General features: G+C 44.8%; 3 protein-coding genes across 5 annotated transcripts; 1 reads left to right on the top strand and 2 right to left on the bottom strand.

The window, feature by feature from the left end:
* Positions 1-21,154: 21,154 nt before the first annotated feature.
* Positions 21,155-57,792, top strand: DGKE (diacylglycerol kinase epsilon). The gene is made up of 11 exons (XM_040437475.1): positions 21,155-21,648; positions 22,957-23,116; positions 24,340-24,459; positions 26,660-26,803; positions 32,619-32,776; positions 34,515-34,563; positions 34,724-34,837; positions 36,745-36,816; positions 53,096-53,223; positions 56,445-56,556; positions 57,058-57,792. The coding sequence occupies exons 1-11, from the start codon at positions 21,227-21,229 to the stop codon at positions 57,256-57,258; spliced, it is 1,680 nt and encodes a 559-aa protein (XP_040293409.1). The 5' UTR covers positions 21,155-21,226; the 3' UTR covers positions 57,259-57,792.
* Positions 57,793-73,824: 16,032 nt separating this feature from the next.
* On the bottom strand, positions 73,825-97,256 carry EBI3 (Epstein-Barr virus induced 3). Of its 2 annotated transcripts, none has more exons than XM_040437846.1 (6): positions 97,038-97,256; positions 93,357-93,602; positions 90,225-90,342; positions 81,974-82,152; positions 79,880-80,043; positions 73,825-74,277 (listed from the first exon to the last, which is right to left on the bottom strand). In XM_040437846.1, the coding sequence occupies exons 1-6, from the start codon at positions 97,102-97,104 to the stop codon at positions 74,104-74,106; spliced, it is 948 nt and encodes a 315-aa protein (XP_040293780.1). In that variant the 5' UTR covers positions 97,105-97,256; the 3' UTR covers positions 73,825-74,103. The 2 variants fall into 2 exon arrangements, with proteins under 2 accessions (XP_040293780.1, XP_040293781.1); XM_040437847.1 differs by having other exon boundaries at positions 74,141-74,277; positions 81,906-82,152.
* Positions 97,257-103,331: 6,075 nt separating this feature from the next.
* Positions 103,332-116,050, bottom strand: CBX2 (chromobox 2). Of its 2 annotated transcripts, XR_005779436.1 has the most exons (6): positions 115,839-116,050; positions 115,711-115,754; positions 112,000-112,065; positions 111,578-111,647; positions 108,508-109,835; positions 103,332-103,342 (listed from the first exon to the last, which is right to left on the bottom strand). XR_005779436.1 is itself a non-coding variant. In XM_040434817.1 (5 exons), the coding sequence occupies exons 1-5, from the start codon at positions 115,908-115,910 to the stop codon at positions 108,624-108,626; spliced, it is 1,464 nt and encodes a 487-aa protein (XP_040290751.1). In that variant the 5' UTR covers positions 115,911-116,050; the 3' UTR covers positions 106,507-108,623. The 2 variants fall into 2 exon arrangements, 1 of the variants encoding a protein (XP_040290751.1); XM_040434817.1 differs by lacking the exon at positions 103,332-103,342 and having other exon boundaries at positions 106,507-109,835.
* Positions 116,051-128,165: the final 12,115 nt, after the last annotated feature.

The raw sequence follows: 128,165 nt of genomic DNA, 5'->3' as shown, positions 1-128,165 counted from the left end.
AATATTATTGCCATCTAAATAGCTGTGGAGTTTAGGAGCGTCGTTCCTATCTTTCGTACTAATGCAAACTTTTTGGATTTTCATGAAAAGCAGGAGAATCTTTTCACTGCTCCAACCTTCTGAAATTTATCTTGAACCTGGTAATACTAGTAAAAGTGCAGGTATTAGTTTAGTCTTGAGACAGAATATCTATATATCCTAGTCCAGAAATCAACAACCTCTGGCACAAGTTCTTTTCTGTCAGGTGAATGCCTAATTTTTGGGGCCTCTACTTGCCTACAATAAAATGTTTATCCAGTGACCGCTTAATGAACCTCCAGCCACATAATCACAAGTTCTTTTCTGTCAGTTGAATGCCTAATTTTTGGGGCCTGTACTGGCCTACAGTAAAAATTTTATCCAGTGGCCACCTAATGCACCTCCAGCCACATCATCAAAAGTTCTTTTCTGTCAGGTGAATGCCTAATTTTTGGGGCCTGTACTCCAGTGGCCTACAGTAAAGTTTTTATCCAGTGACCCCCTAATGTACCTCCAGCCACATCATCACAGGTTCTTTTCTGTCAGGTGAATGCCAAATTTTTGGGGCCTGTACTGGCCTACAGTAAAATTTTTATCCAGTGACCGCCTAAGGTGCCTCCAGCCACATCACCACAAGTTATTTTCTGTCAGGTGAATGCCTAATTTTTGGGGCCTGTAGTGGTTTACAGTAAAATTTTTATCCAGTTACCGCCTAAGGCTACTTTCACACTAGCGTTCGGAGCGGATCCGTCTGATGTTTCATCAGACGGATCCGCTCCGATAATGCAGACGTTCGCATCCGTTCAGAACGTCTGCATTAAAACTTAGCGTCTGCATTAGAGCGTCTGCATTAAAACTTAGAAAATTTTCTAAGTGTGAAAGTTGTCTGAGCGGATCCGTTCAGACTTTCCATTGAAAGTCAATGGGGAACGGATCCGCTTGAAGATTGAGCCATATTGTGTCATCTTCAAGCGGATCTGTCCCCATTGACTTACATTGTAAGTCTGGACGGATCCGCTCGCCTCCGCACGGCCAGGCGGACACCCGAACGCTGCAAGCAGCGTTCAGGTGTCCGCTCACTGAGCGGAGCGGAGGCTGAACGCTGGCAGGCGGATGCATTCTCAGTGGATCCGCCTCCACTGAGAATGCATTGGGGCCAGACGGATGCGTTCGGGGCCGCTCGTGAGCCCCTTCAAACGGTGCGCACGAGCGGACACCCGAACGCTAGTGTGAAAGTAGCCTAATGTACATCCAGCCACATAATCACAAGTTCTTTTCTGTCAGGTGAATGCCTAATTTTTTGGGCCTGTACTCCAGTGGCTTACAGTAAAGTTTTTATCCAGGGACCGCCTAATATACCTCCATCCACATCATCACAAGTTCTTTTCTGTCAGGTGAATGCCTAATTTTTTGGGCCTGTACTCCAGTGGCTTACAGTAAAGTTTTTATCCAGGGACCGCCTAATATACCTCCATCCACATCATCACAAGTTCTTTTCTGTCAGGTGAATGCCTAATTTTGGGGGCCTATACTGGCCTACAGTAAAAATTGTATCCAGTGGCCGCCTAAGGTACCTCCAGCCACATCATCACAAGTTCTTTTCTGTCAGGCGAATGCCTAATGTTTGGCGCCTGTACTGGCCTATAGTAAAATGTTTATCCAGTTACTGCCTCATTTTACTGTAGGCCAGTACAGGCCCCAAATATTAGGCATTCACCTGACAGAAAATAACTTGTGATGATCTGGCTGAAGGTACATTATGTGGTCACTGGATACAGATTTTACTGTAGGCCAGTACAGGCCCCAAAAATTAGGCAGTAACCTGACAGAAAATAACTTGTGATAATGTGGCTGGAGGTACATTAGGCGGTCACTGGATACAAATTTTACTCTAGGCCACTGGAGTGAAGGCCCCAAAAATTAGGTGTTCACCTGACAGAAAAGGCCTTTTATTCTGCTATATATACATAAGCCAAGGACCATTATTTGTTCTGGGTGGTGGCGGATATGTGTGGGCTGGCATTATGAAATTCAATTACACGTGGTCGTCACAGATTTAGCATTCCTCCGAGATCCATGCCTCATTCATTTTTAGAAATGTGAGGTAGTCCACACTGTCGTGAGCTAGGCGAGTGCGCTTATCGGTCACAATCCCCCTTGCTGCGCTGAACGTCCTTTCGGACAGGACACTCGACGAGGGGCAAGCCAAGAGTTCCGTGGCAAATTGTGCCAGCTTTGGCCACAGGTCAAGCCTGCACACCCAGTAGTCCAGGGGTTCCTTGCTTCTCAGAGGGTCCACATCGGCCGTTAACCCGATGTAGTCGACACCTGTCGGTCTAGGCGTTACTTGAGGCTGGATCCGGAGGGTGGCTGTCGATGGGTTGGCTCATATCAGAAGTGACCAACACATTTTCAAACCGCCTTCTTCTTGCAGGCGTGGTAGGATTGTTACCTGCACATGTGGGTGGAAATTCCTCTGCCAGCGCCCGCAACAGCAGAATGCAGCATCTCTCGCAGCAAGGCCTGGAAATGCTGAATTCTGCCAGCCCTCTGTGATACTGGTAACATGTCCACCATTTTGTGTTTGTACCGGGGGTCTAAGTACATTGCCACCCAGTACTGGTCCTCGCCCTTTATGCTTTTCATACGGGGATCTCTCTTCAAACAATGGAACATGAAGGCCCCCATTTGCACTAAATTGCCCCAAAAAGTAGGCGTTCACCTGACAGAAAAGAACTTGTGATGATGTGGCAGGAGGTGCATTAGATGGTCACTGGATAAAAATTTTACTTTAGGCCAGTTCAGGCCCCAAAAATTAGGCATTCACCTGACAGAAAAGTACTTGTGATGATGTGGCTAGAGGTACATTAGGCGATCACTGAATTAAAATTTTACTGTAGGCCAGTACAGGCCCCAAAAACTAGGCATTCACCTGACAGAAAAGAACTTGTGATTATGTGACTGGATGTACATTAGGCCGTAACTGGATAAAAATTTTACTATAGGCCAGTACAGGCCCCAAAAATTAGGCATCCACCTGACAGAAAAGGTCTTGTGATGATGTGGCTGGAGGTACATTAGGTGGTCACTGGATAAAAATTTTACTGTAGGCCAGTACAGGCCCCAAAAATTAGGCATTCACCTGACAGAAAAGAACTTGTGATGATGCGGCTAGAGGTATATTAGGCGGTTCCTGGATAAAAACTTTACTGTAGGCCACTGGAGTACAGGCCCCAAAAATTAGGCATTCACCTGACAGAAAATAACTTGTGATTATGTGGCTGGATGTACATTAGGCGGTAACTGGATAAAATTTTTACTGTAGGCCACTACAGGCCCCACAAATTTGGCATTCACCTGACAGAAAAGAACTTGTGATGATGTGGCTGGAGGTACATTAGGCAGTCATTGGATACAAACTTTTCTGTAGGCCACTGCAGTACAGGCCCCAAAAATTAGGCAATTACCTGACAGAAAAGAACTTTTGATGATGTGGCTGGAGGTGAATTAGGTGGTTACTGGATAAAATTTTTACTGTAGGCCAGTACAAGCCCCAAAAATTAGGCAGTCACCTGACAGAAAAGAACTTGTGATGATATGGCTGGAGGTACATTAGGCGGTCACTGGATACAAACTTTTCTGTAGGCCACTGGAGTACAGGCCCCACAAATTAGGCAATTACCTGACAGAAAAGAACTTTTGATGATGTGGCTGGAGGTGCATTAGGTGGTCACTGGATAAAAATTTTACTTTAAGCCAGTACAGGCCCCAAAAATTAGGCATTCACCTGACAGAAAAGAACTTGTGATTATGTGGTTGGAGGTACATTAGGCGATTACTGGATGAAAATTTACTGTAGGCCAGTACTGGCCACAAACATTAGGCATTCACCTGACAGAAAAGAACTTGTGATGATGTGGCTAGAGGTACATTAGGTGGTCACTGGATAAAAATTTTACTGTAGGCCCGTACAGGCCCCAAAAATTTGGCATTCACCTGACAGAAAATAACTTGTGATAGTGTGGCTGGAGGTACATTAGGCGGTCACTGGATAAAAATGTTACTGTAGGCCAGTACAGGCCCCAAAAATTAGGCTTTCACCTGACAGAAAAGAACTTGTGATAATGTGGCTGGAGGTACATTAGGCAGTCACTGGATACAAATTTTACTCTAGGCCACTGGAGTGAAGGCCCCAAAAATTAGGTGTTCACCTGACAGAAAAGGCCTTTTTATGCCGCTATATATACATAAGCCAAGGACCATTAGTTGTTCTGGGTGGTGGCGTATATTTGTGGGCTGGCATTATGAAATTCAATTACACGTGGTCATCACAGATTTAGCATTACTCCGAGATCCATGCCTCATTCATTTTTAGAAATGTGAGGTAGTCCACACTGTCGTGAGCTAGGTGAGTGCGCTTATCGGTCACAATCCCCCTTGCTGCGCTGAACGTCCTTTCGGACAGGACACTCGACGAGGGGCAAGCCAAGAGTTCCATGGCAAATTGTGCCAGCTTTGGCCACAGGTCAAGCCTGCACACCCAGTAGTCCAGGGGTTCCTTGCTTCTCAGAGCGTCCACATCAGCCGTTAACCCGATGTAATCAGACACCTGTCGGTCTAGGCGTTACTTGAGGCTGGATCCGGAGGGCGGCTGTCGATGGGTTGGCTCATATCAGAAGTGACCAACACATCTTCAAACCGCCTTCTTCTTGCAGGCGTGGTAGGATTGTTACCTGCACATGTGGGTGGAAATTCCTCTGCCAGCGCCCGCAACAGCAGAATGCAGCATCTCTCGCAGCAAGGCCTGGAAATGCTGCATTCTGCCAGCCTTCTGTGATGCTGGTAACATGTCCACCATTTTGTGTTTGTACCGGGGGTCTAAGTACGTTGCCACCCAGTACTGGTCCTCGCCCTTTATGTGTCACGGGGTAGAGTTGCGGGTATAAAGATAGAGCGGAGGTGCAACCCCTGAGCTGCCACCCGGTCCCCTGTCCCTGCCTACCTGCACCACCCGCCCTAGGTGACGGGGCACAACTGGGCGACAGTCCCTGACCTGAGTAAGTGCAAGCAGAGAGATAGAGACAGCAGGGAAGCGGACAGCCAATGAGAGGTAGCACTAAAGCGGACAGAGAGGTGGAACAAGCAAGGTACTATCAAAAACGGAAGGGCGAGGAGGTCACGTCCGTACAAGGGAAGAGACAAAGACAAAATCTAAAAGCAAGCCGAGGTCAAAATCCGAGAGGTAGCGTCAAGGTTCAGGGAGCAGGCAGAAGAGGTGTCAGGAAGCAGATCAAGGGTCAAATCCAAAGGTAAGCTAAATAACAATAATAATACACAGCCTAAGGGACCAAAATCACAGGCAACCTGTAGCCAGCAGGTTGCCTGTATTTATAGTGGGGAGTGAGGGTCATGTGACGTGGCCAGCGTCACATGACCGACAGACAAACAAGTTGAGCACCGAGTGATCAGCTCGGCACTCAAGGCAGACCTAGGAGCAGGGAGCCTCCCAGCTAGCAAAAGCCGCCCTGGGAACTAGGCTGAACACAGATCCTCCCTCCCGAAGCTAAGCAGCAGGTCTGCGGCTGATGGGAGACCGAGTGTGCCTTCATTCGGGGATCTCTCTTCAAACACTGGAGCATGAAGGCCCCAATTTGCACTAAATTGGAAGCGGTGGAGCGCCCTGGCTCCTGATCATCGCCCAGGACAATGTCGTCCTCGGTCTCCTATCCCCAGCCACGGACAACAACATGGATCCACGAAAAGTTTAAAGTCCCCCTCAAAGCATGCTCCTCCTCCCCTCAGCCACCATCCTCCTCTGACTCCTCTTCAGACTCCTGCTGACTTGTCTCAGATGGAGTAGCCCCCCTGAGAATTCATTCAGCATTGTGACTTCCTCATCTTCCAGCTCCTTCTCCTCGACGGCTTGATCAGTGACACGATGCAATGCATGCTCCAGAAAGAAGGCGTAAGGTACAATGTCACTGATGGCACCCTGGCTGCGACTGACCAGTTTGGTGATCTCATCAAATGGCCGCAGAAGTCTGCATGCATCGCGCATGAGAAGCCACTGGCGCAGTGAAAAGAACCCAAGCTCCCTAGAACCTGTTCTGCTGCAGAGTTCGTACAGATAGTCGTTAACGGCACGTTGCTGCTGGAGCAGCCTATCAAGCATATACAAGGTGGAGTGTCAGCGCGTCGGGTTGTCACAAATCAGACGTCTGACAGGCAAGTGGTGTCACTGCTGAACTTCAGCAAAGCAAGCCATGGCCGTGTAAGATCTTCTAAAATGGCCAGAGATTTTCCTGGCCTGCAGCAAGACGTCCTGGACCCCGGGGTATTTGGCAACGAATCGCTGCACGACTAAGTTCAGGACGTGTGCCATGCACAGCACGTGTGTCACTTTGCCCTGTTTCAGCGCGCTCAGCAGATTGGCACCGTTGTCGCACACCACTTTACCAACTGTCAAATTGAGCGGGGTTAGCCACTGATCGGCCTGTGACCGCAGAGCTGAAAGCAGTGCAGGACCAGTGTAGCTCTTGGCTTCCAGGCACAACAGCAGCAGCACAGCATGGCAAAGTCTCACCTGGGACGTCAAATAGGTTCTGGGGAGCTTGGGGGCGCAGCGGAAGAGGCGGTAGCAGTGGAAAAGGAGGAGTCAGCCGAGGAGGAGACGGAGGATGGAGTAGGAGGAGGAGAAGAAGAGGCAGGCCTACATGCAATCCTTGGCGGTAACACCAAATCCACACGGGAGCCACGGGTTATATGTAGTGATGAACAGCAGGGGTCATATTCGAATTCGCGATATTTCGCTAATATTTTGTAGAATATTCGTCGAATATTCGCAAATTCGAATATTCGTTATATTCTACGATTTTTTTTACTCAAAAAATCGGCAAGGTAATGATCGTCCAATATGCGAATTTTCGTAATGCGAAGATTATAGCACTATATTAGCTAAATTGCTCTATATTCGTTTTATTTTTTTCGAATATTCGCTATATTGCTATAACTTAGTTTTTTCAAATATTCGTAATATTCTAAAACAAGAATATATAGCAATATAGCGAATATTGGCCAACCCTACAGCCTGTGAGAAGGAGACGCCAGCAGGCTCCACCCAGTTGAGCCGAACATATGAAGATACCGGAGCCTATAACGGGAGAACGGAGCGGCGCGGCGCCCAGGGATAATAGTAAGTGCAGGGAGATCCCTGGGTGCCGCTCTCCATGTCTGTATGCTTAGTTTACATTTTTTATTCTAGTGAAAGGTCCTCTTTAATCAGTATTTTGTGGAAGCAGGGATATCGCAGCCCTCAATCAATATTTTGTTGAAGCAGGTATATCAAACCCCTTAATCAGTATTTTGTGGAAGCAGGTATATCACAGGCCTCAATCAATATTTGGTAGAAACAGGTACTGTATATGGAACCCCTTTGTCAGTATTTTGTGGAAGCAGGTATATCACACCCCTTAATCTGTATTTTGTGGAAGCAGGTATATCGCAGCCCTCAATCAGTATTTTGTGGAAGCAGGTATATCGAACCCCTTAATCTGTATTTTGTGGAAGCAGGTATATCGCAGCCCTCAATCAGTATTTTGTGGAAACAGGTATATCAAACCCCTTAATCAGTATTTTGTGGAAGATGGCATATCGCAGGCCTCAATCAATATTTGGTAGAAACAGGTATATTGAACCCCTTAATCAGTATTTTGTGGAAGCAGATATTTCGCAAGCCTGAATCAATATTTGGTAGAAACAGGTATATCTGGCAAGCTCTGACACATGAGCCTTAAAAGAGAACAGCAAGGAGGTAACCCACTGGCGGGTAGCAGCCAGTAAACAAGGCACCAAGGACACTTTAACAAAAATAGTCAGGTAAATTCCAGGTTGAGGCAGGAAGCCAGAAGGAAACAACAAGGAAGGTATCTAGGGAGCTTAGTATGTCTCACCAAGAGGTGGAAAAACTCAGCACTGAGCCAGGGCTCTGGTCAGGTTTCTATAGCCAGAGGGTGTGTGTGTCCGCCCCTGGTCTCCAAGGTGACCAGGAAGCTTCCTCTCCCGCGGCCCAATAGCAGGTGAAGGCATGTGTGTGTGTGGGCTGGGAATCCTCCTCCAGCAAGGTTTACAGCTGAGGACTAAATGAGCGCATTAGCGGCTGGAATGCCTGTGGTTCTGCCAACCTGATGGGAGGTTCGTACCCTACACTGTACCCCCCAGTCTTCCTGACAATAACGAACCCCTTAATCAGTATTTTATGGAAGCAGGTATATCGCAGCCCTCAATCAGTATTTTGTGGAAGCAGGTATATCAAACCATTTAATCAGTATTTTGTGGAAGCAGGTATATCACACCCCTCAATCAATATTTGGTGGAAACAGGTATATGGAACCCCTTAATCTGTATTTTGTGGAAACAGGTATATTGCAGGCCTCAATCAATATTTGGTAGAAACAGGTATATCGAACCCCTTAATCAGTATTTTGTGGAAGCATGTATATCTCAGGCCTCAATCAATATTTGGTGGAAACAGATATATCGAACCCCTTAATCAGTATTTTGTGGAAGTAGGTATATTGCACCCCTCTATCAATATTTGGTGGAAACAGTTATATCGAACCCCTTAATCAGTATTTTGTGGAAGCAGGTATATCGCAGGCCTCATTTAATATTTGGTAGAAACAGGTATATCGAACCCCTTAATAAGTATTTTGTAGAAGCTGGTATATCGCAGCCCTCAATCAGTATTTTGTTGAAGCAGTTATATCAAACCCCTTAATCAGTATTTTGTGGAAGCAGGTATATTGCACCCCTCAATCAATATTTGGTTGAAGCAGGTATATCGAGCCCCTTAATCAGTATTTTGTGGAAGCAGGTATATCACACCCCTGAATAATTTTTTTGCCACAACAGTTATATCACACCACCCTGTTTATTTGGGGCAACAGGTATATCGCAGCCCTCAATCAGTATTTTGTGGAAGAAGGTATATCACACCCCTCAATCAGTTTTTTGGGGGGTAACAGGTATATCACACCCGTTGCAATTAGTTGTTCCAATAGCGTTTGTCCCTCTATATAGCTGCGGTATTGCAGCAGAACCGCAAACAACTGCTGCACAATACAAATGCACTATAATATACTTTCTATGTTAGAAAGTATATTATAAGTATATCACACGCCTCAGTATATCACACCTATCGAAAGCACACCTCTACTAGTCCTTAAAAGGACTTTTGTTGCCCTATTAGCTAGTGTTTGGTGTCCCTAACAGTCTGTCCCTGCTCCACAAAGCAACCTCTCCCTACACTGGCAAAACACAGAATGTAAAATGGCTGCCAGATCGGGTTCTTTTATAGGGTGGGGGTGTGTCCATGTGCTAAAACATCTCAATTGGCTGTCCTGTCCAACCTGATGCATGTGTCATGGGTCAAAGTTCTGTGCAATGCAAAATAATATGGCGCCGGCGGACATCGCCATATATTCGCATGTTTGGAGAACGTGCAAAGTTCGCCGCGAAACGACCGCCGGGAGAACCGCAAGGCCATCCCTAATGATGTTATTCAAGTAGTATGGACTTGTCACTGTACCATTCACATAGTGTAGGGCAGTTCTGTATTGACTAGACACACTGTAACACCACCACCAAAGGCTCGTCTGGTGACAACAGTGGCTGATACATAGCGCTTCCCTTGATGTCTCCAATATTGTTGGCAGCCATCATTTCTGCTCCACGTGAATCGACTTTCATCAGTGAACAGCACTGAGGCCCACTGGTCCCTCATCCAGCGTAGATGGTCCCTTGCAAGACGATGAAGCCTGTGCCTGGGGTGTGGTGAGGTACCCTTACAGGTCGTCTAGCACGCAGACCACGCTGATGTAAATTGTTTAAAAAGGTCTGACATGACACTTGCGTGCCTCTCAACTCCCTTAACCCCTTAGGGACCGGGCTCATTTTCACCTTAAGGACCAGGCCATTTTTTGCAAATCTGCACAGTGTCACTTTATGTGCTGCTAACTTTAAAACGCTTTGACTTATCCAGGCCATTCTGAGATTGTTTTTTCAATGCATATTTTACTTTATGACACTGGTAAAATGGAGTCCCAAAAATTCATTTTTATTTATAAAAAAATACCAAATTTACAAAAAATTTGGAAAAATTAGCAAATTTACAAGTTTCAATTTCAACACTTCTATAATACATAGTAATACCTACAAAAATTATTATTACTTTACATTCCCCATATGTCTACTTCATGTTTGGATCATTTTGGGAATGATATTTTATTTTTTTGGGATGTTACAAAGCTTAGAAGTTTAGAAGCAAATCTTGAAATTTTTCAGAAATTTTCAAAAACCCACTTTTAAAGGACCAGTTCTGGTTTGAAGTCACTTTGTGAGGCTTGCATAATAGCAACCACCCAAAAATGACCCCATTCTAGAAACTACACCCCTTAAGGTATTCAAAACGGATTTTACAAACTTTGTTAACCCTTTAGGTGTTCCACAAGAATTAATGGAAAATAGAGATAACATTTCAAAATTTCACTTTTTTGGCAGATTTTCCATTTTAATAATTTTTTTTCCAGTTACAAAGCAAGGGTTAACAGCCAAACAAAACTCAATATTTATGGCCCTGATTCTGTAGTTTACAGAAACACCCCATATGTGGTCGTAAACCGGTGTACTGGCATACGGCATGGCGCAGAAGGAAAGGAGTGCCATACAGTTTTTGGAAGGCAGATTTTGCTGGACTGGTTTTTTGACACCATGTCCCATTTGAAGCCCCCCTGATGCACCCCTAGAGTAGAAACTCCAAAAAAGTTACCCCATTTTAGAAACTATGGGATAGGGTGGCAGTTTTGTTGGTACTATTTTAGGGTACATATGATTTTTGGTTGCTCTATATTACACTTTTTGTGAGGCAAGGTAACAAGAAATAGCTGTTTTGCACCGTTTTTATTTTTTGTTATTTACAACATTCATCTGACAGGTTAGATCATGTGATATTTTTATAGAGCAGGTTGTTACGGACGCGACAATGCCAAATATAACTACTTTTTTTTCGTTGTTTTTTTCAGTTTTACATAACAAAACATTTTATTTTTTTTTATGATTCTTTAGTGTCTCATAATTCTCCACAAAGTTTTATTTATTTTTTGGGCGACTGTCTTGTGTAGGGGCTAATTTTTTTCGGGATAAAACAAAGAAAATATAGTTTTTTCAGTTTTTGGGCGATTATCTTGGGTAGGGTTTGATTTTGGCGGGATGAGATGACAGTTTGATTGGCACTTTTTGATCGCTTGCTATTACACTTTTTGTGATGTAAGGTGACAAAAAATTGCTTTTTTTACACTGTTTTTAATCTATATTTTTTTACGGTATTCACCTGAGGGGTTAGGTCATGTGATATTTTTATAGAGCAGGTTATTACGGACCCGGCGATACCTAATATGTATACTTTTTTTATGTAAGTTTTACACAATAATATCATTTTTGAAACAAAAAATAAATAAATCATGTTTTAGTGTCTCCATATTCTGAGAGCCATAGTTTTTTCAGTTCATCGGAACTACACATGACGTACCAGTACGTCATGTGTCCTTAAATACCAGGACATCATGACGTACCGGTACGTCATGTGTCTCCAAGAGGTTAAATGTGCCTGGAGTTGAGCGGCATTCATCATCTGGTTCCGCAAAGCATTGCTCACAATGAAGCAGTCATCAGTGTTGTGGATGTGGCCAAAGGACGTCTACTTCTATGCCTTTCTCTCCCAATTTCACTGTATCTCTGTTGCAACCTGCTGTTGACACACTGTGACACTCTAAGCTCAGTGGCCACTTCCATCTCAGAACATCCTGCTTGAAGCCTCGCAATGGTGAGGTACTGTTGATCAATTGATAGTTGTCATTTTTGTCTCATGATGTCAAAATGTGAACAGCATGATGAGGACTGTTTAAATAGCAATTCTAATTGAACCAGGAAATGTATTGGGCGATTCATGGGGAATGCAGACATGTCTGGAGAGCTGAGAAGTCCTCTTTAAAGGGGTCATCTTATATGAGATAACCCTTTCAGGCATATGGACACCAGAGAGGGAAGTACCAGTTTAGGAACCCCCTCTATAAATCAGAAGATGGAGATACTCTGTAAGGGTAGCTTTTATTCAGAAGAACTTGATCCATGCTTGTATGACAAGATAGAATAGATCTGCCGACATCTGTCCCCTTCCCATAAAATATTATTGATAAAAGGGGTACCCAAAGCTTTTTAAACTTCATGCAATTCTCTAACATTAGTATCCAGTGTTCCACATCAGTACCACCATGTACTGTCCGACATTGCCCTGTTGTGTATTTTGTGTTGTGTTTGCTGATCATGTCAGTTTTGAAATGCTGATGATACCCACCCCTGCCTCGCCATGTTGGACAGGACATTGTTTTGCTGGTGTGTAGTTTGGGCAGGTGAGTTGACAGTGTTTAAACGACGAGAAGAGTAATCCCTGCCAGACGATGTCAAAACGCATTAGGCCTCTTTCACACTTGCGTTGTCCGGATCCGGCGTGTACTCCACTTGCCGGAATTACACTCCGGATCCGGAAAAACGCAAGTGTACTGAAAGCATTTGAAGACGGAACCGTCTTCCAAATGCTTTCAGTGTTACTATGGCACCCAGGACGCTATTAAAGTCCTGGTTGCCATAGTAGGAGCGGGGAGCGGGGGAGCGGTATACTTACAGTCCGTGCGGCTCCCCGGGCGCTCCAGAATGACGTCAGAGCGCCCCATGCGCATGGATGACGTGATCCATGCGATCACGTGATCCATGCGCTTGGGGCGCCCTGACGTCACTCTGGAGCGCCCGGGGAGCCGCACGGACGGTAAGTACACTGCTCCCCCGCTCCCCGCTACACTTACCATGGCTGTCAGGACTTTAGCGTCCCGGCAGCCATGGTAACCACTCTGAAAAAGCTAAATGTCGGCTCCGGCAATGCGCCGAAACGACGTTTAGCTTAAGGCCGGATCCGGATCAATGCCTTCCAATGGGCATTAATTCCGGATCCGGCCTTGCGGCAAGTGTTCCGGATTTTTGGCCGGAGCAAAAAGCGCAGCATGCTGCGGTATTTTCTCCGGCCAACAAACGTTCCGTACCGGAACTGAAGACATCCTGATGCATCCTGAACGGATTACTCTCCATTCAGAATGCATTAGGATAATCCTGATCAGGATTCTTCCGGCATAGAGCCCCGACGACGGAACTCTATGCCGGAAGACAATAACGCAGGTGTGAAAGAGCCCTTAGCTGTATATACAGAGCTGACTCACACTGGGCCATGCGTTTGCCGTTTATTTATTGTGGCCTGCCCATGGACCTGTGTGACCTGTGGGATGTGGCCTGTTATTGAGCGATGCCCTACTGTACCATGTGCTATGGATTCTCCCCTTTTAGCAGTCTTTGAAAGCTAGGTGGTTATTGTCCTCTTTTGATGTTCCATTTTTTTTTTGTGGTTTAAAATTATATTTATTTTGTAATGTTTTATGTTTTCACAGTAAAGAAAACAAAAACTCGTTGGAACAGTTGCCGCGACCAGTTCCGTCGCGAACTGACAGAGATGGGCAGAAGTGGTGATGGTGCCCCACGAAAACGCCCCTACATGTACACCAAGCAGCTGCGTTTTCTGAAGCCAGTCATGGATTCGAGGCCGTAAGTTCATATATGAAAATAAATCATGTTAGAAAGGCTATATTTATATATGTCATTGGGCAATATGATAATATATTGAAGACCTTTCTTCCGGGTTTGGTCTGCAATATATGATGGCGGTCGTATATTCATTAGATCTTATTATGTGTGTAAAATAAACCTTTACTGTTTTTCACATGCTATTTTTTTATACTTATGGTTTTTCTGTGGTTTTCTGTATTTTGCCTCTTGCAATGTTGGCTTTCTACCCGCCTGTGGCAAAGGCCCCAAAATCGCTTTTATTAAAGTATGGCAACCAATACGAAGCGCCCTCTCCCTTTTATATACATGACACCAATTTCAGAACTTGGGTCAGCTCCTAAACGGTAGAGCCCTGAAGTCCGGGAGGAAACTATGATGAGGGGCCTGGCTCCTTTATTGCAGCGGGTCCCAGTTGAGAGCCAGGCAACATGCATCCCTGGTGTTAGAGATGTATGGCCACCCATACCAAGGGGACATACATACTCTAATCGAAGGGGTCAGGCGCCAAGTGGTGTTGTCACAAAATCCACAGCCCACCACCTTCCCACCTCGGCCACCCACAGGCCAAGAACCATCTTGCCCACCCCTAAATGTATATCTGTCCCAAAGCCATAACCAGTCTTTGCCTCAACCCAATTATCCTGCCCCTTATCCAACAGGGGCCCAGGATCCAGGACATGCTCGTCCCGGACCCTCATATGCAGCAGGATTCTTCACCAGGGATCTCTTTGATTTATAAATGTTGGATTCTTTGTTTATATTTATTTATTTTGTTTTTTTGGGAGTATATTTCAAAGAAGTATTTGAAAACTCACTTGTCTTGTATTATTGATTATCCCCCAAAATATGTTAGCAGTTCTACACATTTTTATCAAAAATCATACACGCACAATTTATCCTCCAAGAAGTATATTTTAATATAATCAACATACTTTTTAAAGTAGTAATTTGCTAATGAGGTATTAGAAGGTTTTGGGGTGCATAGTGGAAATTGATGAATGATGTTTTTCAAAACAACACTTGTCAAAGTCTGTTTATTAATTCTCTGAACATTCAATTTGTAAATGGGCCAAAACCTCAGCCCGCAAGCCCACGTCAAGGGTCCTCATTATCTTGCGAGTCCCTACACTCAACTACACCATAATAAATTGACGAATCTATCTGTGAAAAAAAAAACTAACAAGCCCAGAAGATATCAAATCCCGCCACGAATAGCGTCCATCTGCCATGGCACAGATCCCTCTGGGCTGGAAAAGAAATCTGCATATAGTTCCCGAACTGCAATAAACAGGTCGTCTATGCAGGGTCAGGTCCAAACCCAAACCTGATGACGTTGGAAATTCATCCAGGTCAACAGAAGCCTCGTGAATCCTGGTAAAGTTGTGAAAAACAACACAAGCTTGAATCACCAGGGTAGCATTCTCCGGATCCATCTGTATGGATGTCAAAAACACCCTCCATTTGCCAGAGAGTATTCCAAAGGCACACTCAACATACCGGCGGGCACGAGTCAACCGGTAGTTGAAAATACACCTCCTGACATCCAAACCATGTTTTGGGAAGGGCCGCACAACATAGGGAATTAATGCAAACCCTTCATCCGCCACAATGACAAATGGAGCTGGCAAACCTGCATATCCGGGCAGTCTTCTGGGCTCGGGCAGGGAAAGCTGGTTGACAAGAAGCCGCTCACCCATTCTAGAAGCACTAAGGATGCGAGCATCTGAAGTGCTTCCATAGGCCTCAATATCAACCATTATAAACCGATAGTTACTGTCAGCAACAGCCATCAGCACTCCCGAAAAATATTGCTTATAATTGAAGAATCGGGACCCTAAGTGAGGAGGCTTCTTCACACGGATGTGCTTGGCATCTAGTGCCCTGAGGCAGTTGGGAAACTGCGCAGAAATAATAAAGCCATCAGCGATCCGAACCCAATCCGCCGCCTTGGGCTGTGGCATCACTGTCTCTCAGAGTTGATGCCAGATGACATGGCAAGTGTGACGCACGATCCGAGAAATCGTTGAGGTTTCCAAAAGAAACTCAAAATGCAGGGATGCAAATGAGTTACCAGTAGAAAGGAATCTGTGGAAAAAGTTAAAAATACAAAAATTTATATATATTTTAAAATACACAACTTTGCTCATTAAAAAACTGTTTCAGTTCTGACTAACAAACTTTACAAAAATGGATGTGTGGCCCGTAGTACTACAAGCTCGGTTACGACTACTCTGGTCACGCCATTTCCATGCACAACGTATGGACAACACAGGATGCTGTGAGTACTCTATCAGCATGATGATGACGTGGCAAACACAACACTACCTTTCATCTTTGCATGTTATTTGGCAGGGAAAAACAAAAAACAAATGAACTACACAATGGCACATAGAAAGAAGGAACAAACAATGGTAACTTCAGCTTACATCAGCACATGGTCTAACATCACCACTTTAAACAACATTTTACTAAGGACAGAAGCACTGGACATTAATGTTAGCAATAAATAACACATAGCTTACCTCAGCCTTTCATGAGCCTTTCCTCAGGAGAAATGCTACGCCTCAAATTGGTGTCCATGAAGGTAAGGACAGTACGTAGAGACGACATCCGACAGAACGCAAAGAACTTCTCAGGATGCTGACGAAGATCAGTGTACAGTGTATGGAAGTTTCCTTTCTTGTACCGTTGGGAAACAACGGTATTGACCCAAAATCTCCTCCTTCTCCTCGGTTCCTCTTCCAACAGAACGGACTGCTGTCCAAATCGCCGAGAAATAAGCCAGTGCAGGAGGACCTCATCATCAGAGTCATCTGCCATGGTGAATGCAATACCAAAACCGCAAGAATACGACGCGAGCAAAGCCAAGGAATACAACGACACTCTGTACCCTGGAAACACAGCCTATAAAATGGCCACCAAACACTCACATGACCAGCTTATATACAACTATCCTGGGTGGGGATATTAAAATGTACACAATTTCCTCCTTCCGTTTTTTTTTTGCGGTCCGCAAAACAAACGACACGCACCAAACAGCGACGGCCGTGTAGCGCCAGTTGCGCTTTGTCGGGCTGTACGTTAGCGCGTATGTTTGCGCCGCCTTCTTAAGCACGAAAACAGCATGTCGTCATGGAAACCAACACCATTATCATGCCGGATAATGATAATGGTGTTGGTTTCCATGACGACACACTGTTTTCGTGCTTAAGAAGGCGGCGCAAACATACGCGCTAACGTACAGCCCGACAAAGCGCAACTGGCGCTACACGGCCGTCGCTGTTTGGTGCGTGTAGTTTGTTCATCTGCCCCATGCCGCAAACACTTGGAATCTGAATTAACCGAATAAAAAAATCAAGTTTGAACTTCACACTGGTGAGTGCCGCTTGTTGTTTTCTCCTTTGAACTGATAACACTAAATACTACCTGTTATGTGCCATACTGGCCACCATAAAATACAGGGAATGCAGGGTCCCGTCTTATAGAGATCGCCTTGATGACGGCAGACGGGCCCAAATAATTTTGTACAAAATGTATGGCATTCGCATCGCCATGTAGGTTGCACACAGCCATGACACAGACATGTTAATATGTTCTAAAGTTGATCAAAACGAACAATTTCCACCAAAATGGTTGTTCGTCAGTTGAGATATAACAACAATCGTTTTAGACAACCGATGACAGAGCATCATCATCTGAACAGAAGTCAACCATGCTTGATATATTTTATCTGATCTGGTTAATAATCTGTAAAGTAGTTGTCCGGTTTCCGATACTGACGACCCACCCTCAGGATAGGTCATCAATATCCGACTCCTGGCATCCCCGCCAACCACAACGCTGCGTTCTCTTCACTGTTTACCTGCTTGCCATTGACATTGCAGCGGCGGAGGAATGTAATTACAGCTACTCTGTCCTATTCATTTGAACGGTACAGAACAACTGCAGTTACACATCATCCTGCTCAAGTGAACGGGGCGAAGGATCTGTAGATACACTGCTCGCCGCTGCGATGTTGGCAGAGAGCCCTCACCTTTCTGATATTGATGATCTAGGATAGGTCATCAATATTGGAAACCAGACAACCCCTTTAAATATAGCAATGCAGTCTGCTATGCACAAAGTGACTAATTGTCGGATGTAATCAGCAGATCATGCCATGCATGTCTAGAGATGAAGCAATCGTCATCTTGAACCTGGTGACTTGCTGGAGCATGATATCTTATCACAAAAAATATAAAGCCTCTGAAAACATAAAACCTCTGAAAAATAAATTTTCTTGCACTGGTTTACTTAACCCGCCTAAGGCTACTTTCACACCTGCGTTCGGGTGTCCGCTTGTGAGCTCCGTTTGAAGGGGCTCACAAGCGGCCCCGAACACATCCGTCCGGCCCTAATGCATTCTGAGTGGAGGCGGATCCGCTGAGAATGCATCAGTCTGGCAGCGTTCAGCCTCCGCTCCGCTCAGTGAGCGGACACCTGAACACTGCTTGCAGCGTTCGGGTGTCCGCCTGGCCGTGCGGAGGCAAACGGATCCGTCCAGACTTACAATGGAAGTCAATGGGGACGGATCCGTTTGAAGATGACACCATATGGCTCAATCTTCAAACGGATCCGCCCCCATTGACTTTCAATGTACAGTCTGGACGGATCCGCTCAGGCTACATTCATACTTAAACTATAAACTATAATGCAGACGGATCCGTTCTGAACGGATACAAACGTCTGCATTATAGGAGCGGATCCGTCTGAGCAGACATCAGACGGACCCGCTCTGAACGCTAGTGTGAAAGTAGCCTAAACTGCCTAAAAACAGACAAAAAATTTTAACATGACAAATGACATTTTGGCAGATAGAAATTGTCCTCCGAAATGGACAAAAACAGCCATTTTTGCAGATTTATCTTATGTGTATGGCCAGGCAAAGGGACAATTAGGCTGCCTATCAGTGTAAGGCCAGACACATATGAGCGAGTTGAATGCGATAAACGCACAGCGTGTGTCAGTGTGAGGCCCCGTTCTGGCCTCTGCTCCTCTGACCGGATCTCACAGCATTATACTGATTTATAATGCTGTATAACCCTTAGGCCTCATCCACGACGCCAAACATGTGCCCACTGTATGCGGACTCATTCACTTGAATGGGGTACGCGATCCGCACCACAAAAAAGTTGCGCTTGCACTACTTTTTTACGGTGCAGAGGCACGGACAGATAACCCACAGAGAGACTCTGTAGTGTTTCCGTGGGGTTTCCGTGCCTTCGTTCCACACCACAACTTCCGGATTGCACACCAATTCAAATGAATGGATCCACATCCGTGATGCTGTTCACAAACGGCCGATGTCCGTACTGGACAACAATGGCCGTGTGCATTCATGAGGCTATGATCTTATGAGTGCGGGCGGCCTGACGTGCACAGCATCATTGTAATCTATGCTGCTGTGTGCTCCTGTGCGCACGATCAATGATGCTTCGGGACATATGGCACGGAGGGCATACGGTTGTGTGCAAGAGGCCTTATACTGAGGATCAGTCATCAATATTGAACACCCAGGACCCCCCCATCAGCTGTTTGAGAAGACACTGATGCTCCTGTGAGCACCGCAGCCTTCTTTCAGCTTTTCCTAGGCCAGTAACGACTAGTTCATAGGTCACATGACTCTAGACGTGAATGGGGCTGAGCGCCATGCCAAGCATAGCCGCTATAGAATGTACGTCGCTGTGCTTGGTGAGCTGAGAGAAGGCCACGGCGCTCATAGGAGCATCGGTGCCTTCCCAAACAGCTGATCACCGAGGGTCCCGGGCGTTATCACATACTGATAACCTATCCTGAGGACAGGTCATCAGTATAAACATCTTGGAAAACTTTTAAATTAAAAACAAAACTGCACAGCCTAGTATCAGTTAGAGAACGTGGCATGCGCTGCTCTCAGGGCGCGCCATGTTCTCCTCAGCAGCACAGTGTACAAGGAGGCAATCTCTCCCTCCTCCCTGTGACGTGGCTGCCGCTGTCACCAATGAGGAGGGGCTGTTGGCCACTGCGCCACCAATGAATATAATACTAAGGGGGGGGGGGCGCAATGCGAGGGCATGGCGATCCCGCGAACTGCGTTAATTAACCGCTCAGGTGCCGCACCTGAGGGGTTAATTGACGCGGTTCGGTGGATCGCTGTGCCCTGTCATTGAGGCGGGATGTGTGATACCGATGGCACCCACCGCCTACATTTGTATTTAAGGGTTAATTATATTCATTGGTGGTGTAGTGCACCCCGGCCCCCAGTATTATCCTCATTGTTATATTCTTTGGTGGCAGCTTCCGATCGGAGACCCAGCTGTGTAATCCTGGGGCTCCGATCTGTTACCATGGCAGCCAGGACGCTACTGAAGCCCATGGTAGTCTCCCTGCTGCTGTGTGTACTATGCCCAGGGCACAGGGAGAGTGTGAAGTCCTATTCACCCTGATAGAGATCTATCAGGGTGAATAGGACAAGGGCTCTAGCCCCTAAGGGGGCTAATAGTTATTAAATAAAAAGTATAAAAAAAACACCAAAATATTAAAGGCTATGTACATCTTTGGAGTGAGATAAGAAGTTAAGAACTGAGCTATAATGAGTGTTTATAATGTCAGAGAGAAGAGATAAGGAGCCCGTCTGCTCCCCAGGTGACGGAAAAGAGAGAAAATCCAAAGGGCATCTCAGCCCTGTGCAGGGAAAATGACTCCATATATTGTTAATAAAGACCAATTGAAAATAATGATTTTTAACTCAAAATAAGTATAATACAATAATAAGCATAAATCCCCCCCTTTCCCAATTTTACATATAAAATATATTTAAAAAAATAATAATATATATATATATATATTAGGTATCGCCACGTTTGACTAGGGGCATTAGTCTAGCATGTAGCGGAGCTGTGTGTGTACAGGGTGCATGCAGCAGTGTAGCATCATGCTACACTGCTACATGCACCCTGTACACACACAGCTCTGCTACATGCTGTAGCAGAGCAGGAAGTCTGGCAGGAACTCAGTGACACGATTCTTTTAACTAATAAACTCTCAGACAATTATCTGAGTCCCTGCAATAACTATAGCCACTACATCCCAGTCTGCTCCACTGCATTCACTGCAGCAGAGCTGTGTTTGCCAGGAGCCAGTCCCTCTTGACCTTCGGTTCACTTGAGAGCCGACTCAGCAAGTGAACCGAAGATACGATGAGCTGAGCATGCGCATTGATCTTCAGTTCACTTGCTTCTTGTCAGCTCAGGAAGTGAACCGAAGATCCGATTCATGAAAAAGACCCGAACTTCCCATCTCTATTTATTCTGAACGCCGCACCATTCAAAAGATCGCGCGCGCCCTGTCACGTGACAGCCATTGGCACCGCCCACAGTGACGTCATTACCCGTCGCCTTGGCTACGCATCCTCCCGGCCGCTCTGACAGGTCGGAGTTTCCGCTGCAGACAGATGTAGCGACCAGACATGGAAGGAGAAGAAGAGGCTGCGGCGGGGGGCGAGCGCGGCCTGAGCCTGGCGGTGTGGACGGCCTGCGCGGTCGCCATCCCCGTGCTCATCACCCTGTGGTGCAGTGTGCGCCGCTCCCGGCGGAGGAGCCTGGCCTCGGACGGGAAGCACTGCTGGCAGGACATGGACTTATTCGGGAGACCCACGTACTGCTCCGTGTGCGAGCAGCACATCCTGCGCGGGGCCTACTGCCTGTGCTGCGGCCTGTGTGCGGACGAGCCGTGCGTGGGGAGAGCCAGCAAGCGCTTCCGGTGCAAGGACGTGATGGGGACCGGCGGCGGCCAGGGCCACCACTGGGTCCGGGGCAACGTGCCCCTCTGCAGCCAGTGCGTGGTGTGCGGGCAGCAGTGCGGGAGCCAGCCCAAGCTGTGTGACTACAGGTGCCTGCGAGCATGCTGCCCAACTACAACTCCCAGCCGACAACTGATAGTTCTGCCACCACTGGGAAGTAGTCACCTACAGATCGGGCTACTCTGTCCTCTGCCCACAGGATAGATTGGTGGGGGCCTGACTGCTGGGATCCCCCCGTAATGCTATGGCGCTCATCTACTTCCAGCAGTCCCATGTGTAACCTGCTGCTCCCTACACCTCAGGGGACTCGTTCTCATGATTGGTGGTGGGACTGCTGGAACCTCCACTAATAACAAGAACGGGGAACCCATACCCAGGTGGCAGGTCGGGCACGAGCTATGGCGCTCCGTTCATCTCTATGGGCCTGCCAGGGATAGCGCAGTCCAACGCTCATCTACTTCCAGCAGTCCCATGTGTAACCCGCTTGGTTCGTCTCTATGGTACTGCCGGGGATAGCAGAGTGCATGCCCAGTCGATCACACTGTGGGGTACAGGGCTCACTTTCTTGTGATCAATGCAAATCACAGCGCACTGAACCATCAATCATCATAGTTATGAACTTGATAGAACTGGAGTACCCTTTTAAAAGCCATACACATAAGGCCTCTTTCACACGAGGGTGCGCCTCCTGCCCGTATGCCGACCCATTGACTTGAATGGGTCTGGAATCTGCAAGATACGGAGCGGAGGCACTATGAAGCACTTCTGTGGGATTTCCGTCCCTCTGCAACGCAAAAAAAAAAAAAAAACACGGCTTGAGGATCACGGATCCGCAAACGGGGACTGTGCATTGCGGACATTGCAGCAGGGTCACAGGAGCCCTAAACCAGTGCTGGCTGATTAATACGAGCTGCACCCAAACACATTCTTCACCATGAGTCACCCATACCTTACCTGGCCGGTTTACCCCATTGCTTTCTGTAAGTGATTTGGTATTGAGGAGCCGCCCCGCCTATGACTATAGACGTGAAGGGGCGACCCCACTAACATCACTTGTTCCTTATTCCCAAGTGTCTGGGGTCTGACAAGAATGGGGGGGGGGGGCAGTGTCCTATGTGAATAGAGTAATGACCTGGATATGGGACCACTGCTCCATTGACTTGTACTGGACCGCCAGAGATGGCGCTGAGCGCCGGACCGAGTCCCATAGACATGAATAAAGCAGTGGTCTAGGTCTTTATTTCCCTGCAGCAGTGATGCTCTGCACAAGACCACTGCAGCCAGTCACAGGCCTCAGCGCTGATGCTGGGACTACCCCTTTAAATGATGGAAGGATGTTCAGTTCTACCTTTTTGTCTTTTTTTTAATTCTATATTCATTGTAATCTTTTTAAATAGATGCATCTGGTGTCAGCGGACCGTGCACGACGACTGCGTGGAAGGCGATGTGAAGACGGAGAACTGTGATCTGGGAGAATTCAGAAATCTCATCATTCCTTCAAATTATCTGTGGGCCATAAAACAGCTGAAACGGAGCAAAAGTGTCGATTACATGAAGGTGAAGGTCATGTTCCCATTTGTTTCCCCAGATATGCAGATTTAGGCTTTAATGCTATGACTTCCGTTTTTCCGATCCATCGTGATCATTTATGATCCATTCAGTGCAGCGTGCTACACTACTAGATACGGAGAACCATACACGGAAAAGATGCGGACAGTATGTCCCTTCCGCAGTCCCGCTGATAAATAGAAGATGTCCTTTTCTTGTCCGTTTTACGGACAAGGATTAGGACCGTTCTATAGACGGCAGGATGTTCTGTTCCACAAAATGCAGAAAGGCACGCGTCCGGTATCCGTGTTTTGTGGATCACAAAACCCCTAACGGCTGTGTGTATGAGCCCTAAGACGCATTTGACTATAACAGGGGTTCTCAACCTAAGGGCCACATGCCGCCTGCGCAGTTTGTAGCCCCATCCTGCTGGAAGGAAACCCAACTGATCGTCTGCCTGTGAGGTCCGCTATGGCTCTGACCTCTGGCCGGAGGAAAGCTCCTGCAATCGAGCAAGTGATGAACAAGTCACACACACTCCAAAATGGTATCACTACGCACTACAGATCGTCCCGCCGCAAAAAATGAGCCCTCGCACCGCTCCGTAGGGATGGCTATACAAAAAAAAAGGTTATGGAGGTGAGAATATGGCGACAAAAAAAAATAAATGCAATTTTTTATTTTTTTTGTTTCAGTGTTAAAGAGGACCTTTCACCGGTTTTGACTTTACAAAATCAGTGCTTACTAGATGTGATGGGGCAAACGCTGGCGTCTTCTCCTCCCTGTACTGATGCCATTGATTAGCATACAGGGCGCCAAAACGGAGCGTGGGGCGCAACGGGGCAGCAGATCTGGGGGAAAAAATTTCCCTATCGCGTCTAGTAAACATGCCCTACACTGCCAGCTACTGATTTTTTAAAAGCAAGACATGGAGGTTATTCAGCGCCGGTGCACGTCACCATGACTAGAAACACAAATAAATGTCCCCGAGCAGCGGCTCTGAAAAAGATGGCTGCCAAGGGACAAATCAGCCAGTTTTTCCTATAAATAAAGCTTATTAGAAAAATGTTCCCTATCCATGTCCCTACACATTAGTAAAAAAAAATAATAATAAAAATAAAATGTCAGTTCCACTTTAAGATTTTCACCGGTCTGCAACTGGTTAATATTACTGTGTGTAATGACATTTATTACTGCTTAGGTTTAATGTAATATCTTATGTCGTTTTCTAGTTAATATCTTCTGTGGGAAGCAACTGGACCCCTTTAATTGTTTTGGCCAATACACGCAGTGGAAACAATATGGGTGAGGTTCTAGTGAGTGAGTTTAAAGGTCTTCTGAATCCTTTACAGGTGGGTATAGTAGTGTTGGGGGGGGTGCCTGGGGTATAGTAGTGTTGGGGGGGGGGGGGGGGGGTGCCTGGGGTATAGTAGTGTTGGGGGGGGGGTGTGCCTGGGGTATAGTAGTGTTGGGGGGGGGGTGTGCCTGGGGTATAGTAGTGTTGGGGGGGGGGGGGTGCCTGGGGTATAGTAGTGTTGGGGGGGGGGGGTGCCTGGGGTATAGTAGTGTTGGGGGGGGGGGGGGGCCTGGGGTATAGTAGTGTTGGGGGGGGGGTGCCTGGGGTATAGTAGTGTGGGGGGGGGGTGCCTGGGGTATAGTAGTGTTGGGGGGGGGGGGGTGCCTGGGGTATAGTAGTGTTGGGGGGGGGGGTGCCTGGGGTATAGTAGTGTTGGGGGGGGGGGTGCCTGGGGTATAGTAGTGTTGGGGGGGGGGGTGCCTGGGGTATAGTAGTGTTGGGGTGGGGGGGGTGCCTGTGGTATAGTAGTGTTGGGGGGGGGGGGGGGGGCTGATTGTAAAGCTGCATCAAGTATACAAACCCTTCCTTTCTGGTTGATGAACTTGTCACATTATGGCTCCTGTTAGCCCCCCCCCCCCCCCCCACCTTACATATTAACTGATTGATGGCTCAACCTGACCAGTCTGGCAGAATTGGCCAACCATTAAGGGTCCATTCACACGTCCGCATCCGTTGCGCAATTTTGCGGAACAGGTGCGGACCCGTTTTAAATGGGGCCGGAATGTGCTGTCCGCATCCGCACTTCTGGATCTGCACTTCCGTTCCGAAAAAAAATAGAACATGTCCTATTCTTTTCCGCAATTGCGGAGGGCCGGCGATGCGCGGTCTGCAAAATGCGGATCGCACATTGGCGGTGTCTGTGTTTTGCGCAATTTGTGAATCCGCAAAACGCATACGGACGTGTGAATGGACCCTAAGGCCTCTTTCACACGAGCGTGTCCGGATGCGTCCCAGTGCATTGCGGGAAAAACCCGCGCGTGTAGGTACCCAATTGCAGTCAGTTTTGACTCCGATTGCGTTACGATGTTCAGTTTTTATCGCGCGGGTGCAGTGTGTTTTGCACGCGCGTGATAAAAAACAGACTGTGGTACCCAGACCCGAACTTCTTTAATGAAGTTCAGGTTTGGGTTAGTTGTAGTGTAGATTGTATTATTTCCCCTTATAACATGGTTATAAGGGAAAATAATAGCATTCTGAATACAGAATGCATAGTACCATAGGGCTGGAGGGGTTAAAAATAAATAAATTTAACTCGCCTTAATCCACTTTATCGCGCAGCCGGCATCTCTTCTGTCTTGATCTGTGAGCAATAGGACCTTTGACGTCACTGCGCGCATCACATGGTCCATCACATGATCTTTTACCATGGTGATGGATCATGTGATGGACCATGTGATGAGCGTAGTGACGTCATCAAAGGTCCTATTGCTCACAGATCAAGACAGAAGAGATGCCGGCTGCGTGAACAAGTGGATTAAGGTGAGTTAAAAAATATATATTTTAACCCCTCCAGCCCTATTGTACTATGCATTCTGTATTCAGAATGCTATTATTTTCCCTTATAACCATGTTATAAGGGAAAATAATAATGATCGGGTCTCCATCCCAATCGTCTCCTAGCAACCGTGCGTGAAAATCGCACCGCATCCGCACTTGCTTGCGATTTTCACGCAACCCCATTCACTTCTATGGGGCCAGCGTTGCGTGAAAAACGCACAATATAGAACATGCTGCGATTTTCACGCAACGTACAAGTGATGCGTGAAAATCACCGATCATGTGAACAGCCCCATAGAAATGAATGGGTCGGTATTCAGTGCGGGTGCAGTGCGTTCAACTCACGCATCGCATCCGCGCGGAATACTTGCCCGTGTGAAAGGGGCCTAAATGTGAATGAAAGGAGGGGGGGTAGAAGGACTGGGCAGTGGGATTACATCATGCCCAAATGCTTTGTTCTACAAGAGATGAGCTACCACCAGAGGTCTCTGGCAACGCTTTATTCTCCTGTACACATGCATGCTCAGCCGAGCCCACTAAGCGTGTGGGGTGGGGGTATTTGAAGGAATAAATTTGGGGCAGGCCCCATATTGCACTTTTTGGCACAATTTGCTCTGCTGGCACATAAAATGTATGAAAATGGTTTGTGAGACTGAATAGTGTTTCAACCTTCAAAGCTTTGTCAACATTTCTTGTAGGTCTTTGACTTGAGCAAAACCTCTCCATACAAAGCTCTTCAGCTGTGCACTCTCCTCCCTCCGAATTCTGTTAAGGTGCTCGTGTGCGGGGGGGATGGCACCGTCGGATGGGTCCTTGATGCGGTCGATGAAATGAAAATTAAGGTAAAAAAATGATTTTAGTGTAAACCCTTCTTGGAAGTAATCAGGAATTTTGAATAGTGAGGCAGTTGCTGGATTTGGTTGGCAGTAATGGAAATCGTTTTTCGCTGCGATATCACTGAGAACCAATAAAGGGGTTCTCCGGTAGGTTCAAGTTATCCCCTCTCCACACAGAAAAGGGAATAACTATCAGATCAGTGAGGGTCCTACCGCTGGGACCCCCACCAATCACTAGAGCGGAGGCCCCGTTCCCCCTGTTGCTCCCCTGAAATGATCGGCGAGGCCGGGCGCACAAGCGCGCGGCCGCTCCATTCATTTTTAATTTTTTTTAGAAGTTCCAGAGATAGTGGAACGCTGTACTTGGCTATCTCTTGAACTTCCATAGAATTGAATGGGGAGGCCACGTGCATGTGCGACCAGCCTCTCCGGTCATTTCAGGGGAGCAGCACAGGAAACGGGGGGGGGGGGGGGGCCCCGTTCTCGTGATTCTACCGCTGGGACCCCCACCTGTCCTGTGGATAGGGGGTAACTTTTACCTACCAGAATACCCCCCTAAAGGAGTTGTTTAGGATAACGCACTTTATTTCCAGAAACGTCCTGGATTCATCATTCAAGGCACCCAGACCGTGACTGATGAACCCCATTGACTTGTAAAGGGGTCCCGCGGGTTCCATAAACGCTCCGGTTGTTTTGATGACGGGAATAGCGCTGCACGCTTCGCTATTCTTGCTGTCAAAGGTGACAAAACTACCGACAATGGGAACCTGTCACCACGTTTCACACCTATAAAGTGTTGTAGCACAAGACCTTTCTAACCTTCTAGCTATTTGTTCCCAGTGGCACTTCACGCTTTATAAAATGTAGTCCTATAATCTCCTGGGCTGCATGCTAATTGTTTCTAAAGTGTCCACTGGCGTGTCCTGAGTTCTGAACTGTCCCGCTGAATCGGGGGATAGCTTTGCCCATTTTCGCTTGACTGATGTGCATGACGCCAGCTACGTCATCCACAGTCCTCTCCAAATCTAGTTACATGGGGACAGACGCATGCGCAGATTGGACATGAATCTTCCATCCTCAGCAGGGAATACACAGTGCACTGCAGTTCAGGATATGGTTAGAGGACTCATTAGTATACAGTGTGTGCAGCGCTACTGGGGACAAATAGCCATGTCCTTCCGCATGGTGGCACAGTTTACAGCCCTGTTATTGAGGGGTGTCCTCATTGCTGGATCCCTGAGCGTCTCTCGCTCTGGAGGACCTGTCCGGTCCTGCATTAGGCTACTTTCACATCAGCATTCCGTTCCGGTTTGTTGCGTTCCCATGCTGGACACAAAATCGCTGCAAGCTGCATTTTTGTGTGTGGCATGGGAAACCGAACAAGCTGGATCCGGCTAGGGTTGAGCGGTAAACCGGTGTCAACGATATACCGCGGTATCGCGATAATGCTGTTTACTAATAACTGCAGTATTTTGTGACGTCATAGGAGTGGTCATATGCGTGCTGACCGCTCCTAAATCTGTCAGCCAGCATGTACGTACCATACATAACATATTAGTTCCTGCAGCGGCCGCCCCCGGCTCCTCCTCGCTCCCATATTCAAGTCTCCGGCCACTGGCCGAGCACAGGAGCGAGGCGCGCATAGTCAGTCAGCAGTCCGTGTCCAAGCCAAGGTGGGAGAAGTGGAGTGAGAGACCCGGGTGTCAGAAATAAAGGTTATACTGTCTGTCTATGCCTGCAAGCCGCACTGCACATGGTGATGGCACTTGATCTCTCATAGCAGGCATTAGGGAATAATATACAGGTCATCATGAGTCCCATCAGTATAATAGCCTCATACAGTATAATGTCTCCCTGTTGCCCCCATACAGGAGCAGCAAGAAGGGGGGGGGGGGGGGGTACAAACTTTTGTCCCATACAGTATAATGTCACCTTATGGCCCCCTTACAGTATAGTTCCTGAGTCCAGACAGTATAATGTCTCCTGGTGGCCCCATGCAGTATAGTGACTCTTGTAGCCCACTGCCTGCCCAGCGGCCATCCCATACAGTTATTAATGTCTCCTTGTGCCCCGCTGCCTGCCCAGCGACAAGCCTATACAGTATATATGTCTCCTTGTGCCCCGCTGCCTGCCCAGCGACCAGCCCATACAGTATATAATGTCTCCTTGTGCCCCGCTGCCTGCCCATATAGTATATACAGTCAGGTCCATAAATATTGGGACATCGACACAATTCTAACATTTTTGGCTCTATACACCACCACAATGGATTTGAAATGAAACGAACAAGATGTGCTTTACCTGCAGACTGTCAGCTTTAATTTGAGGGTATTTACATCCAAATCAGGTGAGCGGTGTAGGAATTACAACAGTTTGCATATGTGCCTCCCACTTGTTAAGGGACCAAAAGTAATGGGACAGAATAATAATCATAAATCAAACTTTCACTTTTTAATACTTGGTTGCAAATCCTTTGCAGTCAATTACAGTCTGAAGTCTGGAACGTATAGACATCACCAGACGCTGGGTTTCATCCCTGGTGATGCTCTGCCAGGCTTCTACTGCAACTGTCTTCAGTTCCTGCTTGTTCTTGGGGCATTTTCCCTTCAGTTTTGTCTTCAGCAAGTAAAAAGCATGCTCAGTCGGATTCAGGTCAGGTAATTGACTTGGCCATTGCATAACATTCCACTTCTTTCCCTTAAAGAACTCTTTGGTTGCTTTTGCAATATGCTTTGGGTCATTGTCCATCTGCACTGTGAAGAGCCGTCCAATGAGTTCTGAAGCATTTGGTTGAATATGAGCAGATAATATTGCCCGAAACACTTCAGAATTCATCCTACTGCTTTTGTCAGAAGTCACATCATCAATAAATACAAGAGAACCAGTTCCATTGGCAGCCATACATGCCCACGCCATGACACTACCACCACCATGCTTCACTGATGAGGTGGTATGCTTAGGATCATGAGCTGTTCCTTTCCTTCTCCATACTCTTCTCTTCCCATCACTCTGGTACAAGTTGATCTTTGTCTCATCTGTCCATAGGATGTTGTTCCAGAACTGTGAAGGCTTTTTTAGATGTCGTTTGGCAAACTATAATCTGGCCTTCCTGTTTTTGAGGCTCACCAATGGTTTACATCTTGTGGTGAACCCTCTGTATTCACTCTGGTGAAGTCTTCTCTTGATTGTTGACTTTGACACACATACACCTACCTCCTGGAGAGTGTTCTTGATCTGGCCAACTGTTGTGAAGGGCGTTTTCTTCACCAGGGAAATAATTCTTCGGTCATCCACCACAGTTGTGTTCCGTGGTCTTCCGGGTCTTTTGGTATTGCTGAGCTCATCGGTGCGTTCCTTCTTTTTAAGAATGTTCCAAACAGTTGTTTTGGCCACGTCTTATGTTTTTGCTATCTCTCTGATGGGTTTGTTGTGTTTTTTTCAGCCTAATGATGGCTTGCTTCACTGATAGAGACAGCTCTTTGCATTTCATCTTGAGAGTTGACAGCAACAGATTCCAAAGGCAAACAGCACACTGGAAATGAACTCTGGACCTTTTATCTGCTCATTGTAATTGGTATAATGAGGGAATAACACACACCTGGCCATGGAACAGCTGAGAAGCCAATTGTCCCATTACTTTTGGTCCCTGAACAAGTGGGAGGCACATATGCAAACTGTTGTAATTCCTACACCGTTCACCTGATTTGGATGTAAATACCCTCAAATTAAAGCTGACAGTCTGCAGTTAAAGCACATAGTGTTCATTTAATTTCAAATCCATTGTGGTGGTGTATAGAGCCAAAAATGTTACAATGGTGTCGATGTCCCAATATTTATGGACCTGACTGTAATGTCTCCTTGTGGCCCGCTGCCTGCCCATGCAGTATATAATGTCTCCTTGTGGCCCGCTGCCTGCCCATGCAGTATATAATGTCTCCTTGTGGCCCGCTGCCTGCCCATGCAGTATATAATGTCTCCTTGTGGCCCTGTGCCTGCCCATGCAGTATATAATGTCTCCTTGTGGCCCGCTTCCTGCCCATGCAGTATATAATGTCTCCTTGTGGCCCGCTGCCTGCCCATGCAGTATATAATGTCTCCTCGTGGCCCGCTGCCTGCCCATGCAGTATATAATGTCTCCTCGTGGCCCGCTGCCTGCCCATGCAGTATAGAACGTCCCCTCGTGGCCCGCTGCCTGCCCATGCAGTATAGAACGTCCCCTCGTGGCCCGCTGCCTGCCCATGCAGTATAGAACGTCCCCTCGTGGCCCGCTGCCTGCCCATGCAGTATAGAACGTCCCCTCGTGGCCCGCTGCCTGCCCATGCAGTATAGAACGTCCCCTCGTGGCCCGCTGCCTGCCCATGCAGTATAGAACGTCCCCTCGTGGCCCGCTGCCTGCCCATGCAGTATAGAACGTCCCCTCGTGGCCCGCTGCCTGCCCATGCAGTATAGAACGTCCCCTCGTGGCCCGCTGCCTGCCCATGCAGTATAGAACGTCCCCTCGTGGCCCGCTGCCTGCCCATGCAGTATAGAACGTCCCATCGTGGCCCGCTGCCTGCCCATGCAGTATATAATGTCTCCTCGTGGCCCGCTGCCTGCCCATGCAGTATAGAACGTCCCCTCGTGGCCCGCTGCCTGCCCATGCAGTATAGAACGTCCCCTTGTGGCCCGCTGCCTGCCCAGCGACCAGCCCATGCAGTATATAATTTCTCCCTGTGGCCCCAAGTTATTTTTTTTTCTAAATGGGTATTTATCACGATATATATCGTTATCGCGATAAATTTCTTAATATCGTTATCGTGGGAATATTTTTTATATCTCCCAACCCTAGATCCGGCACCAAAAACCATGTAAGTCAATGGTGCCAGATCCAGTTTGTTTGGACCCAGGTCCGGCGCCCATTGACTTGCAGTGGTTTTAGAGCTGGATCCGCTTTCTTCAGTTTCGATATAATACAACCGAATCCGTTCTGAACGGTTGTATTATTAGGATGGAAGCGTTTTGCCGTGGTTTTGAGATCCCATGCCAGATCTGAAAACCGTATAGCAATAACGCCGACTGTGAAAAGTTGCCTTACACAGACAGTTCATTGCTGTGAATGGACACTGTGTAAGGCTTAAAGGGGTTGTCTCACTTCAGCAAATGGCATTTATCATGAAGAGAAAGTTGATACAAGGCACTTACTAATGTATTGTTATTCTCCATATTACCTCCTTTGCTGGCTGGAGTCATTTCTCCATCACATTATTCACTGCTGCCCAGAAACAATGCATCTGTTTGAGGACGAGCGACGACAGTAGCATGGTGAACCATCGCTCATCCCCATACTGTGGTCGCTGCCGCTCTTCACCCCCACCGACGAGCAGGCAGTGTGAATGCAGCATAATCTCCATTCCTGCCGGTTCCATAGTTACTGTGGGTTGCAAAAACACATCAAGCATGGCTGCGAGGTGGGAGTCAGTTTTGGGTGATTTCGGTGAAATGTACCGACCACTACCAGCTTTAGTATAAAAATATTACATGAAGGCAGTGAGAAGCCTGAGGTTACAGTACATGTTATTACTAATTATTATACATGGTCCATTTATGAAGAAGTTAGAACCTGGAAAAATAGCGGAGCCCGGGTCGGAAGTTTGACAGCCCTGCCGTCAAGATACATTAGATATAACTAGATTGCTTCTGACCCTTGACATCTTTTATCATTAGATAAGTATTTCTGTGCAAAATAAATATTCTGAAGGCATAACGAGTGCTGACAGGACCATGAAACGATACAATGATGGGGATAATAACTCTTAAGCTCTGCATCCATGTGTGTTTCCAGGGCCAAGAAAATGTCATTCCACAAGTAGCGGTGCTACCCCTTGGAACGGGCAATGACCTAGCTAATACATTAGGATGGGGCGCAGGCTATGCCGGGGATGTTCCAGTGGAGCAAATACTTCGAAATGTAATGGAAGCGGACAGCGTCAAGCTCGACAGGTGAGGAGGAGAACGTTGCATTTAGTAGTTTAATGGAGTAGTGTAGTTGCCTCGGCAATCCCTGAACTTTACAAGTGCTCGAACAGATCTCCTACGCCAGGGATCAGCAACCTCCGGCACTGATTCTGAAACTACAACTCCCAGAATCCTCCTTTCACTTCTATGGGACAGAACAGCCAAGTATGTGTGCATGTTAGGAGTTGTAGTTTCACAGCTGCTGGAGGGCCGAAGGTTGCTGATCCCTCTCCTACACTATCCTCTCTGAGGGAGTTTTCTGTGATTTAGTGTTTTCATGTTAAAAAGCTGTTTAACCCCTTTCTATCTGGGATATTACGCCATGGTAACTGGTTTGTTCCGGTTTTGACTCCTGTGCCGAAACCATCACTTGCAGGCTTAGGCTGTATTATACCCTAATGACGGGGATCAGAGATTGACAACTCCAGGACTGTCCAATGTCCTACTACTGTATGTCCTAACCAACAGGAAACTTGTAGAAACGTCAATCAAGGGGGCAGAGGCTGGGGGTGGTTTACAGCTGATAGCCCAATGCACTGCCTTGACTCATGAACGTTAAGCCGACATTTGCTTTTTCATTAACAAACGAGGCATAATTCATTAAAACTTGGTTTTCTCTCTTATACTTAGCAGTATGGCAACATTGGGAGTGTTTCACTGTCACCCATGTATCAATGTTAGCAGTTTGAGGGTAATAAAACTGATGACAGCCTCCTTTTTTATAGGAGTTTTCTCACCTTAGTGATTGCATTGTTATAATATGCCATGTTTCCAGTTGGTGAACCACCAGAGATCCTTAGAGAAGAGGCTTTAGTGCTAGTCGGGTGCTTAGGCACCTTCACAGTGTTTCTCTGCACAGACACTGCTATACCCCACCCTATGCTGTTCTTTTCTGTACTTTGGGGGTTATGAGTGTCTCTGAGCAAGAGAAAAGCCAATGACAACTTGGTCCTTTCATTCTCGGGATCAGTGGTGGTACCAACTGTATATAGCAATATGCACCGATCAGCCATAACATGAAAACAACTGATAGGTGCAGAGAATTACATTGTCTGAAGGCCTGTCCAGGGTTGAGATATATTAGGCAGCAAGTGAACAGTCAGTTCTTGAAGTTGTAAGGATCTGAGCATGTCCAAAATGGCAGGTCTCGTGGTGTGTTCCCAGTTTGCAGTGGTTAGAACATACCAAAAGTGGTCCAAGGAAGAACAAACAGTGAACTTGCAACAGGGTCATGGGCACCAAGGGTCATTGATGCCTGAGTGAGTGACTGCTAGCCCATCTGGTCTGATCCCACTGAACACTTGCTTTAGCTCAAAAGTGCTGGGCTATGATAGAAAAGTGTTAGAACATACAGGGCTGTGTATGGAACCGTGTAGCCACCGACTTGTTGAGCCTTGTCTACCACCAAAAGTGCCTACTGAAGTATCAGAACTTGACAATAGAGTAAGGAAAACATGGCACCAGGATGCACTGAAAAGAAGACAAGCCAACAGAGACGATGTGATGGTCTGGGCAATGTCCTGCTGGGAAACCTTAGGTCCTGGCCTTCATGTGGTTGTTACTTTGGAGTTAACATGACTGTGCAGGTGTTTTGATGTCTTCCTCAGTATTATCTTTGTACCACACATTTTTACTGTAATCCCAAGATACTAGGAGTTTATCTTCTGTACATGGGGCAGGAATACGTCCATAGCTATACAAAGGCATGATTTCTCTTTTTCAGGTGGAAAGTGCAGGTTACTAACAAGGGCTACAGTCTGAGGAAGCCAAAGGTAAAAAGACCCCTTTATTGTGTTAGTCTTGGGTAACATACAGCAACACATTACAGACAAACCTAAGCCATGCTTTAGTGCCACACTTTCCAGATGTGTGACTTTACATACTTGATGTTAGTAGGACGCTGTAATAATGGGAAATCTCTCTCCTTTTTAGGTTTTGTCAATGAATAATTACTTTTCCATAGGTCCTGATGCCTTGATGGCATTAAACTTCCATACACACCGGGAGAAGACTCCTTCGCTGTTTTCAAGCAGGCTTGTTAATAAAGTAAGTTTCTAGGAGTAGCTTGTGAAAGGTGACGTACACATTAGGTAATTTGGTGAGACCAGCTGACCATGTAATTTGTATGAGGGTGCCCCAACTGTCCTGCGCCTAAGATGTCAGATGGACATTCAGATGCCAGGGTGTATTGTAAGGGTATCTTTAAGTACCGATTGGTTCTGTCCCCTTTAATTTTTATTTATATCACTTTTAATATTCTGTATAATAAAGTTTCCCTTGTAATGTAGTGGGTTAGAGAAGTACCCATCCCCCATTGTGCTGATAAGACCAAACTCCTGAGTGATTTCAGAGATATATGTGATGCACACTTGAGGAGGGGCTGATGGGAATAAGTCTGGTTTGCACACATGCATTTGGAGGACTCCAGCTGGAACTTCATCCTAGGTAGCATGTAAGTAATGATTTGCCCTATCTCTTGTACACCCTGTGGTGTCAATCATGTGTTATAACATGGTAGACAGCCATGTGTTATAGCATGACCGACTGAGTCTCACCCCGTAGTGCATGTTGCGTATTTAGGCTAGTGATGTATTTACTTTTTATTATTTTATTACTTTTTACACTTAATAAACATATTTTATTCACTTAGCCTGCATAAACTTATTCATTCTCCAATCTTTTGAATTCACGTTACGTTACACAGGGGGAAAAAAGGATCGGGCAGATCTAAATTAACAGGGTACAATCAACGGCCTGAGGAGTCTGTTCCCCTCTCACCATTGAGAACACATGCACACTTGTTTGAGTTGAGCATTTATACGTATAGGGGGTGGATTTGGAAGAAATGGCTGTTTGCCAAACAAGCGTTCGGCTGATGACTATGACCTCCTTAACTCCCTTTTAGTCTGATGATTGTAGCCATTTGCAAATTTGGCTACAATTTGGCGCATGTTTGAGTCTGAATCTCTCGGCAGAGCGCTAGCGAGAGATTCAGATTCACGCATGCACTGCAAGTTCTAGGCTAGGATCATTGCCATACATTGGGCACGTGATCCTGAAAGTGGCCGCTGCACAGGCTTGCGGCACAACATCAGCATTTTGGCTTTCCAGTTTTGAGATCCGGCAGAGGATCTTAAAACCTGGCCGAAATGGTACAGTTTTGTCAATGGGGACAATACCAATCAGTATGCATCAGTTCCATTTTGCTGTGTTTTGTGTGGTATGCGAAACGGAACAACCCCGATCCAGCATGAAAAATCAACGTAAGCCAATGGTGCCGGATCCAGTTATTTTTTTTACCGGAAAAAATCTGATCTGTCCCTCATTGACTTACAATGATTTTAATGCTGGATGGGGTTTGTTCCGTTTTGATTTTATACAACCGCATACGAATGGATAGTGTTGTATTGAATGAAACGGATCCGGCAGAGGATCTCAAAACCTGACAAAAAACCGCTGATGTAAAAGTAGCCTAACTCGTTTAATAGCTATAGCCCGTAGCACATTGCTGATAATATATTTTGCATAATTCGCAACATGCTCCTTGCTGTTGTGTACACCTCAGAGTTTTCTATTGGTGTCTAATAGGTGGGGTCCAAGTCACCTGCTAGTATAGATCTCTCCATTTAAAGGGTACCTAAGCCTTTGTAAAAAAAAAATAATAATATAGGGAAAGAGCTGCATTGTATTCTTTGTAGCAGTATTGGCACTTTAAGACATGTTCACATTTGCATTGGAGGCTCCATTTGGGGCTTCTGTCACACAGTCAAAAAAAGCAGAGACAAAAATTCTTGGTGCAGGTCTTTCGTTATTTTTTGTTGTTTTTCTCCTGTAACAAAAATAATAGCAGTGATGTGAACATGTCCTTACTGTAATTTTAAATGTCATTGAAAGTTGCGTAGCTTTTTTTTATTTTACAGGTAAATGATATCTAATGTTTTATTGTGTTTCAGGCAGTATATTTCTTTTATGGAACCAAGGACTGCTTGATCCAGGAATGTAAAGATCTCGACAAGAAAGTTGAGGTAAACATTTTGAGGAGTGGTTTGCTATAAACAATGCAAGTGTGACCTTAAAGGCTATGGACACCTTTTGTGCACTAAAAATCAATAACCCCATATCTTACCGTAATGCAGCAGATAATGAAATTGCACTTGTTTGTTTACTGGTATCGCCTTTGCTTCGCATGCTCTCAGAAATGCTCTTCTATGAATTTTGCTCAGAGCTGTCATCTCCTGTGAGGCTCTGTGGGCATTCCTGTGGATTTCACCAGCACAAGCTCTTCTGCCCCGCCCCCACATCCTGTTACATAGCACAGCTAGCAGCCACTTACATATAGGCTGCTGGAACTTGCAAGTGACTTGGTAGTAAGATTTCATTCCAATCCACAACATGGTGAGTCTTACAGTATGCTACAGCCTGTAATCAGCAGATCTATTTCTCAATTTCCTTTCTGTAGAAAGTCCATTATTTGTAGACACAATAGATATTTCTGCTGATAACGTTAGTGCAGTGATCTACAGTCAGAACCATGGCGTTATACTGTAAGCAGGATATAGATCTCATTACTGACAGCTCTCACTACCTGCGCTCTCTTTTGAACACAGTATTGTGTGCAGTCCGCACAGTGAGCGGTCTCTTTTCCCACACAGATTAGTACAGTGTGATGACACACAAAGCTATGTACACATAGAAGTACACAGCAGGGGAGATTTATCAAAACGAGTGCAAAGGAAAACAGATCTTTTTTTCGCAATTAAGCTGTAAAAAATTAAAAGGTGGAATCTAATTGGTAGCTATGGGTAACTAAGCCAGTTTTACTTTACACCAGTTTCATAAATGACACATATTATATATATATATATATATATATATATATATATATATAAAAATGTATCTGTAAAGAAAAAAATGACAGCACTCTCAAACACTTTATTCACCCCTGTGGCCGCAATGTTTTCAGCTCATTCAGTCTTTTTTATTAAGCTATGAGCTAAAACGTTGCGACTAGTGTTTCAAGTTCGGAGTAGAAGGTTCAGGTTATCTCGTTATGGATTCCGCTACCACGGACCATAAGGGTCCGGTCACACGTCCGCAACTGTTTTGCGTTCCGCAAATTGGGGCACATATGAATTTTTGATCACTTGGTATTACACTTTTTGTCATGTAAGGTGATAAAAAATTGCTTTTTTGGCACATTTTTTTTATTTTATTTTTTTACAGCATTCACCAGACGGTTTGGATCACATGATATTTTTATAGAGCAGGTTGTTACGGACACAGCAATACTTAATATCTGCATTTTTTTAAATTTTAGTTTACACAATAAAAGCATATATTTTTTTTTTTTTAAATCATGTTTTTGTGTCTCCCTTTTTCCTGACGCCTCCACAATGGCACGTGGAGGGTTACCCCGCCTTCTTCAGGGACAGGAAACAGCTTCCGAGCCCAGCCAATAAAGGGCCCCCTCCCTCTTACCTTGCCAGTTGTTTCCTGTCCCTCAGAAGGTCGGGATCTCGAGCACCAGCTTCTTTTCCGCGCGACCTTTAGGTTTGTTGTCCCGGCGCTGCCGGAGGGCCGTCGCAGGGGATAGGATCGCGGGACCCGGCGATTTGGTCCCTCCTTCCCTTGGTGAAATGCCAGCTGCGCTGGTCACCCCGGGCTGTTTTCCGCGTTACGGTCGAGCCGGCGTCTCTGTGCGGCATGAGGGGGGCGTTCCTGGGCCTGGGAACGCCCCCATATTCCTCCTATAGCTGCCGCGTGCACCTCAGTGACGTGGATTATCGCATCTTCAGAACGGGCCGGCGCGACGCATGGGAGGGGGGGGAAGAGGAAGTGCGGGCTGTCGGCGTCCTGCCCAGATCATACTGATCCTGCAGCTCCCAAAGCGCTCCTCTGGCCATCCGACGATGCAAGCCGAAGGAGACTCCCCCAGAAAGCCCACAGATACCTCCAGGCCTTCTAGCTCGGTAAGCCTCCTCCCTACTCCATGTATGAGGGGTTTTTGTTTTATCATGCTCTATTTATTTTATCATGCTCACTTATGTGTACTTGCACCCGGTTTTCTTCTGGTGGTGGTTCCAAAAAAAAATAAAAAATCTATTCCTGCCGTTTGTGTCTCCAAGGGGAGAGAACCTTCTAAGGGCTGTTTCTCACGAGCGGATGCCGTGCGTGACATCCGCTCCGTGAATGAGAGCCAAGACCCGATGCAGACTGCAGAGGCACGGAGCATTAACATGATTGATAATGCTCCGTGCCTCTCTGTGATCTCTTTACTACGAAATCACAGTGACAACTTTATCTCACTGTGATTTCGTAGTAAAGAGATCACAGAGAGGCACGGAGCATTATCAATCATGTTAATGCTCCGTGCTTCTGCAGTTCGCATCGGGTCTTGGCTCTCATTCACGGAGCGGATGTCACGCACTGCATCCGCTCGTGTGAAACAGCCCTAAAAAGGAACTATCCATCAGAAGAAAATGTGCCATTTGCAAGAAAACTCTTTCTGGCTCACATAAAAAATCTTTGTCGCAACATTTCTGACATAAAGTGGTCTCAGAAGAAACCCCTTCCCTGGTGGAGACTCTGAGAAACATGATTAAAGAAGAAGTAGGGTCAGCAGTAGAAGCAAAGCTATCTGCCATACCGCCCAGACCTTCCACTTCTAGCAGCCCCATTATGGAGCAAGATTCTAATCTTGATGAAGGAGAAATTTCATCCGGTTCAGACTCTGATATTTCGGAAGACGCCTATGGTCGACCCCTGTGTTCCGTGGAAGAGACGGAATCCTTGTTAAAAAAAAATCAGAGCTACCATTAATCTGGAAGAAGCGAAAGAGCCACTATCTGTACAAGATCAGATGTTCGCAGCTCTAGGAGATAAGAAAAAACGTGTTTTTCCTGTCCATGCTAATATTAAGTCCTTAATCCAAACTGAATGGAAAGACCCTGAAAAGAGACAATCCGCCTCTAAGATATTCAAGAGAAAATATCCATTTGGGGAAGAGGACTCGGCCACTTGGGATAAGACGCCTAAAGTGGATCCCCCCGTGGCAAGAATTTCAAAAAAATCTGCCCTACCCTTTGAAGACCTGGGACTTTTTAAGGATCCCATGGATAAAAAATGTGAAAGTCTCCTAAAAATGACATGGGAATCTTCCACCGCTATATTGAGACCAGGTATCTCTGCAACCTACACCGCCAGAACCCTGTCTCTGTGGTTGGGACAGTTAGAGGAACATATTGAATCCGGCACGACTAGAGAAGACTTCCTTGCTTCAATCCCTATACTAAAGCAGGCTGCCAATTTTATCGCTGATGCTTCTGCAGATATAGTAAAACTATCTGCCAGAACAGCCGCCCTATCAAACGCTTCACGAAGAGCTATTTGGTTGCGTACCTGGTCAGGTGATACGGCGTCAAAAAATAAGCTCTGTTCTTTGCCGTGTGAAGGAGATAGAGTTTTGGCACGGCTCTGGATGACATCTTGGAAAAAGCATCGGATAGGAAGAAGGGCTTTCCCACTGAATCAAAGTGTTTTTTTTTTTTTTTGTTTTTTTTTTACAAGAGATGTTCCTTTCGGCCCCAGAGACGTGGTAAATTTGACCAAAAAAAGAAGGATTCAGGACAATCTTGGCAGTCTACCAGAAGGAAAGGGGTTCTTGTTTAACCCCGACAAGTCCACCCGCACATCCTCCCAATGACGCCAGAGGGGCCGTAGGGGGAGAATAGGGGGAGTTTTTTCACTCTGCCTGGGAGAATATTCAAGCTTGCCCCTGGGTACTAGAGGGGATAGAAAAAGGATACAGTCTGGAGTTCAACCATTATCCCCCAGATCGATATATGGAAAACATAAAATTAAAAGCGGAAAACCAAAAGGCAATGGACGTACAGATATCGCTCCTGTTGGAGAAGAGGGCCATTGTTCCTGTACCAGTGGAAGAACGGAAGGAAGGTTTTTATTCACCAATTTTTCTGGTAAAAAAGCCGAACGGCTCCTTCAGAGCAATAATAAATTTGAAAGCCCTAAACAAGTACATAGTGTACAAAAGGTTCAAGATGGAGTCAATAAAATCCGTGACCAACCTCCTTCAAAAGGACTGTTTTCATGGTAACATTACACCTGGCAGATGCCTATTACCATGTTCCAATCCGAGAGAAAGACCAGAAGTTTTTGAGGACGGCGGTATGGTTCAAAGGATCCCTATGTCACTACCAGTTACAGGTTCTTCCATTTGGCCTCCAGTTCAGCTCCAAGACTATTCATGAAAGTCATGACGGAAGTGGCAAAACATTTTCATCTGGCAGGCATCTTATTCATCCCATACCTGGACGATTTTTTGATTGCAGCTCCATCGGAAGACCTCCTGCTTCGTCACCTTCAAATTATACAGAAGACCCTGACCAACCTAGGATAGATAATCAACAAGGAAAAATCATGTCTGCTTCCCTCAAAAAGAATGACATTTTTGGGAGTTCTGCTGGACTCAATTCTGATGACTTCCTTCCAGAGCAAAAACAGGACACCTTGATTTCTAGCGTCGAGAATTTCCAAAGACAGAAGCGTCCCTCTTTCTGGAATATAATGACAGTCCTGGGTCTTATGACTTCAACAATCCCGTCAGTAAAATGGGCCCAGCACCATACAAGAACACTCCAGTCCTTTCTTTTAGAGAGCTGGGACAAAAAACAAACTTCCTTAAACAAAATAATAAAAATTCCATCTCGTGTAAAAACATCCTTATCTTGGTGGATGAATCAAACAAATCTTTCCCGGGGCGTTGCATGGAAGCCGACGAATCAGGTCGTCATCACTACGGATGCCAGCCAACACGGGTGGGGAGCACACATGGAAAAACAGTTGCAGCAGGGTCTATGGGAATCTCACCTACAACAAGCCTCATCAAACTTGAGAGAACTGAGAAATCCTAAGATGGTCAGAGAAAAATCTACTGTCTGTCCGCAACCCATGTGAGGGGAAAAGAAAATAAAGTAGCGGACTTCCTCAGCAGAGACCGACTAAGGGCAGGAGAATGGACTCTGAACCAACAGGTCTTCAAACAAATCTGTTCCAAATGGGGCACTCCAAGTGTCGACCGGTTTGCCACAAGAAAAAACACACAGGTCAGGGACTTTTTCTCCCTCTCAGCCCTAGATTGTCCCCTGAGTGTGGACGCCTTGTCAACACTTTGGCCCCAGCAGCTGCTCTATGCCTTTCCTCCCTTTCCCCTGATACAAAGGGTCTTAGCCAAGATCATAGAGGAGAATGCCCAGATCATACTGATAACTCTGTTCTGGCCCAGAAGATCATAGTTCCCAGTCCTAAAGAACCTTGCAGGGGAAGACTTTTGAATCCTCCCTCCCCAACCGGATCTATTGTTTCAGGGCCCAGTTGTTCATCCCAGCTTCACTTAACAGCCTGGAGGCTGAAAGGAGTATACTAAGAGGGAAAGGTTTTTCAGAGGCAGTAATATCCACCCTTTTGCAAAGTAGAAAACCTGTTACATCAAGAATATATCTGAGAGCCTGGGAAGCCTTTCTGCGATTTAGCGGCGGCAAATATGATCCTTCCGGAGAACTTCAGGTGGTGCTAATCCTGGACTTCATTCAGGCGAGACTAGATAAAGGACTATCTGTGAGTACCTTTTAACAGTCCAGGTAGCAGCTTTTAAGTGCATTTTTAAATAGCAAGATATCAGACATAAATGTTATCAGAATGTTCCTTAGGGGGCAAGTAGAATCCGCCCAAAATTAAGATCTTCAGTTCCGCCCTGGGATTTAAATCTGGTCCTATCCAGATTAATGTATCTGTCCTTTGAACCTAGAGCTGAAATCCCCTTGAACATTGACCCTCAAGATTTTTTGTTAGCCATCGCTACATCAAGAAGAGTAGGGGAGATTCAGGCCTTTTCCATCCTACCTCCTTATCTTGGGATTCTGGAGGATAGAATCATATTGAAACATGCTCCTGAATTTCTGCCTAAAGTTGTAACAAAGTTCCACTGTCAAAAGGAAGTTACCGTACTCTTCCCTCCTTCTGTTCCCAGACGACCTCGGAGTTGGAAAAACTATTTCATAACCTAGACGTTAGGAGATGCGTCCTACAATATATGGAGGCCACAAAAGATCTAAGAAAATCCAACCAGCTACTTGTACAATATCTGGGTCTGCATCGTGGCCAGGCAGCTAGCAAGACTTCCACCTCTAGATGGATCAAGGCCTGCATTGTCCTAGCCTACGAAACGGAAGGGCTAGCTCCTCCACCTTTGTTGAGAGCCCACTCCACCGGGGCATTGGCCACATCCTGGGCTGAAGGGGCCTAGGCTTCGATAGAAGAAATATGTCGGGCAGCCACATGGTCCAATCCCGGCACCTTTTTTAAACATTACAAATTGGACGTCTCTACAAATAGTCCTGTCGGAAGTTGTCCCACCCTGATAATGTCTCCTATATTATTCCTCCACGTAGTGCCGTTGTGGAGGCGTCAGGAAAAAATGATAATTACTCTTACCGGTAATTGGATTTCCCTTTTTAGCCTCCACAACCCACCAAAAAAAAAGGATATAAAAAGAGATAAGATATTTTTGACTATTTAACATTTTCGATTCCATTACGCTCAGGAGAATTAATCCTGACCTCGTATATTGAACGATACCATTTTTTGTTGTTATTTACCTTTTATTAAATTTAGAATTGTTTTCATCTATGAGTACTAGGTTACTAACTGGCAAGGTAAGAGGGAGGGGGCCCTTTATTGGCTGGGCTCGGAAGCTGTTACCTGTCCCTGAAGAAGGCGGGGTAACCCTCCACGTAGTGCCGTTGTAGAGGCTAAAGGAAAATCCAATTACCGGTAAGAGTAATTATAATTTTTTTGAAAGCCATATTTATTTTTTATTTTTTAAACGATTATCTTAGGTAGGGTCTCATTTTTTGCGAGATGAGATGGCGGTTTGATTGGTACCATTTTGGGGCATATATGACTTTTGATCGCTTGGTATTACACTTTTTGTGATGTAAGATGCCACATTTTATTTTTTTATGGTGTTCACCAGATGGGTTGGATCGCATGCTATTTTTATAGTACAGGTCATTACAGACATGACGATACCTAATATGTGCATTTTTTAAACTTTTTATTTTATACAATAAAAACATGTTTGAAAGCCATTTTCTTTTTCTTTTTTTTTTTTTGGATGATTGGCTTATGTAGGGGTAGTATTTAGTGTTAGGATCAGTCTAACAGATCGCCTTGACGTACGGCAGGCTGGCTCAGATGGTTTTGTACAAAATGCATTGGCGTAGCATTAGCACTTTAATTTTTGGCATTATTGTACTTTATCTGATTTGCAGGGTGCTGCTGCATTGTCTCCTTTTTTTTTTTTTTTTTCCTCTGGCTTATGTAGGGGCTAATTTTTTGTGGGGTGAGGTCACGGTTTGATTGGTAGTAATTTTGGGTACATATGACTTTTTGGATCACTTTTTATACATTTTGTGGGAAGTGCGGTGGGCAAAATTGCAATTCCATCATAGTTTTTCTTATTTTTATTTTTTTATGATGTTCATAGCATAATCCTTTTATAGATAAGGTCCTTACAGACGCGGCGATACCAAACATGTTTAGTGTTTGTTTGTTTTTTAACCGGGATATAGGAAGAAGTTAGATATGTTTTTTTTGTTTTCCCTTTTTCATTTCCACTTTTTTGTTTTGTTTTTTTACACTTCTTTTTTTTTTTTTTTTTTTAGTCAGACCCACTTGGTTCTTGAAGATCCAGTGGGTCTGATGCCTCTACAATAGTATATTCTCATTCACAGTAGGCCTGATCAGGCTCAGCTATACCATGGCAATCCGGATGCCTGTGAAGGCGCCTGGTTGCCATGGTAACAATCGGGACGCTGCCACAGCAGCGCAGCGGCCCGATGGGGGAGGGAGCTCCCTCCCTCAGTTTACCCTTCAAACATCGGGCCACTGCCACAGCAGAACAGCGGCCCGATGATTATCCCCTCCATGCAGCGGTCCCTAAGAACCTCGACATGGAAGGGGTTAAACTGCCGACGAGGGTGCCAGCACCGATGTCGGCCAGTTCAAGCAGAGTGTCAGCTGTATGTTGCAGCTAACACTCTGCCCCGCTGCCGCTCTGCAAACCTTTTACTGTTGCGTCGCCAGCCACCCGGAAGGGAGGGCTTGTTGCAGGGGTTATGTCTTCAGTTTGAAGCAGACTGTCAGCTGTATGTTACAGCTGACAGTAGAGGTCGCACTACATTTTTTCCAGAAGAATAAAAATACTCCTTTTAACAATTTTGAGGAGTATTTTTAGCTAAGGAGGAGTACGAATTTTGCGGTAATTCACATATATAATGCATACGCCTACATAACGTTATGAGGCTGATATTTCTGCAGGGAAACCATTGCTAGTCACCCCTGCAGAAATAAATGTAGACAATTTTACATTTATCCAACATCATACACTAAACATAAGACCACTGCTGCCGTGCACAGTGCCCACCTGACGCTGCCGTGCACAGTGCCCACCTGACGCTGCCGTGCACAGTGCCCACCTGACGCTGCCGTGCACAGTGCCCACCTGACGCTGCCGTGCACAGTGCCCACCTGACGCTGCCGTGCTCAGTGCCCACCTGACGCTGCCGTGCTCAGTGCCCACCTGACGCTGCCGTGCTCAGTGCCCACCTGACGCTGCCGTGCTCAGTGCCCACCTGACGCTGCCGTGCTCAGTGCCCACCTGACGCTGCCGTGCTCAGTGCCCACCTGACGCTGCCGTGCTCAGTGCCCACCTGACGCTGCCGTGCTCAGTGCCCACCTGACGCTGCCGTGCTCAGTGCCCACCTGACGCTGCCGTGCTCAGTGCCCACCTGACGCTGCCGTGCTCAGTGCCCACCTGACGCTGCCGTGCACAGTGCCCACCTGACGCTGCCGTGCACAGTGCCCACCTGACGCTGCCGTGCACAGTGCCCACCTGACGCTGCCGTGCACAGTGCCCACCTGACGCTGCCGTGCACAGTGCCCACCTGACGCTGCCGTGCTCAGTGCCCACCTGACGCTGCCGTGCTCAGTGCCCACCTGACGCTGCCGTGCTCAGTGCCCACCTGACGCTGCCGTGCTCAGTGCCCACCTGACGCTGCCGTGCTCAGTGCCCACCTGACGCTGCCGTGCTCAGTGCCCACCTGACGCTGCCGTGCTCAGTGCCCACCTGACGCTGCCGTGCTCAGTGCCCACCTGACGCTGCCGTGCTCAGTGCCCACCTGACGCTGCCGTGCTCAGTGCCCACCTGACGCTGCCGTGCTCAGTGCCCACCTGACGCTGCCGTGCTCAGTGCCCACCTGACGCTGCCGTGCTCAGTGCCCACCTGACGCTGCCGTGCTCAGTGCCCACCTGACGCTGCCGTGCTCAGTGCCCACCTGACGCTGCCGTGCTCAGTGCCCACCTGACGCTGCCGTGCACAGTGCCCACCTGACGCTGCCGTGCACAGTGCCCACCTGACGCTGCCGTGCACAGTGCCCACCTGACGCTGCCGTGCACAGTGCCCACCTGACGCTGCCGTGCACAGTGCCCACCTGACGCTGCCGTGCACAGTGCCCACCTGACGCTGCCGTGCTCAGTGCCCACCTGACGCTGCCGTGCTCAGTGCCCACCTGACGCTGCCGTGCTCAGTGCCCACCTGACGCTGCCGTGCTCAGTGCCCACCTGACGCTGCCGTGCTCAGTGCCCACCTGACGCTGCCGTGCTCAGTGCCCACCTGACGCTGCCGTGCTCAGTGCCCACCTGACGCTGCCGTGCTCAGTGCCCACCTGACGCTGCCGTGCTCAGTGCCCACCTGACGCTGCCGTGCTCAGTGCCCACCTGACGCTGCCGTGCTCCCCTAACTCCTCCCACACATATGGCTGGTCACATGACTGTGAAATCACCATAGGTCCTGTAACCACAATGTACTGTTTAGTCCAGGAGCTGCTCCTGGTGAGAGAGATTTCCGTGAGGGGCGGGGCTTCATGTGTGTCGGATCTGATACAGCGTTCCTGACTAGGGGGGAGGGAGACGGAGACAGCGCGCGCTGTCGTGTGCACAGGAGGAGTTGTAGTAAATCTGTCAGATGACGGATTCTCTGTAAACTCGCTAAGCAGCCTGCTGTGCATAGAAAGCACAGCAGGCTGTAGAACAAAAATGAAAAAAGATAAAAAGAACCAATTGGAGAAATGATTTTCTCCACCAAATAAATTAAGTAGTGTAAAAAAATATTTTTTTTTACAAAGGTGTCCATATCCTTTAAAGTTTCTCATGTAAATTTACTGGTGTTTTCTAACTTTTAAAATTATTTTTCTGTTGATATCTAAGGTTACTTTATATTGTACGTGTATATTATATATTTGAATTTGTAAAAAATAACTGATAGGGGTTTTCCGAGATTTTTTTTAACTGATTACCTATCCAGGGGATAGGTTATCAGTATCTGATCAATGGGGGTCCAACATCTGGGACTCCTGCCGATGAGCTGTTGGATAAGTTGTTGGTGCTCGCAGTAGCGCATTTTACAGCAGCTGTGCTTGGTATCGCTCTCGGCTCCGTTCACTTGTGGGGCTAAGGTAACCCTAAGCCATGTGACCGATGAACAAGACCAGTGGCTTCTCAAAGGGCTGATTGGCGGAGGTCCCGGTTGTCTGATCCCCACCGATCAGATACTGATGACCTATCCAGAGGTTGGGGCTCATGCACACGACCGTATGTATTATCCACAAAAGAGTTAAAAAGACAGGCGGCAGTGCCTCATGTGTGGTGCTGTTTTGTATTAAGATAGTGACATCCAAAATAGTTGCGCTTACCCTTTGCTGTTGTGAGGAGTCACAACAGCTATATCTCGCTTCGCTGGTATTATCCGACCAGCATACGGAGTGCCTGCACTGCTGCCTTGGTTCTTACCCGTGCCGGGGATGCGGCCGTCGGGATGAAGCGATCAGTGAAGAAAGATTGGAACCTCTGTATCAGCGCTGTCAGCAGGGATGCAGTAGTAGGTAAGTATTGGTAAAAGCAGATAGTATTTTATTTACGGTCAACGCGTTTCAAGGGCGTTGACCATAAATGAATTACTCTCTGCTTTTACCAATACTTACAGTCATGGCCGTAAATGTTGGCACCCCTGACATTTTTCAAGAAAATTAAGTATTTCTCACAGAAAAGTATTGCAGTAACACATGTTTTGCTATACACATGTTTATTCCCTTTGTGTGTATTGGAACAAAACCAAAAAAGGAGGAAAAAAAGCAAGTTGGACATAATGTCACACCAAACTCCAAAAATGGTCTGGACAAAATTATTGGCACCCTTAACTTAATATTTGGTTGCACATCCTTTAGAAAAAATAACTGAAATCAGTCGCTTCCTATAACCATCAATAAACTTCTGACAACTCTCACCCGGAATTTTGGACCACTCTTCCTTAGCAAACTGCTCCAGGTCTCTCTTATTGGAAGTTTTTTTTTTAAGAAGATGGAGAACCGCACTCTATTCGGCAAGTTCTGGTGCCAATCAAGGGACAGCCAGTATACATATAGTAAAGTTGAGGCACACAGATTTTTAGTGTTGCAATTTCAAAAGGGTTTATTCATTCAATTCATACAGTAGTTTCATCCATTTGCCCAATGTTTGTATTAATGAGTATGAACAGTATTCTTAGACCGGACGTTTCGGTCACATTACACCTTCATCTGCGGTCACATTTTATCTATAATAAAGTAATTAACATGAGCTGGATTAGAACCACAGACAATCAGGGTAAATACAGATATACAGACCTATGACAGTGAAGAAGTCCAAAATGGTGCTAAATGTCAAGTATACATTGAAATGAGAAGTCCACAAAGTCCATAATGGGGAATTCTATAGGTGCTCAGTCCGTATTTCATATCCATCATATAGTACACGTCTACATGAATCCTAAATAATCATGATAATATGAACCAGTATCGAGCATATTATCATGATTATTTAGGATTCATGTAGACGTGTACTATATGATTGAAATGAAATATGGACTGAGCACCTATAGAATTCCCCATTATGGACTTTGTGGACTTCTCATTTCAATGTATACTTGACATTTAGCACCATTTTGGACTTCTTTACTGTCATAGGTCTGTATATCTGTATTTACCCTGATTGTCTCAGTGGTTCTAATCCAGCTCATGTTAATTACTTTATTATAGATAAAATGTGACCGCAGATGAAGGTGTAATGTGACCGAAACGTCCGGTCTAAGAATGCTGTTCATACTCATTAATACAAACATTGGGCAAATGGATGAAACTACTGTATGAATTGAATGAATAAACCCTTTTGAAATTGCAACACTAAAAATCAGTGTGCCTCAACTATACTATCTCTTATTGGAAGGGCGCCTTTTCCCAACAGCAATTTTAAGATCTCTCCACAGGTGTTCAATGGGATTTAGATCTGGACTCATTTCTTGGCCACTTCAGAACTCTCCAGCGCTTTGTTGCCATACATTGTCCTGCTGGAAGACCCAAGATCTTGGATGCAAACCCAGCTTTCTGACACTGGGCTCTACAGTGCGACCCAAAATCCGTTGGTAATCCTCAGATTTCACGATGCCTTGCACACATTCAAGGCACCCAGTGCCAGAGGCAGCAAAACAACCCCAAAGCATCAACGAACCTCCACCATATTTCACTGTAGGTACTGTGTTCTTTTCTTTGTAGGCCTCATTCAGTTTTCGGTAAACAGTAGAATAATGTGCTTTACCAAAAAGCTCTATCTTGGTCTCCTCTGTCCACAAGATGTTTTCCCAGAAGGATTTTGCCTTAAGTTCATTTTTGCACAATGTAGTCTTGCTTTTTTATGTCTGTGTCAGCAGTGGGGTCCTCTTGGGTCTCCTGCCATAGCGTTTCAATTCATTTAAATGTCGATGGATAGTTTGCGCTGACAATGATGCTCCCTGAGCCTGCAGGACATCTTGAATATGTTTGGAACTTGTTTGGGGCTGCTTATTTATCCGGACTATCTTGCGTTGACACCTTTCATAAATTTTTCTCTTCTGTCCACACCCAGGGAGATTAGCTGCGGTACCATGGGTTACAAACTTCTTGATAATGTTGCGCACTGTGGACAAAGGAAAATCTAGATCTCTGGAGATGGACTTGTAACCTTGAGATTGTTGATATTTTTCCACAATTTTGGTTCTCAAGTCCTCGGACAGTTCTCTTCTCCTTTCTGTTGTCCATGCTTACAATGCAAAGACTAAGTGAACTTCTCTCCTTTTTATCTGCTTTCATGTGTGATTTTTATATTGCCCACACCTGTTACTTGCCCCAGGTGAGTTTACCACCTCAGCCCCCAGTGCTTAAACACCCTTAATGACCAGGCCACTTTTTACACTTCTGACCTACACTACTTTCACCATTTATTGCTCGGTCATGCAACTTACCACCCAAATGAATTTTACCTCCTTTTCTTCTCACTAATAGAGCTTTCATTTGGTGGTATTTCATTGCTGCTGACATTTTTACTTTTTTTGTTATCAATCGAAATTTAACGTTTTTTTTTTTGCAAAAAAATGAAATTTTTCACTTTCAGTTGTAAAATTTTGCAAAAAAAACGAGATCCATATATAAATTTTGCTCTAAATTTATTGTTCTACATGTCTTTGCTAAAAAAAAAAATGTTTGGGTAAAAAAAAAAATGGTTTGGGTAAAAGTTATAGCGTTTACAAACTATGGTACAAAAATGTGAATTTCCGCTTTTTGAAGCAGCTCTGACTTTCTGAGCACCTGTCATGTTTCCTGAGGTTCTACAATGGCCAGACAGTACAAACACCCCACAAATGACTCCATTTCGGAAAGTAGACACCCTAAGGTATTCGCTGATGGGCATAGTGAGTTCATAGAACTTTTTTTATTTTTTGTCACAAGTTAGCGGAAAAAGATTATTTTTTTATTTTTTCTTTTTTTTTTCTTTTTTTCTTACAAAGTCTCATATTCCACTAACTTGTGACAAAAAATAAAAGCTTCCATGAACTCACTATGCAGCCTAGATGCGCAAAGGTGCCCAAATTCCTTTTAGGAGGGCATTTTTAGACATTTGGATACCAGACTTCTTCTCACGCTTTGGGGCCCCTAGAATGCCAGGGCAGTATAAATACCCTACATGTGACCCCATTTTGGAAAGAAGACACCCCAAGGTATTCAATGAGGGGCATGGCGAGTTCATCGAAATTTTTTTTTTTTGGCACAAGTTAGCGGAACTTGATATTTTTAATTTTTTTCTCACAAAGTCTCCCTTTCCGCTAACTTGGGACAAAAATTTCAATCTTTCATGGACTCAATATGCCCCTCACGGAATACCTGGGGGTGTCTTCCTTCCGAAATGGGGTCACATGTGGGGTATTTATACTGCCCTGGCATTCTAGGGGCCCTAAAGCGTGAGAAGAAGTCTGGAATATAAATGTCTAAAAAATTTTACGCATTTGGATTCCGTGAGGGGTATGGTGAGTTCATGTGAGATTTTATTTTTTGACACAAGTTAGTGGAATATGAGACTTTGTAAGAAAAAAAAAAAAAAATTCCACTAACTTGGGCCAAAAAAATGTCTGAATGGAGCCTTACAGAGGGGTGATCAATGACAGGGGGGGTGATCAATGACAGGGGGGTGATCAGAGAGTCTATATGGGGTGATCACCCCCCTATAAGGCTCCATTCAGATGTCCGTATGTGTTTTGCGGATCCGATCCATGTATCCGTGGATCCGTAAAAATCATACGGACGTCTGAATGGAGCTTTACAGGGGGTTGATCAATGACAGGGGTGTAATCAATGACAGGGGGGTGATCAGGGAGTCTATATGGGGTGATCACCACAGTCATTGATCATGCCCCTGTAAGGCTCCATTCAGACGTCCGGATGCGTTTTGTGGATCCGATCCATCTATCAGTGGATCCGTAAAAACATGCGGACATCTGAATGCAGCCTGACAGGGGGGTGATCAATGACGAGGGGGGTGATCAGGGAGTCTATATGGGGTGATCACCACAGTCATTGATCACGCCCCTGTAAGGCTCCATTCAGACGTCCGTATGCGTTTTGCGGATCCGATCCATCTATCAGTGGATCCGTAAAAATCATGCGGACATCTGAATGGAGCTTTACAGGGGGTTGATCAATGACAGGGGGGTAATCAATGACAGGGGGGTGATCAGGGAGTCTATATGGGGTGATCAAGGGTGAATAAGGGGTTAATAAGTGACAGGGGGGGGGTGTAGTGTAGTGGTGCTTGGTGCAACATATTACTAAGCTACCTGTGTCCTCTGGTGTTTGATCCAAACAAAGGGGACCACCAGAGGACCAGGTAGCAGGTATATTAGACGCTGTTATCAAAACAGCGTCTAATATACCTGTTAGGGGTTAAAAAAAACACATCTCCAGCCTGCCAGCGAACGATCGGCGCTGGCAGGCTGGAGATCAACTCTCTTACCTTCCGTTCCTGTGTGCGCGCGTTCACAGAAAATCTTGCGTCTCGCGAGATGACGCGTATATGCGTGACTGTGCGCAGCGCTGCCACCTCCGGAACGCGAATCTGCGTTAGGCGGTCCGGAGGCGGTTAAAGGAGCATCACATGCTTGAAACAATCTTATTTATCCACAGTTTTGAAAGGGTGCCAATAATTTTGTCCAGCCTGTTTTTGGAGTTTGGTGTGACATTATGTCCACTTTGCTTTTTTCCTCCTCTTTTTTTGGTTTTGTTCCAGTACACACACAGGGAATAAACATGCGTATAGCAAAACATGTTACTGCAATACTTTTCTGTGAGAAATACTTCATTTTCTTGATAAATTTTAGGGGTGCCAACATTTATGGCCATGACAGTATCTGGTACTGCATCCCTGCTGACAGCGCTGATACAGAGGTTCCAATCTTTCTTCTATTTCTTTATTATCCACAAAAAATACGGATGACATCATTGTGCATTCCTTATTTTGCGAAACGGAACAGCTGTCTCCTAATAGAACAGTCCTACCCTTGTTTGTAATGCGGACACAAAGAGGACATGTTCTATTCTTTTGCGGAACGGAAATACGGAATACAGAATGCACACAGAGTAACTTCCTTTTTTCTTTTTGCGGACCCATTGAAATGAATGGTTACGCATACGGTCCACAAAAAAAAACTGAACGGACGTGGAAAGCAAATACGTTCATGTGCATGAGCCCTTAGGTCATCAGTTAATCTCAGAAAACCCCTTTAGTAGTCCTAAAATTATTTGCCTTTAATTATGAACTTGGTAACTGCAGCTTGAATTGGATGGGGAGAAGATATCTTTGCCGAATCTTGAAGGAATTGTGGTTTTGAACATTGGTTACTGGGGTGGTGGCTGCCGTCTGTGGGAAGGAATGGGGGATGAGCCATACCCGTTATCTAGGTATGTGTCTGTATTGTACTTGTTACATCTATATGATTAATCATGAGTCTCCAATGTACTTAAAGAGGACCTTTCACCGATTTATTACACTATGAACTAAGTATACAGATATGTAGAGCGGCGCCCGGGGATCTCACTGCACTTACTATTATCCCCGGGCGCCGCTCCGTTCTCCTGCTATGCCCTCCGGTATCTCCAGTCACTAAGTTATGGTAGGCGGAGTCTGCCCTTGTTCTTCTGTAGTGCTGGCCAATCGCATTGCAGAGCTCACAGCCTGGGAGAAAATAACCTCCCAGGCTGTGAGCTCTGCGCTGCGATTGGCCAGCGCTACAGCAGAACAAGAGCTGACTCCGCCTACCATAACTTAGTGACTGCAATCTCCACCTACTATAACTTAGTGAGCGGAGATACCGGAGGGCATAGCAGGAGAACGGAGCAGCGCCCGGGGATAATAGTAAGTGCAGTGAGATCCCCGGGCGCCGCTCTACAGGTCTGTATACTTAGTTCATAGTGTAATAATCGGTGAAAGGTCCTCTTTAAAGGGAACCTGTCACCTCCCAAAACCACCCCAAGCCGCCATCAGTACCTGCGTGTAGCCTGCAGCGTGTTTCTGATAATGCCTTTCTTCCTGAAGGTAGAAGCAGCAAAAGTACTGAAAACGTTGTTTTATCCCTTGCCCGGCGCGCTTCTCCACACATGCTTGAAGTCACGGAGGCAGCGGCCTCCTTGCTTCAAGTCACGGTAACCGCGGCCCCGTCCCTGCCCCTTTGCTGTGACTGACAGCGCTTATGCACGAGAGTTCGGCTGCCTTTGCCGAACAGCCGGCTGTCGGTCACAGCGAAGGGGCATGGTTGCTGTCACTTGAAGCAAGGAGGCCGCTGCCTCCGTGACTTCAAGCATGTGTGGAGAAGCGCGCCGGCAAGGGATAAAACAATGTTTTCAGTACTTTTGCTGCTTCTGCCTTCAGGAAGAAAGGCATCATCAGAAACACGCTGCTGGCTACATGCAGGTACTGCTGGCGGCTTGGGGTGGTTTTTGGAGGTGACAGGTCCCCTTTAATACTCTTACCTACGAGGCACTTTTTTTTTTTTTTTACACCATTGGGGGCATTTTCATTCGGTGCGTTTGCAGACAATTTTTTTTTGCTTCAGATCTGTAGCCTTTATTTTCATAAAACTGGTAAGAATTTAGCTCTACCAAGTGTTTATGAGCTGTCAGGAGTTCAGAGATGAGAGCTAAAGAGCCATCAGAGCAGCTCTTTGATGGATTCACTGAGAAGCAGAAGCAACAGTCTGCAGATGCACTGAAAGTGAAAGCTGTAGAATGAAATCCAAATAAAAAAAAGATTTTTAACCAAATATGAGTAGAATGCAGTGACAAAAAATTGCCCCCAAAGGTGTTCATAGTCCCTGTTCTTTCAATTTCATATCATTTAATAGAGAATGGTGTAACTAGCAAATTTGCTGACATCCACTTGAAAAAAAAGCTGTAAAGTCATGGCCACTAGGGGTCTCGGTTCCACCTAAGTTGCAGTCCACTGTCTGTTGTCAAGCAAGATCAGTCCTTAGCAACAGAGGCACACAAGACAACTCGCTGAGATCCTGAGCCCGGTAAAAGAACTGCTGCAACTCAGTTTTTAAAGATTATAGGAGCCTCCTGTGTGTCTGTCATTGCCCCCTCCTTATCTGTTGTGTGAGCTCTGGAGCTAAAAACAAACATAAGTGAAAGGATGTCACAGCAGTACAGTGCTGGCAGATTTCACAGAAGGGGCACACTTCCTGCTTCTGAGTGAAATGCATGTAGCTGTGCAGCTGGAACAGGGAATAATATGGCTGAAAGAAACATTAGGAAAGTTCAGAAAAGATCTTCTCCTTCACATTTCTGATTGTGTAAAGAAGTACAGCCATTATGACAATTTTTTTTTTTTTTTTTGAAAACTCAGGTACGCTTTAGGTATAAAATCTACTGTGACCTATTATTTTGACGTCTGTAGTGTATAAAGTTATCTGCACACGTTGCCTGTGCTGTGTCATCTTTTTATCAGTCTCCATGTCCTTGTTCATTTTTGATTGTTTCTGTGGATAGATCAATGACTTTTTTTGGGTGCTTCACTGTGTATTTTTCTATGAAAAGGCTTTCCAGTTACAGAGATGATTATTAAAAGCTGCAAACTGTACAAGATCATGGAGTAAATGTGCCTGTGTACACCATTTAAAGGGGTTCTCCAACCAGTAAATTTTCAAAAGTGTCAGAAAGGCTTAAAAAAAAAAAAAAGTTTGTGGCTGTGTTAAAAATGCATTGTTACTCTATGTATTGGAAGTTGTAATTTTTGACCCGTGGGTTTTTACGCTGGTCTGGCAGCTTTTGGCAAGTGGGTGTGGTTAGCTATGTTAATTAGGCGCACTTCAGATTTAACTATTACAACCTTTTAAAAGGTCACAAAAAACTGCAGTTTTATGTCTGTAGGGAGTAGTGTACGAAAACTGGATTAACACCTCTAGGCTAAAATGTTGTGTTTAAAGATGTGCCAAATTTAAGATGCAACATTTGATAAAAGTGCAGATTACACCAAGGCAGACTCTAAGAATAAAATTTTTTAAGAAATCCTCTCTTAAAAAAATCCATCAAACTGTTTTTATTGTGCAAAAGCAGTAAAACGTACCCGGAAAATAAAGTTAAAAGGTTTCTCCTGGACCAGCATACTGATGGACCATCCATAGCAAAGGACATCAACATGAGATTGGAGAGGGTATGACTCCCAACACCCATTCACATAAACTGGAGCTGATCTGCAGTACCCAAGAATAGCCACTACTCGGTGTACAGAGCTGTGGGGTTCCCCTCCGTACACTGTCATGCAGATGCGTTGAGGGAAAAGTGTAAAAGTTATGGCTCTTTGTTACAATTTTAAGAAAATTGCTTGGTCCTTTTTAATTTAGGTTTTGAAATCATCTGCCAGATCTCAAAACCCAAATTAAAAATACAGATTTAAAAGTAGCCTTATTATCTCAGACAAACTCTTTAAGGCGTTATTGACCGTATATAAACAAGTCTTCCAACATGTTTGATTTTATTGGGTTACAGTACAGAGACCTATGTTATTGGCATTACAAGCTCATCATACGTGTTAAACATAATTTTTTTTTTTTTTTTTTTAATATGCATCTTTTTTTATCTCCTCCTTTTTTTCCACTTGACTTCTTCTCTTTCCTTTCCCAAAGGCATGATGATGGGCTGTTGGAGGTAGTAGGAGTTTATGGATCTTTTCACTGTGCTCAGATTCAGGTTAAGTTGGCAAATCCGGTCCGTCTTGGCCAAGCTCACACTGTAAGGGTAAGAACTTGTTTGCATTTGTCATTATAATTTTTTACTTTTTTTTTTTTTTTTTATTCTCCATCTCAGCATCTCTATCAAAATAAATCCCGAAGTCTTGTAGTTTTCACTCTGGCCACTGAGCCTCTAAATCAGGGGTGCACAACCTGCGGCCCGGGGGCCACATGCGGCCCTCGATATCATTCTGTGTGGCCCTCAACCATCTAGTGACAGACATGTATGTCTATGTCTTGTGGCTGCTCACATGCATTTTTCATGTATTCTCCCATTAGATGGGAGTCCTGGATGTGTAAGCAGACATTTATGGTGTATACAGTATGTACAATATGCAATAAATACAGTATATCAGTTGGTAATACCCCTTTAACTTTTATTTTCGGCCCATGGGATTCCTTCAGTCTGACAATGTGGCCCCCAACCAGAAAAGGTTGTGCACCCCTGCTCTAAATAGACCTGTTTTTGTAGAGAATTTTTATATGATGCTACTCTTTCATTCGGCAGCTGATATTGAAGAGTTCAAGAATGCCAATGCAAGTGGATGGCGAGCCATGGGCCCAAGGGCCATGTACAGTCACCATCACCCACAAGACCCATGCACCTATGTTGTACCACGTAGGAGAGCAAACTGATGATGACGAAGATCCTTCCAGTGACTCAGATCAAGAACCACAAGATGCTGTGAATCATGGTTTGGAAATGTAGGCTTGCACAGATCGGTGGATCCACATACAAACCGTCCTTGCAAGGAGCAACCTCTTTATTTATTCACTTTTATTAATTTATTTTTTTATCTGTTACATTTTGCTATGCGTCTTTATGACCTTCTTTTAACTAGTTTACCTCTGTCACGACTGAATGTCATGTAATACGTTTGCACCTGCTGTTTAACTGTGGTGTTGTCATAGTCTTAGAAAACGTCTGCTGTGTGAAGGTTCACCGTCATTCCAGGGACATTTCTACAGGTGTGAGACAGCACTGTAGTGGAAAGGTAAATGATATATTAGCAGATCACTGTGTAGCAGAGCACTGGTTTTTAGACTTTGTGGTTACATGGGCATATTTTGCCGGAGGATTTCGAGTCCTTCAGGTTCGCTTTTAAGATCTTTTTATCTTACTAATATTGTTTACTGTATCTTTAGATTATATAAGACTTTTTCATATTTTGTTACGTCTTAAAGGGGTTCTCCGGGCTTTTAATATTGATGACCTATCCTCAGTATAGGTAATCCATATCAGATCGGCGAGGGTCCGACACCCGGCACCCCCGCCCATCAGCTGTTTGAAGAGGAGGCGTGCGCGCCGTGCCAGCGCTGCCTCCTCTTCACTGTTTACCTTCTCGCCGTCACCTCTGCAGCGGTGAGCAGGTGTAATTACACCCGATCCGTCCCATTGAAATGAATGGGACGGTTAGGTGTAATTACACCTGCTCACTGCTGCAGAGGCGACGGCGAGAAGGTAAACAGTGAAGAGGAGGCAGCGCTGGCACGGCGCGCACGCCTCCTCTTCAAACAGCTGATGGGCGGGGGTGCCGGGTGTCGGACCCTCGCCGATCTGATATTGATTACCTATACTGAGGATAGGTCATCAATATTAAAAGCCCAGAGAACCCCTTTAAGTTTCCAAACTCAATAATCCCATGAATAGTCATTTTTGCAGGGCAGTTTACTTTCAGGATTTTTTTATTTTTTTATTTTTTTTTTGCAAATAAGCAAAGTCTCTCTGTAGTGCCATCTGTAGTGGCAGAAAACCGTTTTAGCTTCTAGAGGAGAGCTAGTTTTCATACTTTTTATTGTATTACACTCCATACCCCAGCTTGATCTCTGTAAGGGTAACCAGTACCCCTGAACGTTCATTTCTTAACCTGTTTTGTTCTACCACACGATTCGTAAAGCAGAATAAGAATTAACCCAAATGTGTAAGTTGTAAGGCTGGAATAGGCCATGCACACATTGTCAGCTGTGGATTTCACCCTATGCAAGCATGCCCCCAATATTTTTGCGCCACATGTGAATGGGGTTTTCAGAGTATTAAAAGCATTGACTCACTAACACAACCCCTTTTCATATGCCCTGTTTGGTCATATGGATGTCTTTAGAACGAATCCTCAGTTTTGGACCCCCTCAGGGCTTACCTGGCTCATCTCTATATTACATGAATGACCACCATGTAAGGCCTCCTGCACACGAACGTATTTTTTTGTGGTCCGCAAAAACGGGTCCCGTTTTTTGGTGATCCGTGACCGTTTTTTCGTCCATGGGTCTTCCTTGATTTTTGGAGGATCCACGGACATGAAAAAAAAGTCGTTTTGGTGTCCACCGGGCCGTGCGGAGCCAAACGGATCCGTCCTGAATTACAATGCAAGTCAATGGGGACGGATCCGTTTGACGTTGACACAATATGGTGCAATTTCAAACGGATCCGTCCCCCATTGACTTTCAATGTAAGGTCAGGAGTTAATATACCATCGGATCGGAGTTTTCTCCAATCCGATGGTATATTTTAACTTGAAGCGTCCCCATCACCATGGGAACGCCTCTATGTTAGAATATACCGTCGGATTTGAGTTACATCGTGAAACTCAAATCCGACAGTATATTCTAACACAGAGGCGTTCCCATGGTGATGGGGACGCTTCAGGTTAGAATATACTAAAAGAACTGTGTACATGACTGCCCCCTGCTGCCTGGCAAGTTCAATTGTTGGCATGTGTAAAGCCCTTTACCCTGGGCCATCTTGGTTAACTGTTGAGTGTTTGGACCAACAGCTATTTCTCCCTTTATAACGCCCTTTTCACACACACACACACACACACACACACACACACACACACACACACACACACACACACACACATATCCCCTTACCTCTACCATTGAGAGAGAGAGTTGTGAGGCCCCCATACACATTAGATGGTGAGCCAATCCCATAAGTTATAGCCGTAAAGGTTAAAAACAGCATTCATATCCAGTACTTTTGTATTATTATTCTGGTTTAGATAGAAGTAGTTTAAATAACAAAAAGTTTGAATCATATGCTGCTCTACAATGTCCAGTTAGCAGATTTGTACCTATGACACTGGCTGATCGGTTTCATATGCACTTGGCATCAGAGATGGTCCCATGTTCATATGTGCCTGCATTGCTGAGAAAAATGTATATATGCAAATGTGTTTAGAGCAACGGGGGCGTTGTCGTTACTCCTAGAGACTCTGGTCTCTCTGCAACTGCTGCACCCTCTGCACTGTGACAGGACCAAGCAGTGAAAACCTCATCATGCCCGGCCCTGTCAAAGTGGAGAGGGTGCAGCAGCTGCAAAGAAGTCAGAGCCTCTAGAGGTAACGGCAACGCCCCCGTTGCTCCTAGAGGCTCATTTGCATATATACCAATTTTCATTTTTCTCAGTAATGTGGACACATATGAACATGGGACCAACACAGATGCCTTCAGCTGCCAAGTGCACATGTAACAGGTCAGCCAGTGTCATAGGTACAAATCTGCTGACAGATGCCCTTTTAATACTTATCAGGAAAGATGTATAGTTTTTAACAAATCATAGTACAATCCTTGGATCGTTGCCCAAATCCCTTATATTGCTGTCCCTCAGGGTGCACTATATAAATGATATATTTTATATATAAACATTCCAGAGGTCATTTATGAAGACCAGTGTTTTAGACGCCAGTCTGGATAAGCCCCTGCACTGGCGGTGAAGGCACCGGTCTCGACATAACTTCGTGTATCCTGCGCCAGTCTAAATAAGACCACTTTCTTGCTGGCTTACATTTAGACCATTTTCTACGCCTAAAACAGGTGTAAAAAATGATGAATGAGATGGGCCTGTCCCCTTCCCCCCCACTTTTTTTGATTTTGGCGTGAGCGGTTAGAAGTTGTATATTGTGGTGCAAATAACCTTTACTCCACAATCTGTGCCAGAAATAGGCCTAATATAGGCGTATTTCTGATCATGAATGACCCCCTCCATGTCTTACTATATTTTATACCCGTTTTTGCCACAGGCTTTGCCTGCCAGACGCAACCCCTCCCCCCACCGTTGACATGAATGAAAAACCCTAAAAGTTGGGTTTGATGGCCAACCCTTATAATGGATGCGGCCTGTCATGATCATTTTTAGCTCAGTGTAGGAGTGACTACACCTTGCATATGTAATTAAAGTAAGCATAGAAGGCACTGAAATGTCACTATGGGAGTAACATATGCAAGATTAGTAGACGTGAGGAGAAGGGAAGGCGGGGGATAAGGGTCTGCATGGAGGTTCTGTCATTGGGTGGTGTAAGATCGTTCTCCATTGCTTACAGGATTGCTATGACTTCCTGTCCCTGATTTCAGGAAGAAGAAAAGCTCTAGAGCTCAATCAGCTGGTCTGAGAAGTTAAGTAGTTTGCAGATAGTAAGAAAAGGAATATTTACAAGTACTTGCAGGTTTTGTATGTTATTTTTCTGTCTTTTGACACTGTAAATGTCCACTGTAGTTAAGCTGTCGCAGTAATTTCTAGATTATCATGTTCTCAACTAGAGGGTTCCTTTCCACACACAGATATCGGACCAATTTCTGCCTAGTCAGCCTAAATTGGTGCATGTATATAGGGCATTGATCTGATTGAAATTATTCTCATCTGACGTGCTTATAAATATGCCTGACAATCACAACGATTGTAGCTTGCTTACAGTAAATCAAGATAAAGAAAAATAGACTATCATAGAAGAGCGCTATCCAAAGTATCATCGGGACTAATGGTATCACACAGGTTACAGACAGTCGGTTGAAATTTAATAACGAACGATCATTTTAGCCGACCAATGAGAGACAATTATAATCTGAATAGAAGTCGGCCATGTTTAATATTTTCATCTGATAGACGAAAGATCCTTGGTTCAATGAAAAAATGGTCATGAGTAAAAGATCTTTCTTTGAAATTACATTCGCAGAAAGCTCTTCTGTCCATTACCTGATTTCATCGAACACGTCTGACCAATTTGATCAACGGTTATTGGCAATATGGATTAAAATGTATATGGCCATGTCTGTCAGACGACTATTTGATCAACCAACTTCTATCTAACGTGTATATGCCTTTTACTCTCAAGATGGCCACACCTGTAAGGTCCTGAAGCATTGACCTAAAAGTGTATTCCGATATCCAAAATATGCTGTTGGATGTGGACCAAAGAAATCTGAGAGTTGGGCTACAAGAGCTTCAAAGAACTAGATTTGTTTATAAGCTGGTTCATGTTTCAACCTTTAGAGAAGACTTTATCAGGCATATTGAAACGTGATGAAGACTTCGATATAAGGGTGGAAATACGTAACATCTCATAAATGAAGAATCCAGTTCTTCAGACCTCTTGAAGCCCAACTCCATGTTTCTTCAGTCCACCTACAGCAGTGCCCCAAGCTTGAAGTTTTTCTCCAATACCTCTGTCTTACAACAGGCACGCTCAACCTGTGGCCCTCCAGCTGTTGTAAAACTACAACTCCCATAATGCCTTGCTGTAGGCTGTTTGGGCATGCTGGGAGTTGTAGTTTTGCAACAGCTGGAGGGCTGCAGGTTGAGCATGCCTGTCTGACAATAATTGAAGCATCATGGTCTGAAAGAAAACTCCAATATAAGGAACAGAAAGGTTTTATTCCAGGATGATCATAAGAAATGAGGAAGACGATAATTGGTTTTATCATATTCATTGGACAACTCAGACCAATCCCATTTGTAAGATCTGTCTGAATGGTCAGAAATCTGTGTAACCAAGATTTAAATTCAAAACCTGAACTTCTTCTATTTTTAGGACTGGAGAGATGGTTTGTGTTTTAAATTAAGAATTGAGTGAAGAGAAACCTGTAAAAATATTCAAATGTACTGCAAATAAAATATAAAATGTCTTCTGTTATTAGTTGGTAGCATTTGAAAACAAAATTGGAAGAAAAACTAAAAAATACAAATTTTACAACACTGTAAGTTGAATTTTTTTTTTTTTGTTGAATTTTTTTTCCAAATAGTTTGGACATGTGGATGGAATTTTTTAAATGTTATTCCCATTTTTGACATTGGACGTATCCAGCTCTGAGACCAGCTCCTTTCTCCAGTCCTGACTGCTGTGAATGGATTGGCGGCTGCATATGTACTGCTCTCTCTATTCCTGTCTATGGGAGTTCCAAAAACGGCTGAGCATGTGTATACAGTATTTATAAGGAAAATAAAATGCTCATTAATCTTACCAATCTAGATCACCAGCCTCAGAAGGTGTTCATTTGAGTGGCCTATATGTAATACTACATTTCCTTTGCAGCTGGTGCACTTTCCCCTGGCTATGACAGCTGATCTCTGTGACCTTACAGTATTTCAGAAAGTGATGAGACAACACTTTTAATGGAATAAGTGGATTGCATTACCAAGGAAGATTAACTGAATGCAGAGATGATGGATTAGGGATGGCATGAATATTATGCAGAGACATAGATGAAGAGCTTTTTAGTGATCCTTTTATTACCATCCATGTAAACATGGCAATTGGTCATCTACGGTCTAGAAGAAAAGATTTACCATAGAAAAAGGGGTTTGTTACTAGTTAGTAATTATTATATAGTAGAAGGTAATCAAGACAAATGATGGATCAACAATGAATGAAAGAAAAACCGCACAAAGAGGCTGCACATCACCATATTAAAAATAAAATCATATATTTTTATTAGACAACACAGAGGTCAAAAAGATTGTATACAATAAAGATCTTGTGCAAGACAAAAAATATGTCCTATGCACACAGAGTCCTTATATATGGACAAATATGTGCTGCCAAAGAAATGCAAAATGCGTAGTATATGATAAACATGACAGCAAATAAATATTGCTAAGTACTCATCAAATGCAGATTCGGGCAGGCATGGTGCACAAGTAAAACGCCCCACGCCTATCGCTGGAATCACCAGCTTCCTCAGGGGTCTCTAACCAGGACTGATATGTTGCTTGTATTTATATATATATATATATATATATATACACTGCTCAAAAAAATAAAGGGAACACAAAAATAATATCCTAGATCTGAATTAATTGAATATTCTTCTGAAATACTTTGTTCTTTACATAGTTGAATGTGCTGACAACAAAATCACACAAAAATAAAAAAATGGAAATCAAATTTTTTTTAACCCATGGAGGTCTGGATTTGGAGTCACACTCAAAATTAAAGTGGAAAAACACACTACAGACTGATCCAACTTTGATGTAATGTCCTTAAAACAAGTCAAAATGAGGCTCAGTAGCGTGTGTGGCCTCCACGTGCCTGTATGACCTCCCTACAACGCCTGTGCATGCTCCTGATGAGGTGGCGGACGGTCTCCTGAGGGATCTCCTCCCAGACCTGGACTAAAGCATCTGCCAACTCCTGGACAGTCTGTGGTGCAACGTGACGTTGGTGGATAGAGCGAGACAGGATGTCCCAGATGTGCTCAATTTGATTCAGGTCTGGGGAACGGGCGGGCCAGTCCATAGCATCAATGCCTTCGTCTTGCAGGAACTGCTGACACACTCCAGCCACATGAGGTCTAGCATTGTCTTGCATTAGGAGGAAACCATCCTGGATAAGCTGCACTACCTGAGCCACTTGTGTGGGTTGTAGACTCCGTCTCATGCTACCACTAGAGTGAAAGCACTGCCAGCATTCAAAAGGGACCAAAACATCAGCCAGGAAGCATAGGAACTGAGAAGTGGTCTATGATCACCATCTGCAGAACCACTTCTTTATTGGGGGTGTCTTGCTAATTGCCACCTGTTGTCTATCCCATTTTCACAACAGCATGTGAAATTGATTGTCACTCAGTGTTGCTTCCTAAGTGGACAGTTTGATTTCACAGAATTGTGATTGACTTGGAGTTACATTGTGTTGTTTAAGTGTTCCCTTTATTTTTTTGAGCAGTGTATGTTTCTATGGTTGCTGGGAGATGAAAGGGATGAGCAACCCCGGACCCCATTAAAGTCACTTATAACATTGTTATAAGGGAATATAATAGCATTCTTAATACAGAATGCTTAGTAAAATGTGCCTTGAGAGCTTAAAAAATATAAATAAATTAACTCACCTTATCCACTTGATCGTGCAGCCAGCATTGTCTTCTTTCAGGACCTGCAAAAGGACCTTTGATAACGTAATCGCGCTCACCACATGGTGAGCACGATGACGTCAGCGCAGGTCCTGCAGGAAGAAGAAAGAAGACGATAACAGCTACACAATCAAGTGGATGAGGTGAGTTATGTTTTTATTTTTTAACACATAATTGACATTATACTTAGCATTCTGTATTAAAGAATGCTATTATTTTCCATTATAACCATGTTATAATGGAAAATAATAAAATCTACAAAACACCAAACCCGAACTTCAGTGAAGAAGTTTGGGTCTGGGTTCCACATGAAATTTTTTCTCATGCACGTGCAAAACGCATTGCACTCGCGTGGAAAAAACTGAACATCGGAACGCAATCGCAGACAAAACTGCCTGCAATTCAGTGCCTACTCACGCGGGTTCCCCGCAATGCACCCTGAACGCATCCGGCCCTCACCTGCGACGCCGGTGTGAAAGAGGCCTAAAGGATCTTGCATGTGAACATCCTAAATCCAACATGTGCAACCATTCATTCCCCTGATATCTGCTATTAAGGGAGAGTAGATACATACAGGTGAAACTCTAAAAATTAGAATATCGGGCAAAGTTCATTTAGGCTACTTTCACACCTGCGTTTAGGTCGGATCCGTCTGGTATGTGCCCAGACGGATCCGCACCTATAATGCAAACGCTTAGATCCGTTCAGAACGGATCCGTTTGCATTACCATGAACAAAAAAAAATAAAAATTTTTTTTTTTTTTGTTCATGATAATGCAAACGGATCCGTTTTGACTTTACATTGAAAGTCAATGGGAGACGGATCCGTTTGAAAATTGAGCCATATGGTGTCAACTTCAAACGGATCCGTCCCCATTGACTTCCATTGTAAGTCTGGACGGATCCGTTTGCCTCCGCACGGCCAGGCGGACACCTGAACGCTGCAAGCTGCGTTCAGGGGTCCGCCTGCTGAGCGGCGGACAAACGGTGCCAGACTGATGCATTCTGAGCGGATCCGCATCCATTCAGAATGCATTAGGGCTGGACGGATCCGTTCGGGGCCGCTTGTGAGCCCCTTCAAACGGAACTTACAAGCGGTGCCCCGAACGCTAGTGTGAAAGTATTATTTCAGTAATGCAACTTAAAAGGTGAAACTAACACATGAGATAGACTCGTTACATGCAAAGCGAGATATTTCAAGCCTTTATTTGTTATAATTTGGATGATTATGGCTTAAAGCTTAAGTAAACCCTAAAGTCACAATCTCAGGTCCCCTTTGCTCAGGGAGAATGGATTAATTAGCTGACTAGAGTGTGACACTTTGAGCCTAGAATATTGAACCTTTTCACAAAATTAGAATTTTAAGCTGCATTACTACAATTCCTTTTAATTTGCATTATTAAAATAAATGGACTTTTGCACGATATTCAAATTTTTCGAGTTTTACCTGTATAAGATAATAGGTCAGTGCTGTCAGTATTGGAGGATTTGGCTGACATTAAGCTAGTGTTCGTAGGCAACTTTCAGCAATAATAACATGAGGAAGAGTATTCTTAACCCCTTCTACCCCGGGCCAGTTTTCGCCCTCCTGCCATTTTTTGCATATCTGACATGTCACTTTATGTGGTAATAGTTTTGGAACACTTCTATTTATCCAAGTTATTCTGACATTTTTTTCTCGTGACACATTGTACTTCATGATAGTCATAAATTTGAGTCAATATATTTCACCTTTAATTAAGAAAAAATCCCAAATGCACCAAAACTTTTGAAAAATTCGCAATGAGGGCATATTGCGCCTATCTCATAAACACAGCCGGCAAAGTCCCGGAGGGCGCACTGCGCATGCGCGGCTGCCCTCCATTCATTTCTATGAAGCACTGGCTCGCCTATTTCCGTCGGCCCCATAGAAATGAATGGGAGTGGTGGCCGCACAAGCGCTGTGCACTCCCTTTCACTTCTATGGGGAGAGCACTTGGTGGTGGCCGGACCCGGGGAAACCCATGGTCCCCAAGCCACCACTTTCTCCGCTCCATCCTCAATATAGGTGCAGGTCCCAGAGGTGGGACCCGCACCTATCAGACAATGGGGACATTTCCTAGTGATATGCCCCCATTGTTTAAGATGGGAATACCCCTTTAAGGCTGGAGTCACGTGGAGGTGGACTATATTCCTATGTACCAACAGGAAATAAATTACAACAGGCAAGCAATGATCAAAGAGCTGAGTAGTTCAAAATAAAAAGACCAGTGGAATGAGATTATTTAGCTATTACCTGGCTTTGTCTGCTAATTTGGAAGAAGCCCTATGATGCGACAACTTTAGGATTCAGATTAATACACTGGGTGGAGCACATTCTTTTGACTCCAAATTTATTGAGGGATATGTAGTTAGTTATGTTGCAACCTCTATAATTATTTTGGGATGGAGTGATGACCAGATGCCGGTAGGACCTGTTTTTCAGAGGTGGATGGATGTTTATGAAAAGTTAAACTTGATTGTCCTCTATGGCATGCAACTTTATGAATATGATTGTTTATACCAGACCAGTCAATGTTATTCGATCGGATAATGCATGTCTCTGACGTAAGCCATTGTTAGGTGTTGAAATAAACTGTTATAGAAGACAACACATTGGCTCAGTGGTTAGCACTGTAACCTTGCAGCACTGGGTTCTTGACTTCATAATCAACTAAGAGCATTAACTGCATGGCGAGTGTATGTTCCCCTTGTGTTGGTATGGGTTTCCTCCCACACTCCAAAACCATAGTGATAGATTCCCATGAAGTTGGCCTTAGCGTTTATGCAGTTCTATGATATAGGGTGTTTAGTTTGTGATATGTGAGATAACGGCAATCTAAGTACAGCACTGTGGAATATGTTGACGCCATATAAGCAACAAGAGCTAAAATTAAAAGTATTATGCAAATAAAGCATAATCATATCAAAAGACAAGACTTAAGTTTTTTATGTGACACATTATTTAAGGTGCACATACACTTTGTTCAGTCAACAGCAATTCTTGACTCCCCAGGACATCTGCTGGGTTTGGCTGAGTATGAATGTGTTTTCTGTAGCTAAAGAGAATAAAGTCACTGCCAGACACTAGTGATGATCGAGCATGCTCGGCCGAACACCAGTTCGGCTCGAGCATCGCGATGCTCGGCACATCGCGGTGTTCGGCCGAATACCGTGTGTGCTCGAGCGCCATGCTCGAGTCTCCTCCCCGCATGTTTGTTGGCCGCTACGCAGCCAATAAACGTGCAGGTAAGTACTGCCACTCACTGTAATGCCGTAGCCATGTTGGTTACTGGCATTACAGTGATTGGCTGGCCGGAACGCATGATCGGGTGCTATAAAGCACCCGATGATACGTGGTTCGGCTCAGTCTTAGTCAGGGAGAGCTGTGCTGTAGAAGGGACACATAGTGTAGGGAATTTAATTTTATTTTTTGGTTAGGCAGGGTTGATGTTAGAGACCCAAAAGTCCTTTTAAGGACTATTGTGTCTGGCAGTAATTTATATTTTTAGTGCAACCTGCGCTAAATTGCGTGCGATTAGAGACCCAAAAGTCCTTTTAAGGACTATTGTTGTATCTGGCAGCAATATATATTTTTAGCGCAACTTGCCCTAAATAGCTTGCAATTGTTTGGTCGCTGCAGACAGCGACATTATCTGCGCTACATCTCCTGTATAACGTGGGGAACGGCAATTAGTGTTTCACGAGGTGGATGATAATGATGACACACAGTTGCCAATAAGTCAACGGCAATTAGTGTCTCAAGAGGATAATGATGAGGATGGGACACAGTTGTCAATAAGTGAGGTTGTTAGGTCAACAAGTCAGGAGGCTGACCAGAGTGAGGTAGTGGAACAGGAGGTGGTGAACGATGAAATCACTGACCCAACCTGGGAAGGTGGCAAGCCGAGCGAGGACAGCAGTACAGAGGGGGAGGGATCCGTAGCACTGCAACAGGCTGGAAGAGGGAGTGGGGTGGCAAAAGGGAGAAGGCGGGCCACACCAAACAGGCCTGCAACTGTTCCCCGGAGCACCCCTTTGCAGCAATCTCCCTTGCCAAGGTTAGTTGTTCCGCAGTTTGGCGCTTTTTTTTTAGGAAAGTGCAGACAATGAAATAATTGTCATTTGCAACCTGTGCCGTACCAAAATGAGCAGGAGCGGGAACACTAGCAACCTCACCACCACCAGCATGATCCGCCACATGGCTTCAAAGCACCCTAATAGGTGGGCCGAACGCTTGGGTCCACAATCAGTGTCTGCGGGTCACACCACTGCCTCCTCTTCCCCTGTGTTACGTGCTGGCCAATCCCCTGTCCAAGACGCAGACACGGATACCTCCCGCCCTGCACCTGAACCTTCGCAAGCACCATCAGCTAGCACATCCACTTCTGTGTCCCAGCGCAGCGTACAGATTTCCATATCCCAAGCCTTTGAACGAAAGCGCAAATACCCAGCCACCCACCCACAGGCCATAGCACTAAATGTGCACCTTTCCAAATTGCTGGCCCTGGAAATGGTCCCTCATTACTCAGTCCCCAGCCGCCACTATTTTTCCCGGTGTGCCGCCCCCTCCTTACACCAGCATGTGTCAAGTAACATCACCTATGCCCTGACCAACGCAGTTATTGGGAAGGTCCACTTAACAATTGACACATGGACAAGCGCTTGTAGCCAGGGATGCTACCTTTCCCTGACGGCACACTGGGTGAACATTGTGGAGACCGGGAGCGAGTCGTACCCTGGGATGACACAGGTGCTACTGACGCCACGGATTGCGGTCCCTACTTCTATCAGAATTTCCGCCACCACCTACGTTAGTGGCTGCAACCCCCCCTTCTCCTCCACCACCTCCTCCTCCACTTCCACCTCTGAACCAGCACCAGTCAGTAGCTGGAAGCAGTGTAGCACTGCAGTGGGGAAGCGTTAACAGGCCGTGTTTAAACTAATATGTTTAGGTGACAAACAGCACACCGCCGCAGAGCTGTGGCAGGGTATAATGGACCAGACTGAGCTGTGGCTCTCGCCACTCAACCTAGAACCAGGCATGGTTGTGTCTGATAATGGCTGTAACTTGGTGGCGGCTTTAGAGCTCGGCAAGCTCACAACATACCATGCCTAGCCCACGTGTTCTACTTAGTGGTTCAGCGGTTTCTCGAAACCTACCCCAATTTGCCTGAGCTACTGGTAAAGGTGAGCCGGGTGTGTGCCCATTTCCAAAAGTCATCTACAGCTGCCGCCGATCTGGCAACACTGCAGTATGTTGGCCAGGCTTTGTGAGCAGCAGAGGGCAGTAGTGGTATACCAGCTGCAACATGGTCGTCGCCTTTCCAGTCATCTTCCTCTCTTCACAAGCGACGAGTGGGCATGGATGTCTGACTTCTGTGAGGTTTTACACAACTTTGAGGAATCAACACAGATGGTGAGCAGCGATGCCGCTATTATCAGCGTAACCATCCCACTTCTGTGTCTACTGAAACGCTCGCTGCTCATAATCAAGGAGGACGCTTTGCATGTGGAAGAGGTGGAAATGGGAGAAGACAGTACACAGGGTGATAGCCAGACCACCCTCCGTTCGTATTCTCAGCGTGAATTGGATGATGATGAGGAGGCACAGGAGATGGTTGCCTCCGCTACAGAGGGTAGTACCCACAGCAGGTTTATTCCATCTGTTCAGCGTGGATGGGCCGAAGAGGATGAGGAGATTAAGAGTCATCCTCCTGATGAGGACAGCAAAGTCTTGTCTGTTGGGACTCTGGCACGCATGGTTGACTTTATGTTATGCTGCCTTTCCTGTGACCCTCGCGTTATACACATTTTTGCCAACACCGATTACTGGTTGTTCACCCTTCTCAACCCCCGCTACAAAGATATCTGTAAAGAATAAATCAAGGCAACTGGACGTACTGTAGATTTCTTGAAAACGTTTCACTCGTTCTTCCAACGAGCTTTCTCAATTCTGAGTGAATGGGTCTGGATCCGTCGTGGCAGCCGCACGGATAGTGCCCGTGCATTGGGGACCACAAATAGTGGTCCCCAATGCACGCAACGGCCGTGTGCATGAGGCCTTAGAGTGAGTTTCAGAACAAAAAAAAAAACATATAACAGCGCTCCGTACAGTGTTAGAATGTATTGGCTCAGATGAGCCGAAGTTATTACTTTGTGAAGTCTCGTGAGACTTCGGGTAATAACTTCATACATTGATTTTTACTCGGGTTCGGTTTCAAGGTACCACTTGGAACCGAACCAGAGTTCGCAAAACTGTTTTTGACAGTAGAAATTATTTTTTGAATTTATTACCCGAAGTCTTGTAAGACTTTGCGAAGTAATAACTTCGGCTCATAGGAGCCAATACATTCTAATACTGTACGGAGAGCTCGCTCCATACAGTATTCAAACAAAGTTTTATGCAAATCGACTTCGGATGTTTAATCCGAAGTCGATTCGCTCATCCCTAGTTATAGGTCTAGGGCAGGGATCAGCAACCTTCGGCACTCCAGCTGTTGTGAAACTACAATTCCCAGCGTGCTCCCTTTATTTCTGTGAGAGTTCTGAGAAGAGCAGAGGAAGTATGCATGCTGGGAGTTGTAGTTTCACAACAGCTGGAGTGCCGGAGGTTGCCTACCCCTGGTCTAGGAAGAGGCCGCTGCACTGACTAGAGCGCCCCAGTCTCTTTAAACAGCTGGTCGGCAGCAGTGCTGGGAGTTAGGGCTCATGTACACGACCGTGTGCCGGCCTTTCTGGCACTGCATCACAGATGTGTACCCATTCACTTGAATGGGTCCAAAATTCGGAAGGTCCGTGCGAAATGGGGGCACGGAACCCCACAGAAGCACTGCAGAGTGCTTCTGTGGGGTTTCTGTCTGTGCCTCCGCACCGCAAAAAAGTAGTGCATGCACTACTTTTTTGCAGTACGGACCGTGGGATGCGGATTGCGGACCCCATTCAAGTGAATGGGTCCATGATCCGCATGCGGCGGCCCCACAGTCGGTGCCAGTGCAATTTGCGGCCCGCAGCACGGGCCTGGCCAGCACATAGTCATGTGCATGCCTTTAAGAGTTTCTGTCAGCAGAAAAATGGGTATTAAATATGGATCGACCGTTTATCAGAAGTACCGATATTATCGACCGATATTCTGAATTTTGTACATCATCAGTATCGGCATCTAACCTTGCCGATATACCGATTATGCGTATAAAGCGAATACTAGTGAGCGCTTCCATTATGGTAGCGCGCACTTGTATGCATCAGGTGCCGGGAGCGAGGAAGAAGCGCAGCAAGCGCTTCCAATACTCACCCTCCCTGGTCTTTTTTGATGGGGCCCGCGCTGCACTGTCCTGACCCCATACAGCATCAGAACATAGTGCGCGCACTATGACCTGACGCTGCACGCTGTCAGTTGAACACAGGGGAGTGAGACGCCGGAGATGAAGAGGAGCCGCGGCGCAGGAGAGGCGAGGAGTTTTTTATTTTATTCATCTGAGGTCTGATAGGGGTTAATAAAGGTCTGATACGGGTTAATAAAAGGTCTGATCTGAGGTCTGATAGGGGTTAATAAAGATACCAAGAGATAAGACCGGCACTCACTGAAAAGCAATTATTCTTCTTCATTAGTCACATAGGGTACAATTGTGACGCGTTTCGGCTCTAATAATGAGCCTTTCTCAAACAAAACTGTCAGTTTGAGAAAGGCTCATCATTAGAGCCGAAACGCATCACAATTGTACCCTATGTGACTAATAAAGGAGAATAATTGCTATTCAGTGAGTGCCGGTCTTATCTCTTGGTATGTAAATGGAAAGTCGACCCCTGACACGTGCACCACGCCACTGAGAACAACGGAGTGCCGTAGAGGTTAATAAAGGTCTGATTTGTGGTCTCATAGGGGTTAATAAAGGTCTGATAGGGGTTAATAAAGGGCTGATCTGAGGTCTGATAGGGGTTAATAAAGGGCTGATCTGAGGTCTGATAGGGGTTAATAAAGTCAGTGAGGAGGGGGGGATGGTGTGGAAATTGGCATTTGGCACTAGTATATTATAAATGTAAATTATAAATTGACTACCAACTAAGGTCTTTATTAATTTACATTTAAAATATATAAGTGCCAAATGCAAATTTCCACCACCTCAGTGACTACCAACTAATATAATATATATTATGAGATATAAAATATCAGTATAAATTATCGGCTATCGGCCTGAAAGTTCACAGATTATCGGTATCGGCACTAAAAAAATCGATATCAGTCGATCCCTAGTATTAACCTGGCTGACATTAGTGATGTACAAATGTCAGCTGAACATAACTATATTAGTGCCATCTCACTGCGTGCCGCCGTTATTGAGAAAAAAATAACTTTTATAATATGCAAATGAGCCTCAATAACGGCGGCACGCAGTGAGATGGCACTAATATAGTTATGTTCAGCTGACATTTGTACATCACTAATGTCAGCCAGGTTAATACCCATTTTCCTGCTGACAGAAACCCTCTAAGAAGGGCCATGAATATCAAAATCTCGGACAACCCCTTAATTGAAGACAGCCCACATGTTAAAAGTCATCAGATGTGCAAATACGTTTTCAAATCTGAAAAGATTGATGCTATTAGTTACAGCACAGTGGAAAGATTCAGGAAAATCTGGCCCATTTTAAAAGGCAAGTCTATATTTAAAGGGAATGTGTCACCTATTGTTTTTTTCCCTGCTAGTTAGAACCTAATAGCGACACATATCCTTTTTTCTAATAATTTTCTGAACATTATTATGAGGGCAGCCATCTTGCCTGAGCTGTTGTTAAAAGCATTTAGAGAGATGCTTTACAGCAACCACCACAGACCATGGACGCAATGGACTGGAGGGGACGCATTGATATCTATTAGAGCGTTTTCTAGGCATGTTCTGTGAATGGTGGATCCTGTGTTATTTATACAGAGGTGTTACCTGTCAATGTAATCTTACCTGTGCTGATGATAATGAGATGACTGTTGGAAAGTGAGCTGATGAAGAAGTAGTGTGTATTATTAGGCTTAGTGGCCGGTGCAAAAAACACAAGATTATAGGATATTTTTTAAATACAGATAGTGACTTTAGAAAATTACAAGTAACCACCAAAAATTCGTTAAAAATATGTTTAATATAAAAACTTGATTTAAACAATAGGTCAGTTTTTGATGACACATTCCCTTTATGCAACTTTTATCCCAAAGTGGGGAAGTATGAGTGAATGAATCGGATCATATGGATCCCTGAAAATAATTTTTTTCAATTTTGTTTTGAAAGTGGGAAATATATTGAGATATGCCCGGTCAATTGTAGAGTATACAGCATATAGAAGATATGCATTGGTGTCGTGTATCTTATATCTTATCAATTAGAATTTTTTGATGCAGAAGGAGCCATTGTGTAATCATCTCTTGATTAATTAGGGAAACATGTAAAATCAAATGGTTTCCATGGATGACCGGTGACTACTTCACTCCAATCACTGCTGTGCCCCAGGTCAGTAAATTCTTTGGCAGCCACCTGGACAAAAACAGTGGACCCTGGTCGAATTCCAGTGAGAACTAAAGATGTCTGTTCATAAGGTCCAACCTGCGAGGTGTAGAAAAAAAATATATAAATGCAAGATGAATATAATCACATTTCTGTGCTAAAAATATAGTGGTCCCTCAAGATACAATGGTCTCAGGCAGGGGCGGACTAGAAACTTAAAGGGGTTGTCCGGGTTCAGAGCTGAACCTTGTTATACCCAGAATTTCACCCCTCCGGACTCCCTGATGTTAGCATCGTAGCATTTCATGCTCCGATGCTCTGCCTTGCCCTGTGCAGGATCGCTCAGGGCAAGGGCTTTTTTTATTTACAATAACACACTGCTGGGCGGAGGCTTTACCTTCACCGTCCGTTTTACAAGCTAGGGCAGCGCTAAAGCCCGCCCATCGGTCCTGGTGACATCATCAGATCGTTATGTACCTGGCTGTGAGGAGGGTTCAGGCAGGCCCCTGGGCATCAGCCAACCCCTGGTCTCAAGATACAATATTTTCAACTTACGATGGTCTTTCCAGGGCCACTGTAACTTGGAACTAGACTCAACGTACAATGCATCAGACTCAGAATCAATCAATTAACATGGCCACTTCTCTGGTAAAACACCTCCTCTTTACAGTACAGTATGGTACCTACCTGTACCAGGATGAACTGCACCCGTACAATGTGTGCTACACAGCACCCTGAAGAAGCTCCTGTCTACTACATACACTGCTCAAAAAAATAAAGGGAACACAAAAATAACACATCCTAGATCTGAATTAATTAAATATTCTTCTGAAATACTTTGTTCTTTACATAGTTGAATGTGCTGACAACAAAATCACACAAAAATTAAAAAATGAAAATCAAATTTTTTAACCCGTGGAGGTCTGGATTTGGAGTCACCCTCAAAATTAAAGTGGAAAAACACACTACAGGCTGATCCAACTTTGATGTAATGTCCTTAAAACAAGTCAAAATGAGGCTCAGTAGTGTGTGTGGCCTCGACGTGCCTGTATGACCTCCCTACAACGCCTGTGCATGCTCCTGATGAGGTGGCGGACGGTCTCCTGAAGGATCTCCTCCCAGACCTGGACTAAAGCATCTGCCAACTCCTGGACAGTCTGTGGTGCAACGTGACGTTGGTGGATAGAGCGAGACAGGATGTCCCAGATGTGCTCAATTGGATTCAGGTCTGGGGAACGGGCGGGCCAGTCCATAGCATCAATGCCTTCGTCTTGCAGGAACTGCTGACACACTCCAGCCACATGAGGTCTAGCATTGTCTTGCATTAGGAGGAACCCAGGGCCAACAGCACCAGCATATGGTCTCACAAGGGGTCTGAGGATCTCATCTCGGTACCTAATGGCAGTCAGGCTACCTCTGGCGAGCACATGGAGGGCTGTGCGGCCCTCCAAAGAAATGCCACCCCACACCATTACTGACCCAATGCCAAACCGGTCATGCTGGAGGATGTTGCAGGCAGCAGAACGTTCTCCACGGCGTCTCCAGACTCTGTCACGTCTGTCACATGTGCTCAGTGTGAGCTTTCATCTGCTTTCATCTGAAGAGCACAGGGCGCCAGTGGCGAATTTGCCAATCTTGGTGTTCTCTGGCAAATGCCAAACGTCCTGCACGGTGTTGGGCTGTAAGCACAACCCCCACCTGTGGATGTCGGGCCCTCATATCACCCTCATGGAGTCTGTTTCTGACCGTTTGAGCAGACAAATGCACATTTGTGGCCTGCTGGAGGTCATTTTGCAGGGCTCTGGCAGTGCTCCTCCTGTTCCTCCTTGCACAAAGGCGGAGGTAGCGGTCCTGCTGCTGGGTTGTTGCCCTCCTACGGCCTCCTCCACGTCTCCTGATGTACTGGCCTGTCTCCTGGTAGCGCCTCCATGCTCTGGACACTATGCTGACAGACACAGCAAACCTTCTTGCCACAGCTCGCATTGATGTGCCATCCTGGATAAGCTGCACTACCTGAGCCACTTGTGTGGGTTGTAGACTCCGTCTCATGCTACCACTAGAGTGAAAGCACCGCCAGCATTCAAAAGTGACCAAAACATCAGCCAGGAAGCATAGGAACTGAGAAGTGGTCTGTGGTCACCACCTGCAGAACCACTCCTTTATTGGGGGTGTCTTGCTAATTGCCTATAATTTCCACCTGTTGTCTATCCCATTTGCACAACAGCATGTGAAATTGATTGTCACTCAGTGTTGCTTCCTAAGTTGGCAGTTTGATTTCACAGAAGTGTGATTGACTTGGAGTTACATTGTGTTGTTTAAGTGTTCCCTTTATTTTTTTGAGCAGTGTAGAAATTGATTTACAGAATGCAGCATTTAATCCTTACTATTATATATAAGGACTTGTTTCATCTTTATGTTATCTGCTTATTTTTCTTAAATCTTCATTTTCTCTTGGACTCAAATTACAGTAGTTTCAAAATACAATGGTCGTCCCGAAACCAATTAATATTGTAAATTGAGGGATCGCTGTATATAATATATCTTTATACACATAATATAGTTTTTTTCTCCCAGGCTGTGAGCTGTGCGCTGCGATTGGCCAGCGCTACAGCCTAGGAGAAGGAGACGCCCACAGGACAAGGGAAGACACCGCCTACTATAACTTACAGAGCAAAGGTACCGGAGGACATAACGGGAGAACGGAGCGGCGCCCGGGGATAATAGTAAGTGCAGTGAGATCCCCGGGCGCCGCTCCATATGTCAGCATACTTAGTTCACATTGTTTTTACAAGTGAAAGGTCCTCTTTAAATGCTGCCATCACCCCCCCACTGACAAGGCGGCAATTATCTGGAACATTTAGTTTGTTCCCAATAATTGCCTGACATATCAGTCTGTGTAAAAGGAACTTGAAAGGGATTGTGCCCTGAAATATATTCTACAATTTTTCAAACCAGCACCTGGATCTGAATCCTTTTGCAATTGCATGTAATTAAACATTTAGTATAGCCAGTGAGCTATTCAATAAAATGTATCTGGATAGCGCCACCTGCTGTTTGTTTTTTTCCTTATTTCTCCGTCCACCTCACTGAGGTGGTCGCACGTGCTCAGTTCTAATCTTCAACTGCCACTAGCCATATCTACTGTTAGAATCTGTGACAGTTACAGGGAAAGAGCTACAGCTGAAAGGACCCCCCCAGCTATGATAGGGAGAGAGTTGCAACAGAAAGGACACACCTCCTGAGCTGCCAGCCTAAAATAAAACTAGCAGAGAAACTAGAGCAGTGATTGGGGAGATCTCTGGATCCATGTGAGGTACAGGGCTGGTTCTGGCTTTGTTAGAAATAGATTGTAATGTACTATATGATGTCTGCTTTTCATTTTTAAATCAATCATGGCTGCTTCCTTATGTGCGAATGTAGTATTGCTTGTGGAGGAGAAGAGCTGTGGACTATTCAGGGTCCCTCCTCACAAGCCCAAAGGCAACCAAGTGAAGTTTCACGCCAATGCTCTTCTAGAATAATTCATAGATATCGTCCTATATAGGGGTTTTCCCCTGCATTATTTCCTATCCACAGCACTGTACCCGCTATCTCCAGCAGTCCCATATTGTTGAATGAAGCAGCACTGCGCATGCACAAATGGGGGACCACAAGAGCCCTGATCTCATGATCGTTGGCGATTCCAGCAGTCTGATCCCCACTGATCAGACACCTATCCCCAGGGACGGACTGGCAACTTAAAGGGATTGTCTCACTTCAGTAAGAGGCATTTATCATGTAGAGAAAGTTAACACAAGGCACTTACTAATGTATTGTTATTGTCCATATTGTCGCCTTTTCTTCCTGGATTCATTTTTCCATCACATTATACACTGCTCGTTTCCATGGTTACAGACCACCCTGCAATCCATCAGTGGTGGTCGTGTTTGCACACTATAGGAAAAAGAGCTCTCATGGTCCCGGCCACCAGAGAGGCTGACGCTTTTTCCTATACTGTGCAAGCATGACCACCACTGATGGATTGCAGGGTGGTCTGTAACCATGGAAACGAGCAGTGTATAATGTGATGGAAAAATAAATCCAGCCAGCAAAGAAAGCAATATGTACAATCACAATATATTAGTAAGTGCCGTGTATTAACTTGCTCTACATGATAAATGCAACTTACTGAAGTGAGACAACCCCTTTAAGCCTCATGCACACGTCTGTGAAACACGGACAGTGTGATACCGGCCTGTATTTCTTCTGAGTGCAGGAGCGCATGGCATCATTGGTTGCTATGACGCCGTGCGCTTCCTGCTGCCGCCGCAGTACAGTAATACACTGGTATGATCTATACCAGTGTATTACTGTACTGCGGCGGCAGCAGGAACCAATGACACTGTGCTCTCCTGCACTCAGAAGCAATCCAGGCCGGTCTCACACGGTGTTTCACGGATGTGTGCATGAGGCTTTAAAGTGGCCCTGGAAAAAAATAAATAAAAGTGGCCCCATTCTGTAGTCAGGTCCAAATGGACAGAAGGCAAGGCCAACAATACCACATTGTGGCTCAAAATACCACCTCAACAGAGCCAAATACCACAACAGTGCATCACAAAAAATACTGCACCAGCAGCACAAAATAAACCCCCTAAAACGGTCACTGGTGGGCGTGAAGTGAGTTCAGACGGCCCCCTGGGCATCGGCCTGCCGGGAAGTTTCCCTGTATGGTCTATGGCCAGTTCACCCCTGCCTATCCCCTATCCTAGGGATATGCATTGTTTGTGGGGAAACCCCCTTTAAGATACATTAAAGGAGTTCTCCAGTAATTAAGAAAATGAAAATACTTAAATATTACTTTATTTTAAATACATTCTCCAATACCTTTCATTTTTTATAATGGCTTGTTTTGTCTGGGGAGCAATCATCAGGGGAAATAAAATGGCCGCCGTCCCATTAGTTCACACAAAACCTGTCCTGATCACACATGAGGACAAGTTATTTTACAACACTGAGGTAAAGAGCTGCCTCCTCCTCCTCTCTACTTGTCAGGGATTAGGATCCTGAATACAGATGATAAGAACTATAGCTGAATCTCTGGGGAATTTAGTTCATGAGGAGACATGAGGTACAGAGAGGACGGACAGGACCGACTGTGGTAATGTGGAGCTGTGGTAATGTAGACTGCATACAAGAGCTGCTGCTCATTAGCCACATCTCACTCTCCTCTCATGTCTCCTTATAATCTCCATTCCCGCAGAGATTCACCTGTATTCAGGATCATGATTCCTGACAAGCAGAGCAGAGAGGAGGATGACGCAGCACTATGGGTCATTGTGGTGAAGTAACTTGTCCTGCTGTGTGATTAGGACAGGTTTTGTGTGTACTGATCTGGACGGCGGCCATTTTATTTCTCCTAATGATTGCTCTCTAGACAAAACAAGCCATTCTAAGTAATGCCAAGTATTTGTGAATGTATTTATTTATTATAAAATAATATTTAACTATTTTCATTTTTTTAAATTCCTGCAGAACCCCTTTAATAAATGTAGCACAAAGCAGTCCTTGCTGCCCACACAATGTTTGAATGCCCCTTTGTTTTTCAATCGTGTATCAATAAACTCAGGCATAAACTCAACTGAAGTTAAATAACACACTTTATGTAATGTTTGCATATAAAGATTAGCATGAATCATGAACTGGAACAAGTTCCATTTCTTACCATTGTGAAGAATTTATAACCCGCCTTTCTGTACCGGACCTTGTACTTCAGTGGAAAGATCTCCAGATATGGCCAAGAAGGTGGAGGCTGCCATTGTACATATAATTTCTTGCTTTCTCGGCATATGGAGGATATGCTGACATTGACTGGTGGATCAGGACGTACTGTGGAATAAAACACTAACGATGATAAGCTATTCCATGTGTAATGATGAGTATATATCCTCACAAGTGGTCAGTAGACCGTTGTGCAGATCATGGTTTCTCCTCCAGTCACATCATTGACTGGACTCTGATTCTGCCACCGGTCCTGTGATTTTATACCGCAGTGCATTTCTATTCTAAACAGGCATGGGTGTATCTCTGGACAGGCAACCTTCTGTGAATTCAAGGACAGTCCTTAAAAAGAAAATGATTTGCTCCTTGTGGAAATGCCACCCAACCATTTTGGACATCTTCAGTCAATTTGCTGTGTACTTATACATGGCAGGAAGATAATAGGCCCGCCTAAAGGGGCATTCCCATCTCCCACAGGATATGCCATAAATATCCAGTAGATACAGGTCCCACTCTGGGGCCTGCACTTGTATTGAGAATAGTGGTCCACTGACCCGTGTCTTGTGGTTGCTGTGGATGGAGAGGTGACCACACATGCACTTCTCTTGCCATTCATTTCTAATTGAGTAGCCTGATTAAGCCTCCTGTGAATATGTCCAAAATGTCCAGGATGGGAATAATTCTTTAAATGACCAGGCCAGGATTCAGGAGTCTGGCTGTGTTTGCAAGGCTTCTTCAAAATGCTAGGGAGCTACATAGTGGTCTTTCCTGTGTAATTTCCAGGTCACCCTTATTAACCGTTTAAAATTCTTGTAGCCTGCGTCCTATGTTAATGACCTGTACGAGTCATGTGATCAATCCCCTTTCTCCAGAGGAGCGAGGCCATCCTGGCTTGAATAACATCCCACAGACCAGGATAGGTCATTACAATCCAGCTCTGGTGGTATCCGGTACATGCACAGTGCACAGATGGAGCTGTAGTCAGTAAGCCTTGCTTAACTGTGCATGTGCCAGATGCCATTGGGGCCTATTGGACGTTAAGTTGGGCAATCAGGACCGCCGATGGGTTATTAATGGGGTTTTCCAGGAGTACCAAATTGAAGACCTTCAGGATAGGTCATCAATATCTGATTGGTAGGGGTCCAACTCCAGCCCCCTCTCAATCAGCTGTTTAAAGAAGCCACGGTGTGAGATGCGGCTTTGTCGTAGGCCAGTGATGTCATGTTCAGGAGTCACATGGCCTATGTGCAGCTCGTTCCCATTCAAGTAAATAGGACTGGACTGTAATACCAAACACAGCCACTATTCATTGTATGGCGCAGTTCTTTGTATGCTCTTCAAACAGATGATCGCGGTGGCGGCGCCTTGGGTCGGGGGGATAAGTCATCAACATTGTACTCCCAGAAAACCCATTTAACATAAAAGCACTGTTGTAAAAATTAATGTTCTACTTTCTTACGCTAAAATGGACAGTTTAAATAGAGGCCTATTTACAAACCCATTTGGGTGCACTGCCATGGTGGGGGTTTAGGGGCAGAAAATGCAGTGACAGGTTCCCTTTAAGCCTCATGCACCCGGCCGTTGCTCGGCCATTCCGTGCATTGGAGACAGCAATTTGCGGTCCCCAATGCATGGGCAACATCAGTGCAGATTCCGCAGATGGATCCAGACCCATTCAACTTGAATGGGTCTGTGGTCTGGCCGCACCGCAAAAAAGTAGTGCATACACTACTTTTTTGGGTGGTGTGGAGGCATGGACAGAAACTTCATGGAAGCGTTCCGTGGGGTTCCGTGCCTCCGTTCCACACCAGACCTTCCGGATTGCAGACCCATTCAAGTAAATGCTGTTTGCATGTGCATGAGGCCTTAAAATAAGAGTGGTGATAAGTGACATTGTCTAAAGTATTTTGCAGTGTTTTTTCTTTTTTTTTTTTTTTTTTTTTTATAGTCCTCAGCCTCAGCATTCCTACCCTGTGTGAATATACTGACATACTGCAGAAAGTGCTATACACAATCACAAGTGCACAGTTATTCTCACTGATGTTCTCCATGAAGAAATAGTGCAGTTGCGTTATCGATCCCAGCTGGTTGAGGGCTGTCACATTAAGAAGATACGGAAACTCTTCAAACATCTGAAAGTTACTTATCAGGCAGCTGTTTGGATTCTTTTCAAGCTGCATACACTTTTCAGGTGGCTTTGGACCCATCAACCCCAACCTAGAAAGAAAATAATAATTTTTTAGATGAATTGTGTTTGATCGGGTAAAATCATCAAAATTAGCTTTTTTTTGTTCATCAAAACTGTCCCACAATACATTGATGAATTGCATTAAAGGGAATCTGTCACCTATTTTGATCCTATAATACTGTTAACATAGCAATGTGCAATAAAGTACCTTCATTCCTGCATGTGTCCTCTTTCTTTTATTAAACTTTTCATTCAGATGAAAAAGCGATTTTTCTGATATGCAAATTAAGTCTCAAGGTGCCCAAAGGGGCGTTATTACTCTGCTCTAGCGCCCAGTAACGCCCCCCTGCAGTGCCCAGCCCGCCTTTCTTCCAAGCCCAGCACGCCTCCTAAGAAATAAATGTGGGAGGTGCCGTTCGGCAAGTATGTGGGAGTACATTTATTTCTTAGGAGGCGTGCTGGGCTTGAAAGAAAGGCGGGCTGGGCACTGCAGGGGGGCGTTACTGGGCGCTAGAGCAGAGTAATAACGCCCCTTTGGGCACCTTGAGACTTAATTTGCATATCAGAAAAATCGCTTTTTCATCTGAATGAAAAGTTGAATAAAAGAAAGAGGACACATGCAGGAATGAAGGTACTTTATTGCACATTGCTATGTTACCGGTATTGTAGGCTGAAAATAGGTGACAGATTCCCTTTACAGGGAACCTGTCACCAGTTTTATGGTGTCCTAACTAAGGGCAACATAAATAAGTAATTGACTCTTAGCAAAATGCTGGGTCACTTTCTTTAATTGACCCAGTCAATCTGCCAACATCTTGTATTGAAAAGCTCCAGCTGATAATGATGAGTCCTGAATATTCATGAGCTCCTGACTCTCCCCGCCCACCTGCTGCTGAATGACAGTTTGTTTCCATATGAATCAGCAGCAGGTGGGCAGGGGAGTGGCTATAGCTCTGAATTAAATATACGCTGGACTCAATGACATCACACTGGACTCCAATCAGCTCATTAGCATGCAGCATCTTTGTGTGTATATTATGAGGTAACCATCTGTCACACCAGTAAGTGAATACATCTAAGGTACTTTTTCGTAGTTAATGATTGTATATAATTAGTTAGATTATAATCAAATATCCACATGACAGGTTCCCTTTAAAGGGGTTGCAGATATTGATGACCTATCCACCGGTGGGGGTCTGACACCTGGCACCCCCATCGAGTAACTGTTTTGGGCTGCCAATGTGCCAGAAACTACAGTATACAATGTACGGATTTGGAGGGGGTCCTTTCTATTGCACCTCAGGGATCTATCCCTATCACAGATCAGGAGGCATTTGAAAGATGGAACTGAGCATGTGTATCCACATCAGGGAGGTGGACAGAGAAATAAGAAAAATAACAAACAGCAGGTGGAGCTATACAGATAGATTTCATTGAATAACTCGGTGGCTATAATACAATTTTTGATTACATGAAATTACAAAAGTATTCAGATCCAGGTGCTGGTTTAAATGCCAGGGTCGTGGCAGTTGAATGAGAGCTGCAACCTCCTCAGTCCATCTACCAGCACGCTCCATTCAAAGTCTATGGGACTGCCGGTGATAGCCAAGTACAGTATTGGACTACTTCTGGCAGTCACATAGAGTTTTAATGGAGTGGCACTGCTTGACTATTGTTCCAAGAAAACAGGGGACACAGGACCCCACACGTATGATTGTCACGGTCCCAGCGGGTAAGTGATAAGTTGTCATTCTTTAAGTAGGACCTGATCCTGTCTCAAGAATGGGGATCCGTCTCACTTCAGGGAATGGAGAGGTGGCCAGGCTTGCACAGCTCTCTCCATTCACTTCTATGGGGCAGCCAAAAATACCCTAGCCACAATGGTTAGGAATAAGCCCTCAGTCTCATTCCACCGTGGAGCAGGTGCTAGACGGTCTAATTTCATATAACAGCGTTTCCCAACCAGTGTGCCTCCAGTTGTAGTTTTGCAATAGCTGGAGGCAAGCTGATTGGGAAACACTGTTATATGCCCATTCTCTACCTTCATATGCCCATTCCCCTCCTTATATGCCAGTGTTTCGCAACCAGTGTGCCTCCAGCTGTTGCAAAACTATACCTCCCAGCATGCCCGCACAGCCTTTGGCATGCTGGGAGTTGTAGTTTTGCAACAGCTGGAGGCACGCTGGTTGAGAAACACTGGCATATGCCCATTCTCTCCCTTCATAATGCAGCAGGGGGGCACTACCGAACAGGTAATTGACATGTACTGTACAGAAACTAACAATATTTTTTATTGCATGTATATTAATAATACTTCATTTAAAATGTCCTATTCATTGTATGGAAAGCCGGAATTAGTACTTACCGGTAATTCACTTTCCATGAGATCACCACGACGGCCATACAAGGAGATTGACCCCTGACCTCTGTAGGGGCAGGAAGCAGAGAAAGGTTTAAATGCTCCCCTCCCACCACCAAACACCAGTGCTTCCAAAATATCAGAGTAAAGGGTGGTGGATACACACGTGAAAAAATAAATAAACAGGAGAAGATATTTCATCATATCAACCCCCGGGTAAACAATAGGGAGGGAAATACGGGCCGTCGTGGTGATCTTATGGTAAGTGAATTACCGGTAAGTACTAATTCCGGCTTTCCATATCATCACCACGACGGCCATACAAGGAGGTATATCAAATATGAATCTATGGGTGGGACACAGACTGAAGAACCTTTTGTCCGAAGGCCCTATCAGTCTTTTTAAAAAGATCCAACCTATAATGTTTGGCAAAAGTATGGATACTGGACCAAGTGGCTGCCCTACAGATCTCCTCTAGGGAGACACCCGCTCTTTCTGTCTGAGAAGAAGACATTGCCCTGGTAGAGTGGGCTCTGATATTGCCAGGGCAAGAAAGATTCTGTAAGGAATAACAGGAGGTGATGGTAGCTTTAAACCATCTGGCAATGGAGGACTTGGAAACTTTCTGACCCTTGTTTCTTCCTCCAAACTGGATAAAGAGGCAATCTGACTTCCTAAAGTCTTTAGTGGTCTCTAAATAATCCAGTACTGCCCGTCTGACATCAAGTGAATGAAGGGTAGATTCCCAATCATTAGATGGCTTGTTACCCAAGGAAGGGAGGGTGATCTCCTGGTCCTTATAAAATTTCGAGACTACCTTCGGTAGAAAACACGGGTCTAGTTTTAGGACTATCCTGTCATCCAGGACCTGTAGGTAAGGCTCTCTAATTGAAAGGGCCTGTAGTTCACTTATTCTCCTGGCTGAGGTGATGGCAACCAGGAATGCAGTTTTGTAGGATTTGTGCTTCAAAGAGCAGTCACTCAGAGGTTCAAATGGAGGATGTGATAGCCCCTTAAGGACGATGTCTAGATCCCAGGAAGGTACATGAGACTTTAGGGTCGGACGTAGCCTTGTTGTTGCCTTCATGAAGCGTTTTATCCACCTATGGCTTGCCAGCTCGGTGTCGTAAAAGCAACTAAGGGCTGATACTTGTACCCTGAGTGTGGATGGTCTTAATCCCATGTCGAAACCTCTTTGTAGAAAGTCCAGAATCATTTGGATGTTTGGGGCTGAGGTATTCGGTGAAGGCGAACCTGACCATGAGCAGAAACGCTTCCAGATCTTTAGGTAAATTGAAAAGGTCACCTTCTTTTTGGAAGCCTTTAGGGTTGAAATTAACGCATCTGATAGACCCTGACGCTTTAGGATCTGGGTCTCAGGATCCAGGCTGCTAGGTTGAGGAAGTCCGGGTCCGGGTGTAGGATCGGACCTTGGTGAAGGATGTCTCGTCTTTTTGGCAGAATCCAAGGACCTTCGCTGGCAAGGTTCCACAGGATTGGGAACCAGCTCCTCTTTGGCCAGTAGGGTGTCACCAGTATGACTGAAGTACTGTCCTGTATGATCTTCTGTACCACCCTCGGTATTAATGGAAGAGGGGGGAAAGCGTAATGGAGACCTCGGTTCCATCTGAAAGAGAAGGCGTCCAGAAAACTCGGGCTGTCTCTGGGATGTAGGGAACAGAAAACTGGTAACTTTGAGTTTGCTCGAGTGGCAAAGAGATCTATTGTAGGTCTCCCCCACTTGTCCACTATCATCAGGAAGACCTCCTCGTTTAAGGACCATTCCGAGTGATCTATTCTTGCCCGGCTTAGGTAGTCTGCTTCCACATTTAGAGACCCCTTCAGGTGGACTGCAGATACTGACCGGACGTTTGCTTCGGCCCAGGCGAATATTTTTGCCGACAATTCCAGCAGGCTGCACGAACCTGTGCCTCCCTGATGGTTTAAATACCTTATCACTGTCGTATTGTCTGACAGGACTCTTACATGATGGCCTTGAAGATGAACCTTTGCTTGCCTTAGAGTCTTCCAGACTGCCATCAATTCTCGAAGGTTTGATGACTGGAGGCTGAAAGATCTGGGCCAGACTCCCTGGTAATAAACTTCTCCGACCTTTGCTCCCCAACCGTACTGGCTTGCATCTGTGGTGATCTGGGCATAGGGATTTCTTGACCACTGCACCCCTCTGGAGATTTTTAGCCTGTCCTTCCACCAAAGAAGGGAGGTCTTTATCCTCTGAGGGATGATCACCCTTTGGTCTAAAGAAGATTCTCTTCTGTCCCAAACCCTGAGGATCCACATCTGTAGGGTTGGAAAATGGATCTGACACCACTGAACGGACGGTATGCAGGATGTGAGGATCCCCAGTAGACTCATTGAGTCTCTGATGGAACAGAGATTCTTTGAGTTGAAAATGGAGATCTTCCTTTGGATGTCCTGTATCTTGCTCTGAGGTAAGCAGGTTATCTGTTTCTGGGAATCCAGGATAACCCCCAGGAACTGGATCTTTGTTGTCGGATCTAACTGAGATTTTTTTTATGTTGATCAACCAGCCCAGACTCTCTAGGGTTTGACGGAAGAAACTTAGATCTCTCAGCAGGAGAAGAGCGGAACTGTTTGAAATCAGAAAGTCGTCTAAGTACGGAAAAACTGTCAGACCTTTCTTTTGTAAAAACTCGAAGGGCTGATGATATGCCGAAGGGGAGAGAGGTGAATTGGTAATGAAGGATTCTGCCGTGATGGTCTCTGACCGCGAACCTTAAGAACCGTTGAGAGCTGGGATGTATTGGTACATGATAGTAGGCGTCGGTCAGATCGACCGAGCACATTACTTAATTGCTCTGGAGCAAAGGGACTATAGATCTTAGGGTCTCCATCCTGAATTTTTGATAAGTAATGTATCTGTTCAGGCGCTTTAAGTTTATTATTGTGCGGTAGGATCCCTCCTTCTTCTTTACTAGGAAGAGGTTGGAATAGAAACCCCCTCCCTGTTCGGATAGAGGTACTTTCACCACTACCCCTTTTGCGAGTAATTCCCGGATGCCCACGTAAATGGGATGATTGAAGTCTGGGACCGCAACCTTGGTGACTAAAAACCTCTTTGGGGGAGGGTCCGAGAACTGTATTCTGTAACCCGACCTTACAATCCTCAGAGCCCGGGAGTTTGAGGATATTTCCTCCCAGAGGGGAAAAAACATCCTCAATCTCCCCCCCACCCTGATGTCACTGGTTTCCATTTCCTTTTTGGGGGGCAGAAGCGGGAGCCCCACCTCTCCCCCCTTTGGGGTAACTGAAATGGCCCGACTTGCCCTTACCAGTGTATTGACTACCTTGGTTGGAAGGGGCACGAAAGGGATACTTCCTTTTATAGACCTTCTCCTCCGGAAAAACCCTTCTTTCTATCGGAGGCCCTCTCTAGGATCTTCTCTAGTTCAGGTCCGAAGACATATTCTCCAGAGAAAGGAATGCCACATAATCTGGATTTTGACACTTTGTTCCCCGACCAGCACTTCACCCACAAGGCACGGCGAGCTGCATTGGACAGACCCGCATCCTTTGCTGAAAAACGTACCGACTCCGCGGAGGCGTCTGCCAAAAAAGCTGTAGCGGATTTTAACAGGGGAATGGCGCTCATAATGAGGCCCTATTCTCTAACTCAGAGAGCCAGATGAACATAGATCTGGCCACTGAAGTGGCTGCTATGTTCGACTTAAGCGTGAGCATGGCCGCTTCCCAGGATCTTCTCAGCAGGCCGTCAACCTTTCTATCCAGTGGATCTCTGAGCTGAGAAGCATCCTCAAATGGTAGGCTGTTTTTTTTATTGACCCTAGCTACCTGGGCGTCAATCTTAGGGATGGTATTAAATGTTCTAGCTTCTTCCTGATCAAAGAGAAGCCGGTTTTGGAAAGATCTGGCGACACCTAGCCATTTCTCCGGATCTGCCCATTCATCCAAAATCATCCCCTTGATGTTATCGTTAATAGGGAAGACTCTGGATTTCTTTACCCTGAGACCTCCAAACATTTCATCTTGTACTGATGGCGTAGAAGGGACCTCCTCTACTCCCATAGTAGCTCTGACGGCTTTTAAAAGCTCGGGCATATCCTCAGAGGAGAAATAAAATTTCCTTCTGTTTTCTGAAAAATCCCGTTCAGAGAGCTTATCTTCATCCTCCATATGTTTAGAGGAGGAAGCTGAACCCCCATAAACTTCAGAGTCGGATGAAACATCATCGTCCGATTTGTGGCGTTTAGCAGGGGGCTCCGAAACAACAGGTTTCTCTGTTTGAAGAAAGGAAAAAGCTGCAAAGGAAAATTTAATCTCTTCCTGCATCATGGACTTAATCTCGTCCATGAGGGACGGTTGTTCCTCCCGGACAATCTTAGCAATGCAATCCCTGCACAGTTTCTTAGGGTAGTCATCAGGAAGTCGTTTGAGGCATGAAATACACTTCAATGACTTCTTGGGTTTTCTCAGAGGATCTTTTGCAGTCTGGAAAAGCCAAGAGAGAACCCCATTAATAATGTGCCCTGGTGAGAGAGGAAGAAAAAAACTCTCCCCTATGGGGAACTTACGGACGGTAGAGTAGAGGCCTCGGTATGTTCAGAAGCAGACATCCTGAAGTACAGCCGCAATCAGGTAAGTACTCACCGCAGGACGCTGCAGCAGGAGAATCCATTTGAATTCTCCCGCCTCCTGAAGCCGGCCCCCTCCGTCCGCGTCACTTCCAGAAACGTCCGGCTACCCGGAAGTGACGAATTTGTATAGCGCCGCACGGCGCTGGGCGCACAAGCCGGCATGGTTTCAATGAACCAGCGGGCATTCTGTGCTCCGGGAGCAGGCCCCAGATGAACCGGAGGAGAGTCTCTCCCTTCCTCCCCCTGTCCGGCGTTAGTACGAGACCACGGGCTGACAGGGGGGGGCCCGCTAAAGCAGGTACGCAACTCCATTCCACTTCTGGACCTTCATCTCCACGGCGGCTGCCTGCGGAGACCTTTCTCCGCCCCTGTCCTCTGTAGGGACAGGAAACACTGGTGTTTGGTGGTGGGAGGGGAGCATTTAAACCTTTTCTGCTTCCTGCCCCTACAGAGGTCAGGGGTCAATCTCCTTGTATGGCCGTCGTGGTGATGATATGGAAATATTTTTCATGGGATAACCCCTCTAATATAAAATATAAAGTATGAAAAAGCTATGGTGAGGAAATGCAAAAAGTTATGGTGAGACCATAGGAGAAAAGGGTGGTGCTGCCCAATGCAGGAATAATAGAAGTCCTTGTATTAGAATAAAGTGAAGCTTTATTGTACAATGCTATGAAATGGCCCATTTGTCAGGTTCAATCCGGGTTCAAAACGCTTTATTCATAGCACTGTAAAATAAAGGGTCACTTACTTCCAATACAAGAACTTCTTTTATCATTCCTGCACTGGGCGGCACCACCCGTTCCTTCTATGCTACTGTGATACTACAACTTTTTTGGGGACCTGACCTAAAGCAAGCCACAGCCACGTTGGGAGCTTTACATTATGGGAGTTGTGCCCCCTGCACAACAAATCCAGGTAAATGTGCACCTTATCCTCTCTACATCCCACCCATTGGGCCTCTCTTTTGTTTTAAAAAGTTATGGTTGGGTGGGGAAGAAAAAAATGATTGCAAAGAAAATAAAAAATGATTTGTACAGTATTGGTGCGTCAAAAATACTTTAAATATAACTCTAGTTCACCATATTACAAAAATAAATATTACCTGTAGGTTGTAAGGAAAGTGGTATGTAAGTTGGTATCAGGCTGGAGGTCCCAGGTACAATTGACGTTCTTTGGGTAACTAGAAGACCAACATTGGATATGGAGCTTTTCTGGAGGAACTAGGTAGACCAGAACATTATTCGTCAAGTCAATGAAAAAAAAGTGTATTCTATATAAAAAGATTGTAAGGCCACCGTGGTGGATAGATGTGACAGGCTGGACCTCCTCTAATAATTTAACAGGGTGTTTTAAATTGGGGTTAAAGGGGTTGTCCAACTCTATGAATAACAAATAACAAAACGACTCTTCCCCCACTGGTCTCTGTTGTCGCGGCTCCAGCGGTACCAACACAATATGTCAACACTGCAGCCAATCACTGGCTGCAATGGTGACCTGTGTTGAGAGAGTATTATTTGTTATCAATACCATTTTTATGGGGTTGGACATCCCCTTTAATGTAACAATAAGGTTATGTCCACAGTCATATTACAATTTTTTTTTGCCACAACGCCTGTAAACTTACTGCCACATGCGAATATAGCTTTAATGACACCATAGTTAAAGGACATCTGTCAGCAGATTTGTACCTATGACAATGGCTGACCTGTTACATGTGCACTTGGCAGCTGAAGGCATCTGTGTTGGTCCCATGTTCATATGTGTCCGCATTGCTGAGAAAAATTATATTTTAATATATGCAAATGAGGAGTTCCATTACACCTAGAGGCTCTGCTCTCTATGCAACTGCTGCGCACTCTGCAAATTGATTGACAGGACCAGGCAGTAAAAACATCATCACACCTAGACCTGTCAATCACAGTGCAGAGGGCGCAGCAGTTGCATAGAGAGCAAAGCCTCTAGGTGTAATGGTAACACCACCATTGCTCCTAAAGCCTCATTTGCATATATTAACATAATTTTTCTCAGCAATGCGGGCACATATGAACATGGGACCAACACAGATGCCTTCAGCTGCTAAGTGCACATGTAACACTTCAGCCAGGGTCATAGGTACAATTCTGCTGACAGATGTCCTTTGAGAGAGCCCTTTGACTTGAAGGTGGTGTTAGGTTCTTCTGAAAATGACATCAGTATGCATTCCATCAAGACAGTAGGGGTCATATATAGAATATAAAGTTATGACAGTATATACTTGTATGAAGTGATTTTTTTGGGGTTGCGTTTGGATGTAGGAGAGTGTTAAATGGGTTGTCCCATCTCGACATTTATGGTATATTGATAACATATTCCATAAATGTTCAATAGCTTCAGTTCTCAACTCTGGGACTCGTTTCTATCTCAAGAACGGGGCTCCGAAGTCAGTGTAGAGTAAGCCACGCATGTGCGGCATCCTCTCCATTCTCTACTTTGGGACTTCTGAAAATAGCTGAGGAGCACCCTCAGCTATTTTTGGAACTCCCATAGCAGTAAATGGAGAGTAAGCCATGCACGAGCTACTACCCCTCCATTCACCTCTATAGGACCTCTAAAAATAGCCAAGTTCAGAAGTCCCACAGTGGTGAATGGAGGGGTGACCATGCTCGCGTAGCTTGCTCTCCAATGCAATCACTTCATATCCCCATTCTTGAGATAGGAATGGGTTATAGAGGTGGGATCCGAGCCTACTGGACATTTACAGGCTATCCAATCGATATTCCATAAATGTCCATATGGGAATAGTAATTGAAATGATCCATCTAATGAAATTACACAGGAGGGAAAATGAGAAACAGTATCTTGTATGCAGGATTGTAATGAGGTAAAAATAGTAGAGGAGAGCAGGGGTGTAGCTGTAGGGAGTGTGCAGTGGCTGGATGTGGGGTGGCCCAAACGCTACACTAGGTCCCCCAGACACCATTGAGGTGTCACCACATGTTGCTGCTCTCCGGAAGGGATGGTAAGGCGTGGTGCACCCCAATGGGAAATAAGTCCAGAGAGTCAGGGTCTGCAGTTAACCAGTGTGCTTCTTTACTGCAGGAATTCAGGTACAAAACAATACAGGTGAGGCATTGGGCTAACTTCTCCAGTCTCCTCACTGGCAGAAAAAGGGTTTGATGCTGAGGAAAAGCCTCAGCTAGCTGTCCCTCTCTCTGTCAGAAGGCTGGTACTCTGGACAAAGGCTGGTGATCTGTAGCAGAGTATCCCCTTCTCAGCATCATCTTCTGCTCACTCTTCTAAGCATTGTTACCTAACTGTGCTCTGACTGCTCTCCTTTATATACAGTTTCTGGCTAAACTAGAACCTTCTAGTGGGGGGGGGGGGGGGCGAGTGGAGAAACTCAGCACAAACAAATACAATGTTACAACTCCCGTCTCTCATAGACTTGCATTAGTGCTTCAATGATACTCAATGGCAATGACACAGCATCTTTTCCAGACAAAAACAAGTCTTCAGACATAACAACAGCTAAAACAGACATCCAAAAGGCCAGTCTGTCTGGTTTTGGTGGTAAACAAGTCTGGCTTTTTCCTTCCAAAACATGCTTTTCTTTAAACCTTATGGTAGCAGTGGAAAATTACCAGCTTCTTGCTATTAACTACAAAGTCCCAAAAGTCTCTCAGTTTTCATTAACCATTTCCACAGTGCTGTGCAAATACAGTGTAAATGATATTTTACATACATATAAAATGCATTTACCCAGTATTAAACAGTATACATCAATGCAAGTTAACCCTTTAAAGTGAAATAAAGTAAGGATTTGATGATTTTGCATAAGGGAAACAGGGGCAAATATCCAGACTTCAAAGTTTCCCCAATCCAGAGGTAGCAACTGCACCCAGAGCTTTCTTTACTGAATTGAAGGCGTAACATGTTATACAACCTATCCTACTATGAAACTATGCCCACCGTGAACCTATGAATTTGGTTTGTTCAGCATACCGCAAATGGCCTGGAGGCTCCACTATCTTTGCTTTCTTCACAGCAAGCGTTAACTACAATCTGCATTAGGATTGGCAGACAAGGAACCAGAGTGTTGGTATTTGGACACTGTATGGTACTGTTATGTGGGCTCCATGGTGTTAGTATTTGTTTCTGAAGGACCACTGTTGTAATATTTGTATTATTTGTAATATTTTTTTACATATAGCTTCTACTTTTTTAATAACATTTGAAATAGTAAGATGAGACTTACGTCCAAGTTGCAGTTCTGTTAGGGATAAAGTCTTGTTGCTGCGAGGGCAATGACAACTGTAATTACCGCTGTGGTGTTTCTTTGGGTGTGTTAGAGTTAGATGGCGGCTTCCATTAAAATTTATGTAATTACTGTTCTCAATTTTTCTTCCAGTAAATCTCCATTCAACATAAGGGAAAGAAGTATGACAGTGCAGTATGACCTCCTTTCCTAGTTGCCCAAACTGCTGAATAATTGGAATAGCCTCTGTAAAGAAGAGAGGTAGGCATCAAAAATTTTTTGATCAGCACTTCAGGGGCATACACAGATCTCAGCCAAACAAACTGCTTCCTTTCAGATAATATATTACAAAACTGTCTGCCAGCAGCCACCACTAGAGGGAGTTTAGTGCATAGGAATTCATACCGTTACTAGTGACTGCAATGGAAGCTCTTTGCACTGAGCTCCTCTAGGAACAACTGCATGAAAATTAAAAAATGCTGCGTTTTTCATGTCAAGAGAAGGAGTTCAGCTCTGTGCCCCCTCCCACCTCCCATACTCCTGCTTGTATGTCGCATTATTATTACATGCTAAAAGCACAGCCGCATAGATCAATGTATTTAGAGTCTCAAGGCCCCAGTGCAAAGGAGCCATTACTGCATTCTTGGCCTCTGAGGCCTTTGTTTGACATTTGTACCAATGCAAAAGAGGATGTCAGCAGACCTTGTGTGAATAAGGTGCTGTGAATTGCAGCTTTCAATTCCTGCTATTTCGAAGACACCAGCATATACTGAAGCTGTGGTTTCAATAACACTTTTTGTGCAAAAACTCATATTAAAAGGGTTGCTCTGTCTTGGCCTTTCATGGCACAGATGAGAATAACCACAGTATATGCCAACCAGGAGAGGTGGAGTTATAGAAATGGCCGATGGACCGGCACTCCATCAGCAGTTAGGATGTTTCTGTAATTTTGACCACCCCATTCTGGCTCTTACTGTGGATTTTCCTATCTCAACTATGAAAGGCCTAGACAGGGCAACCTCTGTAAGGCAACATGTGAGAAGATCTTGGCTTAAAATGCAGTGAGAATTTCACATGGGAGGGCATTGCCTAAGGAATAAAGACGCTCAACCTGTTTATCTTGCTACTTCTGGGAGCCTTGCCAAAGAGCAGTAATGATAAGATAATATTACAGTTCTCAAAATAATAAAGTACAAGTAGCAAAACAATCAAATATAGAATGCAGAAGGAGGAACCGGCTGCTGCGTTTAAGAGAGACAGAGGCAAGGCCAAGGAGTGCTAAGTAATCGAGAGTATTCCCTCAGGGTCATGCAACCACTGGTGCTTTTTTAAACCTGTTCCATCAGCCCGTCAGAGCTGTGAGAACTCTGTGACTACCATAGCTCCAATGAGCCCCCAACCTAAATAAATACCACCCAAGACCATTATTTACCAGTTAAATTCACTGTTGGTCCAGCACTTCAGCTCTTATGGTCCCTGCTGGTCACAGAGCAATGATGTCATGTACAACAGTAACCTGACCGCTGCAGCCAATCACTGGTGCAGGAAGGGGGCAGATTGAGGACATGTCAGGGGCCCTAACATTTTTAAGAAATGTTAAAAGGTACTAGCATATCAACATAAAAGACATCAGTTTCCCGTCAATCGCCCAACCTGGGTTTCACCATCTGCTTCAACACGCCCCTGATGAAGCAGATGGTGAAACCCAGGTTAGGCGATTGATGGGAAACTGATGTTTTTTATCTTGATATGCTTGTACCTTTTAACCATTTTGTAAGTATAATAAATCTGCATGCTAACGTGATTAGAACGGAGATTTGGGCAGAAAATCTTGAAGTATATGTGGTATCCACCTTGTGAAGACTCGCTCAGAATAATTAGGAACAGCGCAGTTTTCTCTTTAGGACATTACTTAATGTGAACAGACCTCACTTCACTAGAAACATGCAACTCAAAGTAGGACACACAATGTTGGTTTTATTTATTGTTTGGGCCCTAAAATTTTTGCCTGGCGCAAGAACTGCCATAGATGTGCCCCATTTTATGATGAGGCGCACGCCTTATCATAAATTAGACATTTCTTACTGCAGTGCAAGGGGGAACGAAGACCAAAGTAAAAGCCATTCGTAGTAAATGTGCCCCACAGTGTTTTCCAAAAATGGCCAGTCTGGTCCTTTTAAATTCTTTGTTGAATTTTGCATCAAGCCACCTTCCAAGTTTCATTCTAGTTCCAAAGTATTCCTGCTATTTGTGGTAGTACCTGACTACTGGCTATCTGTGACGATGCTCCTGCCTTGTCCTGGTGATAAGACCTGTCTGTATTCTAGACCATGTTTACCCTCCAGCTCCTGGTGTCCATGTTCCTGCCAGTGCTCCACATCTGGTCCATGTTTGGTCTTGCTACTCCACAACTACAAGCTATATGCTACCTCAACTATGGACTTGCTGAGTCAATGCTAAAAGTTCCTCGATTGCTTAGTTACCTCACTGACTGTTTCTGTTCCCAATTCCACATTCACTGAAACCTTAACCCCTATGACTATGTTTTATCAAATTTTTTCATTTAATATTTATTCATATACAGCCAAATATTTTCCCTTTCTTCTGTTTTTACTCTACCTCCCCTCACCCAACTTAACCCTGAGAAAAAAAAAACAAAAAAAAAAACAGCAACCATCCTAATCATTTCCTCCCTCATAATCTATTATATTATACATTATTATTCAACCAACATTTCCAAAATTTATCAAAATGATCCTTCTTTCCCTTAGTATTATATATTATCCTCTCTATCTTTATCATATTCTCCACCAATCTGTTACCAAGGGTGGGTCCTTTTCAATCCATTTTTTAGTTATAATAAGTCTTGCCTGAAATAGGAGTTTACAAAATACCCCCGTCCATTTTTTAAACCCAAAATTGTACTGTGCCTCCTAATATACAAGCCACTGGATCGCCTTCTATTTGTACTCCCATCATTTTTTTTATAATATCCGCTGTCCCTGACCAATAACGAAACAATTTGGGACATCTCCAGACTAAATGATAACGCCCTACTTGTTCCATATCACATCTAGGACATTCATCTGAGGATTTCAAACCCATCCTTTTAAGCAACATTGGAGAACGATACAATCTATGAATGAAGAAGAATTGGGACCCCATGAGAGGCCCTCATTGAGACCAGAGATCTGTTCCTCAATACATCTTCCCACTGTTCCTCCGATAACCCTTCAATATCTTTCTTCCATTTCTCTTTAGCCAGTATTTTGATCTTACCCTGTTTCATTTTCAACAGTAGTCTATATCTTCTTGAAATACTCCCTTTTTCTTTTCTATTATCCAAAAATTGTTTTATATTTTCCATAAGCGCCTTTTAATATTTTTGAAAGTCTACCTGTGATGAACTAATTGCATCCCTTAATTGCAAGTATTTAAAAAAAATCTTTATTCATATAAATATACTATATATAGTATAGTAATGTTTTAACCGCAACAAGAACCCATCGATATTTGGACACTGAAGATCTTGGGCATGAAAGCATTCAAGAAACAGCGTATACAATTTGACTTCTGGATATTTTTTTTGTTTGTTTAATCTAATATATACACATCCTATAGAGTAACATTAATACAGATGAATAAAAACATAAGTCCATCAAGTGATGAACTTTGTCTTACCTTTATCCTCAGAAAATTCATAAGCAGGAAGCAGAAGTATTGCTGTGAAAGTGATTATCCAGATCATTCTTGAGTCTTGAACAAAGCGACAACAATCCCTACCATAAAATGTGGTGTCAGTCTAAAAACTGAAGTGTAAGAGTACTCCTGTTGAAAAGCGATGTTTTGTGTGTGGAGCCTGAGAGTACCTACCGTACATCAGATCCTCCTACTAGTCGGGACAGCTAAAATAAAACTCAAAAGGGGAACAAAACTTTAGCATTGCAAAACGAAACAACCTCAAACTGTAGAAGTTCCAGTTACAATCATGTGCTTTAGTGACACTCAGTTTACATGAAAATCCCGTATAGGCTTCCATGCTAGTACTAAATACTACAGTTTTCTACTAAACCTGAAAGCATATGTTCACCTACGAGCACCATTTTATTTTTAGTTTACCTACTGTAGATATAAACTATTACTGAGCACCGATTCTAACAGCCTGTATTATACAGTCCAGAGATGGTAATACTGAAAACCATCGACTGATTTGTTGGTACAGTACATCCTTAGAGGGTTGTCTCATGAAAACATCCCTTTTTTAAAACAAAAACCAGCCAGATGGTCGGCTGATTCGTCCGGTTTCTCGAAACCCTGGTGATCAGCTATTATCAACATGGGAAGTCACATCTGACCAGGCATTAATGTGACAAATGTACTTCTACATGGCGGCCATTCAAATGACACTGACATCTCCAATCCTACCGGTGGCAGTAGCATTACAGCTGTGTTACACTGGGCAGAGCCAACAAGATTCCAGTGATGGATATACAGTATTCATTGTTTAATAATGTCAAGCACAATGTAATGACATATATGTTACATGGTATTAAAGAGGTTGTGTAGTGGGTTATTAGATGACCTATCCTCAGGTCATCAATATTACATCAGCAGGATCAGCTGTTTGAAGGGGTAGCGGTGCTTGTGCGAGCGCAGTTTCACCTACAAATTTACCTGCATGTCGTCTCCTTTGTAGAGGCCGCGCAATATAATTACTTCTGCCATTCAAGTGAACAGTACTTGCAGTTGTACTTACATTGAGCAGCCTCTACAAAGGAGATGATGCGCAGGTAATTTTGAAAAGGAAGTTGTGCTTGCACAAGCACCGCTACCTTTTCAAATAGATGATCGTCGGGGGTGCCAGAGGTCAGATCCCCACCGATCTGATACTGATGACCCATCCTGACGATAGATCATTAATATTAACCAAGAATTCTACTTTATTAATCAAGGATTTTACTGTTGATGGTCTATCCTCAGGATAGGCCATCAATATCTGATCGGTGGGGGTCTGACTCCCTTCAACTCCAGTCATCATCTCTGCAGTAGCGCCATCCATTAAAGGGCTTCTGTCACTCCACTAAACTCTTTTTTTTATCTCCTTAAAATCCTTATGCTGCGATTTCTCAATATATAGGGCTATTACACAGTTTGGTTCGGTAGTTATATAAAAAAAACTGACTTTTATAATATGCAAATTACCTCTCTAGCAGCAGGTAGGGCGGCTACCTGCTGCTAGCAGCCGCATCCTCCATTCATAATGACGCCCCCTCCACGGACTGGCCCTGTCTGCGTTTTAAATCTCGCGGCGGTCTTCAGTTGGCGCAGGCGCACTGAGTGGAGGATGCTCGCTCAGCCGCTCCATCCTCAGTGCGCCGGGTGTACATGTGACATCATCGGCGCAGGCGCACTGAGGATGGAGCGGCCGAGCGAGAGCGTCCTCCACTCAGTGCACCTGCGCCAACTGATGACCGGCGCGAGATTTAAAACGCAGACAGGGCCAGTCAGAGGACGAGCGCGTTCACTGGCCCTGTCAATCAACATGAGGAGGGGGCGTCATTATGAATGGAGGATGCGGCTGCTACCAGCAAGTAGCCGCCCTACCTGCTGCTAGAGAGGTAATTTGCATATTATAAAAGTCCGTTTTTTTTATATAACTACTGAACCAAACTGAGTAATAGCCCTATATATTGAGAAATCGCAGCATAAGGATTTTAAGGAGACAAAAAAAAAAAAAAAAAAAAAAAAAGAGTTTAGTGGAGTGACAGAAGCCCTTTAAGGGTCCATTCAGTCGTCGGTAGGTGTATTGCAGTCCGCAAATTGCGGATCTGCAAAACACGGACACCGGCAATGTGCGTTCCACATTTTGCCAGCACTATTATAGTAAATGCCTTTTCTTATCGGCAGTTGCGGACAAGAATAGGACATGTTCTATTTTTTTCTGGAACGGCATTGAGGATCCGGACATGCGGGCAGCACAGTGTGCTATCCGCACCTGTTCCGGCCCTATTAAAAATAAATGGGTCTGCACCCGTTCCGCAAAATTGCGGAACAGATCCGGACCCAAGTTGCAGACGTGTGAATGGACCCTAAGTCGTAGATGGAGCTGGTTATTGCAACCCCACTCCCACTGAAGTGATTAGGACCAGTAACCAGCTCGGTCCCCTACACACAATAGGCTGAGCTATGTAACTCTGGGGAAACAAATGATCAGAGAGGTTGTGGGGCATCAGACCCCCACCGATCAGATATGCATGGCCTATCCTGTTGAGGGATTAAACTGTTTAGCTGAGATTCTATAATGTTGTGGGACCATTTAAAATGTTCAGATTACTGTACATTGCCCAATGTAAAGAAGTCACTTTCCAGATGACCAGAGCAAACTACAGATACTGACCAGTTAAGAGTGCTGGGAAATTTCAAGTGGTGAGTGTCAGAAAATCCCAAAAAGTGTTTTGTTTTTGTTTGTTTTTAGCAAAATCCCACTTGCGCAAAAATTCCCCACAAAGCGGCTATTTATTTGCAAGTTAAGATATGTCATGGTCAGAGAACAGGTTATTTTCCATAACTGTTGTTCAGTGGTTACGTAATGTACAGTCACATAGGGAAGCCACAAGGAAGTAAAGCAATAGCATGCTGCTCGTCCAGAACTGTCTCAAGTTATTATTTTTGTAAATTCGGTGCAATAAACACTTGTTTGTGTATTGCTTACCTTGGGAATAAAGTTCTGTGCAAAAGTTATAGGTGTGGAAAAAATGCTGCAAAGTTAGAATGCTTCCAAAAATTGAAGTGCTAATAGTTTATTTTTTATCAATTACCAAAATGTAAAGTCAATGAACAAAAGAGAAATCTAAATCCTATCAATATTTGGTGTGACCAGCCTTTGCCTTCAGCATCTGTTCTTCTAGGTGCACTTGTACAGTTTTTAAAGGAACACGGCAGGGAGCTTTTCCAAACATCTTGGAGAACTAACCACAGATCTTCTGTGGACGGAAGCTTGCTCAGATCCTTCTCTTTCTTCAAGTAATCCCAGACAGACTCGATGATGTTGAGACCAGGGCTCTGTGGAGGCCATATCATCACCACTTCCAGGACTCTGTACTTTTTTTTATGCTAAAGATACTTCTAAATAATATTGGCTGTATGGTCAGGGTTGATGTTCTGCTGCAGAATTAAATCTGGAGCTAGACGTATTCCATGATGGATAAGTATGTGCCTGTATTTTTCAGCACTGAGGACACCATTAATCCTGACTAGTGTTGAGCGAACTTCTGTTTTCAAGTTCGGCGTACAAGGTTCGGGATATCTAAGAATTCCGTTATGGATTCCGCTAACACGGACCATAAGTTATCGTCCGTGGTAGCGGAATCCATAATGGAATTCTTCTTGTATGCCGAACTTGAAAACAGCATTTTGCTCATTCCCTAATCCTGACCAAATACTTAACTTCATGCTTTGGAATCCATACACTGCTGACGTGTCAGCATTGTACAGGTATACGGATTCCATTGTACTGCAGGCATAGGAGCCACAGTGAGTGCTGTAGTGGCAGGAGCACACATCGTTGCTCCGGCAGATACAAGCACATCTAGTGCGCTATACTGGGCTTGAGCGGAAACAGGCAGAGGCGGGAGCAGCTATGTGCTATGCAGACCCACTCGCTCTGCTAAAAGCTCTGCACATAACATGGATACAGGGTCTCCTGCACCACATGGAGTGATAGGGGGAGCCAATGTCCTCTGTCAAGCCACGTACATACTGCAGTCGTTATTGATAACTCCAATTCCAGTTGTTGTGGCAGGAGCAGATTTGTATAATACAGCCCCAGTCTGGCCACTGATCTCATGGAACACCCATGATGAAAAGGTATTTCATTGTGCAGGAACTAGCATCCCTATTTCATCATCAACGTTGCTAGCATAGATTTCATTTTCTGGCTCACAGAGCTCCTGAAGATGCCTTTGCCTCTTAAATGGGTTTTCCACTTCCCCCATATAAGGATAGGTCATCAATATCAGATCAGCAGGGATCTGACTCCCGACACCCCTGCTGATCAGCTGTATGAAGAGAACGCAGAACTTGTGTGAGTGCCGCATTCTCTTTACAGTTTACCTGCTCGCTGTTGACAAGATGAAGGAGCTTTAATTACAGAGAATGCACTGATTCTGATATTGATGACCTGTCCTGTGGAAAACAGGAAACCTTTAATTTTGGCACATGGGATGCCAGCATAAGAAATGCCAGTCTTAATAAATCCCCCCAAATGTTTGGCAAATGTGGAGTGGAGGAGCTTAAGTAGCCTGCAGAGAAGTTATCAACCACAAATGCTCATTTAGCTAAATGAGATCAAATTCCTAAGGACACACTTTCTAGAAAAGGAGAGATTATATCCACAGAAAAGGGGGCAGGACCTGTCACCAATCCAAAAAATAATAATTTAGGACATTTGGCCATGCTTCCCTGAGTCACTTTATGAATATGCACCCCCCTGTTCTGCAGTAAGTTCCACCAAGAATTTTGGCACCGCATGTTAATTTAAAGTGACTAGTCACAGAGGTGTACTAAGTCACTTCTCTCAGATGATCTCCGTCACACAGCCTCCTGATGCAAAGTTATCTCACGAGAATTGGGACATTTCGCGATACCTCGCAGTACCACAGCTTCCAACAGGACTGCATCTCAGCCGCAGAGAAAAGTCCAACCACTGCAGAGAGGGTTCTTCGTATCTCTCACTGGTTTGGCTGATGCTGTCTCGTCGGAAGCTATGGTACAGAGTGGTCTCGGAAGATCACGCTGCATCAGGAGGCTGTGTGATGATGAACGTCATAGCGTGGAGAAACCTCCCCTGGTGTAAAAGAGAAGTGACTAGCCGGCCACAGATTGACATGTGTGGTGCCAGAAATGTCAAGGACTGAGAAACGGGGGGCGCATATTCATAAGTGAAAAGATGCCATGCTCACTTTTTTGGATTGGTGACAGGTCTTTAACCCTCATGGTTTTGGAGTGTATGTTCTGCAAGTATGCAAATTAGCTATTTAAAAAAAAAAGGTGAGCCTTCTATGCCACCAGATGTAAGATAGCTATCTGACATCTAAAGCAATGCTCAACCTTTTAAACAGACCTTGAGGCTTAACATGTATAATCGCTAAGCCAGTGCCTCATCTGCAGACAGCGGTTTCAAGTGAGAAGCCTCTGTCAGGATTCAGAGGTACTATTCAACACTTATTTTTTTCCCCAGAAAAAGAGCTGGTTCACATATATTTTTCCCAGCAGAGCATTGCCTGGCTTGTAGGACTCCTTACGCCTACTAGTCGCGCTCCATAAGGAGAAATTGTACCACCAGTGTACTGTAAATGGTTAATATAAAGCTTAAAGGGATTCGGTCACCAAGTTTTGGGCTATAGAGCTGCGGACATGCACGGCTAGATCGCCGCTAGCATGTCCGCAATATATCTGTCCTATAGGGCTGTGTGATTTTAATTTCTTTAAAAAAGGATTTTATAGATATGTAAATTAGTCTTGTATGTGTCCAAGGGCTGCACTAACCTTCCTGGAGCCCAGCCGTGCCCGCCTGTGAAGGAGCCCAGCACCGCCTATGTCCTCCGAATCTCCTCCTTTCATCAACTATAGATTGCCGTAATCTCACGATGCGTGAGCTCGCGCATGCGCAGTTCTTTCCCTGAGGCTGATGCCAGCACAGGGAAAGAACACTATACCGGCACTGCGCATCGTGAGATTACGGCAATCTATAGTTGATGAAAGGAGGAGATTCAGAGGACATAGGCCCCTTGGACACATACAAGACTAATTTACATATCTATAAAATCATTTTTAAAAGAAAATAAAAGCACACAGCCCTATAGGACAGATATATTGCGGACATGCTAGCGGCGATCTAGCCGTGCATGTCCGTATCTCTATAGCCCAAAACTTGGTGACAGAATCCCTTTAAGAAAGTATTTATAGCAGATACATAAAATGACAAACTGCTAGTAAAAGATTAGAAAAATATTTTAATGATATGCAACACAATATAAAATGCAAACCTGTGTACAAAACTGTTTACCTGCCACTGTTCTAGTGTTTTCAGGAAATAAATTAAAACAGGCGCCTAAACAACTAAAAAGCAAAAAGGATAAAACGTTAGAAAATAATAGTATTAAACAATGAAAAGAAAAAAAAATAATATTAACATTATAGACAGTTTGTCTATCTTTATAAGGTCAGCACAGGAGCATTATTTTACAAAAGTACAGTTAAAAAAATAGATTATTTCTATGCAACTGAGATATAAGTCTATCTCTAACACTTGCAAATTAGGAAAAGTATTGATTTTCAAAAATATTACTTGAACGAGGTCTATTTGAAGGCAAAGGTGAAAACAGAACACAACTCGAGTCAAAACGTCTATTTTTGCACAGTAGACAAATAAAAATGTGAGATAATGAATGAAAAGGCACATTTTCCTACGATTATTCATGGAAAATGCATGGGTAGTAGTAGGGAGGTGAAACTCAACCCCCTTACTATGCGGTCGATTTATTATAAACTATTAAATTTATTAAATGGTAAGTTCACCGTTGCATAAAGTTTTAAATTTTTTTTTTTTTACACGATTCATTAAAATATAAAAGTATGAAATGAGATTAAAGCCATACCTGTGTAACCCTGTTTCCAAAAGACTGTATTAACCTACAGTAAAGACTTAATCATCTGAACGCGCAATATTTTGCCAAAATAAGGAATGGGAGAATCCTGTAGGCGTGATTGTTGCCTTCTTAAAAGGATATGTTCATCAAAGGAAAGTTGCTGTACGTTCCTACATACAGGGAATTGCATACACGACAACTCCCCAATATATTCCCATTATTACAACTGCGGCTGTTCTGAGCGGAATCAGCGGCGAAATAGAATAAACTCCTTCCTGGAGGCTTCTCTGTACGCCAGAAGCAGATTGTTTACTAAAATTGGGGAATATAGATGGCTATACAAATTGCAGCCTGCAATCTGCTGAGACATCTAAAGTGACTTGCTTCTCTAGCGCGCTCAGACTCAAAAATGGAAAAGACCTTAGATACTCGATCACTACAAAATGAAGGCAGGAAGTCGTTACGATTGCAAGCACTGCAACTTTTTGGTAATGTTTTCCCCTCACAAACGTACAAAACAACCGAATCATAAGGGGGTTTACCGTGCGCCTAAAAATCATTCCAACAAATCTTCTGAGACTAAAAGGCACTTCTCTCCAAAGAAAATGCACTAACCAAGCGGGATGCTGACAACAGCTTCTATGTGAATGTAAAATCAAACGTAAATGAATGGAAGCCACGTGCGAGTACTTTCCAGAAGCTGTACACGACAGTTCCCAGAGTTACTGATGTGATGCTGTGACCTTTGGATTACAGCTTAAGGCTACATGCACACGAACGTTGTTTGTTTCTGTTCCATTTTTTTTGCGAATAGGATGCAGACTCATTTCAACGGGTCCGCAAAAAATGTGTGCTGTCCGCATCACTTCAGTATGTCCGTTAAGTAGCCCCGCAAAAAAAAAAAAAATAGAACATGTCCTATTCCTGTCTGTTTTAGGCATTGTTACAATGGATCCGCAAAAAAAAAAAAAAACAACGGATGCACAATTTGCGGACCGCAAAACACATACGGTCGTGTGCATGTAGCCCAACACTGTTTTCCAGGCTCCCAAAATGAATGACCTATCCTCAGGACAGGCCATTGGTATCCGATCGCGAAGGGTCCAACACCCTGCAGCCTCCTTGAATGGAGCAGGAAGCACAGTGAATAAGTGTAGTGGCTGTGCTGGGTTACTCCCACTAAAGTGAATGCGAGCAGAGCTGCAGTAACCCAGCACGGCCCATACACGCTGTGCTTCCTGTTCCATTCACTAGTGCAAGGTGTCAGACCATCGCTGATCGGATATTAAAGATCTATCTTGCTCTTAAAAGTGGTTGTCTGGTTCCTGTGTATGGTATGTGAAGTTGGTTGAATCAATATTTCAGCCACCGCACTGTGGTGTCAATTCTATTTAGGACTGATTCACATGATGTGGTCAGCCCGGGAAACACAGTCCATGTGTCGGTTGCATCTTCCAGTCCAACCGTGGCTCCCCTGACCCGAACTGGCGGCATCACAGTGTTTCATGATAGTTCAAATGTGATCGCAGAGCTATGGTACTGTGCTGACATGACGGTATGAACACAGTACGACAGATCTGTGATCACATATGAACTATCATGAAACACTGTGATGCAGTCAGTTTGGGTCAGGGGAGTCGTGGTTAGCCCGGAAAATGCAACTGACACACAGTGTTTCCCGGGCCGATCACAGTTGTGTGAACTGGCCCTTACTATCCAGTTGGTGTGGTGTGTTGCTATTAGTGTTGAGCGAAGCAAGCTTTGGATGCTTCATCCGAAGTGCTTCGTTTAAGACTTCGGAATAATACTGTACGGGGATCCGTCTCTGCACAGTATTAGAATGTATTGGCTCCGATGAGCCGAAGTTTTGCGAAGTTGTGCGTAACTTTGCTGAATAACTTCTGTATTTGATTTTTTAAGTGGAAAACCACTTTAAAACTTGTAACTGAACTCGGCTTTGGTTCGGAGGTACTAGTCAGAACTGAAGCAGAGGTTGGTTTACAGAATTTATTCAGTGAAGTCACTCACAACTTCGCGAATAACTTACTTCGGCTCATCGGAGCCAATACATTCTAATCCTGTGCGGAGACGGATCCCTGTACAGTATTATTCCGAAGTTTTGAACAAAGCGACTTCAGATAAAGCATCTGAAGCTCACTTTGCTCAACACTAGTTGCTATCTCCTGGTTTAATAACTTGCCCGGGTGTCTACTCACTGCTTCACTAGCTGTGAACATACACAGTGTAAGAGGCCCATGTTAAAGGCCCGTCAATCAGCCAACAATAAGCAAACACTCATTTGTCAGCTAACTGGATATTTTATGCCAGCATAAAAATTATCCTTTGTAGAGGGCACATCACCCTGTATAATCAAGGGAAGAGCTGCTGACAAAAATGAAAACAACCAGAAACAATTCGATCGCTCATATGGCCATTGGTTTTGGCAGTTATCTAAAAGGTCCTTAAAGGGGTGGTCCATCTTAACGCATTTTTATTTTTAAATAAAACCCCCTACACACCCACCAGGACCTGTCCAGGGAAGATCACTTACCTTCTACCTGAAACTCGGTTCTGACTTCCTGGGTCCACCACTGTATTCACTGTGGTCCTCATTAGGGATGAGCAAATCAAAGAGAGTTCTTTTGTTGTAAGGGACTGTCCCCACTGCTGAAGAAGCTCCTCCCTGCCGCTTGATTGACAGTACCAGACATCTTGCCTGGCACCCGACAATCATGTGCCCGGTCTGAGTAGCGGCGCAAGAACAGAGGCTCTACTTCCAATACCGGAGCAGGGACTTCTGGAATGGACAAGAACACATACGCTGCTGCAGGGGTGACATGTCCCCAATTTCCCATCTCACTGGTTGGGAAGTATTTAAAAAATATATGAAGTTTGACGACGCTGTTAAATGAGCCTTGATCGCCACATGATACGCTTGTTGACGGGCTGAAATAGGGTCACATGAAAGGACTCTTAACTTCTCAATTCAACAGAATCAACTGGTCACACTTTTGAAAAAAAATGTAAAATTAAATTAAAAGGGAACTGAAAAAAAAAAAAATCTCTTCTTACACAGTTTTAACCTATAATTACGCACAATCACTCACATCTAGCAAATGTATTTCCGATATAACCCTGCCATTCACCAAGCACAAAATTCTCAACATGTTCTAATAAGCAACACGACACCTTGGATCTGGCCACAACATAAAGGCACATTCAAGATTTAGAAAATGGTTATGTGCTGCAATATCTTCTAAATTAAACTATATTTGTGATTGTTTCTTTCTACTTTCGATGCCACGGAAATCAAACACTGTTAAGGCCAGTGGTATTTTATGTAAACGTAAGATCACTTCAAAAGTCAAACGCTAAATGTACAGAAACTACCGTAAATGCTGTAATCTAGATGGACAGCCCTCGATCAAACACCACCTTCAAAACAGAACTTGGTGGCGACGGCTTATTGCCTGTCGGAACAGAAGGGATGAAATCCAACTTGCCGACGCTTCTTTCTACTGATGTCTGCAACTGGAAATCCACAATAGATGCTCGGCAGGTCCCGAGGAAATTGGCTCAGCCCACATTCCTCTATGATGTACCTTTACTATGCAGATCAGAAGTAAGTGGCTTTTCGGCTGCGCTCGCATCTCCGGATATGGCATTACAGGATTCTCTAGTTTACCACCGGATTCCCATTGACTGTATTGGGGTCCATCGGTTGCGTTGTGCCATTTATGCCCCATCAGTGTCGGAGATGTGAACGCAGCCTTAAGAGTGAATTTTGTATAGAACTGAGCCTGTATCGCTGTGGAAGAAAAAGCAAATACTCCTTTAAAAAGGAATATGATCTTTGACAGATTGCTCTCAGTGACTCTTCAGTAAACCGCCACTTTAATAGGTGGATTACTAAAAGTTATTAAATACATCAAGTACTCCACACGCGTCTTTAACACCAAGACAACTAAACTAACATTACAACGACACATATTCCAGTTTTACCTATCCACAAACGCTGCTATTACAAGTGATTATTACATCGATTTTTGGCAAAATCCTTCTGCTTTAGAACGTCCAAAAATAAAGAAAAAACTTATTTTTCTATGATATATCATTTTTAGGCTAGACCTCCATTAATATCTAGTACTTTGTCTATTGCTCTGGTTTGCATTTTAGCCACAAAAAGTGCTAAAGGAATAAGGCAGGGCTGGATAGAACGACAGCTTCTTATTACAGCAAATAAGGTTTGCACAACTCTTCTAGCAATCTAAAGGGTTGGGAAATATATCCCTAAGGAAAAGTACTCAAGCGACTAATAGTTGAGTATACAATCTCCTACTCTTTTTAAACCAAGTCACAACTCTTTCATTTAGTTCCTGAAGACGCCATCCATCCACTTTCCACAACCCTAACTCCATAAACACGCACCATACAGAGCTCAGAGGTCCAGTATAGGATAATCCTTACAGAAGATACAGATTACAATTTAGATCCGGAGATACTAAAATAAGCATTGCCGAAGGACAGCATTAACCTTTAAACTGTCCGCTAGATTAAACCTCTCTCATAGCCAGACCTCATACATTTTTGGTTGCATATTTCCAAACATGTTCTCCTTTCAGTAAGGCCGCATGTTAAAGAAGCCAACACTGGTGGGAGACTCCTTTACGGTGACTGTGATGAGATTGGCAGTGACATCGGTCACAAAAACATGCTCAAGCAGACTACGAGCTGGCTTCCAGTCTTGGCTAGCTTGGACAGACATATCTTGGCTGGAAAGTGATGAATCATGGTCAGAGTCCAGGCTGCTATCATCTCCGGTGCTTAGCTCAGCTAGATCCTTGCGAGGCTCTGCCTGCTGTCCTCTCTCGACAGTAGAGACCTCTCTTGTGGATACTGGAAGTCCGGTCCTTACTTGACTTATCCCTCCGCTTTTTCTACTCATTTTATCTGTCTTATTATCTGTAGACATCCCATGTGAAGGAGGATTAGGTTTTTTTTGTGGAAGTGTGTTATTTTTCTGAGACGCGTGCACATTTAGCGCTCCTGCACTTTGTCCACCTTGAGTTTTGTTCTGAAGATTCAAAGTCTGGGCGCTTTCTCGGTTAGATATTCCAGGCCTCGGTGCAGACTGGTTGATCGGTGGATTTGTGTGCTCCTCGCTATCATTAAGTTTTACAGTTTTAAGAGCAGATGGGCCAAGATCAATTTGCATTTTGGAGGCACTTTTGGATTCTTGAGTCTGACAGCTTCGTTTGGAAAGCAATGCAGAATTCATCGGCCTCCTGCCTGCCTGAGGGTTGTTTTGGGCTATTCGGTTCATATAATGCACAATTGAGCTCTGCCAGCTTAGGTTTCTGGAAGAATTCCCATTGGGATGGATAGGAGAATTTTTAGCAATGTTGGAAAGCAATTCTGCAGATAAGTTACCCTGTCTGTTATAGCTGGAAGCAGATAGGTCTTTGGAATGGGATTTTAGAGTGGAGAATGCTTGTGCATTAAGACCAGCCTGTAATTTTTCAGCTGCACTTTTAGGTCCCGGCTTCGCTCCCTTGGTCCTTCTAGGGATCTTCTGATCAGGAAGCAATGGTTTTCTTCCCCTCTTCTTGCGAAGTTGCTCTTTTAAATCTGGCCTTACTACCACGGCTTGTGCTTTTTTCTGTGGAACGGGGTGGGAATCTCGTGGTCTCGGACAGTGTGGAGTTTCTGCATCACTGTCATCTGAGGAGGAGGAAGATGAAGATGAAGACGAGGAGGAGGAAGATGAATTAGAAGAGGAGGATGAGGAAGAAGAGCTGCTCGACTTGGGTTTGGGTGGCACTTCTGACTCCTATTGAAAACAAATTCAAAATGTAATTAAAAAATGAGCTAAATGCAAAAAAAAAAAAAAATGAAGTTTTAGAATGACACATTACTACTAAATGGGGACATCGTTTTCGCATACATCTTAACTATTGGCTACTTCTTACCCATTCATTTTATTATTTGAAAAGACAAATGCAAGAGGACGGCAAATGTAGTCCGCACAAGGTAGTATTACGGAGTTAAAGGCACTCAAGTATGCTGCAATATGGTGCCTATGAAGACTAATTGAGTAGGAGATGTATACTTTGTTTTTTATACACTAATGAACTTTCAGTCAGTCCCTTGATAGCTTATAGGCAGTTAAAAAGTAGCACTGTATATAAGCTATAAGGCTGTAGACAATGGGGCAAATCTGCATGCAATCACATGAAAAGTAAGGGTAGGTTCACAAAGAGTTAGGCCTTATTCACACAATGTTTGGTCAGTGATTTCCATCAGTGATTGTGAGCAAATACTACGTGCTTCTCTAAATACAGAACAGGTGCAGATCTTTCCCTTCTACCTTATGTCAATGTAGGCTCCAATCCTGGTTTTGGCTCAAAATCACGGATGGAAAATCACTGACCAAACACGGACGTGTGAATAAGGCTTTATTTGAAGGTGATCTTTCAGCCAAAGCCAGAAGTGGATTCAGTAGGAAGAAAGTCCTTACTTTATATATCCGATTGCTTTCAAATCCACTTCTGATTTCGGCTGAAAAACCTGCAGGAAAATATGCCTCAAAACCTCCTCCCAAAAACTCTGTGTGAACTTACCTAAGGGTACCTGCACTAGGGTGTAGGTTTACAAACAATTTCTGCATGAATATAAAAAAAGCAAAGTGTACCTGAGATTGGTCTAGTCTCATACACTTTGCTGGTACTGTATAAGGCCTCATGCACACGGCTGTTATTTTGGTCCGCGTCCGAGCCGCACATTGTGCGGCTCGGGAGCGGACCCATTCACTTCAATGGGTCCGCATCCGTTGCTCCGTTCCGCGGCCCCGCAAAAAAAAAAATATAACAAAACGGACAAGAATAGCCAGTTATATCAATGGCCGCCCGTTCCGTTCTGCAAATTGCGGAAGGCACACGGGCGGCTTCCGTTTTTTGCGGATCCGCGGTTTGCGGACCGCAAAAAACAGCACGGTCGTGTGCATGTAGCCTTACGCTGAAGTTTTTCCACACGAAAATCTGCAATGCATGCAGGAACCCTAAGACTGCTACTGAATGCTTATATTTATCCTGGGCAACACACAGAATGAACCGCCAGACCCAACAATAAGAAGAAAATTGGTGAGGGTGGAGGGAAGTTAAAATGGAATTTCCACCATAGAGGTTTATAGTACACCCACCTCTGGGACCCACAAATACGCACATTTGGGGTTATTTATCAAACCGGTGTAAAGTAGAATTGGTTCAGTTTCCCAAAGTAACCAATCAGATTCCACCTTTCATTTTTGACTGCCCCTTTGGAAAATGAAAGGTGGAATCTGATTGGTTGCTATGGGCAACTAAGCCATTTCTACTTTACACCAGTTTGATAAATGACCCCAATAAACTTTATGGGTGGGATACCCATATTTGTACCTATTGAAAAATCCAACAGGTCCAATCCCCCCCCCCCCCCCCCCACATGGAGGGTCTTGAGACCCCTATACACATTAGACAGCCAGCAACTTCTAAGTCCCATTTCTATATCAAAATGAATACTGTAAAAGACACTCACAACATTTTTACGTGGTCTCCCACGTGGTCTTTTTCCTCTTCTTCGGTTTCGCAGCTCTTTTTCCTGTTCCCTGGAAAATAGAAAAATTGCAAGGACGTTATAAAAACATAAGGGTACGTCTACATCGCAATTTTGGCCACTACAGCTACTGCGTGACCAAAGATCCCAGTGTAGTGCGGCTACCATAGGAATGAATGCGGTTGCATCGCCACCAGCACCTCTGCAGCGACTGTGACACACAAACCGCAAAAAATCCAGTAGTGTTGGATTTTTTGTGATTCAAGCATCACAGTAAACGTGAAAATCACTTTGCTACCCTATCCATTTCTATAGCAGTACCGATACACTGCGATCTTTGGTCGCACGACAGCTGTCAAGGCCGTACCAGAATATGTACAAAAATGTGAAAAAGAGTCTCTTACCTCTTCTGGAATGCCAAAAGAAGTCGCGGATCAAGAATGTTTTCCTCTGGTTCCCAACTATTGTGTCTGCGCAAAACAAGCAAATGTTACGGCTTACATACAACCCAAATTACCAGATTCAGGGGTTAACCCTGCTTATACCAAGCCTAAAACTCATACAAATGTCACATTACAACTGAGGCCTACACATAATTTTGATAAATCTAGACAGTGCAAAGTTTTCCTCTTTTCATAAAAACTGACCATGGGTCCTCTTGCACAGACGGAGGACGATTGCCTCTCTCTCACTCTTCGATCTACTCATGGTTTCAGTTTCAAAACGGCCTACTTTAAGGCCGCTTTCCCTTTGTTAGTAGTTTTCATCAGTATTTGCGAGCCAAAGCCAAGAGCGAGTCCAAAACACAGAACTACAAACCTTTCCATTATACTTTTTCTATGTGTTTTCCCCCCCTGGTTTTGGCGTACAAACATGGATGCCAAATACTGACCATGTGAACGTGGCCTCAGGCTATATTCACATGACAGTGATGAAAAATGGCCGTTAAGAACTGTAAAACGTTCCATTCTCATGGTTCATGGATGCCTTTCTGAAATGGACAATAAAAACGGCCCCTTGACTTGTATGGGGGCTATCGGGCTGTGAAAAAGGACAAAACAGTACATGTTGGTCTCATGCACACGACCACGCTGTGTTTAGTGGTTCGCTAAATACGAATGCCGTCAGTGTGTGCGTTACACAATTTGCAGAATGGGCCACCCATAATAGAAATGTCTATTCTTGTCCGAAAAATGGACAAGACTAGGATGTGTTCTATTCTTTTTGTGGGGCCAAGGAACAGAGCAACGGATGCGAACAGCACACAGAGTCCTGTCCGCATCTTTTGCGGAGCCATTGAAGCGAATTGGTCCTATACGAGGCACAGAAAATGCAGCTCGGATGCGGACCCAAACAACGTTCGTGTGCATGAGGCCTTAGGCTGGGTCTCCACGTTCCGGTTTTCTGACGGTGTGGATCATAGTATCATCAGAAAACCCCAGCTGTACTGTCTGCCAGTTATTATAGATGTTCGCACACCACAATGTAACCATAGGCTGAGGTTTTGGCTGACTTTGCACACCTCGATGTACAGATATGCCTCTGCCTGGGCTGGGCCCACCCCCCCATCTGCAGGAGGTGTCAGCTGTAACATAAAGCTGAAAATGATATCAGCACCATCTACAATTCCGGCACTTTTAGGCCCTTAGATTCCACGTCCAATAGCGACTGAGGCATCAAAGGACTTTCACAAACAGTGGGCACCGTTACCCCACCAGTGCTGATGGGTTGTCATGGCAGCCGGAGGCCAAGAGCTGGCCATACACTCTCCACAGCCGTCAGCCATTCCTCCCGACACCCCCATACATATGCAAGTTAAGGCCTGGGCCTATATTCTGGGAAAACCATTGATCATGCATGTTGTCATTCTGATCTTTCCTTCCCCAATACCTGCTATTGGGCGTGGGGGCGTGGATACCCTTAAAAAAAGGATATCACAGTTGGAGTTACAGGTGCCCAAATAATAATGCTACAGAAAAATGTAACTCGTTCTGCAAAATAAACTGCCACCATGCAGCAGAAACGTCAAGGAAAAATAACATAAGAGGCTTTGGCCCTCAGAACGCCGGGACTAAAAACCTAAACTATAAAACTGAAAAAACACACAGCAGGGTCCTGAAGTGTAAATCGGCCAGGTACTTAAAGGGTTAATTTTTGCAATACTCCTGCCATTCCGTTTGCCAGCAAGGAGGGGGAAAAACACACACGTGACGATGGCGGGCCCTGTGCTACCTGCCAGCAGCTTTACTTTCTGTTTTGGCCTCATGCATGCAACAGCTGCCACAGTCTCCACCGGGGGAAACGAGAGCGAATGGCAAAGGGGCGTTCCCGAGGGTCACGACAATTAAGACGTTTAGTGTAAGCCCCCAGGTGGCAGATTTTTAGCTCCAGACAAAAAGATCTGCAGCATTTTACAGCACCAACAACCTGGATGAGATTTAAACAGATCACTTCTACACGCTGCCTAAAAAACCCACCGACATGCCAATTTAATGATACAGCTTTCAGCCTTTCGCAATGCATAGAGTGAAATCCACATGGAATTTAAAGGGATTGTTCACCCCTGGGATCCTCTTCTATAGCCCCCCAGGGGTAATTATCAGGGATGAGCCAATCGACTTCAGATGAAACGTCCAAAGTCGATTCGCATAAAGCTTCGTTCTAATACTGTACGTAAAGTATTGGCTCCGATGAGGTGAAGTTATTGCTTCGCGAAGTCTCGTGAGATAAGATCATTTGTACTGTAAAAAAACATTTCCCAAACTCGGGTTCGGTTCCACGTTTAGCTTTTTCTGAATGGTTACCATGGCTGCAAGGACGCTAAAGTCCTGGCAGCCATGGTAAATTGTAGTGGGGAGCGGGGGAGCAGTATACTTACCGTCCGTGCGGCTCCCGGGGCGCTCCAGAGTGACGTCAGAGCGCCCCATGCGCATGGATGACGTGTCCATGCGACACGTCATCCATGAGCGTGGGGGGCCCTGACGTCACTCTGGAGCGCCCGGGGAGCCGCACGGACGGTAAGTATACTGCTCCCCCGCTCCCCACTACACTTTACCATGGCTGCCAGGACTTTACCGTCTTGTCAGCCATGGTAACCATCAGAAAAAAGCTAAACGTCGGATCCGGCAATGCGCCGAAGCGACGTTTAGCTTAAGGCCGGATCCGGATTAATGCCTTTCAATGGGCATTAATTCCGGATCCGGCCTTGCGGCAAGTGTTCAGGATTTTTGGCCGGAGCAAAAAGCGCAGCATGCTGCGGTATTTTCTCCGGCCAAAAAACGTTCCGGTCCGGAACTGAAGACATCCTGATGCATCCTGAACGGATTTCTCTCCATTCAGAATGCATTAGGATAAAACTGATCAGGATTCTTCCGGCATAGAGCCCCGACGACGGAACTCTATGCCGGAAGAAAAGAACGCAAGTGTGAAAGAGCCCTAAGTCAGAAGAGAATCAGGTAAGTAAGATTACAACGTTTCCAGCCACCCTGGAGATCTCCGGGGGTTGAACAACCCCTTAAAGGGGGTCATCTGCTCTTCAGCAAATGGTCCTTTGCTGACTTCATTCATTTTTCCATCACATTATACACTGCTTGTTTTCATGCCTTACGACCACCTTGTAAACCATCAGTGGTGGTCGTGCTTGCACAGTATAGGAAAAAGTGGCGACCGCAACTATAGGAGCGCAAACACAGGAGTGCAAGCGCAGCGGCTTCTGTCCTGCCACCTCATATCTGCGCTACAGCGGTGGCCGTAACCATGGAAACGAGCAAAGTGTCGTGACGGGAAGAAAAAAAATGAATCCAGGCAGCAAAGGAGGCTATATGGACAATCACAGTACATTAGTAAGTGCCTTGTAGTCACTTTCTCTACAATCAGCTGTTGTGAAACTACAACTCCCAGCATGCACACGCACTCTGCTCCGGTGTACACAGGGTCTATGCATTTACATGACGTATACAGTATACGGGGCGGATAGACACCTATAGAGGGGGTGTGCTCAGCCTCTGATAGTGAGGCCGATCTGATTGCACCGACAGTGACCGATAAGCGGGGTCAGAAGTCATATCTGGGCGGGTAAACAACATGGGTGCCAAACAAAAGCGGTGGGTACTCACTTGGAGGACCAGCCCCTCCACTTCACCAGGTATTCGGAGGTGCCCTGCAGGGGAAACACAAGTTGAGGGTCACTAGTTGATATTGGGCGGGGCATCAGACTGGGGGTAACAACAGTGGGCGACGTTACCTTCCGCAGCCTCTTGCTCAGGATGCACTCCGCCGCGAAAACCTGCTCCCCGACAGCGCTCAGCTCCTCCATGGCTCCCGCGGGTGGGCGCGGCGTACCCCGGGATTTCGTCGTGTGTGTTGTTTTTTTTTAATTAGTCTTTCTCCACACGACTGACGACGAACAACACACCCGGACACAAAGCCAGTGCGGGAGCGAGCGGAGGTGCGCGCCTCTTCTTCCCCGGCGACCAATAGGAGAGCGCGATACAGCGAGGCAGCCCAGCGCTAGTTGTGAGAGGGCAGCTGACTGAGCGCCTCATTTACATAAACCCGCCCACATTCCAGAAAGTAGTAGCGGTCTCTGAGCTGCGAGGGCTTGGGGAACGAGCGATGGCGGCGGGATGGGGAGGAGGCGAAGCGTCTCCTCAGAAAGCGGCACTCGGCGTCAGTCTCCACACACAAGTTATGGGCGGGTGTAGGTGGTTGACAGGGGCTTAGTTTTGTCAGTTTTTTGGCAATGTGCATCCTATACAAAAGCTGAGGTAAAAGTCCAGCGAAATGGCAGAATTTGGGCAAAACTTGATTGAAAAGTGAACGTAAGGGGCGTAGCTGTAGGTGAAGCGGGGGGCTCGTCCGGGAGAAAGACTGAAAGATTTTATTTTTAGTAGGGATCGACCGATTGTCGGAAGTACCGATATTATTGGCCGATATTCAGGATTGTGTACATTATCGGCATCTAACCTTGCCGATATACCGATAATGCGTATATAGCGAGTGCTAGTGAGCACTTCCATTATGGAAGCGCGCACTAGTATACATCGGGAGTGGGGAAGAAGCGCAGCAAGCGCTTCTGATACCCTCCCTGGTCTTCTTTGATGGGGCCCGCGCTGCACTGTCCTGACCCCGTACAGCATCAGGACGTACGCTGTCAGGTGACAGTGCAGAGCGGGCCGGAGGACACAGGGGAGCGAGACGCCGGAGAGGTGAGGAGTTTTTTATTTTAGTCATCTGAGGTCTGATAGGGGTTAATAAATAGCTGATCTGAGGTCTCATAGGGGTTAATAAAGGTCTGATAGGGGTTAATAAATGGCTGATCTGAGGTCTGATAGGGGTTAATCAAGTCAGTGAGGAGGGGGGATGGTGTGGAAATTTGGCATTTGGCACTAGTATATTATAAATGTAAATTATAAATTGACTACCAACTAAGGGCTTTATTAATTTATAATGTACTAGTGCCAAATGCAAATTTCCACCACCTCAGCGACCAACTAATTTATATCTCATAATATATATTATATTATCGGCTATCAGCCTGAAAGTTTACAGATTATCGGTATCGGCTGTAAAAAATCAATATCAGTTGATCCCTAATTTTTAGGGCCCTCTCAAAAGTATAAGGACCAGTTGAAATACACGTGTATTTCATTTATTTATTTTCCGCAAAAAAGTGTTCAATACAAAGCTGACTTTTCAGCTTGAGGTTTTTTTTTTAAAAGGGTTATCCAACACCTAAAATGCCTTGGCACCTCATACAAGTTATACTTACCTGGCGCCCCCGGCGTACCTAATGCCCGCATGGCTACCACTGCATCTCCCCGTCGTACGGATCAAAATATGTGGGAGGGCAGCCAATAGCAGTCCACAACAGGGACGAGCATCACCCACGGCAAATCTGTGCACAAAATACACATGGACTTTCATGGAGCAGTTTTTTCTGCTTCCTATTTATTTCAATAGGAGTTTCAGTGTTGATTCTGCCCCAAAATAGGGTGCGCTGCTTCTTTTTTTTTTTTTACACCTTGCTTCCCTTTGAAATGAATGGGAGGCTGTTTTGAGTTTTTTTGTTTTTTAGCCAATTTGATCCTGATTTTGAGGCAGAAACACTCCAAAATTTGCACCAAAAAACTGTGAACTGGCCCTTAGGCTCATGTAGACGACCGTAGTGTTTTGCGGTGCGCAAATTGTGGATCTGCAAAACACTGATACCAGACGTGTGTGTTCCGCATTTTGCGGACTGCACATGGCGGCCCTATGACAGAAATGACTATTCTTGTCCGCGATTGTATGGGGGGGGGGGGGGCTGTTCAAAAATTTGCTGTGGAGCCCAGTCAGTTCTAGCTACGCCACTGGTGAAATCTGTTGTCAGACTGTCAAAAATGTGATAGGCCAGTTAGTAGTCCACCAATACAATAGTCATGGGCAAAAAAAATATTTGAGACACAAATTTGGGTTTTTATGAAGTTTGTTGCTTCAGGTTTGATGGAGGCAGTTTGCGTTATATCTGGATTGTTATGAAGAGTCATTAGATAAATAAACATATAATGTGTTGGCAGATAAGAACCATTTGGCCCATCTAGTCTGCCCAATATACTGAATACTATGAATAGCTCCTGGCCCTATCTTATATGAAGGATAGCCTTATGCCTATCCCATGCATGCTTAAACTCCTCCACTGTATTTGCAGCTACCACTTCTGCAGGAAGGCTATTCCTTGCATCCACTACTCTCAGTAAAGTAATACTTCCTGATATTACTTTTAAACCTTCGCTCCTCTAATTTAAAACTATTTCCTCTTGTAGCAGTTTTTCTTCTTTTAAATATTCTCTCTTTTACCTTGTTGATTCCCTTAATGTATTTAAAAGTTTCTATCATATCCCCGCTGTCTCGTCTTTCTTCCAAGCTATACATGTTAAGGTCCTTTAATCTTTCCTGGTAAGTTTTATCCTGCAATCCATGTACTAGTTTAGTAGCTCTTCTCTGAACTCTCTCTAGAGTATCTATATCCTTCTGGAGATATGGCCTCCAGTACTGCGCACAATACTCCAAATGAGGTCTCACCAGTGTTCTGTACAGCGGCATAAGCACTTCACTCTTTCTACTGCTTATACCTCTCCCTATACATCCAAGCATTCTGCTGGCATTTCCTGCTGCTCTATGACATTGTCTGCCTACCTTTTTAAGTCTTCTGAAATAATGACCCCTAAATCCCCTTTCCTCAGATACTGAGCTTAGGACTGTATCACTGATTTTATATTCTGCTCTTGGGTTTTTACGCCCCAGGTGCATTATCTTGCACTTATCAACAGAAAATTTTAGTTGCCAGATTTTTGACCATTCCTCTAGTTTTCCTAAATCCTTTTCCATTTGGTGTATCCCTCCAGGAACATCAACCCTGTACAAATCTTTGCCATCAGCAAAAAGACACACCTTACCATTGAGGCCTTCTGCAATTTCGCTGATAAAGATATTAAACAATATGGGTCCCAGAACAGATCCCTGAGGTACCCCACTGGTAACAAGACCATGGTCTGAATATACTCCATTGACTACAACCCTCTGTTGTCTGTCCCTCAGCCACTGCCTAATCCATTCAACAATATGGGAGTCCAAGCCCAAAGACTGCAATTTATTGATGAGCCTTCTATGTGGGACAGTATCAAAAGCCTTACTAAAGTCTAGATAAGCGATGTCTACTGCACCTCCGCCATCTATTTTAGTCACCCAATCATACCAAACTAATCTTATTGATTTTTTTTGATCTCCCTGAAGTAAACCCATGCTGTTTTTCATCTTCAATGTTCCACAATCCTCTCCTTAATTCAGACTTGCCATTAAAGGGGTTATTGCACGAAAAATATTTTACAGTCTTCAAAACAGCACCTGGATCTGAATACTTTTGTAATTGCGTGTTATTAAGGCTTCCTGCACATGAATGGTTTGTTTTTTTTCTTCCCGTTTACGTTCTGTCTTTTGCAATACGTATACACAACCATTCATTTCAATGGATCCGCAAAATAAACGGCAGGTACTTCGTATGCCTTCCATTTCCATTCAAAGATAGAACATGTCCTATTATTGTCCGCATAACAGACAAGGATAGTACTGTTCTATTAGGGGAGAGATGTTACATTCTGCAAAAAACGGAATGCACACTAATGTCATCTGTATTTTTTGCGGATCCATATTTTACGGACCACAAAATACTGAAAAAGCCATGCGGTTGTGTGAAGGAGGCGTAATCCCTTAAGGACCCTGCCATTTTTCACCTTAAAGGGGTTCTGCACTTTCATTTAACTGATGATCATCAGCTTCTGATCTGCGGGGATCCGACACCCGGGACCCCCGCCGATCAGCTGTTTAAGAAGGCAGCAGCGCCGCGGCCTTCTCACTGTTTACCGCCGGCCCACTGACGTCACGATTAGTATCAACTAGCTTTTTTTCAGGACCAGTTCAGTTATGAAGTCACTGTTCTGGGGCTTACATATTAGAACCAACCCATGAATCGCCCCCTTTTAGAAACTACACCCCTCAAGCTATTCAAAACTGATTTTACAAACTTTGTTAACCCTTTAGGTGCCCCACGAGAATTAAATGGGAATGACATTTTTAAAACTTCACTTTTTTTAACAGATTTTAATCTATTTCTTTTCTGCAGCACATCAAGGGTTAACAGCAAAACAAAACTCAAAATCTATTACCGTGAATCAGGAGTTTACAGAAACACCCCATGTGTGCTCAAAAACTGATGTATGGGCGCACAGCATGCTTCAGAGTGGAAGGAGCACCATATGGCTTTTGGAGAGCGGATTTAGCTGGAATGGTAATTGGGAGCTATGTCGCATGTGAAGACACCCTGAGGTGGCCCTACAGTGGAAACCCCCAAAAAGTGACCCCATTCCGGAAACTACACCCCTCAAGGAATATTTCAAGGTGTGTAGTGAGCACTTTGACCCATCGGATGTTTCACAGAATTAGGCAACGCTTGGCTGTGAAAATGAAAAATTACAATTCTTTATCAGAAAAAGTTGCTTTACACCTACATTTTTCACTTTCACAAGGGGTAACAGGACACAATGCACCCCACATTTTGTTCCCCATTTTCCTCCGAATATGCCAACACCCCATATGTGCTCAAAAACTAATGTATGGGCGCATGGCAAGGCTCTAGTCAAACAGCTAAATATGGATTTTGGTACCTAAATATGTATTTTAGGTGCCATGTCGCATTAAATAAATTCCTGAGGTCCCCAGAAATGAAAAACCCCCAAGAAGTGACCGACCCCATTTCGGAAAGATTCCCCCCCCTACGAACATTTTAAGTGGTGGAAAGGGTACTTTTCAGCAAACAGGTGTCTCACCGAAGGCAGAAATACTAGAGAAAGTATTTCAAAGCACACATTTGTAAAAACAAAATATTACTAGCAGACCCCAATTTTTCACTTTTACAAGGGGTTAAAGGAGAAAATGTACCTCAGTATATGTTCCTATACGGGGATCAGAAACTGCAGAAAGCGCAGCAAACTGCAGGTCTGAATTGACCTGCGGTTTGCGGCGATCGCCGATACGCCCCCTGGCGTTGTGACAGGATGCCGGCTGAATTATTTCAGCCGGCATCCCGTTCCGATTAACCCCCGCGGCGCCGGAATCGCGATTTAAAGATAGGGCGTACCGGTACGCCCTGCGTCCTTAAGGGGTTAAATACATTTCCTGAGGTCCCCAGAAATATTAAAAAAAGTGACCCCATTTCGGAAAAGGCACCCCCGTACGAACATTTTAAGGGGTGGAAAGGGCACTTTTGACCTAACAGTTGTCTCACAGAAAAGAATATGGAGTGGTTGTTGGAAAGTGGATATGCAAGGGAGGTGGACTAAATCAGAGATATAAAGTGGAGATATTACAGGGAGCATAAAGGATGAAATTAAATTAATACTTCATGGATGAGTGGTATATTCTGAAACACTCCTGCATGCACAGGCCATGTTTTTCAGGGCAGATTTTGCAGTGGTAAATGGTGTATTTCCTTATCCCCCTTTTGAAACACACACTGCATCTTTTTTGGGTCCTTCCCTTCCTTGCTGTCTGGGGGACTTGACCTGGAAAATGTTGCCCTGGTACGACACGCGCACCTTGACTTTCAGAAGTACTGAAACCCTCCCTGGCCTGGGCTTGAAAATTTGGGGCCTTGATTACCACCTCTTGGAACTGAAGAAAAGTTCCTCTGTGTCCTAAAGATTAAAATAGGATGTACGCATTGCAGATTGCCATCTGTGCAATGTGTACGGCCAGCCTTTGTACCACACTTTAGTTTTTCGTGTGGCACTGTAGGGCTTCATAAGTTGATCTGCAATCCATTTGCCTCTTGTAATTAAGGATGCAAACTGGTTTGGGGACAGTGGAAGTGGTACCTCGTACAGCGGCAGGGGAGCTGGCATTAGTGTGAATGGTGGTTAGTACAAGGACGTCCCTCTTGTACTTAACCACCACCATGTTCTCATTGCGGAGAGCCCTACTTTCACCCATTCTCAGTGGTTGCCCTACCAGGGATCTAGGGAGGCCTCTCTGATTTTTGCGTGCTGTGCCACAAGCCACAGTACCTCTTGCGGTTAGGGACCTGAATAGGGGTATGCTGGTATAATAGTTAGCCACATAGAGGTGGTAGCCCTTATCCAACGGTGGGTGCAGTAAGTCCCACACAATCTTCCCACTAACTCCTAGGATGGGGGGGCATTGTGGGGGTTCTATCCTGGAATCCTTCCCTTCATAAACACGGAACTTGTGGGTGTAACCGGAGCTACTCTCACAGAGTTTGTATATTTTTATGCCATACCTTGCCCGTTTGTTAGGCAGGTACTGGCGGAATCCTCCCTTTGAACAGTAATAGGGACTCATCTACACTGACCTTTTTCTCTGGGTTGTACACCTCAGCAAACTTGGTGCTGAAGTGGTCAATGAACCACGGTCAAATGTTGGGTCGTTTTGGGGTGGGCACTGCATTGTAGTGTAGGAATTTCCTAATTGACTCAAATCACTTTCGGGTCATGGTCTGACTGTAAATTGGAGTCTGGTAGAAAATGTCCGAACTCCAATATTGCCTAACGGTCCTTAAGTCACGTCCAGTTATGACGTACGTGTACGTCACGGGTCCTTAAGGGGTTAAATATTTAGCATAGCCACTGATAAAATATATCTGCCATCTGCTGCATTTCAGCTCTGCAACAAAATTGTTGCTAACATAATTTCTGTGATCTTGTTAGTCTACTTTCACACTCGCGTTTTGGCTTTCCATTTGTGAGATTCGTTCAGGGCTCTTACAAGTGGTCCAAAACGGATCAGTTTGCATTCCGCTTTTGAGATGGACACTAAAACGCTGCGTGCAGCGTTTTGGTGTCCGTCTTATGAAACTGAGCCAAACTGATCCGTCCTGGCAAACAATGCAAGTCAATAGGGACGGATCCGTTTTCACTGACATAATCTGGCACAATAGAAAACTGATCCATCCTCCATTGACTTTCAATTGTGTTCAAGACGGATCCGTCTTGGCTATGTTAAAGATAATACAAACTGATCCGTTCTGAACGGATGCAGACGGTTGTATTATATGAACGGATCCGTCCATGACTGATCCGCACAAAACGCGAGTGTGAAAGTAGCCTCATCGAAGGGGAAAGTGTTAATAGGAACTAGACAGCTGATATAACTCTGTCGTGCTGATTGAATTAGATAATCAGTCTGTCTTCAGTGACCTACCTGTCCAACTGTTTGCCTAGACACAAAGCTGTGGTTCACTTGATTAACCCTTAGGATACTGGGTTTTTTTGGGGGGGGGGGGGGGGGCATTTTAATTTTTCTTCCCTATCTTCCTTGAGCCTTTATTTTTTTTATATTTCCATTCACATAGCTATTTGAGGGCTTATTTTTTTGTGCGGCAAGTTGTATAGTCATGGCCAAAAGTTTTGAGAATTACATAAATATTGGAAAAGTTGCTGCTTAAGTTTTTATAATAGCAATTTGCATATACTCCAGAATGTTATGAAGAGTGATCAGATGAATTGCATAGTCCTTCTTTGCCATGAAAATTAACTTAATCCCAAAAAAACCTTTCCACTGCATTTCATTGCTGTCATTAACCCCTTAGTGACCAAGCCTGTTTGGGCCTTTATGACCAAGCGTTTTTCTTCCTTTTTTTATGTTCTCGTTCCAAGAGCTATAACTTTTTTATTTTTTCGTCTATATAGCTTTATGAGGGCTTGTTTTTTACGGGACAAGTTGTAGTTTTTAATGGCGCCATTTTGGGGTACACATAACTTTCTGATTAACTTTTATTAACTCTTTCTGGGAGGGAGATGGGGAAAAATAGCAATACTGCCACTGCGTTTTTACATTATACATTTTTTGGCGTTCATTTTTCGGTGCAAATAACATAATATCTTTATTCTCTGGGTCAGTACGATTACAGTGATACTAAATACTTATAATTTTGTTTACGTTTTACTACATTTTTTTGCAATAAAACACCTTTTATTAACCCAAAAAATTATTTTGCATTGCCACTTCACAAGACCCATAACTTTTTTTTAATTTTTTTATATGGAATTGTGTGAGGGCTTGATTTTTGAAAGACGACTTGTATTTTTCATGGGTATGATTTTGGAGTAAATGCCGCTTTTTGATCGCTTGTTATTACGTTTTTTTTCGGTGGAAACTAAGAATAAATTAGAAATTCTGTCTTTTTTTATTTTTTATGGCGTTCACCATAGGGGATAATTTATGTAATATTTATGTAGTCCCGGTCGTTACGGACGCGGCAATACCAAACATATGGGGGATATTTTCTTTTTGCAATTTTTTTCATTGAAAAGCGTATTTTCAATGGAAAAAAAGGCATATTTTTTTATTTTATGGAATTTTTTTTATTTAATAAATGTCTATTTTTTTCTATTTTTTTTACTACTTAATAGTCCCACAAGGGGACTATAATATACAGTATTTTGATTGCTTATAAAATGTAATGCATTATCTCTATAATGCATTGCATTTCACAGGCAAGGATATTGTGGCTACTAAGATTGCACCTCAATCAACAATTTATAGGATCATCAAGAACTTCAAGGAAAGAGGTTCAATTCTTGTTAAGAAGGCTTTAGGGCGTCCCAGAAAGTCCAGCAAGCGCCAGGATCGTCTCCTAAAGAGGATTCAGCTGCGGGATCGGAGTGCCACCAGTGCAGAGCTTGCTCAGGAATGGCGGCAGGCAGGTGTGAGCGCATCTGCACGCACAGTGAGTACTTTTGGAAGATGGCCTGGTGTCAAGGGCAGCAAAGTAGCCACTTCTCTCCAAAAAAAACACCAGGGACAGATTGATCTTCTGCAGAAAGTATGGTGAATGGACTGCTGAGGACTAGGGAAAAGTCATATTCTCGGATGAAGCCTCTTTCCGATTGTTTGGGGCATCTGGAAAAAGGCTTGTCCGGAGAAGAAAAGGTGAGCGCTACCATCAGTTCTGTGTCATGCCAACAGTAAAGCATACTGAGACCATTCATCTATGGGGTTGGTTCTCATCCAAGGAAGTGGGCTCACTCACAATTTTGCCCAAAAACACAGCCATGAATAAAGAATGGTACCAAAACACCCTCCAACAGCAACTTCTTCCAACAATCCAACAACAGTTTGGTGAAGAACAATGCATTATCCAGCACGATGGAGCACCGTGCCATAAGGCAAAAGTGATAACTAAGTGGCTCAGGGACCAAAACGTTGACATTTTGGGTCCATGGCCTGGAAAATCCCCAGATCTTAATCCCATTGAGAACTTGTGGTCAGTCCTCGAGGCGGGTGGACAAACAAAAACCCACTAATTCTGACAAACTCCAAGAAGTGATTATGAAAGAATGGGTTGCTATCAGTCAGGAATTGGCCCAGAAGTTGATTGAGAGCATGCCCAGTCGAATTGCAGAGGTCCTGAAAAAGAAGGGCCAACACTGCAAATACTGACTCTTTGCATAAATGTCATGTAATTGTCGATAAAAGCCTTTGAAACGTATGAAGTGCGTGTAATTATACACTGCTCAAAAAAATTAAGGGAACACAAAAATAACACATCCTAGATCTGAATTAATTAAATATTCTTCTGAAATACTTTGTTCTTTACATAGTTGAATGTGCTGACAACAAAATCACACAAAAATAAAAAAAATGGAAATCAAATTTTCAACCCATGGAGGTCTGGATTTGGAGTCACCCTCAAAATTAAAGTGGAAAAACACACTACAGGCTGATCCAACTTTGATGTAATGTCCTTAAAACAAGTCAAAATGAGGCTCAGTAGTGTGTGTGGCCTCCACGTGCTTGTATGACCTCCCTACAACGCCTGTGCATGCTCCTGATGAGGTGGCGGACGGTCTCCTGAGGGATCTCCTCCCAGACCTGGACTAAAGCATCTGCCAACTCCTGGACAGTCTGTGGTGCAACGTGACGTTGGTGGATAGAGCGAGACATGATGTCCCAGATGTGCTCAATTGGATTCAGGTATGGGGAACGGGCGGGCCAGTCCATAGCATCAATGCCTTTGTCTTGCAGGAACTGCTGACACACTCCAGCCACATGAGGTCTAGCATTGTCTTGCATTAGGAGGAACCCAGGGCCAACAGCACCAGCATATGGTCTCACAAGGGGTCTGATGATCTCATCTCGGTACCTAATGGCAGTCAGGCTACCTCTGGCGAGCACATGGAGGGCTGTGCGGCCCTCCAAAGAAATGCCACCCCACACCATTACTGACCCAATGCCAAACCGGTCATGCTGGAGGATGTTGCAGGCAGCAGAACGTTCTCCACGGCGTCTCAAGACTCTGTCACATGTGCTCAGTGTGAACCTGCTTTCATCTGTGAAGAGCATAGGGCGCCAGTGGCGAATTTGCCAATCTTGGTGTTCTCTGGCAAATGCCAAACGTCCTGCACGGTGTTGGGCTGTAAGCTCAACCCCCACCTGTGGACATCGGGCCCTCATATCACCCTCATGGAGTCCGTTGCTGACCGTTTGAGCAGACACATGCACATTTGTGGACTGCTGGAGGTCATTTTGCAGGGCTCTGGCAGTGCTCCTCCTGTTCCTCCTTGCACAAAGGCGGAGGTAGCGGTCCTGCTGCTGGGTTGTTGCCCTCCTACGGCCTCCTCCATGTCTCCCGATGTACTGGTCTGTCTCCTGGTAGCGCCTCCATGCTCTGGACACTACGCTGACAGACATAGCAAACCTTCTTGCCACAGCTCGCATTGATGTGCCATCCTGGATAAGCTGCACTACCTGAGCCACTTGTGTGGGTTGTAGACTCCGTCTCATGCTACCACTAGAGTGAAAGCACCGCCAGCATTCAAAAGTGACCAAAACATCAGCCAGGAAGCATAGGAACTGAGAAGTGGTCTGTGATCACCACCTGCAGAACCACTCCTTTATTGGGGGTGTCTTGCTAATTGCCTATAATTTCCACCTGTTGTCTATCCCATTTGCACAACAGCATGTGAAATTGATTGTCACTCAGTGTTGCTTCCTAAGTGGACAGTTTGATTTCACAGAATTGTGATTGACTTGGAGTTACATTGTGTTGTTTAAGTGTTCCCTTTATTTTTTTGAGCAGTGTATTTCACTACATAACTAAAACAAAGATCTAAAAGCAGTTTAGCAGCAAACTTAGTGAAAACTAATATTTGTGTCATTCCCAAAACTTTTGGCCACGACTGTACTTTCTAATGGCACCATTTATTATGGCATACAATGTAGTGGGAAGCGGTAAAATTCCAAATGGGGTGGAATTGGAAAACAAAATGCAATTCTTACGAGGTTTCATCCCATGGCATTCAGTTTGCGACAAAACTGACCTATGCCCTTTATTCTCTCGGTCAGTATGACTACAAAAGTACCCCATATTATAGGGTTTTCATGTCTAAATAGTGTAAAAATAAATTTAAACTTTGAAGAAAAAAAAATTACCCTCCCTATGACGGCACCCATGCGAGGAGGACCTCCCTTCTGGGACAGGAAACCTGAGGAAATAAAAATGTTCACACCCTCACCACACCTCAGCTCAGCTTTCCTGTCCTCCGGATGGGAGATCCTGAGGAGTCTTACCAAATTTAATCTCAGCGGCTGGGGAGATCCAGGTTCGTGCACCGCAATGGACGCATCCCGGGCAGTGTAAGTCTCCTGAGGGAGCAACTGCCAAAGACTGCTCCCCTCCTGGCCTCTGGAGGGACCGCTGTGGCCGTGTTCAGGCGGTCCCTGGTCCTGCGCAACTTCCGGCACGTCACAAACCCGGAAGTACCGAGATTAGGCGTGGATTTTGAAAAAAATCCGACAGGAGGAGGCCGAGGCGCGTTATAAATGCAGCAGTAGGAGAGGACAGCCAGCCTACAAGCAAGGAATCCAGACGGAAGATGTCAGAACCTCCGGATTCAGGTCGCGCCGACCCCAGTGAACCCTTGAGGCCTTCTAGTCCGGTACTGGTCCTAAGGATTGGGGGACAACCGCTGGAGGGTAAGATCCATCCGTATTTCCCCTAATTTATTTGCGGTTTTGT

Source organism: Bufo bufo, chromosome 6, assembly GCF_905171765.1.
Source record: "Bufo bufo chromosome 6, aBufBuf1.1, whole genome shotgun sequence".
NCBI classification, from domain to species: Eukaryota; Metazoa; Chordata; class Amphibia; order Anura; family Bufonidae; genus Bufo; species Bufo bufo.
The sequence above is the reverse complement of the archived record's forward strand: the minus strand, read 5'-3'. Positions and strand labels throughout refer to the sequence as shown.

Bases quoted from the DNA above. Each gene is read 5' to 3' on its own strand.
- DGKE (XM_040437475.1), top strand. From the start codon at position 21,227: ATGGAAGGAGAAGAAGAGGCTGCGGCGGGGGGCGAGCGCGGCCTGAGC. The intron at 21,649-22,956 runs GTGCCTGCGAGC...CTTTTTAAATAG, and splicing joins CCCAAGCTGTGTGACTACAG to ATGCATCTGGTGTCAGCGGA. The intron at 53,224-56,444 runs GTATGTGTCTGT...CCTTTCCCAAAG, and splicing joins GAGCCATACCCGTTATCTAG to GCATGATGATGGGCTGTTGG.
- EBI3 (XM_040437846.1), bottom strand. From the start codon at position 97,104: ATGATCTGGATAATCACTTTCACAGCAATACTTCTGCTTCCTGCTTAT. The intron at 82,153-90,224 runs GTAATATTTATT...TTTTCTTTCTAG, and splicing joins ACTTTCCTTACAACCTACAG to GTTGGGGTTGATGGGTCCAA. The intron at 74,278-79,879 runs GTAAGAAATGGA...TACACCTCGCAG, and splicing joins GTTATAAATTCTTCACAATG to GTTGGACCTTATGAACAGAC.
- CBX2 (XM_040434817.1), bottom strand. From the start codon at position 115,910: ATGGAGGAGCTGAGCGCTGTCGGGGAGCAGGTTTTCGCGGCGGAGTGC. The intron at 112,066-115,710 runs GTGAGTACCCAC...TGTTTTGCGCAG, and splicing joins TGGAGGGGCTGGTCCTCCAA to ACACAATAGTTGGGAACCAG. The intron at 109,836-111,577 runs GTGAGTGTCTTT...TGTTTTCAATAG, and splicing joins GGAGACCACGTAAAAATGTT to GAGTCAGAAGTGCCACCCAA.